A 144,179-nucleotide genomic window follows, 5' to 3' on the forward strand; every position below is an offset into this window, starting at 1 on the left:
GCAGAACTAGAACAGAACTAGAACAGAACTAGAACTGAACTAGAACTGAACTAGAACTAGAACAGAACTAGAACAGAACTAGAACTGAACTAGAACTGAACTAGAACAGAACTAGAACAGAAGTAAAACAGAACTAGAACAGAACTAGAACAGAACTAGAACAGAACTAGAACTGAACTAGAACAGAACTGGAACAGAACTAGAACAAAACTAGAACAGAACTAGAACAGAACTAGAACAGAACTAGAACAGAACTAGAACAGAACTAGAACAGAACTAGAACAGAACTAGAACAGAACTAGAACAGAACTAGAACAGAACTAGAACAGAACTAGAACAGAACTAGAACAGAACTAGAACAGAACTAGAACTAGAACAGAACTAGAACAGAACTAGAACAGAACTAGAACAGAACAAGAACAGAACTAGAACAGAACTAGAACAGAACTAGAACAGAACTAGAACAGAACTAGAACAGAACTAGAACAGAACTAGAACAGAACTAGAACTGAACTAGAACAGAACTAGATTTAATTGCACTTCATCAAATTGTTACACGTTTACTTAAAACTTTTCCACTTCTATCCCACTGTGCTTTTGAAGTTTATAAACAACCTTAGGCGAAAAAGAATCAGCAGCCTCAGGCAGTCTGACTGTCAGCCAACCATCTAGCAAGTCAGCTTGCTAGCTAGCTACTCCTGCTGCTTGACACCTTAATAGAGCATTTAGCTGAATATTTAAATTTTTCTAAACATTTAACAGAAGACCAACAACCACCAACCAACCAACCAGTCATTTCGACAGACAAACAAATGCGCAATTTAAACACTTAACAGCTAAAGTGTTGGTGTTAAAAAATTGCACTGAAATTTATGAGTGTGCAGTAGCTTAGAATGGAAAGAATCAAAGGAGAGAAAAAAGTACAAACTGATGGCCATATATAAACATTATAAATTAGAGTAGCAAATTTATGACAAATTTAAAACATAAATTTCAAGAAAAAAAACTGCAAAGATGTTAATGAAATTAATATTTATGTTGAAATGACTAAATATTAACAATGACTTTAATAAATGTAACAAAACTATTTAAATGCAAAACATCTTTACGTGAAGGCGTATTAGTTGAACATAATAGTTGGTTGGTGATGATTGCTGGGCTTAAAGGTAACGCGTGTTTGCTGCCTTTAGCGTCATTTTTTTGTATTTCCGTTTTGTTGTTTTTAGTTTTTTCCAGCTGAATGATTAAACGAGAAATATTTTATGATTTAGATGACACATCATTAAATGTTTATATGATTGTGTTTTTTTTAATAATAAAAATAAAAAAATGCTCATTTAGACATTATTTAAATTCATATAAAACTATTGTCTACCATATATCATGATACCAAACTACCAACAAAAAAAAAAAAATGTAATAAAGACCAACCTCTAAGACAACCACGCCAATTTAATGTATAATTTGTTTTCTTGCTGTGTAGATACTGTCACCACCTCTTCTCTTCCAGCTATACTACGTATATGTACATGAGTATGTATGACTCTAGGTAAATGTTTAACATGACCTTGATAACAATTTGTGTTTAATTAAATATCATTTGCCGTCATTTAAAGCCACGTTAACACTTTTATTTTTTTCTGTTCGTTTAATTTTTTTTTCTTACAAAGCAAATACAAGTTATAAAAAAATCCATTTACTTGTATTTATATTAATTTGCACTCGTTGTGTTGGTATATTGTACAAATTTCAAATATATTTTTTTCTAAAAAAATATAACAAGCTCAATTAAGTTTTAATAAAATTAATAAAAAAATAAATTATAGAAAAAAAAAAAAAAATCTCCCCTTTATTAACAATTGTTTACCTAAACAAAAGTTATACATACATATTTAAATTGTTTAAAAAAGGAATGTTAACATGTTGTTAAATTAACTTTTTTATGTACTTTTGTAAAAATAATATAATTCTTATTTAAACTTATTAAAATTTATTGTTTTAAAGAAGATTTGTTGAAATTTGATAGAACACAGGATAACGAAAATCTAAAAAATTATTAGAGGTTCTAAAGTTTAGTTTAAATCTTAATTTTGGTCCAGTCTATAGTATGGTCTATAGTATAGTCTGCAGTCTAGTCTATAGTCTAGTCTATAGCCTAGTCTATAGTCGAATCTATAGTCTAGTCTATAGTCGAGTCTATAGTCTAGTCTATAGTATAGTCTATAGTCTAGTCTATAGTCTAGTCTATAGTCTAGTCTATAGTCGAGTCTATAGTCTAGTCTATAGTCTAGTCTAAAGTCGAGTCTATAGTCTAGTCTATAGTCTAGTCTATAGTCTGGTCTATAGTCTAGTCTATAGTCTTGTCTATAGTCTAGTCTGTAGTCTAGTCTATAGTCTAGTCTATAGTCTAGTCTATAGTCTAGTCTATAGTCTAGTCTATAGTCTAGTCTATAGTCTGGTCTATAGTCTAGTCTATAGTCTTGTCTATAGTCTAGTCTATAGTGTAGTCAATAGTCTAGTCTGTAGTCTAGTCTATAGTATTGTCTATAGTCTTGTCTACTACTACTAACTAACTAACTAACTACTAACTAACTAACTAACTAACTAACTAACTAACTAACTAACTAACTAACTAACTAACTAACTAACTAACTAACTAACTAACTACTAACTAACTAACTAACTAACTAACTAACTAACTAACTAACTAACTAACTAACTAACTAACTAACTAACTAACTAACTAACTAACTAACTAACTAACTAACTAACTAACTAACTAACTAACTAACTAACTAACTAACTAACTAACTAACTAACTAACTAACTAACTAACTAACTACTAACTAACTAACTACTAACTAACTAACTAACTAACTAACTAACTAACTAACTAACTAACTAACTAACTAACTAACTACTAACTAACTAACTACGAACTAACAACTAACTAACTAACTAACTAACTACTAACTAACTAACTAACTAACTAACTAACTAACTAACTAACTAACTAACTAACTAACTAACTAACTAACTAACTAACTAACTAACTAACTAACTAACTAACTAACTAACTAACTAACTAACTAACTAACTAACTAACTAACTAACTAACTAACTAACTAACTACTAACTAACTAACTAACTAACTAACTGAACTAACTAACTACTACTAACTAACTAACTAACTAAGCTAACTAACTAACTAACTAACTAACTAACTAACTTAACTAACTAACTAACTAACTAACTAACTAACTAACTAACTAACTAACTAACTAACTAACTAAATAACTAACTAACTAACTAACTAACCAACTAACTAACTAACTAACTAACTAACTAACTAACTACTACTAACTAACTAACGACGAACGAACTAACTAACTAACTAACTCCTAACTAACTAACTAAACCTAACTAACGAACTAACTAACTAACTAACTAACTAACTAGCAACTAACTACTAACTAACTAACTAACAACTAACTAACTAACTAACTAACTAACTAACTAACTAAACTAACTAACTAACTAACTAACGAACTAACTAACTAACGAATACTAACTAACTAACTAACTAACTAACTAACTAACTACTACTAACAACTAACTAACTAACTAACTAACTAACTAACTAACCTAACTAACTAACTAACTAACTAACTAACTAACTAACTAACTAACTAACTAACTAACTAACTAACTAACTAACTAACTAACTAACTAACTAACTAACTAACTAACTAACTAACTAACTAACTAACTAACTAACTAACTAACTAACTAACTAACTAACTAACTAACTAACTACTAACTAACTAACTAACTAACTAACTAACTAACTAACTAACTAACTAACTAACTAACTAACTAACTAACAACTACTAACTAACTAACTAACTAACTAACTAACTAACTACTAACTAACTAACTAACTAACTAACTAACTACTAACTAACTAACTAACTAACTAACTAACTAACTAACTAACTAACTAACTAACTACCTAACTACTAACTAACTAACTAACTAACTAACTAACTAACTAACTAACTAACTAACTAACTAACTAACTAACTAACTTACTTACTTACTTACTTACTAAGTCTTGCACTATATAAAGTCATTTGCACCTAATTTAGAATATAACGTGTAGATATCCTTTATAAGACTAAAATGTAGGTCGAATGATGGTCTTATTAAATAAATGTTTAAACTTTGAATTGGTTTGTTTAGTTCGTCATAAAATTTAACCACAAATAACTTTAAATATAAATTTTTTTTGATGTTCTGTGTAATTAAATGATTCATTTAGTAACATTATTTGCTCAACTTACATTTCATTTTATTGCAGCAAACAACAAGTTTTTTTTTATAAATTTAGGTTAACAATTTAGATGAAACATCAAAATTCTTGACAGAACCCAAAACAAAACCTGTTATCAAACCAGGAACAGGTTGGGTTTTACATATTTGTGCTTTGACAGATTCATTAAAAATATAATGAACTTTTTCATATACACACACGTATTAAAGGTAATTGTGGGTGTTTTTGAGATTTTTTTATAAATTTAAAATGACAATAATGTTCATATGAGAAAACGTGCTTAAAGATGAGAAAATCTTAAGTAATGTTGACATTTTTCATAAATTTTCAATTAAAGTTTTTTAACTCATAACTACTGGTTTTAAAAATTAAATGTAGACACGTAAAGTTAAACAATTTTCTCAAAAGAAGTGTGTTTAGTAGAGGGGCCTGAGCACATACCGGAAGTTTAAGATGGAAACTACTAAAGAGTTGAGATAAAATTAGAATTAGATTTTGGCTATTATTTAGCTTACAATTCATATAAAACCTTGTGGTGCTTAAAATTAATAATTTCCTAGTTTCCACTTTCAAACCATAAATTTTACATTCATTTTTCTTTTATTATTTTTTTTTTAATTTTTGAAGTGTTGACTTGTGAATTGGTTATTTGAGTCGTGAAAATGCTTTTTTTGCTAAATTTAAGCACAATTTTTGGCAAAAACTATTTAAGCTATTATTTTCAATTCATTTTTTTTTTGACAATCGATAAATCTGTCACTTGTAAAACTGAAAATGATCTTTTACTGTCTGCAGCAACAAAACAAAAAATCCATTAAATGATTTTGTTTTTGGTTTTTCTTTAGTGAAGGGATCATCATTTTCATCACTATTGTATTCGTTCAATTGCCAAAGACATTAACAACACTAAGATGGCTTGATTATATAAAAATAACCGAAAAAAATAAAACTAAATTCCGAAAAGCAAAACTTTTGAAAATAATAGAAATAAAGTCGAATAAAACACCATTAGTTTGCTAAGTACTCTCGCATAAGTATGTCTGCAAATTGTGAAAAGTGATAAAATGTCGTTTAGTAGATTTATGTGTGATTAGGTCACGACAAAATGCAATTTTCCATTTCAACAATGTCTTACTGTTACTTATAGGATTCATGCATTAGCTCTTACTCACTTATAGCTACACACTTTTATATAGTCACTTAAGCTTTTGCTTAAAGTCACTTAGTCATATGTTCTCTCACTTTTATGCTAAAAGCAGAAGATTATTTTGGTTAAAAGAAAATTAATGGTTTGAAATGAAAAAAAACCAGCTTAATGTTTATAAAAATATATATAGTTTAGTAGTCATTTGTTAAGGTATTAAGTTTAAAAGTTGTGATTAAATAAAAATATTGCAACATAAGTATAAAAACTAAATTTCTTGTATACGATTTATAAATCGAACAAATATTTAGTTGTAGTAACTTATGACAAATTATAGCACTTAAAAATACACGAGGACAATTAAAAAGAGTCCTAGTTTCTTCGCTTTATCATTTGCTAAAGGGATAATTAGGAATATTAACCCTTTCATGGTTATAATGAACTAAACTATAGACTAGACTAAAGACTAGGCCATAAACTAGACTATAGACTGGCTATACTCTAGAATGCAGACTATAATGTAGGTTAGACTATAGACTAGCCTATACCCGCAAGGGTATCCTATGGATAGGATAACGGGATTTACAACCCCGCGGACCCTAGTATATCAAGGCCGGGCTCAGGGCTACTAAATTTATATAGTGGATTGGCCTTCAGATATGTTGACTAACTTAAAACATAGTCCAGATAGTCTATAGACTAGACTATTGTCCAGACTGTAGACTAGACTATAGTCCAGACTATAGACTAGACTATAGTTCAGACTATAGACTAGACTATAGTTCAGACTATAGACTAGACTGGCCTTCAGATATGTTGATTAACTGAAAACATAGTCTAGACTATAGAGTAGACTACAGTCCAGACTATAGACTAGACTATATTACAGACTATAGGCTAGACTTTAGTCCAGACTATAGACTGAACTATAAACCAGGCTATAGATTAGACTATAGTCCAGACTATTGATTAGACTATAGTCAAGACTATAGATTAGACTATAGTCCAGACTATAGATTAGACTATAGTCCAGACTATAGATTAGACTATAGTTTAGACTATAGTCCAGACTGTAGACTAGATTATAGTCCAGACTATAGCTTAGTCTATAGACCAGACTGTAGTCCAGACTACAAACTAGAATATAGTCTAGTCTATAGTCCAGACTATAGTTCAGACTATAAACTAGACTATAGTCTAGTCTAGTCTATAGTCCAGACTATAGACTAGATTATAGTCCAGACTATAGACTAGACTATAGTCCAAACTATTGTATTATAGACTTCACTATAGACTAGACTACAGTCCACACTATAGACTAGACTATAGTCCACACTATAGACTAGACTATAGTCCACACTATAGACTATACTATAGTCCACACTATGGACTAGACTATAGTCCACACTGGACTACACTATAGTATACACTATGGACTACACTATAATCCACCCTATCGACTAGACTATAGTACAGACTATAGACTAGACTATAGTCCAGACTGTAGACTAGACTATAGTCCAGAATATAGACTAGACTAAAGACCAGACTATAGACTAGACTAAAGTCTAGACTATAGACTAGACTATAGTCCAGACTATAGACTAGACTAAAGTCCAGACTATAGAATAGACTATAGTCCAGACTATAGACTATAGAATAGCCTACAGTCCAGACTATAGAATAGACTATAGAATAGACTATAGTCCAGACTATAGAATACTACAGTCCAGACTATAGAATAGACTGCAGTCCAGACTATAGTCCAGACTATATAATAGATTATAGTCCATACTATAATAGATTATAGTCCAGACTATAGTTCAGACTGTAGACTAGAATCTAGTAGACTAGAATCTAGACTATAAACTAGAATATATATATCAGTCTGCGTTTGTAACATTTAGTTTCAGGTTTTGTTAAGTTGGTCGCATTAAGCATAAATATGTTCTAAAATTGCACTGTTTAACTAGTACAAGTTTTATAAACAGCTCATACGTTATAACGTAAGTGACGACGTAAAAAACTCTCTCACTCTTTAACGCTCTCTGCATAAGCCAAAGTTAACCAGTCTTTTACTCTCTTTTCTCCGGCACACATATGATTTTAAAGTTTTATTAACTCTTTTTCTGAGCTGCTTTTTGTCTTCAATTGTGGCTTTTGGCTGTGGTTTTTGTTATTGTTTTTAGCTGGTTTTTATTATTGTTGTTGTTCAAGACATTTGGTCTTTTAGCTTTTGGTTGTAAACCACCTTGAGTTTAGTCTGTCGTGATACGCGTTTATGAGACGTGGTACTAGTTTAACTAACGGTTGGTAGTAGAGCGTTTCGAAAAAATAAAGATTTTTTTGTATGAATTGTTTGATTTTTTGGGGAGACAACTTAACAGTTGGTGACAAACGTGCGTTTTTTTTTTCTGTTAAATAAAAAAAAGTGTGTGTGTTTTTTGAATTATAGGAAAATTTGAAAAGAAAAGATATGAAATGAAAAAATTTAAAACAAAAGAAACGTTTTAATATTTAAAAGCCTTAATAATAAATACAATGTTTACTGCTTATGATTTTGTGTGTTGATAGTATTTTATTAACAAAATATTTATATAAAAAAAAGAGAAAAAATATTTTTGTTGAAATTTAATTAAAATGCAAACAACGTTTATTTGCATTTTTCTTTAGTAGACGTAACACCAACGCGTTTTCTATATAAATAAAAATTGGAAATTAAATGGAATTGTTATTGGAATTGAAATACAATACAAAAAACCCTTAATAAGCTGAAAAAAAATATTTAATATTTTTTTATATACAAAAAAAAAAATTTAAAGAAAATAGCTTTTACTTTATTTAAAAGTTTGACTATATTATAACGCAATATGTTTTAAAAAAATTTTAATTAATTTAGTTTTTTTGTTGTTGTTATGGCAGCTTTAAGTGTTTTAATTAAGCTTTTATTAGTTATTTTAAAATAATGAATATTTTATTAAACAAATGCATTCTTGCATTCAAGCGTGTAATAACAAATATTGTGCAAATTTGCCAATATTGAAATAATTATTAAAAACTAATAACAAACAAAAGTTAATAATTCGATTTTTTTTGTATGCAACGTTTGTGTCTTAAGTCTTTTGTTTTAGATTGTTAAAGTTTTTAGAAAGGAATTATTACTTAATGAACTAATTTAATTACTCAAAATGTTTATAATTATAATAAATTAATATGAAAAAACAACTATATAAACAAATAATTATGAAAATTATAACTCAATAATTGAAAATAAATGCAAATCTTGGCAAAAAAAAAACCAAACAATTTAAAAAGTGTTTTGCAATACTTTTAAACAAATAACTTAAAGTTTTATAATATAAATAAATTAATATGTTGCGTTTTGCAAATGGTGTAGAGTACACCATTTGAATTCTAAATAAATAAACAAAAGTATTTTTGAATACGCGAGCAAACATGGTTTCAAGAAAGTGTTTACTGTTTTAAAACTTTTATTTTTTTAAACAAATATTTCGTCGAAATTTAAAAAGTTAATTTCAAATAAGATTTTAAACGAAACAATGAATTTTAAAGTGATTTTAAAAGAAATTTTTAATTTTTCAAATGGTATTCGAAAGTAAAATTAAAAATCTAGTAAAAACGTAAAATTTTTAAATAATTTTAAAATTTCGATGAATTTTGTTTTGATATCTATGACTTTTATTAAAACATTTTCTTTTCATATATTAAATGAAATCTTGTGAAAAGTTCAGTTGTCTTTTGTTGTTATGTTTGTCATATTTAATTGTTACTTTATATCATTATAACTTCCCCAAATTTGTCTCTAAATTTGTGGTTATCATTGACACCTTTTTAAATTTAGTTTATTGTTTTGTAATTAACCCAAATTACAATTTTAGGGTGTCTTCTTTTTAATAGCTCGGCAATTAAAAAGTTTATAGCCATGATTAAAAAAACATCGTTTAACAATTAAAAATTTGTCAAATTTACATAAAAAGTTTAAATGTAAAGAAAAATAGAGTCTAGTGTATGGTATTGGCTGTAATGTAGTCCTTGGTTTGAATATAGCATGTAATACAGTCTAGTTCATAGTCTTTTCCATAGTTTAGTCCATAGTCTAGTGTATTGTCTAGTCTATAGTCTAGTCTACATTCCGTAATCTATTCTGTAGCCTTTAGTCTAGTGTGTAGTCTTTAGTGTACAGTCTAGTCTATAGTCTCTCATAGTCTAGTCTGTAGTCAAGTCTATAGTCTGGTCTATCGTCTAGTCTATAGTCTAGTCTATAGTTTAGTCGAAAATATAGTCTACAGTTCAGTTCTAGTTCAGTTCTAGTTCAGTTCTAGTTCAGTTCTAGTTCAGTTCTAGTTCAGTTCTAGTTCAGTTCTAGTTCAGTTCTAGTTCAGTTCTAGTTCAGTTCTAGTTCAGTTCTAGTTCAGTTCTAGTTCAGTTCTAGTTCAGTTCTAGTTCAGTTCTAGTTCAGTTCTCTTCAGTTCTAGTTCAGTTCTAGTTCAGTTCTAGTTCAGTTCTAGTTCAGTTCTAGTTCAGTTCTAGTTCAGTTCTAGTTCAGTTCTAGTTCAGTTCTAGTTCAGTTCTAGTTCAGTTCTAGTTCAGTTCTAGTTCAGTTCTAGTTCAGTTCTAGTTCAGTTCTAGTTCAGTTCTAGTTCAGTTCTAGTTCAGTTCTAGTTCAGTTCTAGTTCAGTTCTAGTTCAGTTCTAGTTCAGTTCTAGTTCAGTTCTAGTTCAGTTCTAGTTCAGTTCTAGTTCAGTTCTAGTTCAGTTCTAGTTCAGTTCTAGTTCAGTTCTAGTTCAGTTCTAGTTCAGTTCTAGTTCAGTTCTAGTTCAGTTCTAGTTCAGTTCTAGTTCAGTTCAAGTTCAGTTCTAGTTCAGTTCTAGTTCAGTTCTAGTTCAGTTCTAGTTCAGTTCTAGTTCAGTTCTAGTTCAGTTCTAGTTCAGTTCTAGTTCAGTTCTAGTTCAGTTCTTTCAGTTCTAGTTCAGTTCTAGTTCAGTTCTAGTTCAGTTTAGTTCAGTTCTAGTTCAGTTCTAGTTCTAGTTCAGTTCTAGTTCAGTTCTAGTTCAGTTCTAGTTCAGTTCTAGTTCAGTTCTAGTTCAGTTCTAGTTCAGTTCTAGTTCAGTTCTAGTTCAGTTCTAGTTCAGTTCTAGTTCAGTTCTAGTTCAGTTCTAGTCAGTTCTAGTTCAGTTCTAGTTCAGTTCTAGTTCAGTTCTAGTCAGTTCTAGTTCAGTTCTAGTTCAGTTCTAGTTCAGTTCTAGTTCAGTTCTAGTTCAGTTCTAGTTCAGTTCTAGTTCAGTTCTAGTTCAGTTCTAGTTCAGTTCTAGTTCAGTTCTAGTTCAGTTCTAGTTCAGTTCTAGTTCAGTTCTAGTTCAGTTCTAGTTCAGTTCTAGTTCAGTTCTAGTTCAGTTCTAGTTCAGTTCTAGTTCAGTTCTAGTTCAGTTCTAGTTCAGTTCTAGTTCAGTTCTAGTTCAGTCTAGTTCAGTTCTAGTTCAGTTCTAGTTCAGTTCTAGTTCAGTCTAGTTCAGTTCTAGTTCAGTTCTAGTTCAGTTCTAGTTCAGTTCTAGTTCAGTTCTAGTTCAGTTCTAGTTCAGTTCTAGTTCAGTTCTAGTTCAGTTCTAGTTCAGTTCTAGTTCAGTTCTAGTTCAGTCTAGTTCAGTTTAGTCAGTTCTAGTTCAGTTCTAGTTCAGTTCTAGTTCAGTTCTAGTTCAGTTCTAGTTCTTCTAGTTCCGTTCTAGTTCTAGTTCAGTTCTAGTTCAGTTCTAGTTCAGTTCTAGTTCAGTTCTAGTTCAGTTCTAGTTCAGTTCTAGTTCAGTTCTAGTTCAGTTCTAGTTCAGTTCTAGTTCAGTTCTAGTTCAGTTCTAGTTCAGTTCTAGTTCAGTTCTAGTTCAGTTCTAGTTCAGTTCTAGTTCAGTTCTAGTTCAGTTCTAGTTCAGTTCTAGTTTAGTTCTAGTTCAGTTCTAGTTCAGTTCTAGTTCAGTTCTAGTTCAGTTCTAGTTCTGTTCTAGTTCTGTTCTAGTTCTGTTCTAGTTCTGTTCTAATTCTGTTCTAGTTCTGTTCTAGTTCTGTTCTAGTTCTGTTCTAGTTATGTTCTAGTTCTGTTCTAGTTATGTTCTAGTTCTGTTTTAGTTCTGTTCTAGTTCTGTTCTAGTTCTGTTCTAGTTTTGTTCTAGTTTTGTTCTAGTTCTGTTCAAGTTCTGTTCTAGTTCTGTTCTAGTTCAGTTCTAGTTCAGTTCGTTTAGTTCGTTTCCAATTCAGCCTTTAAATAATCTTTTATTTCTATTATCTTTAAACTTTTTTAATGGGGCGGGGTTTATGATATTATGAATTAAGTTAGAATACATTAATTTAATTTTTATCTATTTCAAATGTGTTTGCAAACATTATAGTTGTCTTTATATGGCCATGCTTTTTTCTGTTCAGACTAGTTTTGCAATATTGTTTTTTTGTCTTAACTATAGAATGTGTTTTTTTATAATGAACCAATAACTTTTAAATTGATTTCGATTTATTATATTTGTTGCAGAAACCTTGCTTTTGCTTAACGAACAATCTCTTGTTAATGAAAAATAAGCAGGCGGCAAAGATTAAAACAAGTTCGTGTCTTAAATCTTTTGTTTATTTACTAGAAGCAGCATTAACATTAAATATTTAATGACAAATATATATATGTTTTTTGCGGCGAATATATATTTAATAACACAATTTAAGTTGGTATATAAAAAGAAAACTTTATAAAACAAGAAAAATATATAAAGAAAATAATAACAACAAAACAAATGACCTTTAAGATATTAAACGCGCTTTAAGTGGCAAACAAGTGGAAACAACACGAATTAAAAAACATTACACAAAAAAAAAAATTTAAGAAATAAATAACCAATAACTAAAAGCTTTAAGAAGAAAAAAAAATTAAACAATTATTTTGAAAAGTTGAAAAAAATTTTGAAAACTATTAAAATGTTATAAATGCCAATAAGCAATAACAGCAACAACAAAAAACAACTTAGAAAATTTAAAAAAATGAATGGTTGGCTATAAACAAATTAAAATAAAGAAAAAAATCAAGGTGATTTACAAATACAAGATTTTAAAAATAATAAAAAACAAATCTAAATAAAACAAGAAAACAATTAAATTTAGAAAAATTGTGAATTATTAATCATAAAATTTAAAAAACCGTTATATTGTTTACAAAAAAATATTTTAAACCGAATAATAATTTAAAAAATGTTCTATTTTAATTACAGCTAAACAATTTTTAAATTTTAAAACAAAAGACATGTTTTTTATATAAAACTGGTTAATTTTTTTATTTAAATTTAATATTTTTATTTTTGTATAATTTTGAAAAAAAAACCTTAAAAAAACTAAAACTTGTCTTTTGTTTATACAACAAAAAAATTAAAAAAAAAAAACAATTTTTGTTTTAAAATTTCAACCAAATCAACATCATAATACCGGCTTTATAAAAAAACCTACAGCAATAATAAAACCAACAACAAACAGCCAGACAACATCAACACAACGACAACAATTTTAGTTGTGGATATTTTAAAATGTTCAACATGTTTAAGGCGGCAGTTAAAATGCTGCCCATGTTGCTGCTACTGCTGTTAAAGCTGACGATGATGAGCAATTACGTTAACGCACAAGGTGAGTAGCTTTTTTACACTTGTCTTTTATTCGTCTTCTTCTTATTATTTTTGGGAAAAAACACAAAAGCATTATGAAATTGATATTATAGCTAAAATCTTTAGTCATTGATAAAAGAATCATTTTTAAGAGAAAAAACATTGTAATAAATTCTTTTAAATATTCTAAGGAGTCCCCCGTATTATTTTTTCTGTTTAAGCTTAAAGTTATGTAAAAGTTTTGATTTAACAAAAGTGATATTTTTTCTTTTGTTTTTGTGAATGTTAAAGTCATCAACCTTATTTACGTTATTTATTTTGTCATAAGCAAATAACTAAAGAAAAATATAAAAAAAAAATATTTTTCATCCTTTAATGTTATATCACTCTTGGGGACAGAAGTTAAATACGTGAATATATTACGAAATGGTTAAGGGGAAGGAAAGCTAAGTAAAGTTAAAAAGCTAAAAATAAATAGTGAATGGGGTTTTAGTTCAGTTCTAGTTAAGTTTTAGTTCAGTTCTAGTCAGTTCTAGTTCAGTTCTAGTTCAGTTCTAGTTCAGTTCTAGTTCAGTTCTAGTTCAGTTCTAGTTCAGTTCTAGTTCAGTTCTAGTTCAGTTCTAGTTCAGTTCTAGTTCAGTTCTAGTTCAGTTCTAGTTCAGTTCTAGTTCAGTTCTAGTTCAGTTCTAGTTCAGTTCTAGTTCAGTTCTAGTTCAGTTCTAGTTCAGTTCTAGTTCAGTTAGTTCAGTTCTAGTTCAGTTCGTTCAGTTCTAGTTCTAGTTCAGTTTAGTTTAGTTCTAGTTCAGTTCTAGTTCAGTTCTAGTTCAGTTCTAGTTCAGTTCTAGTTCAGTTCTAGTTCAGTTCTAGTTCAGTCAGTTCAGTTCAGTTCTAGTTCAGTTCTAGTTCAGTTCTAGTTCAGTTCTAGTTCAGTTCTAGTTCAGTTCTAGTTCAGTTCTAGTTCAGTTCTAGTTCAGTTCTAGTTCAGTTCTAGTTCAGTTCTAGTTCAGTTCTAGTTCAGTTCTAGTTCAGTTTAGTTCAGTTCTAGTTCAGTTCTAGTTCAGTTCTAGTTCAGTTCTAGTTCAGTTCTAGTTCAGTTCTAGTTCAGTTCTAGTTCAGTTCTAGTTCAGTTCTAGTTTCAGTTCTAGTTCAGTTCTAGTTCAGTTCTAGTTTCAGTTCTAGTTCAGTTCTTAGTTTCCTTCTAGTTCAGTTCTAGTCAGTCTAGTTCAGTCTAGTTCAGTTCTAGTTCAGTTCTAGTTCAGTCTGTCAAGTTCTAGTTCAGTTCTAGTTCAGTTCTAGTTCAGTTCTAGTTCAGTTCTAGTTCAGTTCTAAGTTCATTTCTAGTTCAGTTCTAGTTAAGTTCTAGTAGCTTCTTTCCAGTTCTAGTTCAGTTCTAGTTCAGTTCTAGTTCAGTTCTAGTTCAGTTCTAGTTCAGTTCTAGTTCAGTTCTAGTTCAGTTCTAGTTCAGTTCTAGTTCAGTCTAGTTCAGTTCTAGTTCGTTCTAGTTCAGTTCTAGTTCAGTTCTAGTTCAGTTCTAGTTCAGTTCTAGTTCAGTTGTCTAGTTCAGTTCAGTTGTCAGTTCTAGTTCAGTTCTAGTTCAGTTCTAGTTCAGTTCTAGTTCAGTTCTAGTTAGTTCTAGTTCAGTTCTAGTTCAGTTCTAGTTCAGTTCTAGTTCAGTTCTAGTTCAGTTCTAGTTCAGTTTAGTTCAGTTCTAGTTCAGTTCTAGTTCAGTTCTAGTTCTAGTTCAGTTCGAGTTCAGTTCTAGTTCAGTTCTAGTTCAGTTCTAGTCAGTTCTAGTTCAGTTCTAGTTCAGTTCTAGTATCAGTTCTAGTTCAGTTCTAGTTCAGTTCTAGTCAGTTCTAGTTCAGTTCTAGTTCAGTTCTAGTTCAGTTCTAGTTCAGTTCTAGTTCAGTTCTAGTTCAGTTCTAGTTCAGTTCTAGTTCAGTTCTAGTTCAGTTCTAGTTCAGTTCTAGTTCAGTTCTAGTTCAGTTCTAGTTCAGTTCTAGTTCAAGTTCAGTTCAGTTCTAGTTCAGTTCTAGTTCAGTTCTAGTTCAGTTCTAGTTCAGTTCTAGTTCAGTTCTAGTTCAGTTTCTAGTTCAGTTCTAGTTCAGTCTAGTTCAGTTCTAGTTCAGTTCTAGTCAGTTCTAGTTCAGTTCTAGTTCAGTTCTAGTTCAGTTCTAGTTTCAGTTCTAGTTCAGTTCTAGTTCAGTTCTAGTTCAGTTCTAGTTCAGTTCTAGTTCAGTTCTAGTTCAGTTCTAGTTCAGTTCTAGTTCAGTTCTAGTTCAGTTCTAGTTCAGTTCTAGTTTCTAGTTCTAGTTCTAGTTCATGTTTATTTCAGTTCTAGTTCAGTTCTAGTTCAGTTCTAGTTCAGTTCTAGTTCAGTTCTAGTTCAGTTCTAGTTCAGTTCTAGTTCAGTTTCAGTTCAGTTCTAGTTCAGTTCTAGTTCAGTTGTAGTTCAGTCTCGTAGTTCTAGTTCAAGTTCTAGTTTCAGTTCTAGTTTCAGTTCTAGTTCAGTTCTAGTTCAGTTTCTAGTTCATTTCTAGCTCAGTTCTAGTTCAAGTTCTAGCTTCAGTTTCTAGTTTGTTTAGTTCAGTTCTAGTTCAGTTCTAGGTTCAGTTCAGTAGTTCAGTTCTAGTTCAGTTTAGTTCAGTTCTAGTTCAGTTCTAGTTTCAATTCTAGTTCAGTTCTAGTTTCAGTTCTAGTTCAGTTCTAGTTTCGGTTCTAGTTTCAGTTCTAGTTTCAGTTCTAGTTCAGTTCTAGTGTCAGTTCAAGTTCAGTTCTAGTTCTATATCTACTTCAGTTCTACTTCAGTTCTCGTTCGGTTTCTCCTATGGATTTAACACACTTTGCGCTTTAAATTAACCAAATAACTTGTAATATTTTAAACTTCATTAAAATTCCTAAAAGTAGACAAAATCAACTCCTTTTTTAAGAAAAAATTTAAACAACTACTTGACATTTGCAAAATAAAATAACTAACTAAAACAAAGTGCACAAAAAGTGTGCCTTTGTTAGCTTCTCCTTATTGATTAAAATCTTAAAGTGTAATAATTATAAGGCAACATAAAAACAACAACAATAAAATTACAAAAACCACAACCACTACCAAGTCCAACTAGCACCATTAAAATCAACTAAATAAATCCATGGAAAACGTCTCTAAGGTAAACCGCTAGTTAACAAGCGGTTTACTACTGGTTTTCAAAATATTGTGTTTTTCTAACTTATGCCAAGTTGTCTTCTCTCGTTCTTTTTAAACAAGTCCGCGAATTCTTCTTCTTTTCGCTTGAGCTTCTAAACTGTCAAAGTTATTTGTTTGTTTATTTTTCTAGGTTTTTTTTATGAATTTGTTTACAAAACAATAGGGTTTCTATTACTTATTACAGCAACAACTGGTTGTGGTAAAATAATTGTAAACAAAACACAGAAATAGAGATGGTTATTGTCCGTCTGTCCAACCGTTTGTCTTTGTGTCCATTGGCTTTGAGTTTTGTTTGATTTGACTTTTCTATGCTTGTTATATTTTTTTAACTGGCAGGCGCTTTTTGAGGTTTTCAACTCTATTTGTTTGGTTTTTGTTTATTTTTTATTTTGGTGTTTGTTTGTGTACTGTGTTCCAACATCATGTATTATTTTTGGTTTATTTTCTTTCACCATTTTTTTTTCAACAAAATGTCAGTTTGTTGTGTTGTTTATTTGTAAAATTATTTGTTTTTTTTTTCTTGCAATTTTGTCTGTATCTTTCTTTAAAGTTATTTATGGCACAAGCTTGCCATGAGCAAATAATTGTACAGGGCAGTAGTTTTAGACAAACGTACTCTGTACATTGCTGTAGCACAAAGTTGTTAAACATAATAATAACAAGTAAGAGTGTTATATTCGGCTGTGCCGAATCTCATATACCCACCATCAAACCGTATGCCGTAAAAGGAATGCTCCCCTATAAACATCAGCGTGATATTTGGAATATGGCTTAAGTCAATTATGGCCAGAGCTCTTTTGAACTACCAAAATATTAATTAAAAAAAAAAAACAAATATTTTATTTCAATTCTTAAACCGTGAGCGTCAATTATGAACCGATAATCATAAAATTTTGTACATAGATTATGTATAGGACTTGTTTATGCAAAATTTCAGCGCTATACTCGTATTTTAAATAAGGAACACTCGTAGTTATTAAAGAAAACTCTTTCCTGAAGGGAACCTTTTGTGTATTACCAACACATTCCGCATGAAATTCGGAGCGAATTTTATAACCGTATTTCATAACTCATATTTTTAAGCCAGTAATGATCGTTTAAGTAATTTTCTGAAAATTAAATTATGGACCGATCCTCCCTAAATTTGGTGGAGAGATTTTGGCAAGCATTACACTTATGTGCGTCAATTTTCGTCACATTCATATTTTTAAGCCAGTAATGAGCATTGTAGTTATTTGCAGAGGGAGACCTTATATGGGGGAAGGGTCATTTATGGGCCGATCCAAAAAAAAAATTGGTTCAGAGGTTTTGGCTCGTAAGAAACTTACGTGTGTAGCATTTCATCGTTTTACTCGTTTTTTTAAGACAGTAATGAGCGTTTAAGCTATTTTCTGAAGTGGACCCAATAGGGAGAGTAGGGCCAATTATGGACCTATCCACATAAAAGTTATTAAAAAGATTTTGGCTCTTGAGGAACTTAATTGTTTAAAATTTTATTGCTATATTCATATTTTTTAGCTAGTAATGATCGTTAAAGTCATTTTCAGAAGGGGACCTTATATGGGGGAAAGGGTCATTTATGGGCCGATCTTAAAAAAAATTCGTAGAGCGATTTTGGTTCGTAAGAAACTTACTTATACCGAATTTCATAGCTATACTCGCATTTTTGGACAGTAATGAGTGTTAAAGTAATTTTCTAAAGGGGACCTTATATGGGGGGTAGGGTCAATTATGGACCGATCCTCAAAAAAATTGGTCGGAAATTTTTGGCTCACATGAAACTTATTTATGTCGAATTTCATCGCTATACTTGCATTTTGGGGCCAGTAATGAGTGTTAAAGTAATTTTCAGAAGGGGACCTTATATGGGGGGTAGGGTCATTTATGGGCCGATCCTAAAAAAATAGGTTAAAAGGTTTTGGTTCGTAAGAAACTTACTTATACTGAATTTCATCGCTATACTCGAATTTTTAGGCTAGTAATGAGTGTTAAAGTCATTTTCTAAAGGAGACCTTATATGGGGGGTAGGGTCATTTATGGGCCGATCCTAAAAAAAAAATTGGTAGAGGGATTTTGGTTCGTAAGAAACATACTTATACCGAATTTCATTGCTATACTTGCATTTTGGGATCAGTAATGAGTGTTAAAATAATTTTCATAAGGGGACCTTATATGGGGGGTAGGGTCATTTATAGGCCGATCCTCAAAAAATTTGGTAGAAAGATTTTGGCTCACATTAGACTTTTTTATCTCGAATTTCATCGCTATACTTCTACTTATAAAACAGTTATGCCCGTTAAAGCTGTTTTTTGGAGGTCCACTTGTATGGGGGCTATCCGAAAAAGTGGACCGATATTGCCCATTTTCAATACCAAACAAACCTTAACAATAGAGAATATTCATGCAAAATTTCAACTGTCTAGCTCCTCTCATGTGGTCCCTATCGTGATTTCAACAGACAGACGGACGGACGGACGGACAGACGGACAGACGGACGGACATGGCTAGATCGTCTTAGAATTTAATAAGGACCCGGAATATATATACTTTTATGGGTCTATGACCAATATTTCGATGTGTTACAAACGGAATGACAAAATCAATATACCCCCCATCTTTTTTGATGGTGGGTATAAAAATCGTGAAATCTTTCTACACATATGAATGTATATTGTTGTTGTTGTATGTATATTTGGTTTATAGGTGGGGGTCTAAAATATTTACATCTTAATTATTAATATAGAAAATTACAAAAACTGCGTGTAGAGTTTTTAAATATGAAATTGAAGAATTGTTTGAAAATAAACAAAAGACTTATGACACGAGCTAAAATTAAAAAAAACTAAATTTTTACTGTTACATTAATAAAATCAAAGTAGTAAAAACTTGATTCGGGGTTCAGTGATTAAACTTTTAAACTTTGAAAAAAAAGTTTTTTTAGTTATATAGAATTGAATTTGAACTGAGCTAGAACTGAATTAAAACTGAACGAGAAATAAACAAGAACTAAACTAGAACTGAACTAGAACTGAACTAGAATTGAACTAGAACTGAACTAGAACTAAACTAGAACAGACTGAACTAGAACTGAACTAGAACTGAACTAGAACTGAACTAGAACTGAACTAGAACTGAACTGAACTAGAACTAGAACTGAACTAGAACTGAACTAGAACTGAACTAGAACTGAACGAGAACTGAACTAGAACTGAGACTAGAAAGAACTAGAACTAAAGAACTGAACTAGAACTGAACTAGAACTGAACTAGAACTGAACTAGAACTGAACTAGAACTGAACTAGAACTGAACTAGAACTGAACTAGAACTGAACTAGAACTGAACTAGAACTGAACTAGAACTAACTAGAACTGAACTAGAACTGAACTAGAACTGAACTAGAACTGAACTAGAACTGAACTAGAACTGAACTAGAACTAAACTAGAACTGACTAGAACTGAGACGAGAGATGGACTGAACTAGAACTGAACTAGAACTGAACTAGAACTGAACTAGAAACTGAACTAGAACTGAACTAGAACTAACAGAACTGAACTAGAACTGAACTAGGAACTGACTAGACTGAACTAGAACTGAACTAGAACTGAACTAGAACTGAACTAGAACTGAACTAGAACTGAACTAGAACTGAACTAGAACTGAACTAGAACTGAACTAGAACTGAACTAGAACTGAACTATAACTGAACTAGAACTGAACTAGAACTGAACTAGAACTGAAAACTAGAACTGAACTAGAACTGAACTAGAACTGAACTAGAACTGACTAGAACTGAACTAGAACTGACTAGAACTGAACTAGAACTGAACTAGAACTGAACTAGAACTGAACTAGAACTGAACTAGAACTGAACAGAACTGAACTAGAACTGAACTAGAACTGAACTAGAAGCTGAACTAGAACTGAAACTAGAACTGAACTAGAACTGAACTAGAACTGACTAGAACTGGACAGAACTGAACTAGAACTGAACTAGAACTGAACTAGAACTGAACTAGAACTGAACTAGAACTGAACTAAACTGAACTAGAACCTGAACTAGAACTGAACTAGAACTGAACTAGAACTGAACTAGAACTGAACTAGAACTGAACTAGAACTGAACTGAACTGAACTAGAACTGAACTAGAACTGAACTAGAATCTGAACTAGAACTGAACTAGAACTGAACTAGAACTGAACTAGAACTGAACTTAGAACTGAACTAGAACTGAACTAGAACTGAACTAGAACTGAACTAGAACTGAACTAGAACTGAACTAGAACTGAACTAGAACTGAACTAGAACTGAACTAGAACTGAACTAGAACTGAACTAGAACTGAACTAGAACTGAACTAGAACTGAACTAGAACTGAACTAGAACTGAACTAGAACTGAAACTAGAACTGAACTAGAACTGAACTAGAAACTGAACTAGAACTGAACTAGAAAACTGAACTAGAACTGAACTAGACTGAACTAGAACTGAACTAGAACTGAACTAGAACTGAACTAGAACTGAACTAGAACTGAACTAGAACTGAACTAGAACTGAACTAGAACGAACTAGAACTGACTAGAACTGAACTAGAACTGAACTAGAACTGAACTAGAACTGAACTAGAACTGAACTAGAACTGAACTAGAACTGAACTAGAACTGAACTAGAACTGAACTAGAACTGAACTAGAACTGAACTAGAACTGTAACTAGAACTGAACTAGAACTAGAACTGAACTAGAACTGGAACTAGAACATGAACTAGAACTGAACTAGAACTGAACTAGAACTGAACTAGAACTGAACTAGAACTGAACTAGAACTGAACTAGAACTGAACTAGAACTGAACTAGAACTGAACTAGAACTGACTAGAACTAGAACTAGAACGAACTAGAACTGAACTAGAACTGAACTAGAAAAAACTGAACTAGAACTGAACTAGAACTGAACTAGAACTGAACTAGAACTGAACTAGAACTGAACTAGAACTGAACTAGAACAACTGAACTAGAACTGAACTAGAACTGAACTAGAACTAGAACTGAACTAGAACTGAACTAGAACAGAACTAGAACTGAACTAGAACTGAACTAGAACTGAACTAGAACTGAACTAGAACTGAACTAGAACTGAACTAGAACTGAACTAGAACTGAACTAGAACTGAACTAGAACTGAACTAGAACTGAACTAGAACTGAACTAGAACTGAACTAGAACTGAACTAGAACTGAACTAGAACTGAACTAGAACTGAACTAGAACTGAACTAGAACTGAACTAGAACTGAACTAGAACTGAACTAGAACTGAACTAGAACTGAATTAGAACTGAACTAGAACTGAATTAGAACTGAACTAGAACTAAACTAAAGCAATAAAATTGAGAGCTATAATCGGCAATTGCTTATTTAAATTATATTATTTCTTTAAAATTATAGATAAATTTACTTGTTCGGTTTTCATCACTTCTTGTTTGAGTTTACTTTAAAGTTTGCAGCTTAAGTCTTTTGATTTTATCAATGTACATAATGTGGAATTAAACATTTTTTTCCTATAAGAAATAATTATTTCAAACAAAACTTGTTTCACTCATTAGCAATCAAATGTCTGTCTAATAGTTTTAGCATTTTACTATTTTAGCAAACATTTTTTTCTTCAAACTCGTAAAAATAATAAAAACAATAATGCAACAAAAACAAAAGTAAATTAAATTTAACAGCCTCATATATTTTCTAAAATAGCAGCAACAACTTTTAATCTATTTCAATATGGTTGCTGGCATCTAAAGTACTTTTGCTGTTGTTGTTATTGCTGCTGTTTTCAGACTTAATATGGTTTTTCTAGAGCATAACACAGTCTTAGATTTTAAAAAGTATCAAGTTGTAGTTTAGTTACGAATATCTATGAATGTATGTACATTTGTAGAGATAGATAGTCAGAAATGTTTGTAAGTTTGAAATGTAGTTTACGTGTGTTAAAAATAAATATCTAGTAGATTTGTAATAAAAATTGTAAATAAACAAATTTTCCAACAAGTTTTTCTAGTTTTTCAATGGTTTTTGCTGAGTTTAACAGTTGTATGTGTGTGTGTATTTTTTACGTTTCATATTTTAAACTCGTGCAAAATTTTAGTTGAAAACTATGGATTTTCATGTAAAGCTGGTAAACCGAAAACTATAACACTATTGATTTTTTGCCTCCAAGAAATACAGAAAAAATGGTAACAAGAAAATGTTATAAAAATTGTTGTTTGTATTTATGTTTTTCAATTAATGCAGTTAGACTGACGGACTAGCAGACTTACATAAGTTTAGACACCTGTTATGGTGAGTTTTTACTTTTAATTAAATAAAACAAAAGGAAGCTATAAGCTAAGGGTGTAAATTTGTGTTGTGAAGAAAAAATGTTCAAAATTTAAATATGCTCTATTTAATTTGTTTAAAACTTAATTATTGCTTACGGCCCATTACAGCTGATTTTTAACCAAATTAAAAAAAGAAAAGTTACTTGAACAGCAGGCTTCCTTTAGTTAAAATTTAAACCACAAAAAACGAACTATAGTGGGTTTGCATGTTGTTTATAATTTGCACAAAAAACTCTTCGTTTTCATATAAAATTTAGTATTTTTTTATTTTCACAAAAAGTACTCAGCCATTAAGTCTTTCATGAGCATCAGTGTGAAAATTGCTCAAAATAATCATGATCATTTGTTGTATTTTTTTCTTTAAAGAAAACTATTAATTTTTTGTAAATTTTTCCTGCTAACCAGACAATGCGTTTTATTATTTTTTCAACTTTTTTTAGATTTTTTTATGAAAACTTTCTGTGGCATTGAAAAAAAAAAAGAAAACTCCCAGTACGATTCATAATAATAATAGAGTCAAACAATGTCAAGTGAAATGTTAGACACAAACAAAAGAAAGTCTTTGTTGTTATTGTTGTTAATGAAACTAAAATTTGTGGTTAAAGAAAAGTTTTACACAAAAAAGGAAAATATTTAATATTTAAATAATTTAAAGAAATATTGACATTAGTACACAAATGAAAACGAATTTAATAGATTTCAAGCTTTTGATTTTAGTCTTTTAAAATCATAAAAAACCGTAGTTCAGTTCTAGTTCAGTTCTAGTTCAGTCTAGTTTCTAGTTCAGTTTCTAGTTCAGTTCTAGTTCAGTTCTAGTTCAGTTCTAGTTCAGTTCTAGTTCAGTTCTAGTTCAGTTCTAGTTCAGTTCTAGTTCAGTTCTAGTTCAGTTCTAGTTCAGTTTCTAGTTCAGTTCTAGTTCAGTTCTAGTTCAGTTCTAGTTCAGTTCTAGTTCAGTTCTAGTTCAGTTCTAGTTCAGTTCTAGTTCAGTTCTAGTTCAGTTCTAGTTCAGTTCTAGTTCAGTTCAAGTTCTAGCAGTTCTAGTTCAGTTCTAGATTCAGTTTCAGTTCAGTTTCTAGTTCAGTCTAGTCTAGTTAGTTCAGTTCTAGTTCAGTTCTAGTTCAGTTTCTAGTTCAGTTCTAGGTTCAGTTTCTAGTTCAGTTCTAGTTCAGTTTCAGTTCAGTTCTAGTTCAGTTCTAGTTCAGTTCTAGATCAGTTTCAAGTTCAAGTTCTTAGTTCAGTTCTAGTTCACGTTTCTAGTTCAGTTCTAGTTCAAGTTTCTAGTTCAGTCTTTTCTAGTTCAGTTTTCAGTTCAGTTTTCTAGTTCCGTTTCTAGTTCAGTTCTAGTTCAAGTTCTAGTTCCGTTCTATTAACCGTTCTAGATTCAGTTTCTAAGTTCAATTCTAGTTCAGTTCTAGTTCAGTTCTAGTTCAGTTCTAGTTCAGTTCTAGTTCATTTCTAGTCAGTTTCTCGTTCATTTCTAGTTCAGTCTAGTTCAGTTCTAGTTCAGTTCTAGTTCAGTTCTAGTTCAGTTCTAGTTCAGTTCTAGTTCAGTTCTAGTTCAGTTCTAGTTCAGTTCTAGTTCAGTTCTAGTTCAGTTCTAGTTCAGTTCTAGTTCAGTTTCTAGTTTCAGTTCTAGTTCAGTTCTAGTTCAGTTCTAGTTCAGTTCTAGTTCAGTTCTAGTTCAGTTCTAGTTCAGTTCTAGTTCAGTTCTAGTTCAGTTCTAGTTCAGTTCTAGTTCAGTTCTAGTTCAGTTCTAGTTCAGTTCTAGTTCAGTTCTAGTTCAGTTCTAGTTCAGTTCTAGTTCAGTTCTAGTTCAGTTTCTAGTTCAGTTCTAGTTCAGTTCTAGTTCAGTTCTAGTTCAGTTCTAGTTCATTCTAGTTCAGTTCTAGTTCAGTTCTAGTTCAGTTCTAGTTCAGTTCTAGTTCAGTTCTAGTTCAGTTCTAGTTCAGTTCTAGTTCAGTTCTAGTTCAGTTCTAGTTCAGTTCTAGTTCAGTTCTAGTTCAGTTCTAGTTCAGTTCTAGTTCAGTTCTAGTTCAGTTTAGTCAGTTCTAGTTCAGTTCTAGTTCAGTTTCTAGTTCAGTTCTAGTTCAGTTCTAGTTCAGTTCTAGTTCAGTTCTAGTTCAGTTCTAGTTCAGTTTCTAGTTCAGTTCTAGTTCAGTTCTAGTTCAGTTCTAGTTCAGTTCATGTTCAGTTCTAGTTCAGTTCTAGTTAGTTCTGTTCAGTTCTAGTTCAGTTCTAGTTCAGTTTCTAGTTCAGTTCTAGTTCAGTTCTAGTTCAGTTCTAGTTCAGTTCTTCAGTTCAGGTTCTAGTTCAGTTCTAGTTCAGTTCTAGTCAGTTTCTAGTTCAGTTCTAGTTCAGTTCTAGTTCAGTTCTAGTTCAGTTCTAGTTCAGTTCTAGTTCAGTTCTAGTTCAGTTCTAGTTCACAAGAATCAAAGTTTCACTAAAAGTCTGATAATTCACTATAAAATCCAATATTCACTAAAAAACGATATTTCACCAAAATGCGTTATTTCACTGAATATTGATATATAGTTTGAAATTGTAAATATTTAGAATTTATCTAGATCTGAACTGGCATTGAACTAGTACTGAACTCGATTTTTCTTATTAATTGATTGATATTGATTGATTTAGCCTTTGATATTCAAATAATAGCAGAAACAAAAGCATAACTGATTTGTCGTTGTTTAAGTTATTGACTATAATACAGCTATTAATGAATCAATTTTATTGATTTTTCAATATCAAGGTTCTTGAAACAATATACAAAATGCTGATACCTCATAAAGGTAGTGGAGTTTTATTGAGTTTTTTTTTTTAGAAGTTGTTGGCAATAATAGTGAAATCAGTTGGTATTTTGTTAAAATTTTTGTTCATTGAATTAAAATATATTTTTCAAAATTTAGTTTAAATTCCTTTAAAAAAGTATTTCTTAGCCAGTTTGGCTATCTGCTTTCTGTTAGCAGTTCCGCCTAAAAGATCATGTAGCAAAAAACCATTCGATTTATGTGACTCTGAAATGCTTAAACATGTTTAAATGTTAAAACTAAAACAAGTTTATTTCTAATTTTTTTAAGATAATATCCATAGCTGTAAAATGTGAATAGAATAAAAAATAAAAATACTTTTAATATCATTATAATTTTTATTTTTAATTATAAATAATTTCTAATTTAAATTATTTTTGCATTATACAAATTTATTACATTTGATTCACACAAATTAAATTTATATTGAACAAATTTTATATATTTAAAAACAAATTAATACATAAGTAAAATTATTTTATATTATTAAAAATAAAATATTGTATATCTGGTATAATAATAGCAAAATATTTTATATTTGAATATCATAAACTGAAATAAAAGTCTAACTTATTTTATTTGAATACAAAAAAATTTAATAAAAGTTTGAATAATTTTATTTATAAAATTTTTAAACGATTAGAATTATTCAAACAAAATACATTTAAATACAAAAAATTCAAATCAACTTTTAACTATTTTTATTTCAAGAAATTGTAAAGAAATACTTTTATTTATACAAGAAATATATAAATTAATGATAACACTATGCGACAAAAATAAATACCTGGGAAGTGATACTATAAGGTGGATTAGAGTAGAACAAGAATCTGTTGTTGAAATTTGCCAAACACCTCCAAAATCTTGAGATACGGATAAAAAACCAGTTTTACGTGCCTTTAAGCACTTATAAGTCTTTAACTTAGTTGAATCTTAACCGATTTCATTTAGAAAGAAGAAGCGGATGCCTTTATAATGACATATATAATGTTTAAGTAACCTGGAAAAATATGTGTGCATTTAATAGACAAAAATATTTTTGATTTTATTTTTGCACAATTTTCCACACACATTTTCCGATCACATTTTAATATTAAATTCTTTTAGAATATCTAATTAAATATTTGTATTTTTCTTGAAGAAATAAAAATATTTCAGGAAAGTTGATTTGAATATTAACTATTCAAAAAATTTTTGTTGAATAAAGAGAATTTCATTCATAACTTATTGAATAAAATATTATAACAATCCATTTGTACAATAAAAATAAAATTTAAAAATATTTATAGGTTTTTGTATTGAATAAAATAACTCTTATTTTATTTCAAATACTATGCAATTTACTTAATATAAAAAAAATATTTTTAAAATTGTTAAATACAATTTGTTTATATTTTCCTTCTATTAATTTATATAATATTTTTTAACTTTTTTACCAAATGTATAAATGGTAATTATTATCTTTTTTGAATTAGTATAAATTAAATTCAATATAATTAATTTCTTTCAAGTATACTAAATTTTAAAAATAATTAATTTTTAAAATATTTTGAATAAAATTATTCACACTTTACAGCTATGATAATATCTAGTATTATTATAAATTTTTATTTATTATAAATTTAAAAAGATATCTGTTAAACATTTTTATGAGTTTTTTGCGGCTGCTGTTGTTGCTGTTATAAAACCATAAACTTTGAATTGTCTAAAAACACGAGCACTCAAACTCTACAGCAACACATGGTTAACAATATATAAATTTATAATTAAATGAAGATTTTTTCCATTAGTCAGATATACATACATAGTGGTTGATGTTTTGAACCAAAAAAAAAAATTTAAATATTCAAACCGGAACTTTTCAAAAAGAAATTAGAGTTTTTGTTTTCCATACAAAAAATAAAAAAATGTTTGAAAATAAACGTACAACTTTAAAGTAGTTTTGTATGAAAATGAAAGTGAATGAAAGTAATATTACAACACTTTATGTGTGTTTTTTTATTTTACTCATTCATTTCTTTTAAACAATAAAAACTGAACTCTTTTGGCAGAGTTTGTTTTTTTGTTTAACATTGAAAAAAAATGTGTTGTATTTGTAAACATATGTTTAAAGTTTTGAAGTCATGTGTTGACTGGATTATGAAGTGAAGTTTTGGAAACTTTAAATGAAATTTATTATTTTTTTCACAAAAAAAAAAAAGAAAAGAAATTATAACACGTGAGGTTATTGTACAAAACATGTTAAAACTATTCCCCCTAGAAACCCTTGAACAGGTTGTAAATAACAAGTGATTTTTTATGTTTATTTTTTTTATCAAAAAAAAAAAAAAAAAAAACTTTGTTAATTGTTGTGTTAAATGTAAAGGTTGCTATTTTTGTTTAAAAAAAAGTCATAATGATGGCAACCAAGTGTGACGACTCTTAAAACTATTTTGACTGTTTTAAAACTGCAAAAAATATATTTTTCAAAAATATAAACAAATTAAGTTACTGTTAGATAATTTAGCCATTAGCATTAAAAAAACTTGTTAAAAACAATTAAGAAAATTTAAAATAAAACTTAATTATCAAAAATTAAAACAAAAATCCTCCTAAGATTATAAAAGCCAAGAAACCTCTTATCAAAAAACAAAAGACTTAAGCGGCAAACTTTATCAGCAACTAGTTCCTTTTGTGTCTTAAAGTTAAATCGATTTTAATTATAACACTTTCTTTCAATCACCCAGTAATTAAACACTAACCCCTTAACTCCCTATTACAAAGCACAACAAAAACTACTCTAATAAAACTGTTCTCTCTTTCTCTATCTCTCTTCTTCTGTCAAACTTAAACTGAAGTGGCACCGAGCCACTTGAAACCTGTTGACCAAGTTACACACATATGATTAATTGTTATAAAAATACGGTAAATAAAAACAAATTAAAAAAAAAACTTAAATTATTAAAAAAAAATCAAAACTTGTTTTGCACTTAACTCTACTAAAAACAAGTGCTAAAACTTGTCTAAACGTAGAGGTTTAATAAACCAATCAACGTTTGACTAACTAAAGAAAAAACAAGAAAATTTATGAAGAAAAATCTTAAGAAAAAATTAAGAAAAAAAGAGGGAAATATCATATAAACTAGAAATTCAATCCTTAAAAGCTTTATGATAAAAATTAATTAAAGTTAAATAAAATATGTGTAATGGGTGACAGATGGAAAAAAGCTTTTAAATTTGTAATAAAAATTTAAACTTTCCTCATAGCAATAAATTTTTCAAGACTTTTATTCGAGATTTTTTTAATAAAAATATAAACAAAGATTTTGCAGTTTAGTTTAAGTTCATTGTAGTTTAGTTCAGTTCTAGTTCAGTTCTAGTTCAGTTCTAGTCTAGTTCAGTTCTAGTTCAGTTCTAGTTCAGTTCTAGTTCAGTTCTAGTAGTTCTAGTCAGTTCTAGTTCAGATCTAGTTCAGTCTAGTTCAGTTCTAGTTCAGTTCTAGTTCAGTTCTAGCTCAGTTCTAGTTCAGTTAGTTCAGTTCAGTTCAGTTCTTGTTCAGTTCTAGTTCAGTTCTAGTTATTCTAGTTCAGTTCTAGTTCAGTTCTAGTTCATTTCAGTTCTAGTTCAGTTCTAGTTCAGTTCTAGTTCAGTTCTAGTTCAGTCTAGTTCAGTTCTAGTTCAGTTCTAGTTCAGTTCTAGTTCAGTTTAGTTAGTTCTAGTCAGTTCTAGTTCAGTTCTAGTTCAGTTCTAGTTCAGTTCTAGTTCAGTTCTAGTTCAGTTCTAGTTCAGTTCTAGTTCAGTTCTAGTTCATTTCTAGTTCAGTTCTAGTTCAGTTCTAGTTCAGTTCTAGTTCAGTTCTAGTTCAGTTCTAGTTCAGTTCTATTAGTTCAGTTTAGTCAGTTCTAGTTCAGTTCTAGTTCAGTTCTAGTTCATTAGTTCAGTTCTAGTTCAGTTCTAGTTCAGTTCTAGTTCAGTTCTAGTTCAGTTCTAGTTCAGTTCTAGTTCAGTTCAGTTCAGTTCTAGTTCAGTTCTAGTTCAGTTCAGTTCTAGTTCAGTTCTAGTTCAGTTCTAGTTCAGTTCTAGTTCAGTTCTAGTTCAGTTCTAGTTCAGTTCAGTTCTAGTTCAGTTCTAGTTCAGTTCTAGTTCAGTTCTAGTTCAGTTCTAGTTCAGTTCTAGTTCAGTTCTAGTTCAGTTCTAGTTCAGTTCTAGTTCAGTTCTAGTTCAGTTCTAGTTCAGTTCTAGTTCAGTTCTAGTTCAGTTCTAGTTCAGTTCTAGTTCAGTTCTAGTAGTTCAGTTCTAGTTCAGTTCTAGTTCAGTTCTAGTTCAGTTCTAGTTCAGTTCTAGTTCAGTTCAGTTCTAGTTCAGTTCTAGTTCAGTTTCTAGTTCAGTTCTAGTTCAGTTCTAGTTCAGTTCTAGTTCAGTTCTAGTTCAGTTCTAGTTCAGTTCTAGTTCAGTTCTAGTTCAGTTCTAGTTCAGTTCTAGTTCAGTTCTAGTTCAGTTCTAGTTCAGTTCTAGTTCAGTTCTAGTTCAGTTCTAGTTCAGTTCTAGTTCAGTTCTAGTTCAGTTCTAGTTCAGTTCTAGTTCAGTTCTAGTTCAGTTCTAGTTCAGTTCTAGTTCAGTTCTAGTTCAGTTCTAGTTCAGTTTCTAGTTCAGTTCTAGTTCAGTTCTAGTTCAGTTCTAGTTCAGTTCTAGTTCAGTTCTAGTTCAGTTCTAGTTCAGTTCTAGTTCAGTTCTAGTTCAGTTCTAGTTCAGTTCTAGTTCAGTTTCTAGTTCAGTTCTAGTTCAGTTCTAGTTCAGTTCTAGTTCAGTTCTAGTTCAGTTCTAGTTCAGTTCTAGTTCAGTTCTAGTTCAGTTCTAGTTCAGTTCTAGTTCAGTTCTAGTTCAGTTCTAGTTCAGTTCTAGTTCAGTTCTAGTTCAGTTCTAGTTCAGTTCTAGTTCAGTTCTAGTTCAGTTCTAGTTCAGTTCTAGTTCAGTTCTAGTTCAGTTCTAGTTCAGTTCTAGTTCAGTTCTAGTTCAGTTCTAGTTCAGTTCTAGTTCAGTTCTAGTTCAGTTCTAGTTCAGTTCTAGTTCAGTTCTAGTTCAGTTCTAGTTCAGTTCTAGTTCAGTTCTAGTTCAGTTCTAGTTCAGTTCTAGTTCAGTTCTAGTTCAGTTCTAGTTCAGTTCTAGTTCAGTTCTAGTTCAGTTCTAGTTCAGTTCTAGTTCAGTTCTAGTTCAGTTCTAGTTCAGTTCTAGTTCAGTTCTAGTTCAGTTCTAGTTCAGTTCTAGTTCAGTTCTAGTTCAGTTCTAGTTCGTTCTAGTTCAGTTCTAGTTCAGTTCTAGTTCAGTTCTAGTTCAGTCTAGTTCAGTTCTAGTTCAGTTCTAGTTCAGTCTAGTTCAGTTCTAGTTCAGTTCTAGTTCAGTTCTAGTTCAGTTCTAGGTTCAGTTTTCTAGTTCAGTTCTAGTTCAGTTTCTAGTTCAGTTACTAGTTCAGTTCTAGTTCAGTTCTAGTTTCAGTTCTAGTTCAGTTCTAGTTCAGTTCTAGTTCAGTTCTAGTTCAGTTCTAGTTCAGTTCTAGTTCAGTTCTAGTTCAGTTCTAGTTCAGTTCTAGTTCAGTTCTAGTTTAGTTCTAGTTCAGTTCTAGTTCTGTCTAGTTCAGTTCCTAGTTTCAGTTCTAGTTCAGTTCTAGTTCAGTTCTAGTTCAGTCTAGTTGTTCTTCAAACCATTGGGTGTTTTAATTCTAAGATATTACGTCTTAATTTTACTTTGATAAATTGTTAAGAGGCATTAAAATATGAACTGAAAGTTTTTCCATTAATGAAATATTTTGAAATCTAAATAAATACATGGAAAGTAAACTATCTAATGGGGTATATTAGGGAAATATTAAGCTTATTACTAATCTTTTGTTAAATCTTCATTTAATAATTATTTAACAAATTTTTGGTGAGAAATTATTTCTATTCAATTTCTTTTAAAACATTTGATTAACAAATATTTAATAATATAAATGCAAATGTTAAAAGAAATGCATTTCCCAAAAATTTAAATAACAAAAGATTTAAGAAACAAACATTTTTTAAATTATTATTAAATACATTTTTATTTATGGACTTTTCTATAAATACCTTTTATAACTTACAATGGCTAAATATTTTTAAATAATTTTTTTATAAAACATTTTTGTTGTTGTTTTTTTTGGTTTTGTTTACTATTATCTAATACTTAATTAGCACTCTGATGTTACTAAGTTAAACATACACAAAAATGTATGCTAATCTAAACATGATTATTGCAAAGAAAGTTGTTGTATAAAAAATGTGGAAATTTAAATTTGTTTTGTTATACGGTGTCAATATTTTATAAATATTGCGTCAGAGTTGGAACAATGGCTAAAACACAACAGCAGTAAACCAGTATAAGAAATTAAATATTTAAAGAGGAACAACATCAAAAGAAATACTAATGTTTGATTTAGATAAAAAACTTTAATTTTTGGTTAAATAAATATTTATATTATGTTAATTATTGATGAGATTAACAACCATATTTTATAATTATAGTCAAATGAAATTAGCATAGATGTGAAGGAAACAGGCTTATCTTGAATTTAGGTAAATTGTTTATTATGAAGATGGAACTAAGGGAATTTGAAGTAAATGTAAACTATAAGTTTTAGCAAATTTAAAAAAAGTAGTAAAACTACTACTAAATAAATTTTGATAAAAATTAAACATTTTTTGATTTTTTCTAAGATTTCCATTATACAAAATTGATATTTTAGTAATTTTTAACAAATTTTATAAAAAGTAGTAAATCTACTACTAAATAAATTTTTATTAAAATTGTAAATTTTAGATTTTTCTAAGATTTCCTCTCTAATTGCAAATTGTAAAATTGAAAAGGTAGTAAATCTACTACTAAATAAACTTTTTCTTATATTGTAAATTTTTGATTTTTTAAGAGTTTTACTATAAATTGCATAAAAAATTTATATTTTAGACATTTTTAACAGATTTTTAAAAGGTAGTAAATATACTACTAAATAAATTTTTATTAAAATTCAGTATTTTCAATTTATTCTAAGATTTCCACTATAAATTGCTTATAAAATTTATACTTTAGGCATTTTTAACAAAATTTCAAAAAGGTAGTAAATCTACTACTAAATTAATTTTTATTAAAATTGCAATTTTTTTATTTTTTCTAAGGATTGTTCTCTAATTGCATAAAAATTGTATATTTAAGGTATTTTTAATAAATTTGAAAAAAATGTACTAAATCTACTACTAAATGAATTTCTATAAAAATTTTAAATTATTTGATTTTGCCTACGATTTCTTCGCTATTGCATAAAAATAGTAAATCTACTACTAAATAAATTTTCATTAAAATTGCTTAGTTTTGAAAGTAAATTGTTAAAATCTTAATTTCTAATTGATTTTAACACTTTTTTGATGATTTGAAAAAAGTACTAAATCTACTACTATTTTTATTTTTCAATTTTATATAGCAAATATTAGTGAAAAGTTTAATTCTTGATGAAAATTAAATTTTTTAGAAAAAATTTCTTAATTTTAACAAATTTAAAAAAAGTACTAAATCTACTACTAAATTAATTTTTATTAAAATTGCTTAATTTTCAAAGTAAACTGTTTAAAACTAAATTTTTAAATGATTTGAACACTTTTTTGTTGATTTAAAAAAGGTAATAAATTTACTACTATTTTTATTTTTCAATTTTCTATAGCAAATATTAGTGAAAAGTTTAATTCTTGATGAAAATTTGATTTATTAGAGAAAGATTTCTTAATTTTAACAAATTTTCAAAAAGTACTAAATCTACTACTAAATTAATTTATATTAAAATAGCTTAGTTTTCAAAGTAAACGGTTTAAAACTTGATTTTTAATTGTTTTTAATTTTTTATTTTTAATTGTTTTAAAAAAAGGTCCTAAGTCTACTACTATTTTCATTTTTCAATTTTCTATAGAAAATATTAGTAAAACGTTTAATTCTGGGTTCAAAATTTAATTTTTAGACAAAATTTGCTTAATTTTAACAAATTTTAAAAAAAGTACTAAATCTACTACTATTTTTAGTTTTTAATTTTATATAGGAAATATTAGTAAAACGTTTAATTCTTGTTGAAAATTTTAATTTTTAGACAAAAAATTTTTAATTTTAACAAATTTTCAAAAAGTACTAAATCAACTACTAATTTAATTTTTATTAAAATTGCTTAGTTTTCAAAGTAAACTGTTTAAAACTTAATTTTTAATTGATTTGAACACTTTTTTGTTGATTTAAAAAAGTACTAAATCTACTACTAAATAAAATGTTATTAAAATTGCTTAATTTTCCAAGTAAACTGTTTAAAACTTAATTTTTAATTGATTTTAACTCTTTTGTGATGATTTAAAAAAAGTACTAAATCTACTACTATTTTTATTTTTCAATTTTCTTTAGGAAATATTAGTGAAAAATCATGATTAAACTTGCTTAATCATTTTAAAATGAATTCGAACTTTTCATTACTATTTTTGTTGATTTTCAAGGTTGCTTGACCTTGCTTAAGTGCTATTTATAGGAATCTGAAATTGGTGCATTTTTTGTTTGAAAGTCTTTTGCTTATTGAATTATATAAATAGTTAGTAATTGATAAACCTTGAAAAAAACTTAACAACTAAAGTTATGTGTACGAAATGTGTTATGAGAAAAATATTTAAAATTTATTATAACTGATATTTGACACAATTTCTTTAATTAAATTTTGTTAAAACAGGCATCTAATCAAAATTATTAACAAATAGAGGACATATAACTTACTAAACTTGAACTATCAGTTGTTATCTTTCTCACTTTATTAACAATTTATGATAATTTGTTTTTTCTGTTTATCATAATTACAACTTTTTAGATAACCCCATTATTTTATCATAATTTGTAAAATATTTAAAACAAAATGTTAAATCATTAAATTTGAAAATTGATTTAATATTAGGATTTGAATATGAATTTTGTTTTTAAATATTTATAATTTAACTCAAATTTAAAACAATTTTGTTGTCAAAATATGTATTTATTATGTCATTAGTTTTTTTTTTCTTTTTGGACAAAAATGTTTGAGAAAGTCATTAAAATTGCAAAATTTTATTTTTGCTATTTTTTTCCAACAAAAAAAAAAAAAAAAGGAAATTACTAAAAAATTAAATACACATTTTGGGCAAAATAACATAAGCACGCAAAAAAATTAAAAAAAACTATTTTACTATTAAAATCATTAAAGACACTAACAACAAATAATTAAATATAAATTTATTTAAAGAAATTAAGCTTAAACTATTATATAATCAACTATTACCTCATAATTTATACAAATTTTTATAAAAATACCAAAAAATTTCTTTGGAAAGTAGGAAAAAAGGTAATAAATCTATTTAATACTCCAAATAAGGCGGTTCTTTTATAATAAAAAAAAATTCGCACATTGCTAAAAGTACAAGCTGAAATTATTAATGTCTTATTCAAAACAAACAAAAGACTTAAGCTGCATACCTTAAAAAACATTTCATAATTCTTAAATCTTATATAAAGTTCATTACATATCAAGTTTTATTCTATATATTATTGTTTTATGTAACAAAAGTCTGGTTTAAAAAGTATAGAAGTCATGATTTCTTACTACTTAGTTTGTTTTCTTAACATTTCAGTTAACTGTTGCTAACAATTGCACATTAGCATAGAAAAAATGTGGTAAATCAAGTCAGTTTTACAAGAAACACTCCTTAGAAAATGACAACATTTTGTAAACTTTTAATACAGCAGAGTTGTGCTATATTAAGTTTAAATTTTGTTAAATAAAGAATTAAAAATAAATTTTATGACTTTTGGTTAAATAGTTTGGAAAAAAATCGAAATTTTCGCAAAAAAAAGTAGTAGTAGATTTAGTACTTTTTTTAAAATACAAAAAAATTTAATAAAAATACTTTTTATAATTTTTTATAATTTTTTATAATTTTTTATAATTTTTTATAATTTTTTAGAATTTTTTAGAATTTTTTAGAATTTTTTAGAATTTTTAGAATTTTTAAGAATTTTTTAGAATTTTTAGAATTTTTAGAATTTTTTAGAATTTTTAGAATTTTTTAGGAATTAGTTAGTTAGTAGTTAGTTAGTTATTAGTTAGTAGTTAGTAGTAGTTAGTTAGTTAGTTAGTTAGTAGTAGTTAGTTAGTTAGTTAGTTTTAGTTAGTAGTTAGTTAGTTAGTTAGTTAGTTAGTTAGTTAGTTAGTTGTTAGTTAGTTAGTTAGTTAGTTAGTTAGTTAGTTAGTTAGTTAGTTAGTTAGTAGTTAGTTAGTTAGTTAGTTAGTTAGTTAGTTAGTTAGTAGTTAGAGTTAGTTAGTAGTTAGTAGTTAGTTAGTTAGTAGTTAGTAGTTAGTTAGTTGTTAGTTAGTTAGTAGTTAGTTAGTTAGTTAGTTAGTTAGTTAGTTAGTTAGTTAGTTAGTTAGTTAGTAGTTAGTTAGTTAGTTAGTAGTTAGTTAGTTAGTTAGTAGTTAGTAGTTAGTTAGTTAGTTAGTTAGTTAGTTAGTTAGTTAGTTAGTTAGTTAGTTAGTTAGTTAGTTAGTAGTTAGTTAGTTAGTTAGTTAGTTAGTAGTTAGTTAGTGAGTTAGTTAGTAGTTAGTTAGTTAGTTAGTTAGTTAGTTAGTTAGTTAGTAGTTAGTAGTTAGTAGTTAGTTAGTTAGTTAGTTAGTTAGTTAGTTAGTTAGTTAGTAGTTAGTTAGTAGTTAGTTAGTTAGGTAGTTAGTTAGTAGTTAGTTAGTTAGTGTTAGTTAGTTAGTTAGTTAGTTAGTTAGTTAGTTAGTTAGTTAGTTAGTAGTAGTTAGTAGTAGTTAGTTAGTTTAGTTAGTTAGTTAGTTAGTTGTTAGTTACGTTAGTGAGTTAGTTAGTAGTTAGTTAGTTAGTAGTTAGTTAGTTAGTTAGTTAGTTAGTTAGTTCGATTAGTTAGTTAGTTAGTTAGTTAGTTAGTTAGTTAGTTTATTAGTTAGTTAGTTAGTTAGTTAGTAGTTAGTTTAGTTAGTTAAGTTAGTAGTTAGGTTAGTTAGTTAGTTAGTTAGTTAGTTAGTAGTTCGTTAGTAGTTAGTTAGTTAGTTAGTTAGTTAGTGTTAGTAGTTAGTTAGTTAGTTAGTTAGTTAGTTAGTTAGTTAGTTAGTTAGTTAGGTAGTTAGTTAGTTAGTTCGTTAGTTAGTTTAGTTAGTTAGTAGTTAGTTAGTTAGTTAGTTAGTTAGTTAGTTAGTTAGTTAGTTAGTTAGTTAGTAGTTAGTTAGTTAGTTAGTTAGTTAGTTAGTTAGTTAGTTAGTTAGTTAGTTAGTTAGTTAGTTAGTTAGTTAGTTAGTTAGTTAGTTAGTTAGTTAGTTAGTTAGTTAGTAGTTAGTTAGTTAGTTAGTTAGTTAGTTAGTTAGTTAGTTAGTTAGTTAGTTAGTTAGTTAGTTAGTTAGTTAGTTAGTTAGTTAGTTAGTTAGTTAGTTAGTTAGTTAGTTAGTTAGTTAGTTAGTTAGTTAGTTAGTTAGTTAGTTAGTTAGTTAGTTAGTTAGTTAGTAGTTAGTTAGTTAGTTATTAGTTAGTTAGTTAGTTAGTTAGTTAGTTAGTTAGTTAGTTAGTTAGTTAGTTAGTTAGTTAGTTAGTTAGTTAGTTAGTTAGTTAGTTAGTTAGTTAGTAGTTAGTTAGTTAGTAGTTAGTTAGTTAGTTAGTTAGTTAGTTAGTTAGTTAGTTAGTTAGTTAGTTAGTTAGTTAGTTAGTTAGTTAGTTAGTTAGTTAGTTAGTTAGTAGTAGTTAGTTAGTTAGTAGTTAGTTAGTTAGTTAGTTAGTTAGTTAGTTAGTTAGTTAGTTAGTTAGTTAGTTAGTTAGTTAGTTAGTTAGTTAGTTAGTTAGTTAGTTAGTTAGTAGTTAGTTAGTTAGTTAGTTAGTTAGTTAGTTAGTTAGTTAGTTAGTTAGTTAGTTAGTTAGTTAGTTAGTTAGTAGTTAGTTAGTTAGTTAGTTAGTTAGTTAGTTAGTTAGTTAGTTAGTTAGTTAGTTAGTTAGTTAGTTAGTTAGTTAGTTAGTAGTTAGTTTAGTTAGTTAGTTAGTTAGTTAGTTAGTTAGTTAGTTAGTTAGTTAGTTAGTTAGTTAGTTAGTTAGTTAGTTAGTTAGTTAGTTAGTTAGTTAGTTAGTTAGTTAGTTAGTAGTTAGTTAGTTAGTTAGTTAGTAGTTAGTTAGTTAGTAGTAGTTAGTTAGTTAGTTAGTGGAGAACCCAAAAAATTTCTTTAAAATTTCGAATATTGCACATCGTAGTAGATTTTGTTCTTTTTTAAAATTTTATGCAAATTATTTTTTTAATTTCTGTATATTGAAAATCTTGGAAAATATAAATTTGAAAATTATATTTAGTAGTACATTTAGTACTTTTTTGTTTAGTAATTTTAAACACTTGAGTTTTTTTTCATAAAATGTACATCATCCAGCAAACAAACAAACCATGATGATTTGTTACTGGTGGTAACATGTTGGTATATTTACCACATGAATGCTGTGAATGGCCTACTTTCATTTTGACAACATCATCATCATTATCAACAACAACATGTAGCCACAACTTGAAGCCGCAGCAGCAGCAACATCAATAGCTTCAGCACCAGCATTTTTTTACTATTTACTTATAGTTTATATTAAAACTGCCGCTTTTGCTATTGTTGTTGTTACTTTTGTCTTTGATGTTAAACATCGACAATTACAATACAACAAAATTTTTAGTAAAACAAAGAAAAAATAAACAAATAAAAATAAACAAATATTGCAATGTCTAATGCCATTATTAATAATAAGAAAAAATCTTTAAAATAGCAACATTTACGAAAAAAAATCTTCAATATTATTAATAGCATTTTGGTTTAATACTTGAAACTTGTTGTTGAACTCTCTAACACTCCCTCTCTCTCTCTCTTTTGCTTAACATTCAGCTCTTTTTTGAGTCTTTGGTTTCTAGCTATTGCAACTTTGACTTTTTTAGCTTTGTTTTAAATATTTGCTATTGTGTTTTACGCTTTAAGCCAAAAAACATTTAATTTTTTTATATTAATAATGATATGGCTGGCATTTGGTTAATAACACCATAAGGTGCTGCTAATGATGATGATGATCATGATGGTGCTGGCAATGATGATCATGATCAGTTGGCAAAAAGGAAAAAATCTGCAATAAATATAATAAAATTAAAATGACGCCATACTAACAGTATTTGTTTTGTTAAGAAAAAGAAGCAAAATTCTATTAAAATATTTAAATGATGATGTTTATTATAAATTTAAATAAAAGTAAACTACTGTACTTCAATAAAATATGTTTCAAAATTCTAATCAAAATAAACTTAAAAATTCCCCAAAATATTCATTCCAAATCTTTGCTAGTGCTTGCTGCTTAAGTCTTTTGTTTTTTTGTTGAGAAATATTTACTTTGAAGTTTTTAAATGTTTAGAATTAAAAATTACCCTAAAAAGTTCGTTGCTTAAATCTTTTGTTTTGATTTTGTTTAAAAAATGTGTGAGTAAACTTCACACAATATTATTTCCTTAAACACTAATGTTTTCTTTTTCAAAATGATAAATTGCAAGCAATTTAAAAATTCTCACACATATTGTTTCAGAAATTTATGCATACTAATTAGAATAATGAAAAGGGGGAAATGTTTTGTTATTTAAAAAAACAAATGAAAGAAGAATTAATCAAATTTTGAAAATATCAACTTAAAATTTCGAAGAATAATTCATATAAAATCATAATTTGGTGTTTTCTGTATCAATTCTAGTTCAGTTCTAGTTCAGTTCTAGTTCAGTTCTAGTTCAGTTCTAGTTCATAGTCAGTTCTAGTTCAGTTCTAGTTCAGTTCTAGTTCAGTTCTAGTCAGTTCTAGTTCAGTTCTAGTTCAGTTCTAGTAGTTCTAGTTCAGTTCTAGTTCAGTTCTAGTTCAGTTCTAGTTCAGTTCTAGTTCAGTTCTAGTTCAGTTCTAGTTCAGTTCTAGTTCAGTTCTAGTTCAGTTCTAGTTCAGTTCTAGTTCAGTTCTAGTTCAGTTCTAGTTCAGTTCTAGTTCAGTTCTAGTTCAGTTCTAGTTCAATTCTAGTTCAGTTCTAGTTCAGTTCTAGTTCAGTTCTAGTTCAGTTCTAGTTCAGTTCTAGTTCTGTTCTAGTTCTGTTCTAGTTCTGTTCTAGTTCTGTTCTAGTTCTGTTCTAGTGCAGTTCTAGTTCTAGTTCTGTTCTGGTTCTGTTTTGGTTCTGTTTTGGTTCTGTTATGGTTCTGTTATGGTTGTGGTCTAGTTCTAGTTCTGTTTAAGATTTAGTAGTTGTTATGAATTTAATTTTAAGCAAAATATGTAAATGTTTAACCTTTTTTATTTTCTATTTATTTCCAGGTAAGTTCCTTATTTATGCTGAATATATTTAAACCAAATTTGAGGTAATCAATCAATTTGTAAAGAAATTGGAAAAATTTTAAAAATCAGGTAAAAATAAATATAAGCTTTTTCTCAAAATTAGCCGAAGAGACTGATTTTATGACATTTTTAAGAAACTAGCAGTGTCTGCAAAAAATTATATTTAAATTTTCTGCAATTTTGTTGATAGTTTTTGTCATTATTTAATGATTTGTGGAAAATTTATAGTTTTTGGCTAAAACCTAACAGTATATTGATGTTTTTTGAAATTTAACGATTTACTTTGTCATTTTTTCAGATAATTTAATAGCTTTATTTTAGCTTTTATTTGCTGAATTTTTAACAAGAATTTTAAAAGTTCTTTTAAATATATTTCATTCTAATTTAATGGTTTTTGGTTATTTCTGCTAAAAAATAATTTTTACCGTTCTTCCCGCATGCTGGCTGATTAGTTATTTTCTCTTCATTTTTGAAAAGTTCATTAAACCAAGATTATGCTGAAATGCCAAAAACTTTGCCTTTTGGCAAAAACAAACTAATTCTAATTCATTATAATTAACAACAAAACGTGAGGGTGTTTACGTTTAATCAACATACACCGATCTAAAGCCGCGTTCTTTTTAATAAATTAAAATGTTACATGATTTCAAAGAAAGAAAGGAATAGAATTAACATCAACACGTTGCTACAGAAAAAAAACTTAATGATGTAGACAAAAAAAAGTGATTGGAATATATGAAGTTCTATGTTGTTATTAATTTTCAAGGAACATGTATAATTAAGTCAACACCTTTGGCTTTTTGATCATTTCTTGAGCAGAGATTTAAAGAATTGGGTTCAAAAAGTCAATGAACACAATTTTGTTTATTTTTTTGTGATTACTAGAGTCTTAAATTAATCTTTTTGTTTGGGGTTTTTTATGCAAAATATTGTTATAATAATTACTTTTTTCCTTTATTATTTCATTCGGCTAAAAACAAAATTTTTTGAAATTTTTAATGAGTTTATATTTAGCATATTTATTTTTGGCATCATGCAATGAAATTTTCAAAGATAGAAGCTGTTTGCATAAAAATACAGTGAGTGAGCTACAAAATTATGAAATATTTCTAACAAAATATGTTTTTTTTTGTAAAACATATACAGTTCTAGTTCAGTTCAGTTCTAGTTCAGTTCAGTTCTAGTTCAGTTCTAGTTCAGTTCTAGTTCAGTTCAGTTCAGTTCAGTTCAGTTCAGTTCTAGTTCAGTTCTAGTTCAGTTCTAGTTCAGTTCTAGTTCAGTTCTAGTTCAGTTCTAGTTCAGTTCTAGTTCAGTTCTAGTTCAGTTCTAGTTCAGTTCTAGTTCAGTTCTAGTTCAGTTCTAGTTCAGTTCTAGTTCAGTTCTAGTTCAGTTCTAGTTCAGTTCTAGTTCAGTTCTAGTTCAGTTCTAGTTCAGTTCTAGTTCAGTTCTAGTTCAGTTCTAGTTCAGTTCTAGTTCAGTTCTAGTTCAGTTCTAGTTCAGTTCTAGTTCAGTTCTAGTTCAGTTCTAGTTCAGTTCTAGTTCAGTTCTAGTTCAGTTCTAGTTCAGTTCTAGTTCAGTTCTAGTCAGTTCTAGTTCAGTTCTAGTTCAGTTCTAGTTCAGTTCTAGTTCAGTTCTAGTTCAGTTCTAGTTCAGTTCTAGTTCATTCTAGTTCAGTTCTAGTTCAGTTCTAGTTCAGTTCTAGTTCAGTTCTAGTTCAGTTCTAGTTCAGTTCTAGTTCAGTTCTAGTTCAGTTCTAGTTCAGTTCTAGTTCAGTTCTAGTTCAGTTCTAGTTCAGTTCTAGTTCAGTTCTAGTTCAGTTCTAGTTCAGTTCTAGTTCAGTTCTAGTTCAGTTCTAGTTCAGTTCTAGTTCAGTTCTAGTTCAGTTCTAGTTCAGTCTAGTTCAGTTCTAGTTCAGTTCTAGTTCAGTTCTAGTTCAGTTCTAGTTCAGTTCTAGTTCAGTTCTAGTTCAGTTAGTTCAGTTCTAGTTCTGTTCTAGTTCTGTTCTAGTTCTGTTTAGTTCTGTTCGTTCTGTTCTAGTTCTGTTCTAGTTCTGTTCTAGTTCTGTTCTAGTTCTGTTCTAGTTCTGTTCTAGTTCTGTTCTAGTTCTGTTCTAGTTCTGTTCTAGTTCTGTTCTAGTTCAGTTCTAGTTCAGTTCTAGTTCTGTTCTAGTTCTGTTCTAGTTCTGTTCTAGTTCAGTTCTAGTTCAGTTCTAGTTCTGTTCTAGTTCTGTTCTAGTTCTGTTCTAGTTCTGTTCTAGTTCAGTTCTAGTTCAGTTCTAGTTCAGTTCTAGTTCTGTTCTAGTTCTGTTCTAGTTCTGTTCTAGTTCTGTTCTAGTTCTGTTCTAGTTCTGTTCTAGTTCTGTTCTAGTTCTGTTCTAGTTCTGTTCTAGTTCTGTTCTAGTTCTGTTCTAGTTCTGTTCTAGTTCTGTTCTAGTTCTGTTCTAGTTCTGTTCTAGTTCTGTTCTAGTTCTGTTCTAGTTCTGTTCTAGTTCTGTTCTAGTTCTGTTCTAGTTCTGTTCTAGTTCTGTTCTAGTTCTGTTCTAGTTCTGTTCTAGTTCTGTTCTAGTTCTGTTCTAGTTCTGTTCTAGTTCTGTTCTAGTTCTGTTCTAGTTCTGTTCTAGTTCTGTTCTAGTTCTGTTCTAGTTCTGTTCTAGTTCTGTTCTAGTTCTGTTCTAGTTCTGTTCTAGTTCTGTTCTAGTTCTGTTCTAGTTCTGTTCTAGTTCTGTTCTAGTTCTGTTCTAGTTCTGTCCTAGTTCTGTTCTAGTTCTGTTCTGGTTCTGTTTTAGTTCTGTTCTAGTTCTGTTCTAGTTCTGTTCTAGTTCAGTTCTAGTTCAGTTCTAGTTCAGTTCTAGTTCAGTTCTAGTTCAGTTCTAGTTCAGTTCTAGTTCAGTTCTAGTTCAGTTCTAGTTCGGGTCTAGTTCAGGTCTAGTTCAGTTCTAGTTCAGTTCTAGTTCAGTTCTAGTTCAGTTCTCAGTTCTAGTTCAGTTCTAGTTCAGTTCTAGTTCAGTTTCTAGTTCAGTTCTAGTTCAGTTCTAGTTCAGTTCTAGTTCAGTTCTAGTTCAGTTCTAGTTCAGTTCAGTTCTAGTTCAGTTCTAGTTCAGTTCTAGTTCAGTTCTAGTTCAGTTCTAGTTCAGTTCTAGTTCAGTTCTATTTCAGTTCTAGTTCAGTTCTAGTTCAGTTCTAGTTCAGTTCTAGTTCAGTTCTAGTTTCAGTTCTAGTCAGTTCTAGTTCAGTTCTAGTTCAGTTTCTAGTTCAGTTCTAGTTCAGTTCTAGTTCAGTTCTAGTTCAGTTCTAGTTCAGTTCTAGTTTCAGTTCTAGTTCAGTTCTAGTTCAGTTCTAGTTCAGTTCTAGTTCAGTTTCTAGTTCAGTTCTAGTTCAGTTCTAGTTCAGTTCTAGTTCAGTTCTAGTTCAGTTCTAGTTCAGTTCTAGTTCAGTTCTAGTTCAGTTCTAGTTCAGTTCTAGTTCAGTTCTAGTTCAGTTCTAGTTCAGTTCTAGTTCAGTTCTAGTTCAGTTCTAGTTCAGTTCTAGTTCAGTTCTAGTTCAGTTCTAGTTCAGTTCTAGTTCAGTTCTAGTTCAGTTTCTAGTTCAGTTCTAGTTCAGTTCTAGTTTCAGTCTAGTTCAGTTATAGTTCTCGTTCAGTTCTAGGTCTAGTTCAGTTCTAGTTCAGTTAGTTCAGTTCTAGTTCAGTTCTAGTTCAGTTCTAGTTCAGTTTTAAGTTCAGTTCTAGTTCAGTTCTAGTTCAGTTCTAGTTCAGTTCTAGTTCAGTTCTAGTTCAGTTCTAGTTCAGTTCTAGTTCAGTTCTAGTTCAGTTCTAGTCCAATTCTTGTTCAGTTCTAGTCCAATTCTAGTTCATTTCTAGTTCAGTCCCATTTCCACTTACTGTTCCCCTAGTAATCTATAGCGAAGCCATTTAATGATTTTTCTTAGTATCTGCTTCACTTAATGTTTTTAAAAAAATTAAATGGATATGTGAGTCTTTCATAACACTTCCGTTAAAAAAGTTTGTATATTTTGAGCTTTTTTTTCAATTTTCTTATTTATTGTTTCTGCCTCTAAATGTCAGCAATCAATCAATTTGCAAAATGAAAACGTTTTAAAATTTCTCGTCAAAAATGTTGCCATTGTAGTGTCATTCACTGTAAATCCATATGTTAACTGTATAATTTCGTAAATCTGCATATTTGTTAAAAATTTTTATGTTTTTATTTTAAACAAGTATTTTCGGATCGGGGTGGTAATAAATAATTTTTTTATGGTATACATTTTTCTTTTTTGTCTGTTCCATTTACTTAATGCATTAATGCATGGGCGTTATTACTTAAGATAAAAAATATTATTAAACTAAAAAATGAAGTTAACAATTTACATTTATGTAAAATTCAAGACATTAAACGTTTTCTTAACAATAAACTCTTTAAAGAGGGATTTGTTACCAAAAATTATCTTGAATAACGGTATAGCTGAACAAAGAGGTTGATGTCTGGACTAGAGCAAAGATTTCTTAAAGAAATATTTGGAAATTAAACATTCTACAGAAATATACACCAATAGTTTTTTTCAATAAATTAAAAAAAATTGTTTGCAGACAATAAAAAATTTTTAATAGAAATCTCTGTTTTCTTCCAAATATTTGCTTAATGTGCTTTATTTGGTATAATATCTTGGGTTTTTCTATTTCTTCTTTTTACTCATTAATATTATGAAGTATCATTTAATTTTTATTCCGTTTTTTTCATATTATTTAACATTTGCATTGCAAATTCTGTTATGTTTCTTCATTAATTTTTTCTATTTTTTTTTTTTTGCCATCATTATTAGTCATTTGTATATGAATTTGTTTTGTGTGCAAATCGTTTTGTAGATTTTGGTTTGGTATGATATTTTTGTTTTTGTTACTGGGATTTTTTTTAAATGTCATTTTCAGTTCTCTTAAAGTTCTCTAACTGTTTTGTTGCTTGAGCAGATGACATTTGTGTTTTTGATTTAGCATTGGATTTTGTTTCATATCTTTTTGCATAATTTTGAAAACTATTGTTGCCGGAGTTATGTGACAAAAAAGCAGAGGTGTCTAACATGGGAAAATTAAAAAAAATTAAATTTCAATATAAATAAATAGTTTTAGTTTATTCCCAGTCAAGTTCTAGTTCAGTTCTAGTTCAGTTCAGTTCTAGTTCAGTTCTAGTTCAGTTCTAGTTCAGTTCTAGTTCAGTTCTAGTTCAGTTCTAGTTCAGTTCTAGTTCAGTTCTAGTTCAGTTCTAGTTCAGTTCTAGTTCAGTTCTAGTTCAGTTCTAGTTCAGTTCTAGTTCAGTTTTAGTTCAGTTCTAGTTCAGTTCTAGTTCAGTTCTAGTTCAGTTCTAGATCAGTTTTAGTTTCAGTTCTAGTTCAGTTCTAGTTCAGTTCTAGTTCAGTGTCTAGTTCAGTTCTAGTTCAGTTCTAGTTCAGTTTCTAGTTCAGTTCTAGTTCAGTTCTAGTTCAGTTCTAATTCAGTTCTAGTTCAGTTCTAGTTCAGTTCTAGTTCAGTTCTAGTTCAGTTCTAGTTCAGTTCTAGTTCAGTTCTAGTTCAGTTCTAGTTCAGTTCTAGTTCAGTTCTAGTTCAGTTCTAGTTCAGTTCTAGTTCAGTTCTAGTTCAGTTCTAGTTCAGTTTCTAGTTCAGTTCTAGTTCAGTTCTAGTTCAGTTCTAGTTCAGTTCTAGTTCAGTTCTAGTTCAGTTCTAGTTCAGTTCTAGTTCAGTTCTAGTTCAGTTCCAGTTCAGTTCCAGTTCAGTTCTAGTTCAGTTCTAGTTCAGTTCTAGTTCAGTTCTAGTTCAGTTTCTAGTTCAGTTCTAGTTCAGTTCTAGTTCAGTTCTAGTTCAGTTCTAGTTCAGTTCTAGTTTCAGTTCTAGTTCAGTTCTAGTTCAGTTCTAGTTCAGTTCTAGTTCAGTTCTAGTTCAGTTCTAGTTCAGTTCTGGTTCAGTAGTTCAGTTCTAGTTCAGTTCTAGTTCAGTTCTAGTTCAGTTCTAGTTCATTCTAGTTCAGTTCTAGTTCAGTTCTAGCTCAGTTCTAGCTCAGTCTAGTTCAGTTCTAGTTCAGTTCTAGTTCTAGTTCAGTTCTAGTTCAGTTCTAGGTTAGTTCTAGTTCAGTTCTAGTTCAGTTCTAGTTCAGTTCTAGTTCAGTTCTAGTTCAGTTTTAGTTCAGTTCTAGTTCAGTTCTAGTTCAGTTCTAGTTCTAGTTCAGTTCTAGTTCAGTTCTAGGTTAGTTCTAGTTCAGTTCTAGTTCAGTTCTAGTTCAGTTCTAGTTCAGTTCTAGTTCAGTTTAGTTCAGTTCTAGTTCAGTTCTAGTTCAGTTCTAGTTCAGTTCTAGTTCAGTTCTAGTTCAGTTCTAGTTCAGTTCTAGTTCAGTTCTAGTTCAGTTCTAGTTCAGTTCTAGTTCAGTTCTAGTTCAGTTCTAGTTCAGTTCTAGTTCAGTTCTAGTTCAGTTATAGTTTCAGTTAGTTCAGTTCTAGTTCAGTTCTAGTAAAAATTGTGTTTACTACTAAGAAACTTATAAAATTAATTTTCACTCAAATGTTTAATGATTCCCCCTACAACAAATGACCTTGTAAACGACCTTAAAAGTCGAAAAATACTAACTAAGTGTACATTTCAATACATAAATTTTTATTCTACATGCCAAAATCGCCAATAAACATTAAACCTGACCCCCTTTTTTTTGGTCAAGAAAACCTCAAACTAGAACTTCACTTGTTATTTTATAAATGCAAATGCCAAAGTAAACATAACGTTCAATAAACAACCCCGTTCTTTTTTTTACATAAATATGTTTGTTTTTTTCTTGACTATGATTTTAATACAAAATCTTAACCTTTAAACAATTTCCGTTCTAAACGCAGCACTTTATAGCCGGTCAAAACCACCAGCAACCACCACAAAAACAATAACATACATGAATTAAATTCAATTGAGTTTCTTTTTTTTTCGAAATTTTTGAAAACTTTTGTTATAAAGTGTTGATAATTTTAATGTTTAATCCTACAACCACATAATAATTGTACAATACAAAAAAAAAAAAAAAAAATATTGTAAATTTAAAACTGATAGGCCACAAAACTACAAACATCCGGTTTAACATTATTGTAGTATGTTGATAGATATAGCTGTTAGTATTTAACTCATATACCAGCAGTGATTAAAAAAAGTTTGACATATACAAAATATGTAAGAACTTTTTTCAAAATATTAAATTTTAAACAAATTTTCAATTAAATATTAAGAATCTTAATTTTTACTAAAATATTTTATAATAATAATTGTACCTTTTGTAACTTATTTTTTGTCGTTAGCTGTATATTTTAACTTCAGTTAAACATAAATATAAAACGTTGACGTTTAATGCATTTGTTCAAGCGTTTATTTTGTTTAATATTTTAAATACGAAAAAATAAATTAAAAATTGAAGTTATACATATTTTTCGTTTATTGCTGTTGAATGATTTATAACAAAAAGACAAAAATTTAGCGGTGCCGTTGCTATAATGAAGACATTATGACGGAAGAAATATTAATATTTCGAGGAAATATTTTGTATGAAAAAAATCTTTAATATGACAACTAAAATATACATATACAACGAAAAATTATGATATAATTACCGACTTAAGAAAAAACTTCAAGGAAAATACAAACATAAATGTTAACTTAAGAGAATCTTATAATTAATGAAAAAAATTAAATGATTTCTTAGCGAATCAAATTTTCAACACTTTAAAAAACTAACTGAAGCAGAAACTGATATAAAACTGAACTAGAACAGAACTAGAACAGAACAGAGAACTGAACTAGAACTGAACTAGAAACTGAACTAGAACTGAACTAGAACTGAACTAGAACTGAACTAGAAACTGAACTAGAACTGAACTAGAACTGAACTAGACTGAACTAGAACTGAACTAGAACTGAACTAGAACTGAAACTAGAACTGAACTAGAAACTGAACTAGAAAACTGAACTAGAAACTGAACTAGAACTGAACTAGAACTGAACTAGAACTGAACTAGAACTGAACTAGAACTGAACTAGAACTGAACTAGAACTGAACTAGAACTGAACTAGAACTGAACTAGAACTGAACTAGAACTGAACTAGAACTGAACTAGAACTGAACTAGAACTGAACTAGAACTGAACTAGAACTGAACTAGAACTGAACTAGAACTGAACTAGAACTGAACTAGAACTGAAACTAGAACTGAACTAGAACTGAACTAGAACTGAACTAGAACTGAACTAGAACTGAACTGAACTGAACTGAACTAGAACTGAACTAGAACTGAACTGAACTAGAACTGAACTAGAACTGAACTAGAACTGAACTAGAACTGAACTAGAACTGAACTAGAACTGAACTAGAACTAAATAGAACTGAACTAGAACTGAACTAGAACTGAACTAGAACTGAACTAGAACTGAACTAGAACTGAACTAGAACTGAACTAGAACTGAACTAGAACTGAACTAGAACTGAACTAGAACTGAACTAAACTGAACTAGAACTGAACTAGAACTGAACTAGAACTGAACTAGAACTGAACTAGAACTGAACTAGAACTGAACTAGAACTGAACTAGAACTGAACTAGAACTGAACTAGAACTGAACTAGAACTGAACTAGAACTGAACTAGAACTGAACTAGAACTGAACTGAACTAGAACTGAACTAGAACTGAACTAGAACTGAACTAGAACTGAACTAGAACTGAACTAGAAACTGAACTAGAACTGAACTAGAACTGAACTAGAACTGAACTAGAACTGAAACTAGAACTGAACTAGAACTGAACTAGAACTGAACTAGAACTGAACTAGAACTGAACTAGAACTGAACTAGAACTGAACTAGAACTGAACTAGAACTGAACTAGACAACTGAACTAGAACTGAACTAGAAACTGAACTAGAACTGAACTAGAACTGAACTAGAACTGAACTAGAACTGAACTAGAACTGAACTAGAACTGAACTAGAACTGAACTAGAACTGAACTAGAACTGAACTAGAATGAACTAGAACTGAACTAGAACTGAACTAGAACTGAACTAGAACTGAACTAGAACTGAACTAGAACTGAACTAGAACTGAACTAGAACTGACTGAACTGAACTAGAACTGAACTAGAACTGAACTAGAACTGAACTAGAACTGAACTAGAAACTGAACTAGAACTGAACTAGAACTGAACTAGAACTGAACTAGAACTGAACTAGAACTGAACTAGAACTGAACTAGAACTGAACTAGAACTGAACTAGAACTGAACTAGAACTGAACTAGAACTGAACTAGAACTGAACTAGAACTGAACTAGAACTGAACTAGAACTGAACTAGAACTGAACTAGAACTGAACTAGAACTGAACTAGAACTGAACTAGAACTGAACTAGAACTGAACTAGAACTGAACTAGAACTGAACTAGAACTGAACTAGAACTGAACTAGAACTGAACTAGAACTGAACTAGAACTGAACTAGAACTGAACTAGAACTGAACTAGAACTGAAACTGAACTGAACTAGAACTGAACTAGAACTGAACTAGAACTGAACTAGAACTGAACTAGAACTGAACTAGAACTGAACTAGAACTGAACTAGAACTGAACTAGAACTGAACTAGAACTGAACTAGAACTGAACTAGAACTGAACTAGAACTGAACTAGAACTGAACTAACTGAACTAGAACTGAACTAGAACTGAACTAGAACTGAACTAGAACTGAACTAGAACTGAACTAGAACTGAACTAGACTGAAACTAGAACTGAACTAGAACTGAACTAGAACTGAACTAGAACTAACTAGAACTGAACTGAACTGAACTGAAATGAACTGAACTAGAAACTGAACTAGAACTAGACTGAACTAGAACTGAACTAGAACTGAACTAGAACTGAACTAGAACTGAACTAGAACTGAACTGAACTGAACTAGAACTGAACTAGAACTGAACTAGAACTGAACTAGAACTGACTAGAACTGACTAGAACTGAACTAGAACTGAACTAGAACTGAACTAGAACTGAACTAGAACTGAACTAGAACTGAACTAGAACTGAACTAGAACTGAACTAGAACTGAACTAGAACTGAACTAGAACTGAACTAGAACTGAACTAGAACTGAACTAGAACTGAACTAGAACTGACTAGAACTGAACTAGAACTGAACTAGAACTGAACTAGAACTGAACTAGAACTGACTAGAACTGAACTAGAACTGAACTAGAACTGACTAGAACTGAACTGAACTAGAACTAGAACTGAACTAGAACTAGAACTGAACTAGAACTGAACTAGAACTGAACTAGAACTGAACTAGAACTGAACTAGAACTGACTCTGAACTGAACTAGAACTGAACTAGAACTGAACTAACGAACTAGAACTGAACTAGAACTGAACTAGAACTGAACTAGAACTGAACTAGAACTGAACTAGAACTGAACTAGAACTGAACTAGAACTGAACTAGAACTGAACTAGAACTGAACTAGAACTGAACTAGAACTGAACTAGAACTGAAACTAGAACTGAACTAGAACTGAACTAGAACTGAACTAGAACTGAACTAGAACTGAACTAGAACTGAACTAGAACTGAACTAGACTGAACAGAACTGACTAGAACTGAACTAGAACTGAACTAGAACTGAACTAGAACTGAACTAGAACTGAACTAGAACTGACTAGAACTGAACTAGAACTGAACTAGAACTGAACTAGAACTGAACTAGAACTGAACTAGAACTGAACTAGAACTGACTAGAACTGAACTAGAACTGAACTAGAACTGAACTAGAACTGAACTAGAACTGAACTAGAACTGAACTAGAACTGAACTAGAACTGAACTAGAACTGAACTAGAACGAACTAGAACTGAACTAGAACTAACTAGAACTGAACTAGAACTGAACTAGAACTGAACTAGAACTGAACTAGAACTGAAACTGAACTAGAACTGAACTAGAACTGAACTAGACTGAACTAGAATGAACTAGAACTGAACTAGAACTGAACTAGAACTGAACTAGAACTGAACTAGAACTGAACTAGAACTGAACTAGAACTGAACTAGAACTGAACTAGAACTGAACTAGAACTGAACTAGAACTGAACTAGAACTGAACTAGACTGAACTAGAACTGAACTAGAACTGAACTAGAACTGAACTAGAACTGAACTAGAACTGAACTAGAACTGACTAGAACTGATAGAACTGAACTAGAACTGAACTAGAACTGAACTAGACTAATAGAACTAGACTCTCTTTAAATGGATTTAGTCCTCCCTTGTAAATTATAAAAATGTACTTAGCCTGTTTTGCACTGTAAACAAGTGTTACGTTTTTCTTTTATACTTTATCCTTAATAATATCAAAATCGATTTTAATTAATGATTTAAGTTTTCTTAAACCAATAATTTTATAGCTCATTAATTACTTATGTATGTGTGTCTTAAACAGTCATCTACTACTTGACTGGTAGCCCACACTTGTTGTCCTTGAAATCCGTCGGATTCACAAAAAAACACATAACGACCAAAAAAACCAGACAATTTACTAAAATATGTATATGATTAAACTAAAAAGACAACAATTTCAAAAACAATATACTTGAAACTAAAACAGTTTTCTTTGTTCCCAAAATACTTTATAAAACAACAACTTTGTAATAATGTCCCTAGTGGAGTATAAAAGACTCCTATAAAAAAGCTCATACACTTTACAGCTATGTAGGCTGGCAGTTTTAAGTTTTTTTTGTAAAAAAGATACAAAATTAATGATAATGTTTAAAAAAGCAGCTTACAACGGGAATTTTATGTTTAAAAAATTTATAAAAACTGCTCTTGAGACAGACAGCAGGAACTTGAAAAAGTTACTTTTAAGGTACTCCTTCTTAAGACGAGACATTCAAACCAGTGATGATGTGGCTAAATCAAGACAAGGAATGTAATTTATTAATAAGAGCACAAGAGTTTTACTTTGTGTCAGTTGTTTTTCGTAAAACAGTTAAGAAGGATGTAAGCAAAAGTGACAAATCATGATAAATTATTAAACAGCAAGACCTTGAAATCTTTAAAACAGTTCATTACTTTTAACTAAAAGTGTGAATAAAATATTTTGTTTATAGATGATTAAAGTTTAACACCTTGTAACTAACAATTAATTTTAATTTTATTTCTAATATTAAAAAAAAATATTTTTCCAAATTTCCTTTACTCTTCATTTTACAAACAAGTTTGTGTCTTAAGTCTTTTATTTTTCTTTTACATATTTGTTGCGTTTAATAGCTGTGTAACACATTTCGCTTCTAATTTGTTTATATATTTACTTAAAACTATAAAATAGTTATTTTTAAGATTTATGTTTTTTTTTGCATACATACATATATATGTATATATTTCTTTATATATAACAACTTGTTGTTAAATTTTTAATGTGTAAAGTGTTTGAATTTTTTCTTAAAAATTTACTTTTTCAGCTTGTTTGTTATTTTAGTTGTTGTTAATTTATGCAGATTTGCAATCGTTATTTTTTACTGCATGTAATTGTTGAAATAATCAACAATTTAGAGCGTTCTAAAATATGCGGTTTAAATAGTGTATAATATTAACTTTTAAATATTTACAAACTTCTACAAACTACTGTTGGTTTAGAGTAGAGTAAAACTAAAGCAATATATAAACAATAATTTATTTATTTGTTTTTTTAGTTAGAAAAGCGAAATCTGTTTTAAGATGTTGTAATTTTTGTTGTAGTTATTAACAACATATGTCGGTAATTAATTTTTTAATAGAAGAAACTTTCAATGATAATGTTCTGAGTAATATTCGGTATTTTAAGCCAAATATCTATACAAGTTCTGGTTCAGTTTAGTTCAGTTCTAGTTCAGTTATAGTTCAGTTCTAGTCAGTTCTAGTTCAGTTCTAGTTCAGTTTAGTTCAGTTCTAGTTCAGTTTAGTTCAGTTCTAGTTCAGTAGTTCAGTATAGTTCAGTTCTAGTTCAGTTCTAGTTCAGTTCTAGTTCAGTTCTAGTTCAGTTCTAGTTCAGTTCTAGTTCAGTTCTAGTTCAGTTCTAGTTCAGTTCTAGTTCAGTTCTAGTTCAGTTCTAGTCAGTTCTAGTTCAGTTCTAGTTCAGTTCTAGTTCAGTTCTAGTTCAGTTCTAGTTCAGTTCTAGTTCAGTTCTAGTTCAGTTCTAGTTCAGTTCTAGTTCAGTTCTAGTTCAGTTCTAGTTCAGTTCTAGTTCAGTTCTAGTTCAGTTCTAGTCAGGTCTAGTTCAGTTCTAGTTCAGTTCTAGTTCAGTTCTAGTTCAGTTCTAGTTCAGTTCTAGTTCAGTTCTAGTTCAGTTCTAGTTCAGTTCTAGTTCAGTTCTAGTTCAGTTCTAGTTCAGTTCTAGTTCAGTTCTAGTTCAGTTCTAGTTCAGTTCTAGTTCAGTTCTAGTTCAGTTCTAGTTCAGTTCTAGTTCAGTTCTAGTTCAGTTCTAGTTCAGTTCTAGTTCAGTTCTAGTTCAGTTCTAGTCATTCAGTTCTAGTTCAGTTCTAGTTCAGTTCTAGTTCAGTTCTAGTTCAGTTCTAGTTCAGTTCTAGTTCAGTTCTAGTTCGGGCCATATTTTACACCTCATGTTTTGTAATATTTTTAAAAAATTAGCTCGCATTGCCCTTATCTTAAATGTTAACTTCCTTTACCTTGAAAGAACCCCCACTAATATTACCTTTTAAAGAAAAAAGCCTTATTAATTTAAAACAGCCACTAAAATAAAACTAATAACTATATTACATTGAAATTAAAATATGCGGAAAGAAAATGATTTATTTCTTTCTCAGTTAGACTTGTTCTTGTATATTAAAAATGTTTGTGCTTTACTTATTTCTAAGTCTAAACCCTGATCTGTTTTTCGCAATAACAACAACAAGTCATAAATCATTATAGAAACACATATGGCTTGTGTTTGGTGATCAGGTTTCAGTGTCTTGTATTTTACTCTTAACCTGGCCGTGATATTGTTTTATATAATTAATAATAATTTATAATTTTATTTTGTTCTTAACAGATTATGTTAAATAATTGTTGACGTAAAAATAACCACAAGCTTACACACTAAATAAGCTTTCGCACAGAGAATATGGAGAATATTATTCATTGAATGCTGCACTAATAGTAGAAGTTGGCTTAAACTTTAGCTATAACATTTCATTGTTATTGAACTTGTTTAACAGGTTCTAGTTCTACTGGTAATAGAGAACGTGCAACGCCACTAACTCTGGTCATTTTGTTCAAACAAATAAACGACTTAAGCCACTACAATTTCCAAACAATTTCATGTTTGTTTTTTAACACTAAAAGTTAGAACATGCTGTTTTCTACCAGTTCTCTATGTGGGGGTGGTACTAGTATTCTTTTACTTAAACTAATCTGCAGCCTTTTTTATTGTTTCTGTGGTCACTTGAAACCAGTTTCATATTTTTAGCAAACAAAACAGTCTATAGAGAATTAGTCCTTGAGATATTTTGTATAGAGCATTTGTTTCTTTCCGAATATGATTGATTGGCATTGTTGTGTTTTTTCTACAAGTGTTTGGTGTTTAAATTATTTCTAATGGCCATTGTTTAGTTATAAGAACATGTTATGAAAAGAAAATTGTTTAAGTTTTTTTTTAATAATTTAATTAAATTAGAGGTGGGGTTTTTCAGCTTAGGTTAAAACGGGTTGTATCTTAAGGTATTTCGGTTGACGTAATATAATATTAGATTAGTCAGCAAATAAGTGAACAAAATATTAATAATAACACCGGGTAACAGAGAAAAACAACATGGCTAACAAATGACTAGTGTAGTATTAATGAATGCTCTAGACTATAGACTAAACTATAGATTAGACTATAGATTAGACTAGAGACTACACCATTTCAAGTTTAAATTGAGAAAATCCAAATTTGTATTGCGAAAAACCAAAATGAATTTCAGAAATCCCATTTAATGTTGAGACATAACAAAATTAAATTTAGGAATCAAAATTAATATTAAGAAAAAACAAATTGAAATTTGAAATTTCAACTCAATATTGAGAAAAAACCAATTGATATTGAGAAATCGAAATTAATATTGAGACAATACAAATTGAAATTGATAAAATACAAAATGATATTACGAAAACGTAAATTAATATTGGTAATAATAATTTTGTATTGAAATTTATAACATTTTAAATACATAAAAGACTTATAAAAAAAAGTATTTTCAAATAATTTCATACAAATTTTAAATATCTCATTATCATTTATTAATTTCTCAATTTTAATTTTTTAATTTCTTAATATAATGTTGGAATTCTGAATTTCAATTAGTGTTTTCTAGATGTTAATTTGCATTCTTAATTTAATTTAATTTAATTATTTCTCAATATTAATTTGGACTTCCCATTTTCAAATAGGTTTTTCTCAATATTAATTTAAATTTCTGAACTTCAATTTGTATTTTCCAAATTTTAATTTGTAATTCTCAATATAAATTTGTATTTTCTCAATTTAAACTTAAAATGGTGTAGACTAGAGACTAGACTAGAGACTAGACTATTGACTAGACTATAGACTAGACTATAGACTAGACTATAGACTAGACTATAGACTAGACTATAGACTAGACTATAGACTAGACTAAGACTAGACTATAGACTAGACTATAGACTAGACTATAGACTAGACTATAGACTAGACTATAGACTAGACTATAGACTAGACTATAGACTAGACTATAGACTATAGACTAGACTATAGACTAGACTATAGACTAGACTATAGACTAGACTATAGACTAGACTATAGACTAGACTATAGACTAGACTATAGACTAGACTATAGACTAGACTATAGACTAGACTATAGACTAGACTATAGACTAGACTATAGACTAGACTATCTAGACTATAGACTAGACTATAGACTAGACTATAGACTAGACTATAGACTAGACTATAGACTAGACTATAGACTAGACTATAGACTAGACTATAGACTAGACTATAGACTAGACTATAGACTAGACTATAGACTAGACTATAGACTAGACTATAGACTAGACTATAGACTAGACTATAGACTGACTATAGACTATAGAAAACTATAGACTAGACTATAGACTAGACTATAGACTATATACTAGACTATAGACTAGACTATAGACTAGACTATAGACTAGACTATAGACTAGACTATAGACTAGACTATAGACTAGACTATAGACTAGACTATAGACTAGACTATAGACTAGACTATAGACTAGACTATAGACTAGACTATAGACTAGACTATACTAGACTATAACTAGACTATAGACTAGACTATAGACTAGACTATAGACTAGACTATAGACTAGACTATTGACTAGACTATAGACTAGACTATAGACTAGACTATAGACTAGACTATAGACTAGACTATAGACTAGACTATAGACTAGACTATAGACTAGACTATAGACTGATAGACTAGACTAGACTATAGACTAGACTATAGACTAGACTATAGACTAGACTATAGACTAGACTATAGACTAGACTATAGACTAGACTATAGACTAGACTATAGACTAGACTATAGACTAGACTATAGACTAGACTATAGACTAGACTATAGACTAGACTATAGACTAGACTATAGACTAGACTATAGACTAGACTATAGACTAGACTATAGACTAGACTATAGACTAGACTATAGACTAGACTATAGACTAGACTATAGACTAGACTATAGACTAGACTATAGACTAGACTATAGACTAGACTATAGACTAGACTAGACTAGACTATAGACTAGACTATAGACTAGACTATAGACTAGACTATAGACTAGACTATAGACTAGACTATAGACTAGACTATAGACTAGACTATAGACTAGACTATAGACTAGACTATAGACTAGACTATACTAGACTATAGACTAGACTATAGACTAGACTATAGACTAGACTATAGACTAGACTATAGACTAGACTATAGACTAGACTATAGACTAGACTATAGACTAGACTATAGACTAGACTATAGACTAGACTATAGACTAGACTATAGACTAGACTATAGACTAGACTATAGACTAGACTATAGACTAGACTATAGACTAGACTATAGACTAGACTATAGACTAGACTATAGACTAGACTATAGACTAGACTATAGACTAGACTATAGACTAGACTATAGACTAGACTATAGACTAGACTATAGACTAGCTATAGACTAGACTATAGACTAGACTATAGACTAGACTATAGACTAGACTATAGACTAGACTATAGACTAGACTATAGACTAGACTATAGACTAGACTATAGACTAGACTATAGACTAGACTATAGACTAAGACTATAGACTAGACTATAGACTAGACTATAGACTAGACTATAGACTAGACTATAGACTAGACTATAGACTAGACTATAGACTAGGACTATAGACTAGACTATAGACTAGACTATAGACTAGACTATAGACTAGACTATAGACTAGACTATAGACTAGGACTATAGACTAGACTATAGACTAGACTATAGACTAGACTATAGACTAGACTATAGACTAGACTATAGACTAGACTATAGACTAGACTATAGACTAGACTATAGACTAGACTAGACTAGACTAGACTATAGACTAGACTATAGACTAGACTATAGACTAGACTATAGACTAGACTATAGACTAGACTATAGACTAGACTATAGACTAGACTATAGACTAGACTATAGACTAGACTATAGACTAGACTATAGACTAGACTATAGACTAGACTATAGACTAGACTATAGACTAGACTATAGACTGACTATAGACTAGACTATAGACTAGACTATAGACTCGACTATAGACTAGACTATAGACTAGACTATAGACTAGACTATAGACTGACTATAGACTAGACTATAGACTAGACTATAGACTAGACTATAGACTAGACTATAGACTAGACTATAGACTAGACTATAGACTAGACTATAGACTAGACTATAGACTCGACTATAGACTAGACTATAGACTAGACTATAGACTCGACTATAGACTATACTATAGACTAGACTATAGACTAGACTATAGACTATACTATAGACTAGACTATAGACTCGACTATAGACTAGACTATAGACTAGACTATAGACTAGACTATAGACTAGACTATAGACTAGACTATAGACTAGACTATAGACTAGACTATAGACTAGACTATAGACTAGACTATAGACTAGACTATAGACTAGACTATAGACTAGACTATAGACTAGACTATAGACTAGACTATAGACTAGACTATAGACTAGGACTATAGACTAGACTATAGACTAGACTATAGACTAGACTATAGACTAGACTATAGACTAGACTATAGACTAGACTATAGACTAGACTATAGACTAGACTATAGACTAGACTATAGACTAGACTATAGACTAGACTATAGACTAGACTATAGACTAGACTATAGACTAGACTATAGACTAGACTATAGACTAGACTATAGACTAGACTATAGACTAGACTATAGACTAGACTATAGACTAGACTATAGACTAGACTATAGACTAGACTATAGACTAGACTATAGACTAGACTATAGACTAGACTATAGACTAGACTATAGACTAGACTATAGACTAGACTATAGACTAGACTATAGACTAGACTAGACTAGACTATAGACTAGACTATAGACTAGACTATAGACTAGACTATAGACTAGACTATAGACTACACTATAGACTACACAAAATAGTTCAATTTGTTTGTTTATTACTAATTGTAAGTCTTTAAATTCTTAATATTTTATTTAAATAATTTTTTTTTGTGCCAAAAATAGATCAAGGTAAAAACTTGTATTCAAAAGCGGCAATTTGTTTTAAGTTTTGTGCTGTTTTTTTGCCAACATAAAGCTGAAAATAAATCATAAATCTAACATCAAACATATATGCCATTTAGTGGAACTACATATGTAATCAAAGTGGCCAAAAAATATTAAGATTATTATTGAACTTTATTTGATTTTTTTATTTGTACTAATATTTTGAAAATAAAAACTGTTAATCTCTTTAATATTCTAACACTTTTTCATACCCACTAATTTTCCTGTTTGCCGCTTAAGTCTTTAGTTTTAATGCTTTAGTTTTTAGTTCCAAATCCATCCGTTTAAAGAATTATTTGAAATTCTTAAGAATAACATTATGATATCATGATTTGAGTGTTATTAATGGTTATTAATTTTTGTTTGTTTTTTAATTAAACAAATTTTTGTGGTTTTAAAAACATTTGAGAAAAAGGAAATACCTTAATTATTGTTCAAGAAAAATAACATTTAAAAAAATTCACAAATGATGATGGTTTCTTTTTTTAAGAATATTTCTTTAGTCATAATTCTTTAGGTCAGTGGTGGCTTTTAAAGTTAAATGAACTTTTAGTATTTGTTTTTTTTTTAAATAAACAGATTTTGTATTGAGGTGAATTTGGTAATTAAAGGTGTAAAGCAAACGCAAAAAAACTTTGGTTTGTTGTAAAAAATATGCAAAATATCAAGTGGAGTTTTCAAAATATTAAACAAATTTTGATGTAATTTAGTTAAAAATGTATTTGTTATAATTCTAATTTTATTAAAATCAAAAAATTTTTTGTAACAAATCTTTGCTCTTCATATTTAAATGTTAGAAATCTATCATTTCTATATATTTTGCTGTTAAATTTTGGTGCTATAAATCTATTCTTTCTACCTTATTACCATCCACTCCCATTTTCCGTTTGTTTTTTTTTTTTATTCAAGACTTTTTTGTTTTCATTATAGCTCTTAAATATTATAACTTCAACTTTAAACTTTAAGTATAACAAGTTTTTGCTTTTAAAATTTCATGACTTTAACTCGGTTTTCTTAAATGTCTTACAAAGCTGTTTAAACTATATTTTATACATTTGCCCTGTAAAGTTCTTGCTTTTGTACAATTTATCTTTTTCTCTTTGCAAGATGCTTTTGACTGGTGCACTAGTGCAACTACGCCTTTAGGGTGTTTAGTGAGAAAAATTAAACTGTAATAAATAGTGGCTATTTAATAGAGGAACAAGAAAAAAACAATATGATCTAAAATATGTAATCAATATGATGAAAACTGTTGAGAAATATTGAATATTATGGGAAAAAACAAAAGAGTTAAGACAAAAGCATTGTTTGAGGAACTAAAAAGGGTATTTTTAAAGGTTTATTATATCTAAATATAGAAAAAGGTTTAAGATTTTTTTGTAAAGAAAAGCTTTAAACATGTTGTGAAAAAAGCTTTAACAAGTTTATTTTTTTGTAAAAAGCTTTAATATATTGTAAATAAACTAGAAAAAACTTTTTTTGTTTGTAAAAAGCTTTTCGCTGAAAGCTTTAATTAACTTGTAAAAAGCTTAAATAAAATTTAAATAAACTTCTACAAATCTTTAGTTAACTTCTAAAAGCTTTAATAAACTTTTAAAAAGCTTTATTAAAACTGTAATAAAAGAAGCTTTAACAATAGAAGCTTTAATAAAAGAAGATTTAATAAAAAAGATTTAATAAAAGAAGCATTAATAAAAGAAGCTTTAAAAAAGCTTTAATAAAAGACGCTTCAATAAAAGATGCTTTAATAAAATAAGCTTTAATAAAAGAGGCTTTAATGAAAGAAGCTTTACTAAAAGAATTTTAATAAAAGTAGCTTTAATAAAAGAAGCTTTAAGAAAACAAGGTTTAATAAAAGAAGCTTTAATAAGAAAGCTTTACTGAAGATGCTTTAATAAAAGAAGCTGTAATAAAACAAGGTTTAATAAAAGAAGGTTTAATAAGAAAGCTTTAACAAAACAATGTTTATTAAAAGAAGGTGTAGTAAAAAAAGCTTTAATAAAAAAAGCTTTAATAAAAAAAGTTAGTTAGTTAGTTAGTTAGTTTGTTTGTTTGTTTGTTTGTTTGTTTGTTTGTTTGTTTGTTTGTTTGTTGTTTGTTTGTTTGTTTGTTTGTTTGTTTGTTTGTTTGTTTGTTTGTTTGTTGTTTGTTTGTTTGTTTGTTTGTTTGTTTGTTTGTTTGTTTGTTTGTTTGTTTGTTTGTTTGTTTGTTTGTTTGTTTGTTTGTTTGTTTGTTTGTTTGTTTGTTTGTTTGTTTGTTTGTTTGTTTGTTTGTTTGTTTGTTTGTTTGTTTGTTTGTTTGTTGTTTGTTTGTTTGTTTGTTTGTTTGTTTGTTTGTTTGTTTGTTTGTTTTTTGTTTGTTTGTTTGTTTGTTTGTTTGTTTGTTTGTTTGTTTGTTTGTTGTTTGTTTGTTTGTTTGTTTGTTTGTTTGTTTGTTTGTTTGTTGTTTGTTTGTTTGTTTGTTTGTTTGTTTGTTTGTTTGTTTGTTTGTTTGTTTGTTTGTTTATTTGTTTGTTTGTTTCAAACCAGTTTCTTTGAAAGTCAAACATATTTAGACTAACATAATCGATCTCCTCTAATAAACACTAACCTCAGCTGACCTCTTTCTCAATCGCTAACGCCGCTGCCTCTTAATTAAAACATTACTTACGTCAATGTTTAAAGATTTTTATATGATTTTATTGTATAATTTACAAATTACATATTTATTTATTTAAATTCTCAAAATTTATGTTTTTTTTGTTTATTGGTGTCATTTGTGTGTTTAGCATAAAACAAATAAATTAAAATAACAACATCTAATGTTATCTTCCGAAATATAAATAAATTATGAAAATCATTTCATAAATATAATGAAATATTGTATTTTGGTGTGAATTAATATTTAGTGCTAAATCATTATTTATTTATGCCTTCAACTAACTTATGAAACTAGATATTTTTTATTTTATTTATATGAACATTTTCATTGAGATTATGTTAAGAAAACCGTTACAATGTAAGATTTATTTTGAAAATTTTATTTATTGAAGACATCACATGTCATGATGAAATTTATTCATTTGATCGATAGATATGTTTTATTAACGATAAAAGTAGTAAGATGGTGGAAGTGTATATATTTTTAAAAGGTTTTTTTTTTTTGCCTGAATGATTAGTTGAATTTTATGTGTGAGATTTTTCAATAGTTTTGGATGGGAAAGGAAATTGTGGGAATTATGGGAGCTTTCTACAGCTTATTAGTAGCTTTTGGGAAATGAGTTTATAAATTTAGATAATTGATTTTGAATTTTTATGGAATGTTAAAATTTAGTTTAATTTCTAATTAAAATATTTTAGACATCTCTACCAATTCCTTTGATTTGAAACTGGATGTTTAAAATTGATGATAGTTGGTGTCTTGTTAAAAAGTCAATATCATTGTTGTTTTTTTTTTTTACATAAACAACCTCAAGCCTTTCAATTATACATTCCCCTCGAACAAAATAATAATACATTTAACAATCTAAAGATGTTCAGAGACAAACAAGCACCAACTTAAACCAGCATTTAGTAACCTTCACTTTTTTTTGGAGGAAAATGTTTATTTTTTAAGTTTTGCTTGAAGTATAGATTTTAAAAAAACTGATTATGAAAATTTGATATGATTACAATCCATAGAATAGCAACGCATTTTCTTAACAAACAAATACTTATGACAATTTGACATGAATTGCAAACATCTAGCAAAATAAATGTTAAAATTTTTGTTTTAATTTAAAAAATCTAAGACAAAACTAATCAGATTTAGTTAAAAAAATTTAAACTTAAAATTTTCTTAAGCTGGTTTTTTTCTGTTTTAATTTTTATTTCTTTTAACAGAACATGTTTCTTTTTTTTTTTATATAAAAATAATAATAGAAACTAAATTAGAAAAAATCACGAAAAAAATAAAAACAATTTAAAAAATTAAAAACAAGTGGAAAATGCCAACAAGTTCACATTGCTGCAGTTCAAAACTTATAAAATAGAAAAATCTTTAATATTACCAGCCAAGCTTTAGTATAAAAACAAAACCTGGTTCACTAGAGAAGCTAATGATATTTGAAATTTTTTATAAAAAAAATCAAATCATGTTTTGCCAATATTTTGTATTTCAGTTGTTGTAATAACTTGACATGCTAGAAAAATATTTATAGCTAATAAAAGTAATCAAAAAATTAGAGAAATAAAAAATTTTTATAACTAAAGCATAAAAGTTTAAACAATTTGAACTTTAAGCAATAAAATTATTGAAATTATTAAGATTTTTTTGTTGTAATAAATAGATAATTTTTTATCAAATAATTTTGTAAAACAAAATCTAATTTAAAAGCTTTCTTCATATATAGAAAACTGTTAAAAAATAAAGAATTAAAAAAATAGTAAAAACGGGTTTTGTATAAAAAGCGTTGTATAAGGAAAGCTTTTTTGGTAGAAAATGCTTTTAGTAGAAAAAGTTTTGAAAGGTGTTTTGTTATAAAAAAGGCAATTTAAAAAGGACGATTTTTTAGAAAAAGCTCTTTAGTATAGGAAAAGCTTTAAAGCTTTCCCAGCTTTTCTTAAAGCAAGAAAAGTTAGAAATGCTTTATATTTTTGTAAAAAGTAGAAAAAAAGGTTTTATTTTGTAATTAAGAGCTTTAAAAAGCTTTTTTGTCTTTTTTTGCAGAAAAAATTAAAATTATGCTTCTTGTACAAATATTTCTTATGATAAAAGCTTTTTTTGATAAAAAGCTTTTTTTAATAAAAATAATTATAAATTATTAAAAGAAACTTTCTCTCTTAAATAGTTCTATATTAAAGAAGCATTATACAGCTTTTTCGGTAATAGCTTTTAAAAGCTTTTTGCGGAAAAAGCTTAAAGAAGCTTTTTAAAGTTATTTTTTTTTTTTTTGTAAAACTCTCTTTTAAAAAATTAAAGCTTCTTGCAGAAATATTTCTTTATATAAATAGATTTTTTTGATAGAAAGCTTTTTTTTTATAAAAATATTCAAATTAATTTGTAATTTTTAAAATTTTTATTAAAAGACACTTTCTTTTAATTGGATTTATATTTAATAAGGATCAGATAGACAGTTTTTAGCTAATAGCTTTAAGATGCTTTTTGTGGAAAAAGTTTTATATTAAAGAAGCACTATGCAGCTTTTTCGGTAATACCTTTAAGAAGCTTTCTGTGGAAAAAGTTTTAAGAAGTTTTTTTGTGGAAAAAACTTTAAGAAGCTTTTTTGTAGATGTAGCTTAAATAAACTTTTTGTGGATAAGGATTTCATAAGTTTTTTGTGGCAAAAGTTTAAAAAAGCTTTTTGTCGAAAAAACTTTATGAAGCTTTTTGTACATTTAGCTCAAATAAACCTTTTGTGGAAAAGGTTTTCATAAGCTTTTTGTGGAAAAAGCACAAATATTTTTAATTAAAAAAACTTTATATTTAGCTTTAAGAAGCTTTTTTTAGATGCAGCTTAAATAAACTTTTTGTGGAAAAGGATTTAAAAAGATTTTTTGTGGAAAAAGCTTAAAAAAGATTTTTTGTGGAAAAAGCTTAAAAAAGCTTTTTGTCGAAAAAACTTAAAAAGCTTTAAGCTTTTTGTAGATTTAGCTTAAATAAACTTTTTTGGAAAAGTACAAATATTTTTAGTTAAAAAAACTTTATCTTTAGCTTTAAGAAGCTTTTTTTTTTAGCTTAATTAAAGGATTTGCTAAGCTTTTTGTGCCAAAAGCTTTTTTATAGAAAACGCTTTTTGTAGATTTAGCTTAAATAAACTTTTTGTGGAAAAGGATTTCACAAGCTTTTTGAGGAAAAAGACCAAATTTAATTAAAAAACTTTATTAATATAGAGAAAACCAAATGTGGATATTTCTCCAGCTCATTTATACGTTTAATCTCTCAAATTTTAAAAGCTCAAATTTCAGCTGCAAACGATTCCCATTCCAGTAACATTATTTTTCAATTCATCGAAAAGGAATTTCTCTGCAAAATTCTGCATCAAGTCACACACACACCCACCATCACAATGCATAACTCGGCATGTTCGTTTTTTAAGTCTTTTGTTTTGTTAGCACTAATCCTCAAACTAACAGACACATTTTCCTATTTGAACTCCGTTTGCCATATCTGTATAAAAAAACTAGATGAGTATTTCTTTTCATAAATTACTTGATACTATTATTTTGCAATTTTTATTAAATTCTTATAACAACCCAAAAAAAAATTATTACCTTGTAATAATCATTTACAAACAAATTTTGAACACGTGCTTAGAAAACCATATCTGTTAACAAACACTTGAGAAAAGCCTAAACAAACAAATATTTATACAAATATTTATAAGCAAAAAGTATAAAGAAAAAGACATATTGCTAATAAAATATTTTTGTTAAATGTCATATGAGTCACTTTAAAAAAACCAGCACACACACTCACGCTTAACTTTATATTTACAATTGAAATAATCGATAAAAAATTCTTGAAATTGTCTTTATATACAACAAAAAAATACTCAATACCATTTTGGTTGCACAAGTTTGTTTGTTTGAATATAAAATTTATAAATAAAATATAAAAATTCTTATAAACAAATCAATATTCGTAAAGTGTTTAAGTAGAATTGACCTAAATTGTTGCTTTTTTTCTGTTTTAATAATAAAAAAAATTAAGAACTATTTTGTTTGTGGCAACAAAATGTTCTGTAGATACAAGTAAGGTGCGGTAAAAGTGTTGTGGGCTTTAGAAAAATGTCTATGTTTAAATGTTAATTATTTAATTAAAAGACGATTTAATGAAATTTTCTCTTTTTTTTTTTTGTTTTGAAGTCTTACTTTGTAAGGTTTGATTTTATAGAAGAGTTGGAGATAAGAATTTTAATATAGAAAATGTAAAATCATTCGGTAGTGTAGTATTGTCTAAGTATAATGTGGACTATAGGCTAGCCTTTAGTCTAGACTATAGTTTAGTTTGTATTATGGGCCTATAGTCTAGTTTATAGTTCAGTCTTTAGTCTAAGTTTGATCTACAGTCTACTCTATAGTCTAGTCTATAGTCTAGTCTATAGTCTAGTCTATAGTCTATCGTCTAGTCTATAGTCTAGTCTATAGTCTAGTCTATAGTCTAGTCTATAGTCTAGTCTATAGTCTAGTCTATAGTCTAGTCTATAGTCTAGTCTATAGTCTAGTCTATAGTCTAGTCTATAGTCTAGTCTATAGTCTAGTCTATAGTCTAGTCTATAGTCTAGTCTATAGTCTAGTCTATAGTCTAGTCTATAGTCTAGTCTATAGTCTAGTCTATAGTCTAGTCTATAGTCTAGTCTATAGTCTAGTCTATAGTCTAGTCTATAGTCTAGTCTATAGTCTAGTCTATAGTCTAGTCTATAGTCTAGTCTATAGTCTAGTCTATAGTCTAGTCTATATTCTAGTCTATAGTCTAGTCTATAGTCTAGTCTATAGTCAGTCTATAGTCTAGTCTATAGTCTAGTCTATAGTCTAGTCTATAGTCTAGTCTATAGTCTAGTCTATAGTCTAGTCTATAGTCTAGTCTATAGTCTAGTCTATAGTCGAGTCTATAGTCTAGTCTATAGTCTAGTCTATAGTCTAGTCTATAGTCTTCTATGTCTAGTCTATAGTCTAGTCTATAGTCTAGTCTATAGTCTAGTTCTATAGTCTCGTCTATAGTCTAGTCTATAGTCTAGTCTATGTCTAGTCTATAGTCTAGTCTTATAGTCTAGTCTATAGTCTGTCTATAGTCTGTCTATAGTCTAGTCTATAGTCTAGTCTATAGTCTAGTCTATAGTCTAGTCTATAGTCTAGTCTATAGTCTAGTCTATAGTCTAGTCTATGTCTAGTCTAGTCTGTATAGTCTAGTCTATAGTCTAGTCTATAGTCTAGTCTATAGTCTAGTCTATAGTCTAGTCTATAGTCTAGTCTATAGTCTAGTCTATAGTCTAGTCTATAGTCTAGTCTATAGTCTAGTCCTATAGTCTAGTCTATAGTCTAGTCTATAGTCTAGTCTATAGTCTAGTCTATAGTCTAGTCTATAGTCTAGTCTATAGTCTAGTCTATAGTCTAGTCTATAGTCTAGTCTATAGTCTAGTCTATAGTCTAGTCTATAGTCTAGTCTATAGTCTAGTCTATAGTCTAGTCTATAGTCTAGTCTATAGTCTAGTCTATAGTCTAGTCTATAGTCTAGTCTATAGTCTAGTCTATAGTCTAGTCTATAGTCTAGTCTATAGGTCTATAGTCTAGTCTATAGTCTAGTCTATAGTCAGTCTATAGTCAGTCTAGTCTAGTCTAGTCTAGTCTAGTCTATAGTCTGGTCTAGTCTATAGTCTAGTCTATAGTCTGGTCTAGTCTATAGTTTAGTCTATAGTCTAGTCTATAGTCTAGTCTATAGTCTAGTCTATAGTCTAGTCTAGTTTATCGTCTAGTCTTTAGTCTAATCTTAAGTATCTAATGTATAGTCTAGTTTAACTTTTGGACTATAGTCTAGTCTGTCATGTGTCCAGTTCTGTTACATATCATAAAAATAGTTTGTGAATTAGAGAAGAAATTTAATTTTGTAATAAAAATTTATTACACAATTTTATTATTGCCATACATTTCTAAGAAAAAGTAAAGCTTTCGCTTTTTATTACTATTATTCGACAAAAAAAGACATATTATTTATGGTCCTAAAAAAAATTTAAATTTATTACAAAATTTGTTGCTACATTATGCTATAAACAAAAAAAAAAAAAATATGAAAATATAAAGCAAAAAATAATAATAATAAAAACTGTATATAACACGTTTATAATGTGTCATAACTAAACAAAAATGAATTAACAACACTTTCAAGCTTTAAACACCTGTGTAAAATAGTTAAATTTACATGACAAAAGAAATAAATGTTAATTATAGCAAAAACAGTAATAATTTATAGAGATTCAAATTTTAACTTATTTGTCTTGTATTTTTCTTTGCAGATTATTATTTTTCTCAACCAAATACCCACAATCGTTTTGTGCCATCTTCACAATATCAAAGTAGTCGCAATTACAATCGTGCTAGTTCCACAACAGGAGCTGGCTCACCAGGCTCATATCAAGAACAGATTTTATTCATAGGCAATGAAAGTAAACAGCCACAAAGTCAACCTTTAACCTCGGCTGCCTACCAACCATTTGGACAACAACAATATACGGTAAGTTTTCCTCTTTACATTTAGTTTCCTTTACAAAAACCTACTTGGCAACTTTGTTATTAAAACGAAATGTTAACACCCTATTGTTTAACAATAAATATTAAATTAAAGCTACTTAAATATTTATTTCAATTCATAGTTATTGTTAAAAAAACAATCAACAAAAACGCCAAGAAAGACAGACGGACTTATTCAAAAATAAAAGAAAGAAAATAAGAAACTGCATTTGGTCAAGTGAAAGTTAAATAGCAGTTATTAAGTCATACAATAATGTTAAAATCAAAATAATATAATTAAATTTATATATGAAGAAAAAAACTACAAAAAACTATATAGTTAAACCTAACCAAATAGCGAAACAAATCAATTGTAAATTCAAGCAGTCTACCGTTTTAGTTAAAAATAAATTTATTTTTTTTTGTGAGCGTGACGTAGGTATGTATAATTGTAGCTGTAGTAAGGGGGGTATAGGTTTCCCTAATATACGCTTAACTATAAAAATTAAATATCAAAAATTTACCAAAAAAAGAGTTCATGACAGTAGGTTTGTTAAAGAGTGAAATTTGTTGAATGAAATTTTAGTAATTTTTATAAAATTAGTTAAATTTTTTTTTATGGCTGATTGCGTTTTAATAATGGTGATGTGCAAAGAAATGTTGGATCAATAATTTTTTTGTAATTATTTGGGATTAAAGGGGAAATAAAGTTGAGGTTTGTGTCTTAAGTCTTTTGTTTTAAAAAGCTATATTCAAATAAAAATATCTTATTGAGGGAGAAAATACTACACTTTTATGTACAGTTATAGTCTGTTTAAATTACAGTCTGGCTTATAGTCTAAAGTTAGTCCAAATTTCTTGCTTAGTCTACAGACCGAATTATTCTACAGTTTTACTTGTAATCTAGTCTATAGTCTTGTCATGTCTTTAGTTTGTTCTATAGTTTATTATGTGTACTATAGTTTAGTCTATATTCTGAACAATAGTCTAGTTTATAGTTTGCATTATAGTATAGTCTATATTCTTGACTTCAGTATAGTATATAGTCTGGACAATAGTCTAATTTATAGTTTGAACTAGATATATTATTTAGTCTAGTCTATAGTGTAGTCTATAGACTAGTTTATAGTCTAGTCTATGATCTAGTCTATAGCTTAGACAACAGTCAAGTCAATAGTCTAGTTGATAGTCTAGTTTATAGTCTAGTTTATAGTCTAGTTTATAGTCTAGTCTATAGTCTAGTCTATAGTCTAGTCTATAATCTAGTCTATAGTCTAGTCTATAGTCTAGTCTATAGTCTAGTCTATAGTCTAGTCTATAGTCTAGTCTATAGTCTAGTCTATAGTCTAGTCTATAGTCTAGTCTTTAGTCTAGTATATAGTCTAGTCTATAGTCTAGTCTATAGTCTAGTCTATAGTCTAGTCTATAGTCTAGTCTATAGTCTAGTCTATAGTCTAGTCTATAGTCTAGTCTATAGTCTAGTCTATAGTCTAGTCTATAGTCTAGTCTATAGTCTAGTCTATAGTCTAGTCTATAGTCTAGTCTATAGTCTAGTCTATAGTCTAGTCTATAGTCTAGTCTATAGTCTAGTCTATAGTCTAGTCTATAGTCTAGTCTATAGTCTAGTCTATAGTCTAGTCTATAGTCTAGTCTATAGTCTAGTCTATAGTCTAGTCTATAGTCTAGTCTATAGTCTAGTCTATAGTCTAGTCTATAGTCTAGTCTATAGTCTAGTAGTCTAGTCTATAGTCTGTCTATAGTCTATAGTCTAGTATATATATATATATTGATATAGTACACTTAACAAAATCATTTATTTAATGTTGCACAATCAATAACTGAGATATAATTTCTTACATAAATCTTCAAAATAATTTTCCAGTTTTAAATTTCCTGATTGGCAAAAACAACTCTTCTCTTAATTAGTTGCTACTTTCAAAAAGTCATCATAATCTAAGATACAAAAAATTATGATTTATGATCATATCATTTTAAAACAATTACAATTGATATTATTAAATTAACAGCTAAATTTGAAAAGTACATATTATGTTTTACTAAAAACTGTATCAAGGTTATCATACCATTCATTGATTCCATGAAACAGCTTAATACATTTTTTAATACTTTTCCTTTCATATTTTTTTCCTAAAGTTTAATGTTTTTCTTGAACCCAAAATGTAATAGTAAAAAAATTAAAACTTTGACATAATCTCCTATGACCTTGTTATACATCCATGTTATCTTTTACCTGTTATTTCTTCTTACATATTTCTTTAATTAAATTTTTTATTATTTTCTTTCTTTTTCATCAAGTTTCTATTTTCATTTTCACTTTTACTTGCGAACAAATCATAAGAAAATATGTCTGCCACCAGACAATAATAGAGCAATAAAAACTAAAAAATAATGTTAATAAGAAAGTTTATGTATGAAAAGAAAAAAAAAAATAATAATTGTAATAACTAGAAAAAAATCAGATAATAATAATGTTTAATGAAAGTGACATGAACATTGAACTTTTGCGGTTGAAGAAAATGTAATTTATTGTGATAAATTGTAATAATGGGAGAAATTATGAACAATTAAACAGAAAAGAAGATCATTGAAGACATGAGAGAAAATCTCTCTGTGGTTTTTGACATGTGCAAAGTATGTAACTTAAGTCTTTTGTTTGGGGGAGTTCCTAAAAGTTAAGTGAATTTTGTTATCAATAGGTAGGAATGGATATCCTTGGGAAAAAGTGGTGTTGACATAGACAATTGATATACAATGATTAAAATTAGTAATAGACTTTTCTATAGTAGAGTAGACAATAGACTAGACTATAGACTAGACTAGACTATAGACTAGACTAGACTATAGACTAGACTATAGACTAGACTATAGACTATAGACTAGACTATATACTAGACTATAGACTAGACTATAGACTAGACTATAGACTAGACTATAGACTAGACTATAGACTAGACTATAGACTAGACTATAGACTAGACTATAGACTAGACTATAGACTAGACTATAGACTAGACTATAGACTAGACTATAGACTAGACTATAGACTAGACTATAGACTAGACAATAGACTAGACTATAGACTAGACTATAGACTAGACTATAGACTAGACTATAGACTAGACTATACACTAGACTATAGACTAGACTATAGACTAGACTATAAACTAGACTATAGACTAGACTATAGACTAGACTATAGACTAGACTATAGACTAGACTATAGACTAGACTATACACTAGACTATAGACTAGACTATAGACTAGACTATAGACTAGACTATAGACTAGACTATAGACTAGACTATAGACTAGACTATAGACTAGACTATAGACTAGACTATAGACTAGACTATAGACTAGACTATAGACTAGACTATAGACTAGACTATAGACTAGACTATAGACTAGACTATAGACTAGACTATAGACTAGACTATAGACTAGACTATAGACTAGACTATAGACTAGACTATAGACTAGACTATAGACTAGACTATAGACTAGACTATAGACTAGACTATAGACTAGACTATAGACTAGACTATAGACTAGACTATAGACTAGACTATAGACTAGACTATAGACTAGACTATAGACTAGACTATAGACTAGACTATAGACTAACTAGACTAGACTATAGACTAGACTATAGACTAGACTATAGACTAGACTATAGACTAGACTATAGACAAGGTTATAGTCAAGGCTATAGAGTATACCATAGACTGGACTCTTGTATATATTGTGGTCTGGACTTTAGTAAAAACTATAGAGTGGACAATACTATAAACTAGGTCAATACTATTGATTGGACTACTATAGAGGGACTATAGTTAATACTATTGTTTATTATGTATTATAAAAAAGTACTTTTTGTTTATTTTTTTCTTTTTTAATTATTTTTTGTTTTCCATTCCAGAACACTCGCAACAATGACTACTATGACATATCGCCACGTCCCTTTGGAGTGCCGGGCACAGCCACTGGTTCCGCTTCCACTTACACACGTTCCAAATCGTTTAAGCCCAGTAGCAGTTTTTCGCCATCAAACGGTTTTGTGCCACAACGAGTCAATGTGCCACACCAACAGACACAATTTCTACAGCATTTCAATGAACCAACGGTAAGTGAAATATTCCAACAATTTAACATATTGCTTTGTGAAAAAAAATTAACTGCTAGACACTAACCTTGCCAGGAATATATAATCAGAAATATGCTTAATCATAGCTATAAAAGGGAAATGTATAAAAAAATACCTTCTTTTTTTACAATAGTAATTTTTTTAACACCCAGTTTTTGTTTTTTTTTTTGCTGTTGAACTTAATTTTCTTTGGGTATAAAAATTTCTGGTATTTTTAAAAATATATGCCAAGACACTCACTCATCAATTTTGTTGTTTGAATATGTATTACAACACGTGATAGAGTTTTTCTGTGGTATTTCGAATGCATGTGTGTGATTTGTTTTAGTTAGTCTTTACAATGTCACTCCCATCTATAGTTTAACCATACAGACAGACACATTTACACATTCACATGTGTTTTAGTTGTTGTTGTTGAAGAGCTTAAGACAATAGTTTATCTTACAAATTACCACATATCTAAAGGTATTTATGTATGTCTTGATGTCTGTCTATATAACTTTTAGCTTTAAGTTAACTGTGTGAAGTATTAGAAATCCATGAAATTTATATATGAATTACAAATGAAGTGAACTGCTCTAAAAAAAAGAAATACAAATTGAATTGAAACCACTAATTAAATATACCAAAAAAAAACCTTAACAAAGTACCCCAACAATAGCAACAAAAAGAGCAAAATTGTTTTGAACATAATAAATGCGAATACAAATGTAGAGTAAAATGTTAATAATACCGCCACCACCGTACGAACAGCACTACCCTGCCTTTAGGTATGATTTCAAAAAAGTTTTTTTTTTACAAAAAACACCATCAATCTAAAGGTACTTTACGTGGGAATGTTAATGTTTCATAATATTGCAACAATTGTTTTATATTATTTTTTTGCAAAAAAAAGTGTATTTTTTGTTTGATTTTCTTAAGAATTTTGTAATTTTTTTTGCTATTTGTTTACATGTTGCAAACATTTTTATTGAAAATTTTTAATTTAATTTAAATTCATTAATAATTTATTGCAAAATTGTTTATGTTTTTGGGGTAGAAAAAACAAGTAAATCTAGTTGTTACCCAAAGTGGTAACAACTTTAAGATTAAGTAAGAAAATAAATAACACATTTAAACAAAAATAAATATTTATATAAATCTAACTTAAGTAAAGCGAGCTTCTAAAAGGTGTTCAAATAACAGTAGTGTTGAGAAAAATACAATTTAAATCAATTTTAACCAAAGAGTGGGCTTCAAATCATTTGTCTTTTAAACTTTTCTCCTCTAATTTTTAATATTTACATATTTTACATTATTGTTTACATAAGAAAATACTAGTAAAAATTTTTTGCTTTTAGAAACTTTTTTAAATTATTTAATTTTTAAACTTCTACCTAGTTTTTTTAATTGTTTACATATTTTACCCAATTGTTTACATGTGTAAAGAATGTAAAATTCCTCTATTTACAATTTCTTCATTTAATCTCAATATTTTTTCTCTAATTATTTCAATTTTTGAATTGTTTACATATGTTTTCTTATTGTTTACATATTTTACCTTATTGTTTACATGTGTCAAATTTTCAAATTTAATAATTTTATAATGTTTTCTCATTACTATGTAATGTTATCCTTAAACTACTTTAATTTTCAATTGTTTACATATTTTACCTAATTGTATACACATGTAAACAATGTAAATTTTTTTTAATTTTAAACTTCTACTTTCAGAGACCAATTTACATGATTGTATTTTTCAAACATGTACTAGTTTATTAGTTGTTTACATATTTTACCCAATTGTTTACATGTGTAAAAAATGTAAAATTTCTCTATTTACAATTTCTATATTTTATCTCAATATTTTTTCTTTAATTTTTCCAAAAATTTTTATTATTTACATATTTTTTCCAATTGTTTACATATTTTACCTCATTGTTTACATGTGTAAAATTTTCAAATCTATTTATTATTGTGAATTATTGTCAATATTATATTAATTTTTTCATAAATTACGTTAATTTTCCATTGTTTACATATTTTACCGTATTGTTTACACATGTAAACAATTTGAAATTTCATCATTTTAAACTTCTACTTTCATTTTAGTATTTTTCCTGTAATTTTCCACAATTTTGTAATTGTTTACATATTTAACCTAATTGTTTACATGTGTAAAAAATATAAAATTTCTGTATTTATAATTTCTACATTTTATCTCAATATTTTATTTATAATTTTTGCAAAATTTTATTTATTTACATATGTTTTCAAATTTAATAATTTTTTAATGTTTTATCGTTATTATGTTAATTTCGCTTAAATTACCTTAATTTCCAATTGTTTACATATTTTACATCATTGTTTACACATGTCAAATATGTAAAATTTCTTTAGTTTGTATTTCTAAAATAATTTTATGATTTGTTCGACGCCTTATCTATATTTTTCAATTGTTTACATATTTTACCTTATTGTTTACAAGTGTAAAATATGAAAAATTTTAATATTAGTTAGTCTTTATTTTTGTTTATTTTTAAATTGTTTACATATTTTACATTATTTACCTTATTGTTTACACGTGTGTAAAATTGATGTCAAATGTAGCTTCAAAGAAGGAAATTTATGTTTCCATTTTAGTGTTTGTTTAATGTATATTTATTTTGCATATTTATCTATTTTACATTATTTACCTATTGTTTACATATGTCAAAAATGTAAGAAATATTTACTAACATTATAGTTTAGGTTTTTTGTTATAAATTTTTTAAAATAGTATGTGAAAGTAGTTTTTTGTGTAAAGTTTACCCGTGTAAATATTTCGATTACTTTTTGTTACAAGTTTTTGACTTTTCACTTAAATTTTACATTATTTACTTAGTGTACGTTAATATTTACATATGCCAAAATGTTGCTGTAGTTCTCTAGTTTACGTTTCGATGTAAATTTTTTGTGTAATCATTATTTTATCATATGTTTTTTAATTGTTTACACGTGTAAACAATACAAATTTGTTAAGAAATTTTTTGTTTTTGGCAGAAAATTCGTTTTTTGGTTTAAAATTTGTTAACAGTTGCTATAAATATTAAGCTAGTTTAATTGTTTATATATTTGACAAAAAGATTACACTTTATTTGTCATATTATTTACATACTTGACATATGGTTTACACGTGTAAACAATACAAATTTGTAGGCGAATCTTTAGTTTTTTGCAGAAAGTTTTTTATTTGATTTAAAAACTTATGTCATATTTTATAAATTTTCTGTTAGTTTAATTATTTATATATTTGTTAAGTTGTTTACCTACGTGACATATTGTTTACATGGGTAAAATATGTAAACAATGTAAAAAATAAGAGTTTTTTTAATTTCAATGAAAATTAATAAAGAATTAGGAAGAACATTAAAATTTCTTTGTTGTTTGTAATATTGACATATTTTTTCATTGTTTACATTTTTTACATTATTGTTTACATGTGTAAAAATCAGGAAAATGTGTTATAAACTCTGATATTTAAAGTTTTACCCAGTTAAGCATTAAAATTCTTGAAATTTTCAAAACTTTTTGTTGCAGTTTTTTTTGTCTCTTATTTTTATAATTTCTTGTCCCACTGTAATGGTGATTTATAAACTTTAATGTAAACCCAGCAAATGTGTATTGAACGCCTTTAAGTGGACTGACTGCTGCGTTAAGTATAAAGTAATAAAACAAATGCATAAATTGTTGTTGTTGTTAACATTATTAACTTCTGAGTATTTGTTTAGTTATAGATTTAATGTTATTGTTGTTGCTGTTGCTTTTCTGGGGATCTCATTTATACTAGGTGCTCCAATTTTTACTACGAAAGATTGTATATGTCTGGTCTGTGGTGTTTTTGGTTTATTTTTGGTTTGGTTTACTTTTTCAGTGAAAAAAGGCGAAGAAAAAAACTAATATTTCTTGTTTTAGTTCAGTTTTAATTTCATGTTGGGTTTGTTATTCACATTTCTGGTAACTGACTGTTGTAGTTGTTATATTTTCTGTTCAAAACATGATGCTTTAACGCTCTTGTTATGTAATTTTTGATAATTTTAAAGCGTTTGTGTTCATTTGGTCAGAAACCAATGTATTGGCGGCCGGCTGCTTTACTTTCATTTTCATAATGTTTTATTAGATTGTTACAGTTTTCGGAGGTTTGAGTTTGAAAAATAAGTTGTTATATATTTCGAATTTCTGATAATGAATTGTTTGTGTATTGATTTCTATTTGTTTTATGTATCTGACGTACAACCATCAGTTGTGGGAGCTGTCTTGCACTCAGCATGTTGTAAATTTTTCTATAATGTTGCGCCTGAGGCAGGTGTATGCTTGAGCTATAGTTGAGATATTTTGTTGTAATGTATTGGTATTTAATGAGCCATTTGGGGGAAAAAATCAAATGCAATTTTTATTAGGTTTACAAATTTTTAATCCCAAAAAAGGGCAAGTTATTGTTTATAACTGTTATAACAATATAGGTAATTGTGATGATTGTTATGAAGAGTAAAAGTTTTGCTTTGATTTATTTTTAAGAAAAATTGGGTTAATGGATAAAATTTTTTTGATAAATTGGCAATTTTGAATAACACATAATGAAAAAATCTTAATTATGAAATACGTTCCATTATATACTAAAGTAAAACCTACAATTTATGGCCAATGCCTTCAATTAATTCAATATCTTTGAATTTTGCCATTATTTACATTAATTTTTCATTATTTACATATTTTACTTCATTCTTTACATGCGTAAACTATATAAAATTTCTTTATTTTGTAAATTTAATTGCATTGTTTTACTATGATATATCGATTTTCCAAGTTTACGAATTATTTACATATTTTACCTTATTGTTTACACGTGTCAAGTACCATTTTTTTTATAAATTTTGAAATAATTCACTTATTTTTGACAGTTCGTATAATGTTTTTAACATTTCTCGTTTTTTACCCTTTTATTACATTGTTGACATAGTTGTTTACACATGTAAAAAATTTCAAATTTCTTTATAGTGAAGATTTACTTATATTCTACTCCATTATTATTCAATTTTCTCTATTTTCATATTGTTTACATATTGTTTACCTTATTGTTTACCTGTGTAAAGTAAAAAATTATATCTTTATTGAATTATTAATTTTACTCAATAAGTTTTTTTTCATAATTTTCCAAGATTTTTTCATTTTTTACATTGTTGACATTATTGTTTACACATGTAAAAAATTTAAAATTACATTTTATTGAAGATTTGTTCATGTCATATTGCATTATTTTTCAATTTGTTCTGTTTTCACATTGTTTACATATTTTACTTAATTGTTTACACGTGTAAAGTATCAGAATTATAACTTTATTAAATTTATGCCTAAATTCCAAATGCATTTTCGATGATTCTTTAAAATTTTTTGTTTTATTTAATTCTTTACATTGTTGACATTGTTCTTTACACATGTAAAAAATGAAAATTTTTTTTGTATCAAAGATTCATTCATGTTCTACTGCATTATTTTTCAATTTGTCCAGTTTTTGGCATTGTTTACATATTATACCTTATTGTTTACACGTGTAAAGTAACAAAATTATGTCTATATTGAACTCCTAATTTAATTATATATGTTTTATCGTTAATTTTGTAAAATTTTTAACCTATTTAAATATTTTTACATTGTCGACATTATTGTTTACATGTGTAAAGAATGTAAAATTTCTTTATATTTTAAGTTAATTTATACTCTATTGTGTTATTCTTTAATTAAGTCTGTTTTTGTATTGTTTACATATTTTACCTTATTGTTTACACGTGTAAAATATTCGAATTTTTCTTCATTTTAATGTTGTATTAAACTTAATTGCGTATTTTCATTATTTACTAAGATTTTACGTTTATTTACCCCTTTATACATTGTTGACATTATTGTTTATACGTGTAAAAAATGTAAAATTTCTTTATAAATTAAGTTAATTTGTACTCTATTGTATAATACTTTAAATTTTCCAGTTTTTGTATTGTTTACATATTTTACCTTATTGTTTACACGTGTAAATTATCTGCATTATAATTGTTTTTAATATTTTATTAATTTCAATGAGTTTTAGCATTACCAGTTAACGATTTCTCAATTATTTACATATTTTACATTGTTGAAGTTATTGTTTACATGCGTAAAAAATGTAAAATTTATTTATTTTTGATGTTTACTTACATTCTATTATATTATTCGTAATATAAGCTCTTTTTTGCATTGTTTACATATTTTACCTTAATGTTTACACATGTAAACAATTGGTTTTTAACGAATTTTTAAAGTGTTTTTGTCTTTGGCCTACATTTTCCGATGAATTACCTTGTTTTTTCATTCTTTACATATTTTACATTTTTTACATCATTGTTACATATGTCAAAAATGTAATTTTTTTCAACACCAAAAATCTTTTTAGTAAGATATATCTTAATATATTGAATTAGTGCAGTTTTTGCTTTAGTTACATATTTTACATTGTTGACATTATTGTTTACATGTGTAAAATATGTAAAATTTTAAAAGTTTACCTGGCTTTACATCTTTTTTTAAATAGTTTTCAATAATTTACCCTTTTTGTAATAGTTTACATATTTTACATTATTTACCCTATTGTTTACATATGTAAACTAATAATTTTTTTCCTTTCTCCATTCTTTCCAGGTGGATAAACCTTCCTCCCCTAACCGTTTATCGGCCTCTACTGGATTTGGCAACTCGGTGGCTAGACCTTTTGGTAATGGTGGCTTCACACCCAGTTCGAATCGCAACCGTCCAGGTTCAACCTCCTACTCCAATGTGGATGCTCCCGTAGGACCTCAAACTCAACAGGTTCCCTTCCGCAATACCCGCAATCGTTTTCAACCCAGCTCGGCTACCACCACCACTACCTCCACTTCAACTACTACTGAACATCCTAATACCAGTCGTAGATATAATCGTTTTGGTGGACGCACACAAAATCTCTCCTCAGGAGGTTTCAGACCTTCCACACAAACCACCACACAGGCCAATAATCCGGAACTAAGTAGGATCAATGTAAAACCCAGTAATCGTCGTCCTGCCTTTATCAGTCGCGAGGTTAATGAACCCATACAGGCGAATAAACCCCTTAAGAATTACCCAGTTAAGCAGGGAAGAGTAAAGCTTCCCTTGAAGGATAAATTGCTAAAGCAACAGGTATCAGCCTCCTCGACACCTTTCCGACCAGCTCTGCCTTTTGGTGTACACAAAGAAAGTGGCGGATTAAGTGATGAATACGAAGAGACTCAGGAGCAAGTGGATAATAAGTTAAAGTTGCCGGTATTAGAGAAACTACAATTACAGGAGGCTGAAGCTAAACCTCCCGCAATAGATAGTGTAGCCAAATCCACGGAAGTGGCAGCCACCACATTGACAGCACAAACCAATTCTAAGGAAAACCAAGAAGATGTAGTGGCTCAAAATTCCGCCAATGCTTCGCAAAGTGAAGAGATACAAAAAGTGGAAGACAATGAGGAGGAAGGAGGTGAAAATTACTCCGATGAGTACTCACAAGAGGAACATCAGGAAACGGGTAGTGGTAGTAAGGAAGCTATTACCGATGGTTCCTTAGAGAGTGAAGGTCATACCACTGAAAAGCCTTTGCAACATGAAGAAGAATATCACGAGGAGGAAGATAGTGAGGCAGCTTTAAAAGCCACTGTTATGCCGGTAACAGAACCTACTACCACTAACAAGCAAGAGGATCAGCAAATAATAACCACCACTGAATCGGCGGCGGCAGGAGAAGCTGACAAAATTACGGCTACCGTATTAATGACCACCACCGAGTCTTCGGGTGAGAAGCAAGAGCATGATGAAGAATCTAGTGCGGATTATGATGAGGAAGACTATGAAGAAGAAAGTGGAGATGAGGAAAGTGGTGACGATGAAGAAGCTGAGGAGGACGAGGAACACGAGCATGAAGAAGAACATGAAGGTTCGGCTCATAGTTTGGAAAATACTGATGATTCTTTAAGTACTAGCTCCACTACCACTTTAGAACCTAGTCCTTTAATATTGGATCGGGAAGTTATTTCTGTGGTTACCACCAAGAGTGTGGTTAATGGTTCCACTGCCTTCCCCTCACCAGTGACACCTCGCTCTACTACTCTTTCCATGGAAGAAGAAGCCATATTTACCGAAACTAAAGTATCTCCAGCTTCGGAAGAAAACGCCGAGGAGGTAGATGGTCCAACCACACCCACACCCAAAGCAGTCAGTGAAGAAGTTTTGATCAATACCACCGAAGGCTATGTGGTGGTAGCTTCCATACAAACCAGCAGAAGTATAAATGGAGCCCGTTTCTTGCCCTTCCCCGCCATACAACAGGAGGAGTCTAAGAAATCTTTATCAGAATTGGAACGTAATGCTAAGGCCAAGGCTAGTAAAAACAATCAAGACTCCTCCTCGGAACAAACCAATGAAAGTGGTGAAATGGATGTAATAACCACGGCACAAACAGAATCAACTACGGAAAGTACCTCCTCGACACAGGCCTCCTCTTCCACTGAAAGTATCATAGACAAATTGGATAGGGTACAATCGGAACTATCTAGTGGATTATTGGCTGGCAAATATCCCATAATAGGTCAAATGGCAGTGTCCACGCCCTCTACTACCTCCACCTCTGGTAATAGATTTGCTCCCAATATACGCAAGTTCCAGCCTAAGACTACTGCAGCTCCCAAAGTAAGGGTTCATCATTTCGATGAATCTCCAGCACCCAAAGTTAAGGTGCATCATATTGACGAAACCGAAATGGATGAATTGGCCAGTTTATTGCCTGATGGTTTTAAGAGACCTTCCTATAAGAATCGTAAGATCACCACTACAACTAGCACCACCAAGAAACCTGAACAAGAGGTTCACGAATTCAAGAAACCTTTAAGAAATTCCACTATAGGCAGATCCTTTAAGAATTCCCCCGTAGCACAAGATGTTTCTTTGGCCGGTTTACTGCCTAAGGGCTATAAATTGTCCACGACCACCGAAAATCCTAAAAACGATCTACACAATATTTTAAGCAAAATCAAGTTTGACGAGAACCTCGATACATTGCTGCCCAAGGATTACAAAGACAAGGCTACCACAGCCAAACCTGCGGTAACTTTGGTTGATGATATATCCAAATTTTTACCACCAGGTTATAAACTAACCACACCCACCACGCCCACTATTAAAGAAGAAAAGAAAACGGAAGAAAAGAAACCAGCCTTAACAGGAGTTACTGCTGCCGAGCCCGATGATATAACCAAATTCTTGCCCCCTGGTTATAAACTAAGAACTACCAGAAAACCTTTGCCTAAAGTAGAACCAGAAGCTATAGACATATCCCAACTATTGCCTAAGGGTTATAAGCCGGCCGCAGAAGAAAAGGAAAAGGTTGCAGAGGATATTTTCAAGAAAATTGAATTTAAAGAAGTGGCTTCTCTATTGCCTCCTGGTTTTAAACTTAACAGCAGTGAAGAAGAACCAGCCAAACATCCCGCTTCAACGTCAACTAGTAGCACCACAACTACCACTGCCAAACCCAGTGAGGAGACTCAAGGAAATACCTCTTCCTCCTCTGGTTCTGGTTTCAAAGTAGTCTTCCCTAAGGGTATACACAAGCGCTTAGGAGCTCAACGTTTAACCACACCCAGAACCTTTGAGTCCGCTGAGAATTTCGGTGGCTCTAATGGCTCCCCTCCAGTGGTAGTAAGAAAGGGTCCACCTACCAGAGCCACTACAGAATTTACCGGCTGGCCCACACCCTCCACTACCCCCATTTCTATAGAGAAGCTATTGGAACAAGCCAAGACAGCCACTATTAACTTCGAAGATTTATTAATGCCTTCGACTTCTACCACCACTACTACAACCACTACCACCACCACAACTACTACCACTACACCCAAACCTACTAAACCCGGATTCTGTACTTCGGATTGTGATTTGGCAGCCACTATTAAGATTATAGATGGTGTTTCCTGGAAACCAGAATTATTGGATCATAATACGGCGGAATGGAAGAATTTGGCAAGAGAAGTAGAGGCACAAGTAAGTAAAAATCCGAAATGGACTGATGTCAGGTACTATAGATATCATTCTAAAGACCCTAAATATCTCATGGATCTTTAATTCAAGATTTGAATTAGAAAGACAACAGAGATCTTAGGAACGAGAAGCTAAAAAAGAAATTACCAAGGCCCTAGATATCTTACGCATCCCTGATGTAAAAATTTTGTTTCATAAGATATCTAGGGCCTTCAGAAGAGGATCCTTAACTTATTTTTAGCATTACCCGGAAAACAATTTCATTATTTTTACTCTTTTCTTAAACAGTTAAACGATGTCTACTCCTCGGCTCCCAAATTAAGTAAATGGTATAAAAAAGTACGTATTGACAGTTTCAGTAAAGGCAGTGTTTTAGTCGACTACTATGTAGAACTGGCCAATATTACCCAAGATGTCAATACCTTGGAAATTAAGAAACTCTTCCATGAAGCCCTAACACCTCAACCCGTCTTGCCCCACAAGCCCGAAACTGAAAATGAAACCGATAATGAAGAGGATAGTAGTTATCAGGATATCAAAGAGGAAAAACTAGTCAAAGAAACCTTCCTAATGGGTAAATATCTTATAGATCCAGTAGCCACCGATTTTTCAGGTAAGTTCACCAAATTCTTTTAAATATCATAAAAAACGTTTTTAATTTTTCTTTAATTGTTTTAAAACAAAGTCATACCCAAACCCTTGACACCTAATGTGGAATTTGCTGAAGAAGATTTGCTTATACCTCAATGGGCCATAGTGGTTATAGTCATTGGCGTAGGTTCTCTGGTATTTGTGGTTATATTTGGTATAACTGTGGTAAGTACATGTTATCTTTTAAGAGGAGGAGTAAGAGGAATGATTCTCTTACAACATTTCTATAGAAAAGTTGCTTGTCTGACAGACAAAATTTCTATAGAAAAGTTGCTTGTCTGACAGACAACATTTCTACAGAAAAGTTGCTTGTCTGACAGACAACATTTCTATAGAGAAGTTGCTTGTTTGACAGACAACTTTTCTATAGAAAAGTTGCTTGTCTGACAGACAACTTTTCAATAGAAAAGTTGCTTGTTTGACAGACAACTTTTCTATAGAAAAGTTGCTTGTCTGACAGACAACTTTTCAATAGAAAAGTTGCTTGTTTGACAGACAACTTTTCTATAGAAAAGTTGCTTGTCTAACGGACATCTTTTCTATAGAAAAGTTGATTGTCTAACGGACATCTTTTCTATAGAAAAGTTGCTTGTCTATCGGACATCTTTTCTATAGAAAAGTTGCTTGTCTATCGGACATCTTTTCTATAGAAAAGTTGCTTGTCTATCGGACATCTTTTCTATAGAAAAGTTGCTTGTCTATCGGACATCTTTTCTATAGAAAAGTTGCTTGTCTATCGGACATCTTTTCTATAGAAAAGTTGCTTGTTTATCGGACATCTTTTCTATAGAAAAAGTTGCTTGTCTATCCGACATCCCTTCTATAGAAAAGTTGCTTGTCTATTGGACTAGATTACATTGTTTTTGTTATTTTTTTGTGTTTTAGTTACTTAATCGCCAGAATCGTGCTAAAAAGACTCCTATACCTTTAACCAATGATATGTTGAATGAATTGAAAATCAATCACATGGGTGGTGTGGACAATTATGGCGTCGATGATTTCTATAATATAGATGATGCCTGGAATGATACAAAACAACCTATTAAACCAAAGGTAAGTAAAACTTTTCAGTACTTCTAAAACCATTTTAAAATATACTCTTTCCTTGCAGCGCTTTACCAACTCCATGAACGACAGCAGTGGTTCGAATATCTACGACAGTTGGCGTTCAACACGTCATGGTGACTACTATTACGATTCGCAAAATAATTACTCCTCCCAAAAGGGTGATTCACTGCAAAGATCTCTTAAACATCATCCCCATTCACAATACTCCAATCATTCACAGCATCATCAGCAATCGCTGTATGGAGGTCATCAGTATCCAGATGCATTTGCGGATGCCCATCAAATGTATACGTATAATAATCAAACGAATGGCCGATCATCACGTTATGCACGTGATTATGATCCCGATTTTTAGCTTATAGAATTTTAGTGTAATTCTTAAATTTACAAAACAAAACATGTATATAAAAATTATTTAAAATTTGCTCTATAATTTCTTTTTTTTTTAAACATGTTTTATTATTAATTAACTTTTTCTAAACAAAACTTTTATAACTCTTCCCTTTTAAACTAATAATTAGTTGTTTAAGTTTTTTATATATTGATGCTCTTTAACTTTTAATTTTTTCTCTTAAAACTTATTTATATTTATTGTAATTCTTACTTATTCTTTAATACTTTCTTTTTTTTAATTATTGGCATTATTTTTATTATTATTTGAATTTGTGACAAAATTTATATGTGCCTTGTTTAAACAAAATTATGGAAAATTTCCTTAGTTTCTTCATAATTTTAAAAATATGAAATTTGTTTGATACTTTAGCTTTAATTTTTAAGCAATTGAATTTAATTAATTATTTTTTATTTTGCTCTTTTTAAACAAAATAAAAATTTCTATGAAATCAGTCAAGTTTTTAGTTTTTAAAAAAAGTTTGTAAATTATAAATTTAATATTAATTAATTAATATTTTTATAACACTGAAACAAAAAAAAAAAAAAAGAAAACAACAAATCTTTTAGCTGCCTAAAATATTACATAAATGTAGTTTTTCGTTTAGTTTTAAGTACTTTAATAATAAAACTATTTTAGTAAAATAATGAAAATAGAAAAAAATAAAAGTAAAAAATTAAAAAAAAAGTTGTTAAATTATTTAAAAATTCAAAAATATTTAAATCTTTCAAAATGATTTCTTAGATAAAACATTTATACAGAGAAGTAGCTTGTCAAATACACAACATTTTTATACAAAAGTTGCTTTTCTACTAGACAACATTTCTATAGTTAGTTAGTTAGTTGTTAGTAGTAGTTAGTTAGTTAGTTAGTTAGTAGTTAGTTAGTTAGTAGTAGTTAGTTAGTTAGTTAGTTAGTTAGTTAGTTAGTTAGTTAGTTAGTAGTTAGTTAGTTAGTTAGTTAGTTAGTAGTTAGTAGTAGTTAGTTAGTTAGTAGTAGTTAGTTAGTAGTTAGTTAGTTTAGTAGTTAGTTAGTTAGTTAGTTAGTTAGTTAGTTAGTTAGTAGTTAGTTAGTTAGTAGTTAGTTAGTTAGTTAGTAGTTAGTAGTTAGTAGTTAGTTAGTTAGTTAGTTAGTGTTAGTAGTTAGTTAGTTAGTTAGTTAGTAGTTAGTTAGTTAGTTAGTTAGTTAGTTAGTTAGTTAGTTAGTTAGTTAGTTAGTAGTAGTTAGTTAGTAGTTAGTTAGTTAGTTAGTTAGTAGTTAGTTAGTTAGTTAGTTAGTAGTTAGTTAGTTAGTAGTTAGTTAGTTAGTTAGTTAGTTAGTTAGTTAGTTAGTTAGTTAGTTAGTAGTTAGTTAGTTAGTAGTTAGTTAGTAGTTAGTTAGTTAGTAGTTAGTTAGTTAGTTAGTAGTTAGTTAGTTAGTTAGTTAGTTAGTTAGTTAGTAGTTAGTTAGTTAGTTAGTTAGTAGTTAGTTAGTTAGTTAGTTAGTAGTTAGTTAGTTAGTTAGTTAGTTAGTTAGTTAGTTAGTTAGTTAGTTAGTTAGTTAGTAGTAGTTAGTTAGTTAGTTAGTTAGTTAGTTAGTTAGTTAGTTAGTTAGTTAGTTAGTTAGTAGTTAGTTAGTTAGTTAGTTAGTAGTTAGTAGTTAGTGTAGTTAGTTAGTTAGTTAGTTAGTTAGTTAGTTAGTTAGTTAGTTAGTTAGTTAGTTAGTTAGTTAGTTAGTTAGTTAGTTAGTTAGTAGTTTAGTTAGTTAGTTAGTTAGTTAGTTAGTTAGTAGTTAGTTAGTTAGTTAGTTAGTTAGTTAGTTAGTAGTAGTTAGTTAGTTAGTAGTTAGTTAGTTAGTTAGTTAGTTAGTTAGTTAGTTAGTTAGTTAGTTAGTTAGTTAGTTAGTTAGTTAGTTAGTTAGTTAGTTAGTTAGTTAGTAGTTAGTTAGTTAGTTAGTTAGTTAGTTAGTTAGTAGTTAGTTAGTTAGTTAGTTAGTTAGTTAGTAGTTAGTAGTTAGTTAGTAGTAGTTAGTTAGTTAGTTAGTTAGTTAGTTAGTTAGTAGTTAGTTAGTTAGTAGTAGTTAGTTAGTTAGTTAGTTAGTTAGTTAGTAGTTAGTTAGTTAGTTAGTTAGTTAGTAGTAGTTAGTTAGTAGTAGTTAGTTAGTTAGTTAGTTAGTAGTTAGTTAGTTAGTTAGTTAGTTAGTTAGTTAGTTAGTTAGTTAGTTAGTTAGTTAGTTAGTTAGTTAGTTAGTTAGTTGTTGTTAGTTTGTTTGTTTGTTGTTTGTTGTTGTAGTTTGTTAGTTGTGTTAGTTGTTAGTTTGTTGTTTGTTAGTTTGTTAGTTTGTTAGTTTGTTAGTTTGTTAGTTTGTTAGTTTGTTAGGTTTGTTAGTTTGTTAGTTTGTTAGTTTGGTAGTGTTAGTTTGTAGTTAGTAGTTTGTTAGTTTGTTAGTTTGTTAGTTTGTTAGTTTGTTAGTTTGTTAGTTTGTTAGTTTGTTAGTTTGTTTAGTTTGTTAGTTTGTTAGTTTGTAGTTGTAGTTTGTTAGTTTGTTAGTTTGTTAGTTTGTTAGTTTGTTAGTTTGTTAGTTAGTAGAAGAGTTGCTTGTTAGCTTACGGTAAGACAGTATATTGAACTGTATTATCATACGTTAAAGGTAATTGTCTGTACTGAAACTGTCTGGTTGTTGCCTTCAATATTATATACTCTACACTGAAATGGTGAAATTTAAATTGAAGGCGTATAGTTCATTAAGCAGTGACTCTAAGATGTTGCCAGGTCCAATTTTATAATTCGAATGCAGCAAATTAACGGAATTATTGCAGGTACATGTCGTTAAAGCAGGGTTACGCAAAACTTCAATTCAAATTTTTAGCAAAAATTAAAAATTTACATTAAAAATTAATATTTTTGCTTAAAATTCAAATTTTCTCGTAAAAATTTAAATTATTAATAAAAATCTGTTTTTCATAAAAAATTAAATTCTTCTTTAAATTTAAGCTTTTTACTGCTTGAAACTAAAATTAAAATTTGTAGTCCACCACCTCTATTAAAATCCAATAAATCTCAATTAATTGTTACAACGAAACAAAATGAGTTTCCGTTTTGTTGTTTTTCCAGAACAACTTGGTCCCCCGGTTACAAAAAACTTTATTTTGCAACAAAACTTAAAAAAGTATTTGCGACCGAAAAAACAAAGTAGTAACAACTAAAAGTAAAACAATTTAAAATCATATTACCAACAAGTCTCACAACTTATCAAAACAAAGAACAAAACAATTAAAATTAAAATGTTTAAAGTAATTTTGAAAACAATTGACAAATTATGTAAATTTGCTCACTGATTGTTAAAAAAAATCTAATAAGACACACTGAAGACCCAACAGCAGCAAACATTTGCTATAAATACTAAAAAGAAAAATACAATTTACAAAAAAAAAAAAAAAACATAAAAACGACAACAACATTTGTTAGTCTACTGTAAAGGAAGACAAACGGAAACCGGAAATAATACAAAACGAAGTAGCAGCTTCCTTTAAGAAGTATCTTTAAACATATCACAGACACTCACTTAAACACAATTTTCTTTTGAAAGCATGTGTGTGGAAAAAAACACATACATATATGTAAATACATCACAACTGTTTACTCTTACTCCTACGGCTAACAATGATGTTTACACTACAATAAATGTAAGTTAATTTACATAATTTTTTAATCCAACTTAAATTTAAGTTAGTAAGAACATCTCTGGGGGGTTGTGGGTGGTTGTAAGTAAATACTGTTGTTGTTGTTGCCGGTATGTGTTTCTTTTTTTCCACATAAATGAGAGTTTGTTTGTGCAGTTGCCCTTAAAGATTTAAGACCATATTTTTTTGCTCATACAACAGTTTAGCTGTAAGTGTGAGAATCTATGTTTATTTGTTTATTATGAAAGTGTGAGAGCATTTCCTTTCTTTTTTCTTTTATTCCAGTGGAGTTAGAAAAAGTTTTGTTTGTTTATTTCATTTTGGGTTTGTTAAAGAATTTGCATAAAAATTCATGACTGTTTAAATTAGTTTAGCTGAGCAGTTCTGTTTTTTACATAGTTCTCTCTTTTGCTTAGATATTAATAAATTGTAAACTTTAAGTTGATAATAAAAGAATAAAGAAGAGAGTCGGGATATCAAGAAATATAGAGTGTGTCTAAAAATTTCAATTATAAGTTTCCTATGACAAGATGTAATGCAACAGTGGGAAAGAAATATGAACGGACTATTTCAGAGAGCTAACTAACTAACTAACTAACTAACTAACTACTAACTAACTAACTAACTAACTAACTAACTAACTACTAACTAACTAACTACTAACTAACTAACTAACTAACTAACTAACTAACTAACTAACTAACTAACTACTAACTAACTAACTAACTAACTAACTAACTAACTAACTAACTACTAACTAACTAACTAACTAACTAACTAACTAACTAACTAACTAACTAACTAACTACTAACTAACTACTAACTAACTAACTAACTAACTAACTAACTAACTAACTAACTAACTACTAACTACTAACTAACTAACTACTAACTAACTAACTAACTAACTAACTACTAACTAACTAACTAACTAACTAACTACTAACTAACTAACTAACTAACTAACTAACTAACTAACTAACTAACTAACTAACTAACTAACTAACTAACTAACTAACTAACTAACTAACTAACTACTACTAACTAACTAACTAACTAACTAACTAACTAACTAACTAACTAACTAACTAACTAACTAACTAACTAACTAACTAACTAACTAACTAACTAACTAACTAACTAACTAACTAACTAACTAACTAACTAACTAACTAACTACTACTAACTACTAACTAACTAACTAACTACTAACTAACTAACTAACTAACTAACTAACTAACTAACTAACTAACTAACTAACTAACTAACTAACTAACTAACTAACTAACTAACTAACTAACTACTAACTAACTAACTAACTAACTAACTAACTAACTACTAACTAACTAACTAACTAACTAACTAACTAACTACTAACTAACTAACTAACTACTAACTAACTAACTACTAACTAACTAACTAACTAACTAACTAACTAACTAACTAACTAACTAACTAACTAACTAACTAACTAACTAACTAACTAACTAACTAACTACTAACTAACTAACTAACTAACTAACTAACTACTACTAACTAACTAACTACTACTAACTAACTAACTAACTAACTAACTAACTACTACTAACTAACTAACTAACTAACTAACTAACTAACTAACTAACTAACTAACTAACTAACTAACTAACTAACTAACTAACTAACTAACTAACTAACTAACTAACTAACTAACTAACTAACTAACTAACTAACTAACTAACTAACTAACTACTAACTAACTAACTAACTAACTAACTAACTAACTAACTAACTAACTAACTAACTAACTAACTAACTAACTAACTAACTAACTAACTAACTAACTAACTAACTAACTAACTAACTAACTAACTAACTAACTAACTAACTAACTAACTAACTAACTAACTAACTAACTAACTAACTAACTACTAACTAACTAACTAACTAACTAACTAACTAACTAACTAACTAACTAACTAACTAACTAACTAACTAACTAACTAACTAACTAACTAACTAACTAACTAACTAACTAACTAACTAACTAACTACTAACTAACTAACTAACTAACTAACTAACTAACTAACTAACTAACTAACTAACTAACTAACTAACTAACTAACTAACTAACTAACTAACTAACTAACTAACTAACTAACTAACTACTAACTAACTAACTAACTAACTAACTAAACTAACTAACTAACTAACTAACTAACTAACTAACTAACTACTAACTAACTAACTAACTACTAACTAACTAACTAACTAACTAACTACTAACTAACTAACTAACTACTAACTAACTAACTAACTAACTAACTAACTAACTACTAACTAACTAACTAACTAACTAACTAAATAACTAACTAACTAACTAACTAACTAACTAACTAACTAACTAACTACTAACTAACTAACTAACTAACTAACTAACTAACTACTAACTAACTAACTAACTAACTAACTAACTACTACTAACTAACTAACTAACTAACTAACTAACTAACTAACTAACTAACTAACTAACTAACTAACTAACTAACTAACTAACTAACTAACTAACTAACTAACTAACTAACTAACTAACTAACTAACTAACTAACTAACTAACTAACTACTAACTAACGAACTACCTAACTAAACAACTACTACTACTAACTAACTAACTAACTAACTAACTAACTAACTAACTACTACTACTAACTAACTAACTAACTAACTAACTATACTAACTAACTACTAACTAACAACTAACTAACTAACTACTAACTACTAACTAACTACTAACTAACTACTAACTAACTAACTAACTACTAACTAACTAACTACTACTACTAACTAACTAACTACTAACTAACTATCTAACTAACTAACTAACGGGACTATGAATCGTACTATACTTTACTATGGACTGATCTATGGACTGGACAATGGACTTTACTATTGTCTGGTCTATGGACTATACTATGGACGGGACTATGAATTGTACTATTTATTTGTCTTGAATATTGACTGATCTAAACTCTAGACTATAACCTAGTGATATATTTTATTTTATAAGTAATTGACTACTATCGTTAGGTTACAGTTTGATCATATATAATTTGAGTTACAATTTAAAGTTTTGACTGTAGTCTGCACTGTATAATCAGTTAATTGTCTGGACCATGGACTGTTTACATCTTTTCTTGTTTATAATCTTGACTATTGCCTGGACTATACACCTAGATAGAACCTGGTCTAACGGTTTAACAACAAGCTACACCAAAGAACCATATATAGTTCTACTTGTAGAATGTTTTTAAGTTATGGACATATAATCACATACGTACACACAGACAAAGAAAAAAATAACTGGTGTCGTCCAGTTTTGTCCAAAGTCATTCACCTTTTTGGTATGAACCACAGATTTGGGGCCTCGGTGACATAATTGCAAAAAAGTTTTCATTTACTCAGGCTCATCTCATGCAAACCTCTCGGAATTTTGATTTATTTTTAAGGCAAAGAACAAAATTGGTAAACATATTAAATCACAATATACTTCATTTTTTAATTTCAAGTGGAAAGTTTAACTTTATGAAATTGCAATACTTTCATTAACGACACCTGTACGTATACGTGTTAATGATTTATTGATTTTGCAAATATTAAGTATACGCATATTTTTTAGTTGTTTTCACATTACTAATTTTATTTACATTTTGTCTTTATTCCTACTACTGTTCTATACTTAAAGTCATTACCACAACAATATCGTAACTAAATTGTGGCATTAACCACAGAAACAGCTAAAACTAGAAAAAAAAAAAACTAAAAAAGAACAAATTGTAAAATATTAAAAATACTTAATAGAAAAAATCTTGCAAAGTGTAAAAAATGCCTGAAAAAAAAAACTAAACTGGAACTAAGTTTTTTTTTTCATAACTTTTTCTATTTCTTCAAACATTTTTTGCTGCAGCTAGAGGGTGTTTGGTGTCAGTCTAGTGAAAAAAAAGTTACAACTGAAAAATTATGGAAATTGCTAAAACAAGTGTTGCACATTTGTTTTAAGTTTGTCTTCTTTGGTACTTTATTTTATTTCATTTTCCACTACAATAAAGTTTATTTTTTGAACAAAAGAAAAAAACAACAAGTTTTTATGTTCCTTGCCTGCAAACCAGCCATTATGTCCTTTTCTTCCATTTTTCACTTTGGTGTGTGTGTAAATGTGTGTGTCTTATTTCAATTCTTTTTCTTTTTAGTTGTATAAAATCGCCAAAGGCATTATTTTACATTTTTGACCCCACTTACATACTTATGAAAGTTTCAACTGTTTTGTTGCTTTTATTATCTCCTTGGCTGAATGGTTTGTAGTTTGGTTGGCTTGGTTGTCTTGCACTTGCTGTCTTGTTGGCTGGTTGGTTGCAAGGTTTTTCGTTTATTTGGTTTGATGAAAGTTTTGTGTGTTGAGTGCTTTGTTGAAAAATTCCTGCAGGTAACACCTGTTGTCAATTGTTGGCACACAACGGAAATGAAAATTATTTAATGAAATTATTATTATTTTTTTATGATTATTCTTTCGCAAGGTTTGTTTATAGTAAAGTATAGCTTTGGGTTAAAAAGCAAAAGATTTTTAATAAATTTAATTTAATTAAATTATAGAAAATTCAAAATTTTCATGCAATTGAAAAAACCTTTTTTTTATAAAATTTCCTTTCCTTTTATGTCTCAACTATGCTTAACATTTTTCTGTTGGCAAATTTTATAAACGGCCAAATACAGAACATAAAAAAAATTCTTAGCACGTTTTTGTAATTTTCTCACCATTTTAACTTACTTGCTGAATTTGTTTGCAACAAAAGCTTTTTTAATTGAACACTTCATGCAGCAGTTACTGAAAACCGTTTCATTTTGTTTTTCACAAAAAAAAAAAAATTCCAATTTTCTCTAGATTTTTTTTTTAAAACGAGCAAAAAATTAAAGACTGTTTTAAATTATTTGTTGTGAGTGTATGTGTGTGTAAGTATTTAAACGTGCATACTCATGCTCATGCATGCCAGCACTTGTTTGCCAGTATACGTTGGAAAGTGTTTTTATATGTAGATGTGCGTGCATTTGCTGTAAACGAATGTGATTTTACCCTACAAACATTTTCTATTGCGGAAGTTACCCGTGTGAAACTTCCAAACGTGCTAAAAGCTCGCCAGCGATGTTGCGGAAGTATAAGAATTCTTGTCACCAGTCGGGAAGAACTGATGCCGAGCTGGGGAACGTCTAATAGTAACTTGGAAGATACTTCTGGAAGACCCGCAGAAGAAACTTCTAGATGACTCTTGGAAGTAAGGTATTGCCAAAGACTCTTCTAGATGTGACTAGGAAGTCACTTCTTGAAGTGACTACCTAGTATCCTCTAGAAGTGTTCCTATCTTATCTTCTAGAAGATGAGTTTTCTCTTCTTCTAGAAGAAGAGTATTCTCTTCTTCTTGAAGAAGAGTATTCTCTTCTTCTTGAAGATGAGTATTCTCTTCTTCTAGAAGATGAGTATTCTCGTCTTCTAGAAGATGAGTTTTCTCTTCTTCTATTTGTATACTCACCAAAATAAAATCTATAAAAATAAATCTAAATAAAATGAAATTTTATAGTTTTTATTGAATTAATTTAAATTAAAATAGTAGAAAAAATAACAGATTTAACAACTAATCTAAAAAAAGTAATATATGTACATTAGACCGACTCACAAAAAATGGTGCTTGAGTTACCCCCCTCATAATATTCGCTGTTATGTAATATGATGTTACCCAAAATATTTTCGGTTAAGTGTTGTCCATTCGTGAGCTGGACAGTTTTAAAGAAAATATCGTATGGGAACACGATTCTTCATGTTAAATTCAATATTTTATCCAGCTTCAAAAAATCTTTGTTATGTTTTATAATGGTTTCCAAAATATTTCTAGTCTATCGGTGGCCGTTCGTGAGCTGAACCGGTTACAAAAAAGTCCCTTTTTAGTTATTTTGTTTTAAATTATACAGCATTTCTTAAGCAATATATACAGTATGTGGTATCATTTGAAAGGTTTTTTGAAGCCAAGTCTAGTGGTGCGCAAAATTTGCAAAATTGTGCATATATTTAATTTTTCTTAGTAAAAACCTAACAATTTTAAATATTTTGGAATATGACAATTATAAGCAAACGGTTATTTATGATTAATACATCATTGGACGCGACTTTAAAATACCTTTTAAACGATACCCCGTATTGGATATTTTGTTTCAAAACAAACAAAAATTTAAAAAAAAATAATTCCAAAATACCTTTTTTTAATTTGGTTCAGTGGTCACTTAAAATATTTTGGGAATCATCATAAAACAAAGCAAGGTAAATTTTGGGAGGGGTAACAAAAACACGTTTTTGCTTTCCATACAGAGGGAGTCGGTCTAATGTACATATGTATCAAAAATTTAGAATTATTACCTTATAATAAGATAATTTTCAGGGAGTCTGTATTAATATTCCAACTGCTGACTGGTATACTTCCAAAAATTGTAAAACGTTGGACTCTAAAATATTTTTGTAGTTCTTCATCAATTTTATGATTAATCCATCAAATTGTAAGAGTTATATTATGGAACGCATTAATCCTTCAACGAAATAAACCAAAATAATGTTATAATTAATATTGAATATACATACTTTTGTATTTATTGAAATTACCAGTTATACTTTAGGAAGCAATAAAAATAGGATTCTCTCATGTCCAATACATTTACCACCAAAGTTTAAACGGTCAGATCCATTTTTTACATTTTCTGCAAATAATCGACATTTTTAGTAGAACCACGTGATGAAATAAGACATTTATAACTTACCAGATCCCTTTTTTATATTTTAATTCAGTTAGAAGTATTTTAATATTAGCTACTGCTTTCTAAAAAATAAAATAATTAAAAATTAATTATTGGAATTAAACCGTCTATAAAGATCTGAAATTACTAAGTCATGGATTATTTTTTAAATTATTTACAGTCACTAACGATAGAAACACCTTAACGACCCTAAACGGGATATTGCTTTTGACATTTTTTGTTTGCTCTCTTCTAATACTTAGGTTCAATATCTTGGGAACAGCATGCTAAATATTAAGAATATTAGTATCTTATGATAGGTCATAGAAAGACCTGGTGTTAATAACTAAAAAAGTACCTATAATTGGAATAATTAAATCCAAAGCTATATGGAAATTAATAAAATTGTATTTATTTAAAAAAGGTGGGTTTAAAACTATCTGATTTCAATATTAAATATCTTATATGGGCAATTTCGTGTCGAGTGACCCAAGTCAAAAAATAATTTATGTATAAAACAGTAGTATTAATTTCAATATAGTGATTCCAGACCTAAACGCGCAAATAGTTTTAAAAATATTGAAAGTTAAGATTTAACTCAAATAAATCTAAATATGTTAAAAATGCAATGTTCATCAAATGAAAGCCGAAATGTACAACTTAAAAAAGTCTTTAAATGCTTATACCTCCTAAACGAATTAAGAGAGAGTCGAAATTTAATATAAAAACATTTTTAATGAAACATATTAGACTTTTTTAAAAATAATGGAAATGGAAGCCGTTTAGAGTTGTTAACATATTCCTAAAATAGTATTTTAATATGACAACTTACTTTTTAATTTTATTTATATAATCCTTTCTTATACTTTTTGGTATATATTTAATACACTTCGCCAATTAAGAAAACCTTCTTAAATGTTAATTAACAGTTGATTTTTAACACAACACTGTCATATTGTTTTTTATTACTTAAGATTCACAATATTTTAATTACACTATTTTTCTATGAACATTAAATTCAAGAACTCATTTAAGTTTTACGATGAATAATTAAAACTGAACATGACTGAACAAAACACAAAACATCACTGAACTTAACAAAATTTCTGCATTATTTATTTTTATTTTTTTTTTCACGCTAAAAAATGGAGTATTTATATTTTTTGTTTTTGTACTCTTCTTACTATCATCCGGAAGTAACCTAAAAGTATACTTCCAGACGGCGAAAACTAGAAATCAATGTATTTTGTTTTTGTAAAATGTGTGCTCTCGTCTGACAATTGTACAGAAGTGACTACAATCCACACTTCCAGATGAATAAAATACAACATTAATGTGAACACTCTTCAAACTGTCTTCCAGAAGTGACATAAACATACAAATCAAGAAGATACAAATTAGGAAACAATGTATTTTGTTATTGTAAAATGTGTGTTCTCACCCAACTCTCATACAGAAGTTACTAAAACGTATACTTCCAGATGAAAAAAATTCAACAGGCATGGTTTTTTGTTTAAGCAAAATGGATGCACTCTTCTAACTGTCATCCGGAAGTAACTTAAAAGTATATTTCTAGAAGACGAAAATTCGAAACCAATGTATTTTGTTTTTGTAAAATGTGCGTTCTCGTCTGACAATCGTCCAGAAGTGTTTCTGACGTGGCGTCTGGGGTGATGCGCAATAGTTTTCTCTTTTAAATGTTTGAAGGGTAACTTTATGGCTGATTGGAGTTCCGTTTCCGTTTATACGCCGTTTTTTTTTCTTCCGTGCGTGTGTTAGTTAGGGTTTCTTTTGTTTAATGTGTATTATTTCCTTAATTTTGTAAACTTTATATATTGACAATGAAATTATTTTCTGTGAATACTTGATATTCTTTAAAGTTGAAAATAAAGAAAATAGTTTTTATATAAAAGTGTTATATTCTAGTCTATAGTCCAGTTTATAGTGTAGTCTATAGACCATGTAGTCTACAGTGTAGTCCATAGTCTACTCTATAGTGTAGTCAATAGTCTAGTCTGTAGTCATTAGTCTAGTCTATAGTCTAGTATATAATGTAGTCTATGGTCTATAGTGTAGTCTATAGTGTGGTCTATAGTTTAGTCTATAGTCTAGTCTATAGTGTAGTCTATAGCCTAGAGTATTGTAGGTCTATATAGTCTATAGTCTAGTCTGTAGTCCAGTCTATAGTTTAGTACATATTCTTGTACATAGTCTAGTATATAGTCTAGTCTATAGTTTAGTCTATAGTCTAGTCTATAGTCTAGTCTGTAGTCTAGTCTATAGTCTAGTCTATAGTCTAGTCTATAGTCTAGTCTATAGTCTAGTCTATAGTCTAGTCTATAGTCTAGTCTATAGTCTAGTCTATAGTCTAGTCTATAGTCTAGTCTATAGCCTAGTCTATAGTCTAGTCTATAGTCTAGTCTATAGTCTAGTCTATAGTCTAGTCTATAGTCTATAGTCTAGTCTTTTGTCTAGTCTATAATCTAGTCTATAGTCTAGTCTTTTGTCTAGTCTATAGTCTAGTCTATAGTATAGTCTAGTCTAGTCTATAGTCTATAGTCTATACTATAGTCTATAGTCTATAGTCTATAGTCTATAGTCTATAGTCTAGTCTAGTCTATCTATAGTCTAGTCTATAGTCTAGTCTATAGTCTAGTCTATAGTCTAGTCTATAGTCTAGTCTATAGTCTAGTCTATAGTCTAGTCTATAGTCTAGTCTATAGTCTAGTCTATAGTCTAGTCTATAGTCTAGTCTATAGTCTAGTCTATAGTCTAGTCTATAGTCTAGTCTATAGTCTAGTCTATAGTCTAGTCTATAGTCTAGTCTATAGTCCAGACTATAGTCTAGTCTATAGTCTAGTCTATAGTCTAGTCTATAGTCTAGTCTATAGTCTAGTCTATAGTCTAGTCTATAGTCTAGTCTATAGTCTAGTCTATAGTCTACTCTTTGGTCTAGTCTATAGTCTAGTCTATAGTATAGTCTATAGTCTAGTCTATAGTCTACTCTATGGTCTAGTCTATAGTCTAGTCTTTAGTCTAGTCTATAGTCTAGTCTTTAGTCTAGTCTATGGTCTAGTCTATGGTCTAGTCTATAGTCTAGTCTATAGTCTAGTCTATAGTCTAGTGTGTAGTCTAGTCTATAGTTTGCTCTATAGTATCTGCTAAATTATTTAAAGAAATTTCAGGCAATTGAATCCTTTTTATTTTCCTGCAATATTGGCGCCATTTTTTTTATAATAATTCGTTTCTTTTTTTAACAGAAATGGAGCACTTGCAAATAATTAACTATTCATTTGTTCTTGCATTTTAATTAAATAATTCAATATCTTTCCTCTTAATGCCTTTTGTGTTTCTGCACAAAAAATAGTTCTTCTTTTTTTACCAAATAAAACATTAAGACCTTTTCTTATCGCTTGAACATAAGAGTTGGTCTTCTGTGCCTGTAAGCATCAAATAGATCCCTTAACTACCCTTTAATACAGCATCTTGTTGCCAATGACTGTTTCCCAGCCAGTCGGCCAGGCTATGCGATTAAATGCTATGATTTCCTTGTTTGTTTGTTGGTTTGAGTGTGTGTATGTGTAAAGTTTATTTCCACTTAACGCAGGTGTCCATTTTAATTAAAACGTTTGTGACTCTGGCTACAAACATGTTAAAACTTGCACACATTATTTTCTGTTTTTTTCTCCAAGCCTATCAACCCAAAATTTTCCCGGTAAGGGGTAAAATGCACACCAGCAGGAGGACAAAAACCATATTATTGCACATGAAAATGAGAACCATTCAGAGATATTGGAGAAAAAGAAGGAAAACAAACTACTACCACACTACATGAAATTACTGAAAAAAAGGTCTTAATAACGTCAAAAAAAGGGCTCCATACAATTTTAATATGAAGCAGATAAAACAGACAAAAAGAACACTGCGAAAAGGATTAAAAAAATGCGTTCAGTAGAGCAGAAATAACACATGATGCCAATATTTAAGCTTAAGTTTTTCTTTTCGTTTCTACTTTTAAAATGAAATATTAATTTTGTTTGGAGAAAGAGTCAGTGTCAGAATGTGAGTGAAATGAAGCAGTCACATCCTTACATATGACAAGTGTTTGAAATTAAATTATTTAAATAAATTAAAGAATAGAGTCTGGAAAGGAGTATAAACTGAACTGAACTATACACTTGGCTATAGACTAGACTATTGATTAGACTATAGACTAGACTATAGTCTAGACTAGAATAGACTATAGAATAGACTATAGATAGACTAGACTATAGAATAGACTATAACTAGACTATACTAGACTATAGACTAGACTATAGACTAGACTATAGACTAGACTATAGACTAGACTATAGACTAGACTATAGACTAGACTAGAGACTAGACTATAGACTAGACTATAGTCAGACTATAGACTAGATATAGACTAGACTACTAGAGACTAGACTATAGACTAGACTATAGACTAGACTATAGACTAGACTATAGACTAGACTATAGACTAGACTATGGACTAGACCATAGACTAGACTATATACTAGACTATAGACTAGACTATAGACTAGACTATAGACTAGACTATAGACTAGACTATAGACTAGACTATAGACTAGACTATGACTAGACTATATACTAGACTATATACTAGACTATAGACTAGACTATAGATTAGACTATGGACTAGACTATAGACTAGACTATAGACTAGACTATAGACTAGACTACAGACTAGACCATAGACTCAGACCACCATAGACTATAGACTAGACTATAGAGTAGACCATAGACTAGACCACCATAGACTATATACTAGACTATAGACTGACTATAGACTAACTAAGACTAGACTATAGACTAGACTATAGACTAGACTATAGACTAGACTATAGACTAGACCATAGACTAGACTATAGAGTAGTCTGTAGACTAGACTATAGACTAGACTATAGAGTAGTCTATAGACTAGACTATAGACTAGACTATAGACTAGACTATAGACTGGACTATAGACTAGACTATAGACTAGACTATAGACTAGACCATAGACTAGACTATAGACTAGACTATAGACTAGACTATAGGCTAGACTATAGACTAGACTATGGACTAGACTATAGACTAGACTATAGACTAGACTATAGACTAGACTATAGACTAGACTATAGACTAGACTATAGACTAGACTATAGACTAGACTATAGACTAGACTATAGACTAGACTATAGACTAGACTATAGACTAGACTATAGACTAGACTATAGACTAGACTATAGACTAGACTATAGACTAGACTATAGAGACTATAGACTAGACTATAGACTAGACTATAGACTAGACTATAGACTAGACTATAGACTAGACCATAGACTAGAATATAGACTAGAATATAGACTAGACTATAGACTAGACTATAGACTAGACTATAGACTAGACTATAGACTAGACTATAGACTAGACTATAGACTAGACTATAGACTAGACTATAGACTAGAATATAGACTAGACTATAGACTAGACTATAGACTAGACTATAGACTAGACTATAGACTAGACTATAGACTAGACTATAGACTAGACTATAGACTAGACTATAGACTAGACTATAGACTAGACTATAGACTAGACTATAGACTAGACTATAGACTAGACTATAGACTAGACTATAGACTAGACTATAGACTAGACTATAGACTAGACTATAGACTAGACTATAGACTAGACTATAGACTAGACTATAGACTAGACTATAGACTAGACTATAGACTAGACTATAGACTAGACTATAGACTAGACTATAGACTAGACTATAGACTAGACTATAGACTAGACTATAGACTAGACTATAGACTAGACTATAGACTAGACTAGTCTAGACTATAGACTAGACTATAGACTAGACTATAGACTAGACTATAGACTAGACTATAGACTAGACTATAGACTAGACTATAGACTAGACTATAGACTAGACTATAGACTAGACTATAGACTAGACTATAGACTAGACTATAGACTAGACTATAGACTAGGCTATAGACTAGACTATAGACTAGACTATAGACTAGACTATAGACTAGACTATAGACTAGACTATAGACTAGACTATAGACTAGACTATAGACTAGACTATAGACTAGACTATAGACTAGACTATAGACTAGACTATAGACTAGATTATGGACTAGACTATAGACTAGACTATAGACTAGACTATAGACTAGTCTATAGTTAATAACAATTTGAATTCCTGCAACTTTTTGCTTCAACAAAGTACATTTTTTATACTTGCAACCAATATGCATATGTTTAATAAACTACAAAATATTTTAAAAATATTACCACTTACATTGCAACATTTTGTTTGCACACTTCACTAACCTTATTTCAGCTGAGTAATTGATCAATTGAAACAAATTGAAAACTAGTAGAGAAAATTTATTAAACTTTTCCCATTTTAAATTGTTTAATATAAACTTTTAATTGATTTAGTTCAATGTTTATGGGTTCGCTGAATAATTTAATAAAAATATAACAATAGCAAAAATGTTGCTATTAAATAGCAGTGGCATTCTTCAACAAAATATGTTGTTAAATAAAATGTTTTAAATGGAATTGTTTTCAATTATGAAAATTTCATGATGCAAACAAAAAATGCAAAGAAAACTAACTCAATTTTGAAAATAAAATAGAAAAACAAGAAAAGTTTATTTTTATTATCACATCAACATTTATGAAAACATAAAAAGAATGCATATGTATGTGTAATATTTTTTAAAACAATTTTATATAAAAAAGAAGGGGTAATAAATGTTTTTCATATTTGTAACAACAGCAGCAGCTTAAACATATAAACACCCTACAACACGAGTTAAAAAAATTCTTTTCGCACGTGACTTTATTTGTTGCCACAAATGTTGAATGCAACTGCTTGCCCTCCATACGCAAAAATTGTGATAAAAATATGCATTTTGATAAAGAAAAAAAAAAAAAAACCTAAAAATATGACAAGCAAATAATCTGTTGCCAATGATTTTGGGCGACATGGTGTTGATGATGCTGATAGTTATTGTCGATACTGGGGATACGTTGAACTCAGCCAGCATTGAACTCATTGCTGTGGGGTTGTGGGGTGTTTTTTGTTCAAGTCATTGTTGTTCAATTATGTGTAAAATATGGATGAAATAAATGTTATGGAAAGTGTAAGAGCGAAAAAAATGGAAATTTATTTGAAATTGAATATTGAAGAGAAGAATTGGGGGTGTTCATAATTATACTATATTTTTTATATCGATAAAGTTTTTTCATTTAATTTATATCAAAGCAATGCAATTTATTTTATTAGCTTTTAATTTATTAGAATTTATAACACAGTTTATAGTATAGATTCTAGTCTTCAGTCTAGTTTGCTGTATAGTCTAGTTTATAGTCTAGTCTATATAGTCTAGTCTATATAGTCTAGTCTATATAGTATAGTCTATAGTCTAGTCTAGATAGTCTAGTCTATATAGTCTAGTCTATATAGTCTAGTCTATATAGTCTAGTCTATATAGTCTAGTCTATATAGTCTAGTCTATATAGTCTAGTCTATATAGTCTAGTCTATATAGTCTAGTCTATATAGTCTAGTCTATATAGTCTAGTCTATATAGTCTAGTCTATAGTCTAGTCATAGTCTAGTCTATATAGTCTAGTCTATATAGTCTAGTCTATATAGTCTAGTCTATATAGTCTAGTCTATATAGTCTAGTCTATATAGTCTAGTCTATATAGTCTAGTCTATATAGTCTAGTCTATATAGTCTAGTCTATATAGTCTAGTCTATATAGTCTAGTCTATAGTCTCTATATAGTCTCTATATAGTCTAGTATATAGTCTAGTCTATATAGTCTAGTCTATATAGTCTAGTCTATATAGTCTAGTCTATATAGTCTAGTCTATATAGTCTAGTCTATATAGTCTAGTCTATATAGTCTAGTCTATATAGTCTAGTCTATATAGTCTAGTCTATATAGTCTAGTCTCTATATAGTCTAGTCTATATAGTCTAGTCTATATAGTCTAGTCTATATAGTCTAGTCTATATAGTCTAGTCTATATAGTCTAGTCTATATAGTCTAGTCTATATAGTCTAGTCTATATAGTCTAGTCTATATAGTCTAGTCTATATAGTCTAGTCTATATAGTCTAGTCTATATAGTCTAGTCTATATAGTCTAGTCTATATAGTCTAGTATATAGTCTAGTCTATATAGTCTAGTCTATATAGTCTAGTCTATATAGTCTAGTCTATATAGTCTAGTCTATATAGTCTAGTCTATATAGTCTAGATATATCTAGTCTATATAGTCTAGTCTATATAGTCTAGTCTATATAGTCTAGTCTATATAGTCTAGTCTATATCTAGTCTATATCTAGTCTATAGTCTAGTCTATAGTCTAGTCTATAGTCTAGTCTAGTCTAGTCTATAGTCTAGTCTATAGTCTAGTCTATAGTCTAGTCTATAGTCTAGTCTATAGTCTAGTCTATAGTCTAGTCTATAGTCTAGTCTATAGTCTAGTCTATAGTCTAGTCTATAGTCTAGTCTATAGTCTAGTCTATAGTCTAGTCTATAGTCTAGTCTATAGTCTATAGTCTAGTCTATAGTCTAGTCTATAGTCTAGTCTATAGTCTAGTCTATCTAGTCTATAGTCTAGTCATAGTCTAGTCTATAGTCTAGTCTATAGTCTAGTCTATAGTCTAGTCTATAGTCTAGTCTATAGTCTAGTCTATAGTCTTGTCTATAGTCTAGTCTATAGTCTAGTCTATAGTCTAGTCTATAGTCTAGTCTATAGTCTAGTCTATAGTCTAGTCTATAGTCTAGTCTATAGTCTAGTCTATAGTCTAGTCTATAGTCTAGTCTATAGTCTAGTCTATAGTCTAGTCTATAGTCTAGTCTATAGTCTAGTCTATAGTCTAGTCTATAGTCTAGTCTATAGTCTAGTCTATAGTCTAGTCTATAGTCTAGTCTATAGTCTAGTCTATAGTCTAGTCTATAGTCTAGTCTATAGTCTAGTCTATAGTCTAGTCTATAGTCTAGTCTATAGTCTAGTCTATAGTCTAGTCTATAGTCTAGTCTATAGTCTAGTCTATAGTCTAGGCTCTAGTCTAGTCTATAGTCTAGTCTATAGTCTAGTCTATAGTCTAGTCTATAGTCTAGTCTATAGTCTAGTCTATAGTCTAGTCTATAGTCTAGTCTATAGTCTAGTCTATAGTCTAGTCTATAGTCTAGTCTATAGTCTAGTCTATAGTCTAGTCTATAGTCTAGTCTATAGTCTAGTCTATAGTCTAGTCTATAGTCTAGTCTATAGTCTAGTCTATAGTCTAGTCTATAGTCTAGTCTATAGTCTAGTCTATAGTCTAGTCTATAGTCTAGTCTATAGTCTAGACTATAGTCTAGTCTATAGTCTAGTCTATAGTCTAGTCTATAGTCTAGTCTATAGTCTAGTCTATAGTCTAGTCTATAGTCTAGTCTATAGTCTAGTCTATAGTCCAGTCTATAGTCTAGTCTATAGTCTAGTCTATAGTCTAGTCTATAGTCTAGTCTAGTCTAGTCTATAGTCTAGTCTATAGTCTAGTCTATAGTCTAGTCTATAGTCTAGTCTATAGTCTAGTCTATAGTCTAGTCTATAGTCTAGTCTATAGTCTAGTCTATAGTCTAGTCTATAGTCTAGTCTATAGTCTAGTCTATAGTCTAGTCTATAGTCTAGTCTATAGTCTAGTCTATAGTCTAGTCTATAGTCTAGTCTATAGTCTAGTCTATAGTCTAGTCTATAGTCTAGTCTATAGTCTAGTCTATAGTCTAGTCTATAGTCTAGTCTATAGTCTAGTCTATAGTCTAGTCTATAGTCTAGTCTATAGTCTCTATAGGCTAGTCTATAGTCTAGTCTATAGTCTAGTCTATAGTCTAGTCTATAGTCTAGTCTATAGTCTAGTCTATAGTCTAGTCTATAGTCTAGTCTATAGTCTAGTCTATAGTCTAGTCTATAGTCTAGTCTATAGTCTAGTCTATAGTCTAGTCTATAGTCTAGTCTATAGTCTAGTCTATAGTCTAGTCTATAGTCTAGTCTATAGTCTAGTCTATAGTCTAGTCTATAGTCTAGTCTATAGTCTAGTCTATAGTCTAGTCTATAGTCTAGTCTATAGTCTAGTCTATAGTCTAGTCTATAGTCTAGTCTATAGTCTAGTCTATAGTCTAGTCTATAGTTTAGTCTATAGTCTAGTCTATAGTCTAGTCTATAGTCTAGTCTATAGTCTAGTCTAAGTCTAGTCTATAGTCTAGTCTATAGTCTAGTCTATAGTCTAGTCTATAGTCTAGTCTATAGTTTAGTCTATAGTCTAGTCTATAGTCTAGTCTATAGTCTAGTCTATAGTCTAGTCTATAGTCTAGTCTATAGTCTAGTCTATAGTCTAGTCTATAGTCTAGTCTATAGTCTAGTCTATAGTCTAGTCTATAGTCTAGTCTATAGTCTAGTCTATAGTCTAGTCTATAGTCTAGTCTATAGTCTAGTCTATAGTCTAGTCTATAGTCTAGTCTATAGTCTAGTCTATAGTCTAGTCTATAGTCTAGTCTATAGTCTAGTCTATAGTCTAGTCTATAGTCTAGTCTATAGTCTAGTCTATAGTCTAGTCTATAGTCTAGTCTATAGTCTAGTCTATAGTCTAGTCTATAGTCTAGTCTATAGTCTAGTCTATAGTCTAGTCTATAGTCTAGTCTATAGTCTAGTCTATAGTCTAGTCTATAGTCTAGTCTATAGTCTAGTCTATAGTCTAGTTTATAGTCTAGTCTATAGTCTAGTCTATAGTCTAGTTTATAGTCTAGTCTATAGTCTAGTCCATAGTCTAGTCTATAGTCTAGTCTATAGTCTAGTATATAGTCTAGTCAATAGTCTAGTCCATAATCTAGTCTATAGTCTAGTATATGGTCTAGAAAATCGTATATAGTCTAGAAAACTCTGTTTAAATCATTGCAGCTATTAAAATTATTTTAAACATTTGCATTTAATTTTCACTTTTTAACTTAAAGTTCAATACACTTAGTTTATCACACATTTACAAGGGATTTATGGCTTTTAAAGTGTTTGTAATTTCCGGTTTAACAAACATTATTATACTTTATATGGTTTCGAGTATTTTCTATGTGTGAGTGTGTGTGTGTGTTTGTATTGTTGTTTCACAAACTACTTAATACCGGAAACAGCTGTTTAAACTATTTGCCAACAGTAGGAAGACAATGATTTTTTATTGAAAACTTAAAAAGTTAAATAAAGCTTTAAGGTAATAATGAGGTAAAATAAAACGGGAAATATAAAATATTTTTAATAAAAATTTGCTTTACAATAAAAAAAATTGATTTTTTTATATAACAAAGTAAAATATTTTTAACATAAAATTTTTTATTTAATGTTATTTAGTGTACATTTCCCTTTCGTACATTTCCCTTTTCCTGTCGTTTTCTTTTGGTTAAGATAAGATTGTGTCTTAGTTTTTAAACATGGCATGAAATAATATTTTTGTAAGCTTTTTATAATTTTTTGTTAAAATTTTTGTGTGCCGCAAATTGTGTTAAGAAAACTGACCATAATAAACACGAAAAACTATTACAATTGAAGACAATTGTTACGGTTTTTTTTCTTACTTTTTCCCTATAAAGTCGTTAAAAAAATTTATACTTTTTAGCGTGAAAATAGTAAAGTTTTAAAAAGCAACATAAGGAGAAAACAAACAGCCACAAATAAACAAGAAAAAACCTACAAAAAAATGTAACAATAATGTGTACAAAGTATGCAAATGTCTTTTTGTTTCCGTTTCCTTTTAACATTGCAAAGTGCATTTTGGGGTAATTCCTGCTATTTTCCCTCACCCTCTGCTGCACTTATTGTATTCTTAAGCATGTTTTATGTTTGTTGTTAAAGAAAATGTGCAAAAAAATATACGAACGATAACAAAAAGGAATAAATAATAGTGGTAAATGTTATTTTAAATACAATTAAGTAGAGAAAATATATATATCTTTCAAGGAAATGTATAGTTAATAATATCTTTTTACAGCTTTTAATTCTTATTATAATGAAACTTGGAATGAGGTTTTCTTTAATGACTTTATAAGTTACATTTATTCATAACGTCATTTTTACATTAGGCTTTCATTAATGTAATCCGTATTTTTAAAATAATATGAAAAACCTTTTAATCTTTATTTTTCCTTATTTTCTCTTAATGATTTCACCTTTAAGTTTCTGTAATTAAAATTTAAGCTATTTGTTTTAAAAGTAAATATTTTGCTTGTTTACAAACCATTTTCTTAATATTAAAATATGTTAAATGTACTTAAATAAACAATAAATGCTTTGAGCAATTGTTTAAAGTGTTTGCTTTACGTGTAAATTTTGTTATTTGTTAAATAAACGGAAAATAGTTAACGATATTGTTAAATAAATATTGGTTTTGTTACTTTAATTATAGGAGGGTGGATAGAAAAATAATTTACTAGGCTAGGCTATAGACTAGACCATAAACTTTACTTCTCAGTTATAGTTAAGTTCTATTTCAGTTCTAGTTCAGTTCTAGTTCAGTTCAGTTCAGTTCTAGTTCAGTTTAGTTCAGTTCTAGTTCAGTTCTAGTTCAGTTCTAGTTCAGTTCTAGTTCAGTTCTAGTTCAGTTCTAGTTCAGTTCTAGTTCAGTTCTAGTTCAGTTCTAGTTCAGTTCTAGTTCAGTTCTAGTTCAGTTCTAGTTCAGTTCTAGTTCAGTTCTAGTTCTGTTCTAGTTCAGTTCTAGTTCAGTTCTAGTTCAGTTCTAGTTCAGTTCTAGTTCAGTTCTAGTTCAGTTCTAGTTCAGTTCTAGTTCAGTTCTAGTTCAGTTCTAGTTCAGTTCTAGTTCAGTTCTAGTTCAGTTCTAGTTCAGTTCTAGTTCAGTTCTAGTTCAGTTCTAGTTCAGTTCTAGTTCAGTTCTAGTTCAGTTCTAGTTCAGTTCTAGTTCAGTTCTAGTTCAGTTCTAGTTCAGTTCTAGTTCAGTTCTAGTTCAGTTCTAGTTCAGTTCTAGTTCACTTCTAGTTCACTTCTAGTTCTGTTCTAGTTCAGTTCTAGTTCAGTTCTAGTTCAGTTCTAGTTCAGTTCTATTTCAGTTCTATTTCAGTTCTAGTTCAGTTCTAGTTCAGTTCTAGTTCAGTTCTAGTTCAGTTCTAGTTCAGTTCTAGTTCAGTTCTAGTTCAGTTCTAGTTCAGTTCTAGTTCAGTTCTAGTTCAGTTCTAGTTCAGTTCTAGTTCAGTTCTAGTTCAGTTCTAGTTCAGTTCTAGTTCACTTCTAGTTCAGTTCTAGTTCAGTTCTAGTTCAGTTCTAGTTCAGTTCTAGTTCAGTTCTAGTTCAGTTCTAGTTCAGTTCTAGTTCAGTTCTAGTTCAGTTCTAGTTCAGTTCTAGTTCAGTTCTAGTTCAGTTCTAGTTCAGTTCTAGTTCAGTTCTAGTTCAGTTCTAGTTCAGTTTAGTTCAGTTCTAGTTCAGTTCTAGTTCAGTTCTAGTTCAGTTCTAGTTCAGTTCTAGTTCAGTTCTAGTTCAGTTCTAGTTCAGTTCTAGTTCAGTTCTAGTTCAGTTCTAGTTCAGTTCTAGTTCAGTTCTAGTTCAGTTCTAGTTCAGTTCTAGTTCAGTTCTAGTTCAGTTCTAGTTCAGTTCTAGTTCAGTTCTAGTTCAGTTCTAGTTCAGTTCTAGTTCAGTTCTAGTTCAGTTCTAGTTCAGTTCTAGTTCAGTTCTAGTTCAGTTCTAGTTCAGTTCTAGTTCAGTTCTAGTTCAGTTCTAGTTCAGTTCTAGTTCAGTTCTAGTTCAGTTCTAGTTCAGTTCTAGTTCAGTTCTAGTTCAGTTCTAGTTCAGTTCTAGTTCAGTTCTAGTTCAGTTCTAGTTCAGTTCTAGTTCAGTTCTAGTTCAGTTCTAGTTCAGTTCTAGTTCAGTTCTAGTTCAGTTCTAGTTCAGTTCTAGTTCAGTTCTAGTTCAGTTCTAGTTCAGTTCTAGTTCAGTTCTAGTTCAGTTCTAGTTCAGTTCTAGTTCAGTTCTAGTTCAGTTCTAGTTCAGTTCTAGTTCAGTTCTAGTTCAGTTCTAGTTCAGTTCTAGTTCAGTTCTAGTTCAGTTCTAGTTCAGTTCTAGTTCAGTTCTAGTTCAGTTCTAGTTCAGTTCTAGTTCAGTTCTAGTTCAGTTCTAGTTCAGTTCTAGTTCAGTTCTAGTTCAGTTCTAGTTCAGTTCTAGTGCAGTTCTAGTTCAGCTCTAGTTCAGTTCTGGTTCAAGTCTTTTCAGTTGAAAAGACCCTCGTATATGCACTTTTTACCTAAACCACCTTTAGTTTTTGTTGTTATAGTTGTAATATTGTAATATGTGTGTATTCAGTCGGTAACGTTTTTGTGATAATTTGAAAAGTTTATTTAATACAAAACGTGATTCAATTACAACAACACTATTAAAAGTAAAACGACCAGCACTAATACAAAAAGGTAAGTGTATTTATGAGAGTGGAAATAATATCTAAGGGGGTAAAAAAAACACACAGAATGAGAGAAAAACAGCTACTACTCTTAACCAATACTGCGATGAAATGTATTGAGGTTGTAAGGGATATGTAGAAATAAATGGAAATTTTATTGGATTCTTAATTGTGGCCCAAAGGACCTTCAGTGTGAAAACTTTTTTCAAATTTAAAGGTCATTTTGAATATCTTAAATTTTGAAAACATTTTCATTTTGAGATAATTTTTGTATGGCTCTCGTGAATTTAGCACACGGCTGTGTGGTTAACTATATTATAAAGTATTATATTCAAACAAAAAACTGTGTTTTTTGAAACTATATGAATTTGTTCTCCCCACACACATGTAACATTTTGTAAATCCTGCGGAAATGAACGAACCGGATGTATTTGTGGCCGAACTAAACAAAAATGGAGAAAAAAAAAAAATAGCGTAATATTACCCAACTATCTAAAAGCTGTTTGAGTGTTAACTAATATTTTTTTCTCTATAGATAAGAAAATATAAAGCTACAATATTCAATATTGGATTTTAAAATGTTTCTTTTTTTTCTCTAAACAACGACAATTTTTTGCTGTTCGTTTTTCAAACAACAAAGTGAATGTGAAAACATAGATGAAAAACTATCTAACGCCTGATTTGTTAACAATTTGTTTAGAATTAAAAAAAAAATATGTAAAAAAATATTTTTCCAACAAACATACATACATATGATCAAAAGCTTTAGTTATAACAGAGTGTTTTTAGAAAAAAAAAAAAAATAAAACATAAAAAAATAGCAAAACCCACAACAAGGTTGAACACACAAGTTCATAGTTCTTTAGCCTTTAGTTAAAAACAAGTGGTAAACATTTTTGCATACAGGTGAATAGTTTTTGAGCTCTTTCTCTGTATACAACATGTATGTTCTCATGTATGTTTGCCGTCATAAGGGTGATTTCCGTAAGTATTTATAACAATTTAGTGGAAAATTGTTAGTAAACGGTATTAAATTGTAATGTTTATTATGAATGAAATGTAATAGTGTTAAATACTTTAGGTGTTTAATTGCTGGCAAAATTGTATACATATAATGGCAATTTATTTAAAGCCGATTTAGAAATTAATTATTTAAAGTAAAACTAATATAATTAAAATATTTAGGAGAATAATTTTTAAGGGGAAATTTCCAGTTCTAGTTCAGTTCTAGTTCAGTTCTAGTTCAGTACTAGTTCAGTTCTAGTTCAGTTCTAGTTCAGTTCTAGTTAAGTTCTAGTTCAGTTCTAGTTCAGTTCTAGTTCAGTTCTAGTTCAGTTCTAGTTCAGTTCTAGTTCAGTTCTAGTTCAGTTCTAGTTCAGTTCTAGTTCAGTTCTTGTTCAGTTCTAGTTCAGTTCTAGTTCAGTTCTAGTTCAGTTCTAGTTCAGTTCTAGTTCAGTTCTAGTTCAGTTCTAGATCAGTTCTAGTTCAGTTCTAGTTCAGTTCTAGTTCAGTTCTAGTTCAGTTCTAGTTCAGTTCTAGTTCAGTTCTAGTTCAGTTCTAGTTCAGTTCTAGTTCAGTTCTAGTTCAGTTCTAGTTCAGTTCTAGTTCAGTTCTAGTTCAGTTCTAGTTCAGTTCTAGTTCAGTTCTAGTTCAGTTCTAGTTCAGTTCTAGTTCAGTTCTAGTTCAGTTCTAGTTCAGTTCTAGTTCAGTTCTAGTTCAGTTCTAGTTCAGTTCTAGTTCAGTTCTAGTTCAGTTCTAGTTCAGTTCTAGTTCAGTTCTAGTTCAGTTCTAGTTCAGTTCTAGTTCAGTTCTAGTTCAGTTCTAGTTCAGTTCTAGTTCAGTTCTAGTTCAGTTCTAGTTCAGTTCTAGTTCAGTTCTAGTTCAGTTCTAGTTCAGTTCTAGTTCAGTTCAGTTCAGTTTCTAGTTCAGTTCTAGTTCAGTTCTAGTTCAGTTCTAGTTCAGTTCTAGTTCAGTTCTAGTTCAGTTCTAGTTCAGTTCTAGTTCAGTTCTAGTTCAGTTCTAGTTCAGTTCTAGTTCAGTTCTAGTTCAGTTCTAGTTCAGTTCTAGTTCAGTTCTAGTTCAGTTCTAGTTCAGTTCTAGTTCAGTTCTAGTTCAGTTCTAGTTCAGTTCTAGTTCAGTTCTAGTTCAGTTTTCAGTTCAGTTCTAGTTCAGTTCTAGTTCAGTTTTAGTTCAGTTCTAGTTCAGTTCTAGTTCTAGTTCAGTTCTAGTTCAGTTCTAGTTCTAGTTCAGTTCTAGTTCAGTTCTAGTTCAGTTCTAGTTCAGTTCTTCAGTTCTAGTTCAGTTCTAGTTCAGTTCTAGTTCAGTTCTAGTTCAGTTCTAGTTCTGTTCTAGTTCAGTTCTAGTTCAGTTCTAGTTCAGTTCTAGTTCAGTTCTAGTTCAGTTCTAGTTCAGTTCTAGTTCAGTTCTAGTTCAGTTCTAGTTCAGTTCTAGTTCAGTTCTAGTTCAGTTCTAGTTCAGTTCTAGTTCAGTTCTAGTTCAGTTCTAGTTCAGTTCTAGTTCAGTTCTAGTTCAGTTCTAGTTCAGTTCTAGTTCAGTTCTAGTTCAGTTCTAGTTCAGTTCTAGTTCAGTTCTAGTTCAGTTCTAGTTCAGTTCTAGTTCAGTTCTAGTTCAGTTCTAGTTCAGTTCTAGTCAGTTAGTTCAGTTCTAGTTCAGTTCTAGTTCAGTTCTAGTTCAGTTCTAGTTCAGTTCTAGTTCAGTTCTAGTTCAGTTCTAGTTTAGTTTAGTTCAGTTCTAGTTTAGTTCTAGTTCAGTTCTAGTTCAGTTCTAGTTCAGTTCTAGTTGAGTTCTAGTTCAGTTCTGGTTCAGTTGTAGTTCAGTTCTATTTAACAAAAACACTTTTGATTGTATCTCTCTCTTTTTGCTTTAAATCGTTTTTTAAAGCTTTACATACATTTTTCTCGAAATATTCACTATTTTATAAATGTGTCCAATAATAGTCACAATTAGACATGTTTCTATTTAACATTATAATTTCTATAACAAATATATTATAACACTTAAATATGTAAATATTTATTATTTAAATTAAAGCAATTTAATTGTAAATTAATATAAATGTAAAAGTTTTAGTAAAATGGATTAAGTCTCTGGGTATTAAATAAAATAATACAAATATAAATTTTATAACAAACTAAATTGCAAGAATTAAATCTAAGAATATTATGAAACGAAATATTATTACTCTATAAATTTATATTGATAATTTATTCTATTGTAATAATTCGTATAATTAATATTACTAAAGTATTGGACATGGAGGCGTATAATAATCTTATATAAATTTACAGATGTTTTGTTATAACTGTTATTTAAAGTTCGATTTCTTGAAAATTTAATGGAATTTGAGGACAAAATAAAAGTAATAGTAAATAAAGTCCTTTTACTCAAACCCAAAGCAATTCGAATAGAAATATATAGATGTTACGTACTCCTGTAAAAACATAAAAAACCCTATAAAATATGTCATTTTATGAGGTTATAATAGAAAGAACACATACTTGACCACAACACTAAAGCACCATACAATACCACATTTCAAACTATAATAAACTGAAAACCAAAGAGGCTCAATAATATAGCAAATAGTAAATACTCCTTTAGTAATGTTAACAAAACAAATATTATGAGTTTTAGTTAAAGTGCTCTTATGACTAGAAAAGAATTTCTGTGTCTGTGTATTTATAGTTATATAGCAAATAGTTCTTACTAAATATGTATTTATAGTGGAAATTTAATGAAATTCTACTAGAGAAAAAAATAGGATTTCAAACAAAAGAGGAGGTATGGCTGACAATTCTATATAGAATACACATATATATACATATAAATAACCAATAGTATATAAACCTGACGTAAATTCGAAGAGAGGGGAAAACATAAAAGATTTATAGAAAGGTCATAAATATTTGTAGTGTTTTAATACACTTTCCAATAACACCATTTGATTATAAAAAGAGGAGGAGAAGAAACATAAGAGGTGTAACCTAAACGCATCAACTCACTATAGACTCAACTACTGCATTGACTATAGACTAGAACAAAACTAGAACTAAACTACAACTAAACTAGAGCTAAACTAGAACTGAACTAGAACTAACTATAACAAACTACAGCTAATCTAAAAATGAACTAAAACAGAACTTAAACTGAACTAGAACTGAACTAGAAATCAAGTAGAACATAACTAGAACTGAACTAGAATTGAACTAGAACTGAAATAGAACTGAACTAAAACAAAACTTAAACTGAACTAGAACTAAACTAGAACTGAATTAGAACTGAACTAGAACTGAACTAGAACTGAACTAGAAACTGAACTAGAACTGAACTAGAACTGAACTAACTAGAACTGAACTAGACTGAACTAGAACTGAACTAGAACTGAACTAGAACTGAACTAGAAGAACTAGAACTGAACTGAACTAGAACTGAACTAGAACTGAACTAGAACTGAACTAGAACTAAACTAGAACTGAACTAGAACTGAACTAGAACTGAACTAGAACTGAACTAGAACTGAACTAGAACTGAACTAGAACTGAACTAGAACTGAACTAGAACTGAACTAGAACTGAACTAGAACTGAACTAGAACTGAACTAGAACTGAACTAGAACTGAACTAGAACTGAACTAGAACTGAACTAGAACTGAACTAGAACTGAACTAGAACTGAACTAGAACTGAACTAGAACTGAACTAGAACTGAACTAGAACTGAACTAGAACTGAACTAGAACTGAACTAGAACTGAACTAGAACTGAACTAGAACTGAACTAGAACTGAATTAGAACTGAACTAAAACTGAACTAGAACTGAACTAGAATTGAACTAGAACTGAACTAGAACTGAACTAGAACTGAACTAGAACTGAACTAGAACTGAACTAGAACTGAACTAGAACTGAACTAGAACTGAACTAGAACTGAACTAGAACTGAACTAGAACTGAACTAGAACTGAACTAGAACTGAACTAGAACTGAACTAGAACTGAACTAGAACTGAACTAGAACTGAACTAGAACTGAACTAGAACTGAACTAGAACTGAACTAGAACTGAACTAGAACTGAACTAGAACTGAACTAGAACTGAACTAGAACTGAACTAGAACTGAACTAGAACTGAACTAGAACTGAACTAGAATTGAACTAGAATGAACTAGAACTGAACTAGAACTGAACTAGAACTGAACTAGAACTGAACTAGAACTGAACTAGAACTGAACTAGAACTGAACTAGAACTGAACTAGAACTGAACTAGAACTGAACTAGAACTGAACTAGAACTGAACTAGAACTGAACTAGAACTGAACTAGAACTGAACTAGAACTGAACTAGAACTGAACTAGAACTGAACTAAACTGAACTAGAACTGAACTAGAACTGAACTAGAACTGAACTAGAACTGAACTAGAACTGAACTAGAACTGAACTAGAACTGAACTAGAACTGAACTAGAACTGAACTAGAACTGAACTAGAACTGAACTAGAACTGAACTAGAACTGAACTAGAACTGAACTAGAACTGAACTAGAACTGAACTAGAACTGAACTAGAACTGAACTAGAACTGAACTAGAACTGAACTAGAACTGAACTAGAACTGAACTAGAACTGAACTAGAACTGAACTAGAACTGAACTAGAACTGAACTAGAACTGAACTAGAACTGAACTAGAACTGAACTAGAACTGAACTAGAACTGAACTAGAACTGAACTAGAACTGAACTAGAACTGAACTAGAACTGAACTAGAACTGAACTAGAACTGAACTAGAACTGAACTAGAACTGAACTAGAACTGAACTAGAACTGAACTAGAACTGAACTAGAACTGAACTAGAACTGAACTAGAACTGAACTAGAACTGAACTAGAACTGAACTAGAACTGAACTAGAACTGAACTAGAACTGAACTAGAATTGAACTAGAACTAATCTAGAACTAACTAGAACTAACTAGAACTAAACTGGAACTGAGCTGGAGCTGAACTAGAACTTAATCTCAATACAAATAAGACCTCCCAAATATTCTTAAGTAGATGTCTCCATCAGCCATAGACATTTAGTCGTAAATCTACATCGACCATATAAAACTAGTCAGGTATTTCATTTTCTCTTTTATTTTAGTAGATTTAATAGTTTATATATTTTATTTTTATTACAAATTTCGTCCTTTTTGTGCTGTTTTTTGGTAGGAGCTGTTGTTACATTTCGTACGTGCTTAAATCTATAAGTGGCAGTTGAAGTAGTAGACCCTAAAAGTTAGAAGCCAAAAATACGAGTAGGGGAGAGGAAAATTGCGCAGAAATAGAATAAATGGGACTAAAGATTGTAAATCAAGTTGACGCTTTAAGGTGACGTTGAATATAGTTTATATGTATAAGAATGAGTAAAAGGGAAGAGAGTTAGTATGGGAGTGAGTTATGGTGCTAAGAACCCTGCAATGCTATTGATGGTGTACAAAACACCAATGTTTTGTATTTTTATTAAAAGTGCTTTCCATTTTCGTACTCTAATGCGATTAACTTTTGGAATGCTTGCCACCGTTAACACTGCAGGGCAAATAAGAATATCCCAACCTCATACTTATATTTTTTTGTTTTACCTACTTAATACTTACTTTTCCGGAAATAAACCAAAAATATTTTGTTTCTTGTTATTTTTTGGTGATTTTTTCGGTTCATATTTGTTTATTTAACAAAATCAATTTATATTGTTTTTGTTTTTCTATGCTCTATTATATTCTATTGTCTTTTTTTGTTCAAAATATATTATGTTAACTAGAACACATGTTCAAGTTAGTTTTTTTTTTTCGCAAATAAGTAAATTAATGTTTTCTTAAGGTATTCATTAGTAAAAACATGCTTAGAATAATAAATAAGATTTTTTATTGAAAATCGAAAAACTTAATATAAAGAAAATTAGAAAAATATAAATAATGTTATTAAGTGAACATTAAATATCAAAAGTGTTGATTCTTATTCAATTAAAAGTAATTAAAAAAAAAAAAAAATTATGAGAAAGAAAAATGTACAAAATTTAATGCAAAAAAACAATAGTAGATTTAAAATAAATTACTAGTTCAAGCGAGTTCCAGCTCTGTTGTAGTCCTGTCCAGTTCTGTTCGAGTTCTGTTCTAGTTCTGTTCTAGTTCTGTTCTAGTTCTGTTCTAGTTCTGTTCAAAATAGTTCTGTTCTAGTTCTGTTCTAGTTTCTGTTCTAGTTCTGTTCTAGTTCTGTTCTGTTCTGTCTAGTTCTGTTCTAGTTCTGTTCTAGTTCTGTTCTAGTTCTGTCTAGTTCTTTCTAGTTCTGTTCTAGTTCTGTCTAGTTCTGTTCTAGTTCTGTTCTAGTTCTGTTCTAGTTCTGTTCTAGTTCTGTTCTAGTTCTGTTCTAGTTCTGTTCTAGTTCTGTTCTAGTTCTGTTCTAGTTCTGTTCTAGTTCTGTTCTAGTTCTGTTCTAGTTCTGTTCTAGTTCTGTTCTAATTCTGTTCTAGTTCTGTTCTAATTCTGTTCTAGTTCTGTTCTAGTTCTGTTCTAGTTCTGTTCTAGTTCTGTTCTAGTTCTGTTCTAGTTCTGTTCTAGTTCTGTTCTAGTTCTGTTCTAGTTCTGTTCTAGTTCTGTTCTAGTTCTGTTCTAGTTCTGTTCTAGTTCTGTTCTAGTTCTGTTCTAGTTCTGTTCTAGTTCTGTTCTAGTTCTGTTCTAGTTCTAGTTCTAGTTCTGTTCTAGTTCGTTCTAGTTCTGTTCTAGTTCTGTTCTAGTTCTGTTCTAGTTCTGTTCTAGTTCTGTTCTAGTTCTGTTCTAGTTCTGTTCTAGTTCTGTTCTAGTTCTGTTCTAGTTCTGTTCTAGTTCTGTTCTAGTTCTGTTCTAGTTCTGTTCTAGTTCTGTTCTAGTTCTGTTCTAGTTCTGTTCTAGTTCTGTTCTAGTTCTGTTCTAGTTCTGTTCTAGTTCTGTTCTAGTTCTGTTCTAGTTCTGTTCTAGTTCTGTTCTAGTTCTGTTCTAGTTCTGTTCTAGTTCTGTTCTAGTTCTGTTCTAGTTCTGTTCTAGTTCTGTTCTAGTTCTGTTCTACTGTTCTAGTTCTGTTCTAGTTCTGTTCTAGTTCTGTTCTAGTTCTGTTCTAGTTCTGTTCTAGTTCTGTTCTAGTTCTGTTCTAGTTCTGTTCTAGTTCTGTTCTAGTTCTGTTCTGTTCTAGTTCTGTTCTAGTTCTGTTCTAGTTCTAGTTCTGTTCTAGTTCTAGTTCTAGTTCTGTTCTAGTTCTGTTCTAGTTCTGTTCTAGTTCTAGTTCTGTTCTAGTTCTGTTCTAGTTCTGTTCTAGTTCTGTTCTAGTTCTGTTCTAGTTCTGTTCTAGTTCTGTTCTAGTTCTGTTCTAGTTCTGTTCTAGTTCTGTTCTAGTTCTGTTCTAGTTCTAGTTCTAGTTCTGTTCTAGTTCTGTTCTAGTTCTGTTCTAGTTCTGTTCTAGTTCTGTTCTAGTTCTGTTCTAGTTCTGTTCTAGTTCTGTTCTAGTTCTGTTCTACTTTCTGTTCTAGTTCTGTTCTAGTTCTGTTCTAGTTCTGTTCTAGTTCTGTTCTGTTCTAGTTCTGTTCTAGTTCTGTTCTAGTTCTGTTCTAGTTCTGTTCTAGTTCTGTTCTAGTTCTGTTCTAGTTCTGTTCTAGTTCTGTTCTAGTTCTGTTCTAGTTCTGTTCTAGTTCTGTTTAGTTCTGTTCTAGTTCTAGTTCTGTTCTAGTTCTCTTCTAGTTCTGTTCTAGTTCTAGTTCTGTTCTAGTTCTGTTCTAGTTCTGTTCTAGTTCTGTTCTAGTTCTGTTCTAGTTCTGTTCTAGTTCTGTTCTAGTTCTGTTCTAGTTCTGTTCTAGTTCTGTTCTAGTTCTGTTCTAGTTCTGTTCTAGTTCTGTTCTAGTTCTGTTCTAGTTCTGTTCTAGTTCTGTTCTAGTTCTGTTCTAGTTCTATTCTAGTTCTGTTCTAGTTCTGTTCTAGTTCTGTTCTAGTTCTGTTCTGTTCTAGTTCTGTTCTAGTTCTGTTCTAGTTCTGTTCTAGTTCTGTTCTAGTTCTGTTCTAGTTCTGTTCTAGTTCTGTTCTAGTTCTGTTCTAGTTCTGTTCTAGTTCTGTTCTAGTTCTGTTCTAGTTCTGTTCTAGTTCTGTTCTAGTTCTGTTCTAGTTCTGTTCTAGTTCTGTTCTGTTCTAGTTCTGTTCTAGTTCTGTTCTAGTTCTGTTCTAGTTCTGTTCTAGTTCTGTTCTAGTTCTGTTCTAGTTCTGTTCTAGTTCTGTTCTAGTTCTGTTCTAGTTCTGTTCTAGTTCTGTTTTAGTTCTGTTCTAGTTCTGTTCTAGTTCTGTTCTAGTTCTGATCTAGTTATGTTCTAGTTCTGTTCTAGTTCTGTTCTAGTTCTGTTCTAGTTTTGTTCTAGTTCTGTGTCTGTACTGGTTCTATTTTAGTTTAGTATCTGTGTTTCAAACTACCCTCGTTTATGTAGAAAAATAGTTTAAGGCTCAATCATTTATAACATTTTAAAAAAATGTCTACAAACTAAATCGATATTTACAAAAACAATGACACAACAATTTAATTAACTTAAGTCTTATTTTTTTTTAGATTTCTTATTTTTGATGTTATAAATATCTATTAAAATTTTAAATCTCACATCAAATTTTAATTAAATTAAAATTTTGATTCTCTAATAAAACACATGCACACATACATGTTATTTAGACAAAAACACTTTTATTACAATTATCTTAAGTTTGCTATAAAAAACATTTGCTATAAAAATTAAAGCAAAATAAGTTTAGAATCTAAATATAACAAAAGAAAAAACTATTTCAGTTTAACCGAGTTTAAAATGTCACAAGTTTAACCTAAAAACCTTTTTTTAACCAAAATATTATTTTTGTTCCAGATCATGGTTGGTTGTGTGTAGATATGCAGCCCAGCAGTTTTAAAAGCAGTAAGTGTATCTATTCAATATACTTTCTTTCCCAAAATATTGCTCCGAATTGCAGGGGCATAAAGTGAAAAACTACAACAGATGTTTCCAGTGAAACTGTTAAAAGAGAGAGTATGCATTTTATATATATTTTAAAAAAGGAATGTACTATTACACACAAGCGTCTGTATGCATGTGTAGATATTTAATATAAAATTGTATATTTTACATTTACCAACATATAAGTGAAGCTTTTAGCAAATTTTCTGCTGCAAACAGGCGATAAATTGTCACAATTTTACAAAATTTTGTAGTTCTTTTCTTCCTGTTTGTGTAAAGAATTTTCAAACAACCCCAGAGCCGTAAAGAGAAAATTTCTCTGATGTTAGGCAGGGTTTATAAAAAATGAATGAAAAGATTTCTACAGAAAATAATCAACTTTATTTCCATACTTACATACAAAACATACATATGTATGTTGTGGTAGCAAAATATGGGTGTATGTGTGAAAATTTGTTTGCTTTTTTTATTTGCTAGAAAACTGCTTTTCTTTTTATATGTATGTTTCATATATTTTAAAAATATTTTTGTTATTTTCTATTTTTTAGAAGGCAAATCACTCTTTCTGAGTGACTTAAACCAACCAAGTAAATTTTCTGAAAGCTTTTTAAAACCTCAACATGATTTTTTGTTCTTTTTTTAAATTTTCTGTTTCAACATTTTGTTTTAGAAGAAATTTTAAATGCAAAAAAAAAAAATGTTGTATACTTTGCCAGTTGTATGTTTAATCAAATTTCATTACACTAAATAATTAAAAGTTAAATTAATTTAATTTGAAAGGATTTTTAAGAAAATTCAAAACAGCAAAAAGAAACAAAAAGAACTATAGTAGAGGCTGTATGTGTGGAGGGTGTATCTAGAATAAAGTTTAGGTTTAGTATATCTTATAGTCTAGTTTGCAGTCTAGTCTATAGTCTAATACATATTCTAGTCTAAGGTCTAGCTTATAGTGTAATACATAGACCAGTCCGTAGTTTAGTCTATAGTCCACTCTATAGTTTAGTCTAGTCTGTAGTATAGTTAATAGTCTATTCTATAGTCTAGTCTATAGTCAAGTCTAAAGTCTAGTAAATAGTCTAGTATTTAGTATAGTCTAATTTGTCTATAGTCGAAATTTCTTACAATTATAGACATATTTTTTTTTCATTTTATGGTTGTGGGCGTATGATTGATAAATTATTAAAATTATCGCTCATACTCACAGGCGTGCTCATGCTGGCTTCTTCATTATACAAATTTCATAATTTAATTTCAGAACTATTTTGATATTCTCAAAAATATTGTCGTAAAGGATTTGTTATTAATAAAAATTTAATTATTATTTAAAATATTAAAAATTTTCTAAAATTTTAACATATTGTGTAATTATCTATACTCTAGTCTGTATTCTATCTATAGTCTAGCCTATAGTCTAGTCTATAGTCTAGCCTATATCTAGTCTATAGTCTAGCCTAGAGTCTAGTCTATAGTCTGGCCTATAGTCTAGTCTATAGTCTAGCCTATAGTCTAGTCTATAGTCTAGTCTATGGTCTAGTCTATTGTCTAGTCTAGTCTATAGTCTATTCAATAGTCTAGTCTTTAGCCTAGTCTATAGTCTAGTCTATAGTCTAGTCTATAGTCCTAGTCTATAGTCTAGTCTATAGTCTAGTCTATATCTAGTCTATAGTCTAGTCTATAGTCTAGTCTATAGTCTAGTCTATAGTCTAGTCTATAGTCTAGTCTATAGTCTAGTCTATAGTCTAGTCTATAGTCTAAGTCTATAGTCTAGTCTATAGTCTAGTCTATAGTCTAGTCTATAGTCTAGTCTATAGTCTATCTAAGTCTAGTCTATCTAGTCTATAGTCTAGTCTATAGTCTAGTCTATAGTCTAGTCTATAGTCTAGTCTATAGTCCTAGTCTATAGTCTAGTCTATAGTCTAGTCTATAGTCTAGTCTATAGTCTAGTCTATAGTCTAGTCTATAGTCTAGTCTATAGTCTAGTCTATGTCTAGTCTATAGTCTAGTCTATAGTCTAGTCTATAGTCTAGTCTATAGTCTAGTCTATAGTCTAGCTATAGTCTAGTCTATAGTCTAGTCTATAGTCTAGTCTATAGTCTAGTCTATAGTCTAGTCCTATAGTCCTAGTCTATAGTCTATCTATAGTCTAGTCTTTAGTCTAGTCTAGTCTTTAGTCTAGTCTTTAGTCTTTCTATAGTCTAGTCTTTAGTCTAGTCTTAGTCTAGTCTATAGTCTAGTCTAGTCTAGACTAGAGTCTAGTTATAGTCTAGTCTATAGTCTAGTCTATGGTCTAGTCTATTCTAGTCTACAGTCTAGTCTAGTGAGTCTAGTACTAGATCTAGTCTACTAGTCTCTAGTCTAGTAGTCTAGTCTAGTCTAGTAGTCTTAGTCTAGTCTAGTCTAGTCTAGTTAGTCTAGTCTAGTCTAGTCTAGTCCTAGTCTAGTCTAGTCTAGTCTAGTCTATAGTCTAGTCTAGTCTAGTCTAGTCTAGTCTAGTCTAGTCTAGTCTAGTCTAGTCTAGTCTAGTCTAGTCTAGTCTAGTCTAGTCTAGTCTAGTCTAGTCTAGTCTATAGTCTAGTCTAGTCTAGTCTAGTCTATAGTCTAGTCTATAGTCTAGTCTATAGTCTAGTCTATAGTCTAGTCTATAGTTTAGTCTATAGTCTAGTCTATAGTCTAGTCTATAGTCTAGTCTATAGTCTAGTCTATAGTCTAGTCTATAGTCTAGTCTATAGTCTAGTCTATAGTCTAGTCTATAGTCTGGTCTATAGTCTACTCTATAGTCTACTCTATAGTCTAGTCTATAGTCTTGTCTATAGTCTAGTCTATAGTCTAGTCTATAGTTTAGTCTATAGGCCAGTCTATATTCTAGTCTATAGTTTAGTCCATAGTCTAGTCTATGGTCTAGTTTGTAGTCTAGTCTATAGTCTGGCCTATATTCTAGTCTATAGTCTAGTCCATAGTCTAGTTAATAGTCAAAATTTAAAAAAAAATTTAGTAAAAATTCTTTCATGAGAAGTTTTTCACATTTTATGGTTGTGGGCGTATGATTGATAAATAATTAAAATTATCACTCATACTCATAGTTGTACTCATGCTGGCTGCTTCATTATAATTTGATAATATAAAAATTAATATATTATTAATTTAAAACATATTTTGATATTATCGAAAATATTGTCGTAAAGGATTTGTAATTAATAAAAATTTAATTAATTATTTAAAATATTTAAAATGTAATAAAACTGCAACAAATTGTAAGTAAGTATGTAATTATCTCATTTTAAATGAAGAAACTTAATATGCAATAGTTATATTAAATATGCTTGATTTATATACTTTGATGCTATATTGACACTTTTTGAGAAGCATTAAATAATAATAAAAGCAATTAAATATTAAATAATATTTATGAACTTTAAACTCAAATATTTTTTATTTACACTTGATAAATAATTTAATAATGTTATATAATACTTATAAATTGAAGGACTCTTCTAAATGTGTGTATGTATATGCTTGTCGAAATGTGTATACGGAAATACATATCTCTAATCGGTTGACTACTATTTGAATATTAGGAGGATAACGACTTGTGGACTTGTTTGAAAATGTGCTCAATTTTCTTTCGTTTTAAGTTAAAAAATAAACAAAATGCATTACCCTAATGTTTTTTGTGAACATGTTTATGCCTGCTTTTTTCTGTTTATACATACTCAAGTTTATTGGTTTGAAAACTCAACAAACATACTTATATTAAATCATTTCATTATATAAAATACCACAGGAAACGGAAATTGTAAGAATATTCTAGCAAAAGGAAAAAACAGTATATTCAACAAATACTTAAGTGTTGATATATAAATTATGTTACATTAGAACTTACATATATTTAAATCTAGATACTTATGTATATATGTAGATAAATTTACTGTTAAGAAATTAAATCAAAACTGAATTATATTTTTAAAAAGTCAAACTAAGAAGAATTTAAAAATCTTTACTCTTAAGTCAAGAACAACAATTTTTAAAGAAGAAATTTTATTAAGGTTAAAGAAAATATTTATTCAATTTTTTACTAAATGAACTGAATGAATTTTACTTAAATATTTTATAGATTAAATTTTGTTAAATTCATTTTATAATTTTTCTTCTTCTTAGTTTTCATAATATTTCATATTTATATTTAATATTGTGCTGGCACTTAACCAAGTAAATAGGGTGGTACTATGCAAACTAAACTAGACCTAGAATAAGAACAGAACTGGAAACAGAACTAGAACAGAACTAGAACAGAACTAGAACAGAACTGGAACAGAACTAGAACAGAACTAGAACAGAACTAGAACAGAACTAGAACAGAACTAGAACAGAACTAGAACAGAACTAGAACAGACTAGAACAGAACTAGAGCAGAACAAGAACAGAACTAGAACAGAACTAGAACAGAACTAGAACAGAACAGAACTAGAGCAGAACTAGAACAGAACTAGAACAGAACTAGAACAGAACTACAGACAGACACTAGAACAGAACTAGAACAGAACTAGAACAGAACTAGAACAGAACTAGAACAGAATTAGAACAGAACTAGAATAGAACTAGAACAGAACTAGAAGAGAACTAGAACAGAACTAGAACAGAACTAGAGCAGAAACTAGAACAGAACTAGAACAGAACTAGAACAGAACTACAACAGAACTAGAACAGAACTAGAACAGAACTAGAACAGAACTAGAACAGAACTAGAACAGAACTAGAACAGAACTAGAACAGAGCTAGAACAGAACTAGAACAGAACTAGAACAGAACTAGAACAGAACTAGAACAGAACTAGAACAGAACTAGAACAGAACTAGAACAGAACTAGAACAGAACTTGAACAGGACTAGAACAGAACTAGAACAGAACTAGAACAGAACTAGAACAGAACTAGAACAGAACTAGAACAGAACTAGAACAGAACTAGAACAGAACTAGAACAGAACTAGAACAGAACTAGAACAGAACTAGAACAGAACTAGAGCAGAACTAGAATAAATAACCGAACCGAATAGCTTGTTTAAATATTTTCATTTAAAAGTTCTATAGGGGTTAATTTATTTATTAAGCAATAATGTTACCTGTATACCTACTCTCCATTTATGTATCTATATACATACATATTTATCTATGTATTTACAACAATTTTTTTCTATTATTATCTTAAGGTCATCATAACAAAAATTTTGTATGTTTTTCTTGGTAAAAAGGAATATAAAGAAATAAAAATATTTATATAGAAAATAAAACAAAACAAAGGAGAAAATGACATGCATAAATGTCTGATAAAATGAAATATTACAATGCAATTTTTATTTGTCCTTTGGCATTTCTTTTATAAATCTATGTTTTATATATATATAAGTATTAATAGTAGATAGATCGAAAAATGGGGGTAAATATTTAAATACATTAAAAAAAATAAAAAAATAATAAAGGACTTGAATGTATTAGCTTGTGACTAATGAAATACTACGAAAAACACATTAAATATAAGATTTGTATAAAATCTAGATATTTTTTTAGAACTGAACAGAACTGAAATAGAACTGACCTAGAACTGAACTAGAACTGAACTAGCACCGAACTAGAACTGAACTAGAACTGAACTAGAACTGAACTGAACTGAACTAAACTGACTAGAACTGAACTAGAATGAACTAGAACTGAACTAGAACTGAACTAGAACTGAACTAGAACTGAACTAGAACTGAACCTAGAACTGAACTAGAACTGAACTAGAACTGAACTAGAACTGAACTAGAACTGAACTGAAACTGAACTAGAACTGAACTAGAACTGAACTAGAACTGAACTAGAACTGAACTAGAACTGAACTAGAACTGAACTAGAACTGAACTAGAACTGAAACTAGAACTGAACTAGAACTGAACTAGAGAACTACTGACTGAACTAGAACTGAACTAGAACTGAACTAGAACTGAACTAGAACTGAACTAGAACTGAACTAGAACTGAACTAGAAACTGAACTAGAACTGAACTAGAACTGAACTAGAACTGAACTAGAACTGAACTAGAACTTGAACTAGAACTGAACTAGAACTGAACTAGAACTGAACTAGAACTGAACTAGAAACTGAACTAGAACTGAACTGAACTGAACTAGAACTGAACTAGAACTGGAACTAGAACTGAACTAGAACTGAACTAGAACTGAACTAGAACTGAACTAGAACTGAACTAGACTGAACTAGAACTGAACTAGAACTGAACTAGAACTGAAACTAGAACTGAACTAGAACTGAACTAGAACTGAACTAGAACTGAACTAGAACTGAACTAGAACTGAACTAGAACTGAACTAGAACTGAACTAGAACTGAACTAGAACTGAACTAGAACTGAACTAGAACTGAACTAGAACTGAACTAGAACTGAACTAGAACTGAACTAGAACTGAACTAGAACTGAACTAGAACTGAACTAGAACTGAACTAGAACTGAACTAGAACTGAACTAGAACTGAACTAGAACTGAACTAGAACTGAACTAGAACTGAACTAGAACTGAACTAGAACTGAACTAGAACTGAACTTGAACTGAACTATAACTGAACTAGAGCTGAACAAGAACTGAACTAGAACTGAACTAGAGCTGAACAAGAGCTGAACAAGAACTGAACTAGAACTGAACTAGAACTAGAACTGAACAAACTGAACTAGAACTGAACTAGAACTGAACTAGAACTGAACTAGAACTGAACTAGAACTGAACTAGAACTGAACTAGAACTGAACTAGAAGAACTAGAACTGAACTAGAACTGAACTAGAACTGAACTAGAACTGAACTAGAACTGAACTAGAACTGAACTAGAACTGAACTAGAACTGAACTAGAACTGAACTAGAACTGAACTAGAACTGAACTAGAACTGAACTAGAACTGAACTAGAACTGAACTAGAACTGAACTAGAACTGAACTAGAACTGAACTAGAACTGAACTAGAACTGAACTAGAACTGAACTAGAACTGAACTAGAACTGAACTAGAACTGAACTAGAACTGAACTAGAACTGAACTGAACTAGAACTGAACTAGAACTGAACTGAACTGAACTAGAAACTGAACTAGAACTGAACTAGAACTGAACTAGAACTGAACTAGAACTGAACTAGAAACTGAACTAGAACGGAACTAGAACTGAACTAGACTGAACTAGAAACTGAACTAGACTGAACTAGACTGAACTAGAACTGAACTAGAACTGAACTAGAACTGAACTAGAACTGAACTAGAACTGAACTAACTGAATAGTAGAATTGATCTAGAACGAACTAGAACTGAACTAGAATTGATCTAGAACTGAACTAGAAATGAAACTAAAACTGAACTAAAAACTGGAACTAGAACTGAACTAAATTCGGAACTATAACTAAAGCTGAACATAAACTGAAATAGATCTTATTTTTTTTATTGAAATGGCTTCAAAAAAAACATTTTTTTCTTAAAATTCTTTAACACTTAATTTGTAAATTTTGCAATTGCTTTATTTTCAACAACATCATGGTCAGTGTTTTTTAATCAATATATTTCTTGTTTAAAGTTTAGAGATTCTTTGTATTTTATTTACACTTTACGGAGCATTCATAGCATAAAAGTTTTAGTGGCGTGGCACTCAACCTGAAAAAGGGAAATATCTGAACAAAGCTATTTTTCTTGAATTCCCCGAATCAAAAGTGATTCTTATATACATCTCTGGTTGAAAATATGCTGGCATATTTATGCATATATCCTTTTATATTTATATGCATATAAATTGTTAGAGTGTTTGTGTGGTAGTGAGCATGTGTGTGTGTGTATATTTTAAACTATTTAGAGTTTAAGCAAACATTCCGTTTATTGCTTGGCATATTTTATTTACATTTGTTTTATGGCATTTGCCATAAATAAACTAATAGTTTACAATTGTTAAAACTCAAATAGAATAGTTCTTAAATAAACGAGGGTAGATGAAAAAAGAAAATATTTTATTCCATATTTTAAAGAAAATATTTGTGTATGCCATCGTATGTGACAAAAATGCATACAAATTTGTTCATGCGTAAATATACATACATATGTATGTATGTACATATAGAGTTAGAAATTATATTGATTCCATTTGAATGGAATGTATGAAAAATAGTTTGTGTATCGAATAGAATTTCATTTGAAAATCATGCATACAAAATAAATTTTACAAGCCATCCTAATCTTCGCATTAAAACATTGCACCATAAAAAAATAAAAACTCCTTAAAGTAATGAAAACAATAATTTAAATAAATATTTGCAAATATTTTAACAATGACTTAAATGCTGAACCAAAAAAGGGGAAAAAACTTTCCAAAGTAAACTTTCTTCTTTACACAACAATTAATCTTTAAATTTTTATTTCAACACCCCGAGAGTTCGGTAAATAGATTTAATTAAAATATGTTACAAAACTTTAAAAATGTATTTATTTATTTATCTCTAATCGAATTATTTATTTGTTACAAACTATTTATTGTATAAATTTTACAATTTTCTAATTGTATTTAATATATTTGATTGTAATTTATATTATTCAGCATTTGGTAATAAATTAAGGTTTCTAATGTTTTAAATACATTAATTTATGCTCATATCAGGCATGTAATTTACGTAACAAAAATAAATTTCAAAAAATTTTTGTGATACTTATTTGTTTCTATTTTTTCCGATTTTATGGCTTTAGGAAATAAATGTTAATTTTATTAAATGGTGCATATGGTTATTTGTTATTTAATATATTTATTTATTTGAAAATAAATATGCCTAATTTTAGATAAAAGGAAGTTTCATACTAAAGTAATTTGGGGAATTTCGTTATAAAGCTACTGTTGTAGTTCAGTTCTAGTTCAGTTCTAGTTCAGTTCTAGTTCAGTTCTAGTTCTGTTCAAGTTCAGTTCTAGTTCAGTTCTAGTTCAGTTCTAGTTCAGTTCTAGTTCAGTTCTAGTTCAGTTCTAGTTCAGTTCTAGTTCAGTTCTAGTTCAGTTCTAGTTCAGTTCTAGTTCAGTTCTAGTTCAGTTCTAGTTCAGTTCTAGTTCAGTTCTAGTTCAGTTCTAGTTCAGTTCTAGTTCAGTTCTAGTTCAGTTCTAGTTCAGTTCTAGTTCAGTTCTAGTTCAGTTCTAGTTCAGTTTCTAGTCAGTTCTAGTTCAGTTCTAGTTCAGTTCTAGTTCAGTTCTAGTTCAGTTCTAGTTCAGTTCTAGTTCAGTTCTAGTTCAGTTCTAGTTCAGTTCTAGTTCAGTTCTAGTTCAGTTCTAGTTCAGTTCTAGTTCAGTTCTAGTTCAGTTCTAGTTCAGTTCTAGTTCAGTTCTAGTTCAGTTCTAGTTCAGTTCTAGTTCAGTTCTAGTTCAGTTCTAGTTCAGTTCTAGTTCAGTTCTAGTTCAGTTCTAGTTCAGTTCTAGTAGTTCTAGTTAGTCTAGTCAGTTCTAGTTAGTTCTAGTTCAGTTCTAGTTCAGTTCTAGTTCTAGTTCAGTCTAGTTCAGTTCTAGTTCAGTTCTAGTTCAGTTCTAGTCAGTTCTAGTTCAGTTCTAGTTCAGTTCTAGTTCAGTTCTAGTTCAGTTCTAGTTCAGTTCTAGTTCAGTTCTAGTTCAGTTATTCAGTTCTAGTTCAGTTTAGTTCAGTTCTAGTTCAGTTCTAGTTCAGTTCTAGTTCAGTTCTAGTTCAGTTCTAGTTCAGTTCTAGTTCAGTTCTAGTTCAGTTCTAGTTCAGTTCTAGTTCAGTTCTAGTTCAGTTTCTAGTTCAGTTCTAGTTCAGTTCTAGTTCAGTTCTAGTTCAGTTCTAGTTCAGTTCTAGTTCAGTTCTAGTTCAGTTCTAGTTCAGTTCTAGTTCAGTTCTAGTTCAGTTCTAGTTCAGTTCTAGTTCAGTTCTAGTTCAGTTCTAGTTCAGTTCTAGTTCAGTTCTAGTTCAGTTCTAGTTCAGTTCTAGTTCAGTTCTAGTTCAGTTCTAGTTCAGTTCTAGAGTTCTAGTTCAGTTCTAGTTCAGTTCTAGTTCAGTTCTAGTTCAGTTCTAGTTCAGTTCTAGTTCAGTTCTTGTTCAGCTCTAGCTTAGTTTTACTTCCTTCCCAGTTCATTATAACCTTAAAACTCATTTACATCTAATCCATTTCACTTTTAATTTAAATTCAAATCTCGTTTATTATTTTTACATCATCATATTTACACTATTTGCTGTTAGACAAATCATTTTAGCATGTTAAATAATTGTTGACAGTTGTTGATATAATCAGAAAAAGAAAAAGCAGATGAACGAGAATTTTTGTCTGTTGTCGTTGAAATATGAAAATATAAAACTATGACAATCCCCTGCTGCTTTTGTTCAACTTTCGAGAGATTTTGGTATTCTTGTCAGTAGCTCATACATTTACTACTTGTGTAATTTCTTTTCTTCTGTTTTTTCCAATTTTATATACATTTTCTGTGACAAAGTGTTGATACATTCATCTATGAATAAATGATATATATTTTTATGTCATTTTGTTAGAGTCTTCTTATTTAGCTGCTTCCAACTAAAAAAAAAAAAAAAAATAAAAGCAAAATATTCGGTAGTTTCGAATTTTGTTTACGCTTCAAAACATTGCTCGTAGGATTTTATATTTCTTAATACTTCGGATTTCCTATTATTTAATAGAGAAGTTCTAGATCTCATATGTGAAGCTCTTATATCTTAAACTACAGTAGTAAATGTAACAAATTAATAACAAAAAAATAAATAAGGTAAAAGTACATACATCTTAGCAAAGATATTTGTCCTCCCACCACTTAGGGTGCATGATAAAAAATAGAAAAAAAACAATGTGTTGCAAATCTGTCAAATAAAATATAATTTTTTTGGAATCGTAAAGGAGAGTAAACAAACACTACAAGGAAATTTCGCTATATTTAGAGGGTAGTGCTGAAATGAATTGTAAATTTGCCAACATTAGAAAGTGGTTTGATATTTTAAATTGGATTAGTAGTCTTATATAAGCTGGGGATAAAATGTATATTTTGAGAAAAAATGAAGCATAGTTTTAGGGGAACATTGAGTTATTGCATTACAGCAAGAGTGAAAGTTTTGAGAAAGAAAAACAAGGGAAAATATTTAACTTTAAATTGTAATTCGATTTTACTTTAAATTTATTAAAGATTATAAATACGTTTAAAAGAGCTTCAATGTACATGCAAAATATTTAACAGCTTGACAATGAGAGGCAATTAATAAAAATATGTTGAAATTTTAATAGATAGATAGATTTTGTTTACTAGAACTGAACTAGAACTGAACTAGAACTGAACTAGAACTGAACTAGAACTGAACTAGAACTGAACTAGAACTGAACTAGAACGGAACTAGAACGGAACTAGAACTGAACTAGAACTGAACTAGAACTGAACTAGAACTGAACTAGAAGTGAACTAGAACTGAACTAGAACTGAACTAGAACTGAACTAGAACTGAACTAGAACTGACTAGAACTGAACTAGAACTGAACTAGACTGAACTAGACTGAACTAGAACTGAACTAGAACTGAACTAGAACTGAACTAGAAACTGAACTAGAACTGAAACTAGAACTGAACTAGAACTGAACTAGAAGAACTGAACTAGAACTGGACTAGAACTGAACTAGAACTGAACTAGAACTGAACTAGAAACTGAACTAGAAACTGAACTAGAACTGAACTAGAACTGAACTAGAACTGAAACTAGAACTGAACTAGAACTGAACTAGAACTGAACTAGAACTGAACTAGAACTGAACTAAACTGAACTAGAACTGAACTAGAACTGAACTAGAACTGAACTAGAACTGAACTAGAACTGACTAGAACTGAACTAGAACTGAACTAGAAACTGAACTAGAACTGAACTAGAACTGAAACTAGAACTGAACTAGAACTGAACTAGAACTGAACTAGAACTGAACTAGAACTGAACTAGAACTGACTAGAACTGAACTAGAACTGAACTAGTAACTGAACTAGAACTGAACTAGACTGAACTAGAACTGAACTAGAACTGCACTAGAACTGAACTGAACAGAACTGAACTAGAACTGAACTAGAACTGAACTAGAACTGAACTAGAACTGAACTAGAACTGAACTAGAACTGACTAGAACTGAACTAGAACTGAACTAGACTGAACTAGAACTGAACTAGAACTGACTAGAACTGAACTAGACTGAACTAGAACTGAACTAGAACTGAACTAGAACTGACTAGAACTGAACTAGACTGAACTAGAACTGAACTAGAACTGAACTAGAACTGAACTAGAACTGAACTAGAACTGAACTAGAACTGAACTAGAACTGAACTAGAACTGAACTAGAACTGAACTAGAACTGAACTAGAACTGAACTAGAACTGAACTAGAACTGAACTAGAACTGAACTAGAACTGAACTAGAACTGAACTAGAAATGAACTAGAACTGACTAGAACTAGAACTGAACTAGAACTGAACTAGAACTGAACTAGAACTGAACTAGACTGAACTAGAACTGAACTAGAACTGAACTAGAACTGAACTAGAACTGAACTAGAACTGAAACTAGAACTGAACTAGAACTGAACTAGAACTGAACTAGAACTGAACTAGAACTGAACTAACTGAACTAGAACTGAACTAGAACTGAACTAGAACTGAACTAGAACTGAACTAGAACTGAACTAGAACTGAACTAGAACTGACTGAACTAGAACTGAACTAGAACTGAACTAGAACTGAACTAGAACTGAACTAGAACTGAACTAGAACTGAACTAGAACTGAACTAGAACTGAACTAGAACTGAACTAGAACTGAACTAGAACTGAACTAGAACTGAACTAGAACTGAACTAGAACTGAACTAGAACTGAACTAGAACTGAACTAGAACTGAACTAGAACTGAACTAGAACTGAACTAGAACTGAACTAGAACTGAACTAGAACTGAACTAGAACTGAACTAGAACTGAACTAGAACTGAACTAGAACTGAACTAGAACTGAACTAGAACTGAACTAGAACTGAACTAGAACTGAACTAGAACTGAACTAGAACTGAACTAGAACTGAACTAGAACTGAACTAGAACTGAACTAGAACTGAACTAGAACTGAACTAGAACTGAACTAGAACTGAACTAGAACTGAACTAGAACTGAACTAGAACTGAACTAGAACTGAACTAGAACTGAACTAGAACTGAACTAGAACTGAACTAGAACTGAACTAGAACTGAACTAGAACTGAACTAGAACTGAACTAGAACTGAACTAGAACTGAACTAGAACTGAACTAGAACTGAACTAGAACTGAACTAGAACTGAACTAAACTGAACTAGAACTGAACTAGAACTGAACTAGAACTGAACTAGAACTGAACTAGAACTGAACTAGAACTGAACTAGAACTGAACTAGAACTGAACTAGAACTGAACTAGAACTGAACTAGAACTGAAAAGAAAGAACTAGAACTGAACTGAAACTAGAACTGAACTAGAACTGAACTAGAACTGAACTAGAACTGAACTAGAACTGAACTAGAACTGAACTAGAACTGAACTAGAACTGAACTAGAACTGAACTAGAACTGAACTAGAACTGAACTAGAACTGAACTAGAACTGAACTAGAACTGAACTAGAACTGAACTGATTATTTTTATAATATGAACATTATTTTGGATAAAAATTTGTAATTACCCGCATTAAACTCTCTCTTTCTACAAATATTTTCTTTAAACTTTATATGTGCTAAATTTTGCTAAGCTCAGTAAAACCAATTAATTGCAACTAAATCTATTGTTTCCACAAAACAAAAAGAAATTGAAAAAATGTATAGAAAACATTCTATAACTATATAAAAATAAACGAAAAATTTTTATTTTTTTATTTTAGTCATTTCTACAACTTGCTCTATTGAGGTTGAATTTGGTCAGTAGTGTATTGTTCGAAATCTAAGCCACAAAATGAGTTTTAGTTTAAACAAAAATGTAGACGTAGTAGTAGTTAAAACTCAAGTAACTTTACTTACCAATACGTTTTTTGTTTTCTAGTTTTTGTTTTTTTTTTTGCTGTCTCTATCTCTATAGACTGACCAATAAAATGTCAAAAAATCAGTAATAAAAGCAAAAAAAAAAAAAGAAAATCGTAAAAAGAAAAGCTATGTATTGGAAAATAGCATAAACTTTCTGCTGTAAAACACAGAAACCTCAAGAAAAAGTTTCGTAATTAAAACTGTCATGCGAGTTTGTAACCATAATAGTTCAACATCATGTTGAGTTAAATATTGTAAATGAACTGAAGATGTAGTTACATGACAACGGCAAAAAAAAAGTTTAAACAAAAAAATAAGTACAAAAATTGTATAAAAGAAAACTATAAAGTTAGACACATAGCACACCGACAGACATGGTGTTCATTGACCAAAACATTTGGGCTTTAATTGTCACTCTACTTTAGAGTCTGCTACAATCAATTAGCCTCGATATTTTAAGAGACCAGGAAGAGGGGGAAGTGTAAGTGTTTGACAAGGAAAGTCGTCCAGGATATTTGTACAATTTAAAATTATTTAAATTTATTAAAAGGATTACAAGTCTTAATTTATAAATGTAAAGTTGTAGTAAAGGATTTCTAACATACATATTTACAAATTTTAAAGGGATGTATGCTGTCTATGTATGAGGAAAATATTGGTATGCCTCGTCCCTTTATTTCCTGAAACAACTTTGCCAACAATAATTTACATTAAATAAAATCAAATTTTATTACCATGAAGATTATTGAAAAAAAAAACTTCCACTATTAAAAGTAATTTGTTTAGATTTTCTCTAAACATTAGTTATTTATTTATAATATAATCTTTACCTAATGTTTTATGGATTAACATTATGCAAACATATAAAACTAATAATATTTACTGTTTATTTAGGCAAAATTGCATCATAGATGTATTTAAAAATTTATATTGTTATAAATATTGCAGTTGTTAGCCTCAATATGTCGGCCTATGAATTTTTATTTATCACAGTATTTTGCAACAAAAAGAGTGTAAAATTGTAGGTATTTAATGAAAATTATTCTGTTGGGTAATAAATTTTATATTTGAAATTACTAAAATGGTTATTTAATACCCAGACTAATAATAAACCACTAAATAAACAAAAATATACATTTGCATATATTTAAGTATAAAACCCAGTAGAACTTGTAATCGGATAACACGTGGGAATACTCCCTATTCCATTAGAGTCACTGCAATAGAACACTAATGAAAGAGAAGTACAAGAACTGAACTAGAACTAGAAATGATTTGAAACTGAACTACAATTGAATTATAATAGGAACAAGAACAGAACTCGAGCAGAACTAGAATATAACTAGAACAGAACTAGAACAGAACTAGAACAGAACTAGAACCGAACTAGAACAGAACTAGAACAGAACTAGAACAGAACTAGAACAGAACTAGAACAGAACTAAAACAGAACTAGAACAGAACTAGAACAGAACTAGAACAGAACTAGAACAGAACTAGAACAGAACTAGAACATAACTAGAACAGAACTAGAACAGAAATAGAACAGAAATAGAACAGAACTAGAACAGAACTAGAACAGAACTAGAACAGAACTAGAACAGAACAGAACTAGAACAGAACTAGAACAGAACTAGAACAGAACTAGAACAGAACTAGAACAGAACTAGAACAGAACTAGAACAGAACTAGAAACAGAACTAGAACAGAACTAGAACAGAACTAGAACAGAACTAGAACAGAACTAGAACAGAACTAGAACAGAACTAGAACAGAAATAGAACAGAACTAGAACGAACTAGAACAGAACTAGAACAGAACTAGAATAGAAGTAGAACAGAACTAGAACAGAACTAGAACCGAACTAGAACAGAACTAGAACAGAACTAGAACAGAACTAGAACAGAACTAAACAGAACTAGAACAGAACTAGAACAGAACTAGAACAGAACTAGAACAGAACTAGAACAGAACTAGAACAGAACTAGAACAGAACTAGAACAGAACTAGAACAGAAATAGAACAGAACTAGAACAGAACTAGAACGAACTAGAAACAGAACTAGAACAGAACTAGAACAGACACTAGAACAGAACTAGAACAGAACTAGAACAGAACTAGAACAGAACTAGAACAGAACTAGAACAGAACTAGAACAGAACTAGAACAGAACTAGAACAGAACTAGAACAGAACTAGAACAGAACTAGAACAGAACTAGAATAGAACTAGAACAGAACTAGAACAGAACTAGAACAGAACTAGAACAGAACTAGAACCGAACTAGAACAGAACTAGAACAGAACTAGAACAGAACTAGAACAGAACTAGAACAGAACTAGAACAGAACTAAAACAGAACTAGAACAGAACTAGAACAGAACTAGAACAGAACTAGAACAGAACTAGAACAGAACTAGAACAGAAATAGAACAGAAATAGAACAGAACTAGAACAGAACTAGAACAGAACTAGAACAGAACTAGAACAGAACTAGAACAGAACTAGACCAGAACTAGAACAGAACTAGAACAGAACTAGAACAGAACTAGAACAGAACTAGAACAGAACTAAACAGAACTAAAACAGAACTAGAACAGAACTAGAACAGAACTAGAACAGAACTAGAACAGAACTAGAACAGAACTAGAACAGAACTAGAACAGAACTAGAACAGAACTAGAACAGAAATAGAACAGAAATAGAACAGAACTAGAACAGAACTAGAACAGAACTAGAACAGAACTAGAACAGAACTAGAACAGAACTAGAACAGAACAGAACTAGAACAGAACTAGAACAGAACTAGAACAGAACTAGAACAGAACTAGAACAGAACTAGAACAGAACTAGAACAGAACTAGAACAGAACTAGAACAGCACTAGAACAGAACTAGAACAGAACTAGAACAGAACTAGAACAGAACTAGAACAGAACTAGAAACAGAACTAGAACAGAACTAGAACAGAACTAGAACAGAACTAGAACAGAACTAGAACAGAACTAGAACAGAACTAGAACAGAACTAGAACAGAACTAGAACAGAACTAGAACAGAACTAGAACAGAACTAGAACAGAACTAGAACAGAACTAGAACAGAACTAGAACAGAACTAGAACAGAACTAGAACAGAACTAGAACAGAACTAGAACAGAACTCTAGAACTAGAACTAGAACAGAACTAGAACAGAACTAGAACAGAACTAGAACAGAACTAGAACAGAACTAGAACAGAACTAGAACAGAACTAGAACAGAACTAGAACAGAACTAGAAACAGAACGAACTAGAACAGAACTAGAACAGAACTAGAACAGAACTAGAACAGAACTAGAACAGAACTAGAACAGAACTAGAACAGAACTAGAACAGAACTAGAACAGAACTAGAACAGAACTAGAACAGAACTAGAACAGAACTAGAACAGAACTAGAACAGAACTAGAACAGAACTAGAACAGAACTAGAACAGAACTAGAACAGAACTAGAACAGAACTAGAACAGAACTAGAACAGAACTAGAACAGAACTAGAACAGAACTGGAACTGATCTAGATAATAAGAACTGCTGGGACACTAAAAATATCCAATAATATTTTACAGCAATATTGAAACTGGACTTGAATTACTATGTGACAAATTGTGATAATTTAAATTGGCAAATGGAGAATAAATATTTTAGAAATTGTTTTTCTCATATTTTTCTGCTATTTCTAAAATTATCGATTTTGTATAATATTGCCAAGTAATGGAATTTAAATGTTAGTTTAATTGGTAAACGATTAAAAAATAAAGCAAAACTAGTTCTGTTACTTAAGAAAATTGCTTGAAAGGCAACTTATGGCAAAAATAGCAATATCCATAATAATGAAATTAGATTATTTTTAGGAAAAGTTAAGAAATTAAGTAAAATTTTATATAGTACAATTGTTGATTTGTAAGTAAATTTTTAAGGTTTTATCGAAATTGCAATATAGCTGCTCAAAGAGTGTCCTCTAAATGTTTAACCCCTCCTTCCAAAATTTAAGCTTACAAATAAAGTCCTTTAATAAACACAACTTTTGTTTTCCAACCCATTTCAATTGCATACCGATTCGCTTTTTACGAGTATATTAAGCAAATAATTGAAATACTATTATTAATATACAAAACAGCCTTTGAGTTCCGAAAAAAAAAAACAAAACTAAGGGTAAACTTTCTTTTACCAAAAGAAACAATTTGCAAAAAGTACTTGCTTTGTTGCTTTTTACCGTAATTCCCCCATGCTCTTTCTCGCACTCCCGCAACAACTCATTACGCTTAAGTGTATTTTTACTGTTGCATTTTACAAACAAAATTTTGTACGTAATTTTTTTTTTATTAAATAAATGATTTATGGGGAAACATGTTTTTAAAAATCCCATTTCTGAAGGGGAAGCGAAAATACCCCCTTTACGCAGATTAACTTTAACATGGTATAAATTGCGCGTAATAAAGTAAAATGTAAATGACATTAGCTTGAACAACTAAGCACATTTAATATCCGCTAAATTTTTCCCTCATCTGTAAAATATGCAATGAAAAAAATTTTAAAACAAACTAAAACATATTTTACCTGTGCGTATCGTCAAAGTAATTATACGCTATACATACAATGGTAGTTATTCTTGTACTCTAACTGTCATAAGGTGGGACCAAAAATAAAATTGTTAAAATTGATGCAACATATTTATTCTACTTAGAAATATATGAATGAAATCTTATTAAAGCGATTTATGGTTTTAAAATAACACCTAATTCCTTTGCAACTGAACAGGATACGAACTGATTTTATTAGCAGCTTTTGCTGGGCCAGTCTACTACACATTTCTTTGTAAAAAAACTACAAAGCTTTATATCAATCTTTGCAAGGAGTGCATGTATAGAAATACTGACGCATATATACAGCACAATGGGTTGGACACCAATGAGTAGTAAAAAAGTGAAAACATTTATTATCGTTCTGTTCTAGTGCTGTTCTAGTTCTGTTCTAGTTCTGTTCTAGTTCTGTTCTGTTCTAGTTCTGTTCTAGTTCTGTTCTAGTTCTGTTCTAGTTCTGTTCTAGTTCTGTTCTAGTTCTGTCTGTTCTAGTTCTGTTCTGTTCTAGTTCTGTTCTAGTTCTGTTCTAGTTCTGTTCTAGTTCTGTTCTAGTTCTGTTCTAGTTCTGTTCTAGTTCTGTTCTAGTTCTGTTCTAGTTCTGTTCTAGTTCTGTTCTAGTCTGTTCTAGTTCTGTTCTAGTTCTTGTTCTAGTTCTGTTCTAGTTCTGTTCTAGTTCTGTTCTAGTTCTGTTCTAGTCTGTTCTAGTTTCTGTCTAGTTCTGTTCTAGTTCTGTTCTAGTTCTGTTCTAGTTCTGTTCTAGTTCTGTTCTAGTTCTGTTCTAGTTTCTGTTCTAGTTCTGTTCTAGTTCTGTTCTAGTTCTGTTCTAGTTCTGTTCTAGTTCTGTTTCTAGTTCTGTTCTAGTTCTGTTCTAGTTCGTCTAGTTCTGTTCTAGTTTCTGTTCTAGCTCTGTTCTAGTTCTGTTCTAGTTCTGTTCTAGGTTCTGTTCTAGTTCTGTTCTAGTTCTGTTCTAGTTCTGTTAGTCTGTTCTAGTTCTGTTCTAGTTCTGTTCTAGTTCTGTTCTAGTTCTGTTCTAGTTCTGTTCTAGTTCTGTTCTAGTTCTGTTCTAGTTCTGTTCGAGTTCCTTATTTTATTTATCCCACTGTTGAACATTAGACATTTAAATTTGAAAACGGGGTTTTGAATAACGGTACTGTTAATGGTGTAACTGATGTTGTTGATGGAATACTGAAAAAAAAAGTTATTTCAACAAATGTACAAATCTAAACTCTATAATGATGAGTTTGAGATGAAAAGTGCCACAAGCAAATAACAATTATATGGAATATTTAAAGATGAGTTAGTTGTTGAAGCATGGCATGTTTGTATGTTTCAGTCGAGTTTCGTTTGCAAAATGTTTTTTTTTGTTCATATCCTCTTTTTAATGCTAAAAACTAGTAAAAACAACAACCAGCCCTGGGACTACATAATAGATTTGTTGGTTTATAATTTTGTGGAATATAATATTATTTGTTTCTAACGTATTTGCTAAAAATTATGTGATATAATGTAAATTCTTTTCACTCACAGAGGAGGGCGAAAGCATTATTTGATACGGGTTAAGAAGTGAATATAATTGTAATATTAGCTTAACACAAACCTAATTTTCATTTATAATTATGTTTAGTTTAACACATGAGTGAAGTAATGAAACTTTGCACAAGAGTATGTAAGAGTAATTTTCTTCTTTACAATTTGAGTTTAAGCTCTTTCTTTTAAAGGTTTAAACAAAAAGATTAAAAGAAAAGCAAAATGCCTTTAAAAGGTTACTTTTAATTAGTTGCAAGAAAAAAAAATCACTTTTCTAGTTTTTTTGTAAAAGTAAAAGGAATTTTTGCAAATGCAGAAAGAGTTAATATTTATAAGAAGTTTTGTTTGTTTGATTTTACTTAATCATAGTTTAGTAAAAGCTTTAATTGTTAAGTAAATGTTGATGTGATGAAAGGAATAGTTAATCTAATGTGGTCAAGGACAAAAGAAAGAAATTGAACTGAAGTAGGATTTATTAGAACAGGACTAGAACAGAGCTAGAACAGAACTGGAACAGAACTGGAACAGAACTAGAAGAGAACTAGAACAGAACTAGAACAGAACTAGAACAGAAATAGAACAGAACTGGAACAGAACTGGAACAGAACTAGAACAGAACTAGAACAGAACTAGAACAGAACTAGAACTAGAACAGAACTAGAACAGAACTAGAAACTAGAACAGAACTAGAACAGAACTAGAACAGAACTAGAACAGAACTAGAACAGAACTAGAACAGAACTAGAACAGAACTAGAACAGAACTAGAACAGAACTAGAACAGAACTAGAACAGAACTAGAACAGAACTAGAACAGAACTAGAACAGAACTAGAACAGAACTAGAACAGAACTAGAACAGAACTAGAACAGAACTAGAACAGAACTAGAACAGAACTAGAACAGAACTAGAACAGAACTAGAACTGAACTAGAACTGAACTAGAACTGAACTAGAACTGAACTAGAACTGAACTAGAACTGAACTAGAACTGAACTAGAACTGAACTAGAACTGAACTAGAACTGAACTAGAACTGAACTAGAACTGAACTAGAACTGAACTAGAACTGAACTAGAACTGAACTAGAACTGAACTAGAACTGAACTAGAAATGAACTAGAACTGAACTAGAACTGAACTAGAACTGAACTAGAACTAAACTAAAACTGAGCTCTAAATGAATTGGAGCAGAAAATTTTACAAAGCAAAAAATCGTTTTATTTAATTCATATAAATAAATATTAATCATACGACACGTTGTACTCTTTGGACGGATCAATTAATAGTATTTAAAGTACTTCATCAAGCATACAACGAGACCAACGAAAGCAAATCACCAGCAAATAAAGTTGGAAAAAAAAAGAAAAAAATTTATAATAAATTTGATTGTATTTACAGTAAAAGCGGACATGGAAAATGAAAGAAAAATATGTTAAATTCCAACAGCTTTACAACAACAAATAGAATTTGCGCTGGCGCTGCAAAAAAACTATATTAAATTATAATTAAATTGATTTGCTTCATTGGTTTGTTGATGTAGTTTTCTTCATACTATACATTTCATAACTTTACAATACAAAAAATAAAAAACCATTATAATAAAAGCACTTAAAGAGTTTTCATATCTAAAGAAAATGTGAAAAGTAAAATACTGAAATGAACATACAATTCAATAATAAAAATTTGCATCAGTTGCATTTCCTTCTTTAACTTCTTATAAGTATACAACTTGTTGTTGTCTAGTTTTCTTTATTAGATAAACGCCTTTTACAGTATAAGATGACAGCAATTATATAAAGAGGTGGTAGAGAAAATAATGCTAATTTCATATAATTTTTTTTGCGGCTTTAGGATATTACATTGAATTGGATTTTCTTCTTTATATCATATTTTTTCAAGATTTCAAAGCATTTAATGTTCACATGAATGATTTGTTTACTGGCTGTTTGTCAATTATAAAAATGTCAGAATTTCTATATTGTCAGGGAATTTGAAATGTGAAAAACTAAATAACAAAACTAAGAAATGAAATAGTACTTAATTTATTAATTTTAAATTTCGTTTTAATTTTAGTTTTCATCATCATATTATGTCCTTTTAACATTTCATCACAAACTATACTTATTTCGATATTTTTTCACAAATCCCTCTTTAAATTAGCGCTCAAAACAAAAAAACAACTATTTTCGAACATTTTACGTCATTTTTATGATAAACGATGTAAATATGCAAACGCTTAAGGCAAAACATATTTTTAATAAACATTTTCCAAATGGTTGAAATTTTTACATACAGCTGTTGGCACTCACTAAAATATTCATATCGTATGCAAAAACATACATTTGGGCATTTAGACAAACATTAGAAATTTATTTCATGCCTCAGTAAACAGTTTTAATATTTTGTTTTTTTTTTTCGCATAAAAATTTCGAACTAAATGTGTTGGTATTTAGGAAAAGTACATTTATGAAAATGTCATTTTAATAATGACCACCTGATGCTTGGCATTATTATTTTATCACTAGTTATACAGCATACATATAGGCTGTAGTCAGAACTTTGGTAAAATTAGAAATTTTATTTTGAAAATCCCTACATGAAAACTTTAATATTGAATAGAATATTTTCCAAAAAGTCATCATCATCTTTAATCGAATGGTTAGTAGAGAAAACCAAAATATTTTTTCATTGTTTTAAAAATGATAACATAACCTCTAAAACCAAAGGACCGCATATAAATTTGTTCACCTGCTGTTAAACAAATTTAATCAATTTACAATTTAAATAAAATTTCTTCTTTCCATTTGCTCACTTTATTTTTACGATTTTTTGTTGGCATTTGCAACTAGTAAGAGAATATTAATTTTTTTTTTACTCAATTGCAAATAAACCAATGCTGTATGAATGGTGACAGTTGTCAATCAAAGATTGGGAATAGGAAAATGGAACTGGGTTGCAAAAAATGTAGTTGTAAAACAAATAATGTTTATGGCATCAACACGAAGTGATATTTAAATAAGAATGAAACGGTATTTCTATAGAACAGCATTTAATTGATTTTTAAGATTTTGTGTATTAAATTTCTAGTTCAGTTATAGTTAAGTTCTAATTTAGTTCTAGTTCAGTTCTAGTACAGTTCTAGTTCAGTTTTAGTTCTAGTTCAGTTCTAGTTCAGTTCTAGTTCAGTTCTAGATCAGTTCTAGTTCAGTTCTAGTTCAGTTCTAGTTCAGTTCTAGTTCAGTTCTAGTTCAGTTCTAGTTCAGTTTTAGTTCAGTTCTAGTTCAGTTCTAGTTTAGTTCTAGTTCAGTTCTAGTTCAGTTCTAGTTCAGTTCTAGTTCAGTTCTAGTTCAGTTCTAGTCAGTTCTAGTTCAGTTCTAGTTCAGTTCTAGTTCAGTTCTAGTTCAGTTCTAGTTCAGTTCTAGTTCAGTTCTAGTTCAGTTCTAGTTCAGTTCTAGTTCAGTTCTAGTTCAGTTCTAGTTCAGTTCTAGTTCAGTTCTAGTTCAGTTCTAGTTCAGTTCTAGTTCAGTTCTAGTTCAGTTCTAGTTCAGTTCTAGTTCAGTTCTAGTTCAGTTCTAGTTCAGTTCTAGTTCAGTTCTAGTTCAGTTCTAGTTCAGTTCTAGTTCAGTTTCTAGTTCAGTTCTAGTTCAGTTCTAGTTCAGTTCTAGTTCAGTTCTAGTTCAGTTCTAGTTCAGTTCTAGTTTCAGTTCTAGTTCAGTTCTAGTTCAGTTCTAGTTCAGTTCTAGTTCAGTTCTAGTTCAGTTTCTAGTTCAGTTCTAGTTCATTCTAGTTCAGTTCTAGTTCAGTTCTAGTTCAGTTCTAGTTCGTAGTTCAGTTCTAGTTTCAGTTCTAGTTCAGTTCTAGTTCAGTTCTAGTTAGTTCTAGTATTCTAGTTCAGTTCTAGTTCAGTTTCTAGTTCAGTTCTAGTTCAGTTCTAGTTCAGTTCTAGTTGCAGTTCTAGTTCAGTTCTAGTTCAGTTCTAGTTCAGTTCTAGTTCAGTTCTAGTTCAGTTCTAGTTCAGTTCTAGTTCAGTTCTAGTTCAGTTCTAGTTCAGTTCTAGTTCAGTTCTAGTTCAGTTCTAGTTCAGTTCTAGTTCAGTTCTAGTTCAGTTCTAGTTCAGTTCTAGTTCAGTTTCTAGTTCAGTTCTAGTTCAGTTCTAGTTCAGTTCTAGTTCAGTTTAGTATTCTAGTTCTTCTAGTTCAGTTTCTAGTTCAGTTCTAGTTCAGTTCTAGTTCAGTTCTAGTTCAGTTCTAGTTCAGTTCTAGCTCAGTTCTAGTTCAGTTCTAGTTCAGTTCTAGTTCAATTCTAGTTCAGTTTTAGTTCAGTTCTAGTTCAGTTCTTGTTCAGTTCTAGTTCAGTTCGAGTTCAGTTCTAGTTCAGTTCTAGTTCAGTTCTAGTTCAGTTCTAGTTCAGTTCTAGTTCAGTTCTAGTTCAGTTCTAGTTCAGTTCTAGTTCAGTTCTAGTTCAGTTCTAGTTCAGTTCTAGTTCAGTTCTAGTTCAGTTCTAGTTCTAGTTCAGTTCTAGTTCAGTTCTAGTTCAGTTCTAGTTCAGTTCTAGTTCAGTTCTAGTTCAGTTCTAGTCTAGTTCAGTTCTAGTTCAGTTTAGTTCAGTTTCAGTTCAGTTCTTATTTACTTCTTATTTACTTCTATTTAGACAGTGTATATTCCTA

At 29.6% G+C, this 144,179-nt stretch overlaps 1 protein-coding gene across 3 annotated transcripts; it reads left to right on the forward strand.

Annotated features, from left to right (window-relative positions):
* The first annotated feature begins 7,750 nt into the window (after positions 1 to 7,750).
* Positions 7,751 to 84,988, forward strand: LOC119602987 (mucin-5AC). 3 transcript variants are annotated; one of them, XM_037954833.1, is made up of 9 exons: positions 7,751 to 7,876; positions 12,968 to 13,139; positions 67,780 to 67,997; positions 71,934 to 72,137; positions 78,846 to 82,244; positions 82,530 to 82,854; positions 82,927 to 83,057; positions 83,778 to 83,945; positions 84,004 to 84,988. In XM_037954833.1, the coding sequence occupies exons 2-9, from the start codon at positions 13,043 to 13,045 to the stop codon at positions 84,313 to 84,315; spliced, it is 4,854 nt and encodes a 1,617-aa protein (XP_037810761.1). In that variant the 5' UTR covers positions 7,751 to 7,876; positions 12,968 to 13,042; the 3' UTR covers positions 84,316 to 84,988. The 3 variants fall into 3 exon arrangements, with proteins under 3 accessions (XP_037810761.1, XP_037810762.1, XP_037810763.1); XM_037954834.1 differs by having other exon boundaries at positions 7,758 to 7,867; XM_037954835.1 differs by lacking the exon at positions 7,751 to 7,876 and adding an exon at positions 12,750 to 12,785.
* Positions 84,989 to 144,179: the final 59,191 nt, after the last annotated feature.

This window comes from Lucilia sericata, unplaced genomic scaffold (genome assembly GCF_015586225.1).
Source record: "Lucilia sericata isolate MDLA Ls3-8-SP2 unplaced genomic scaffold, ASM1558622v1 Contig000268F_arrow, whole genome shotgun sequence".
Lineage (NCBI taxonomy): Eukaryota > Metazoa > Arthropoda > Insecta > Diptera > Calliphoridae > Lucilia > Lucilia sericata.

What these genes read in the sequence shown, in the direction of transcription:
- LOC119602987 (XM_037954833.1), top strand. Translation starts at nt 13,043, where the DNA reads ATGTTCAACATGTTTAAGGCGGCAGTTAAAATGCTGCCCATGTTGCTG. An exon ending in AGCATTTCAATGAACCAACG is followed by an intron (nt 72,138 to 78,845) that starts GTAAGTGAAATA and finishes CATTCTTTCCAG; the next exon opens with GTGGATAAACCTTCCTCCCC. An exon ending in AGTAGCCACCGATTTTTCAG is followed by an intron (nt 82,855 to 82,926) that starts GTAAGTTCACCA and finishes TTTAAAACAAAG; the next exon opens with TCATACCCAAACCCTTGACA.